This window comes from Rhipicephalus microplus, chromosome 3 (assembly GCF_043290135.1).
Source record: "Rhipicephalus microplus isolate Deutch F79 chromosome 3, USDA_Rmic, whole genome shotgun sequence".
NCBI classification, from domain to species: domain Eukaryota; kingdom Metazoa; phylum Arthropoda; class Arachnida; order Ixodida; family Ixodidae; genus Rhipicephalus; species Rhipicephalus microplus.
Genome location: NC_134702.1, coordinates 139,801,006 through 139,945,184, shown reverse-complemented (window position 1 = coordinate 139,945,184; position 144,179 = coordinate 139,801,006). Strand labels below are relative to the sequence as shown.

Genomic DNA, 144,179 nt, shown 5'->3' with positions numbered 1-144,179 from the left:
AAAACTTTGAGGAAAGGCCTGTAGGCACAGCGGGAACCCAAAGCCACACAAGAGTGTCCGGAACAATGTTAGGGTACGGGGGGTTATCGTCACGCCGAGATTTTTGTCTCCATTGGTCGATGGTTGTGAACGACTGGGTTTTTCTCCATTGGACTGGGTTGTGAAAGTCGGGTCAAAATGACGCAAGATTGGCGGCGAGGTTAACAGGCGGCGCAACTTTTCGAAAGCATCGTCACAGGCGGGTGACCAAGCGTAACGTTTCGAGTCACTGCGTAAAAGTTCAGTCAAGGGGGTGGTGATCATAGCGAAATTCCGAACAAAGCGGCGGAAATACGAGCAGAGGCCAAGAAAGCTGCGCAGATCCTTCAGAGCGCAGGTTCAGGGAATTCTGCAACTGCCCGAAGCTTGGCGGTGTGAGGAAGAATACCCTCTTTAGATACCACATGACCGAGGATGGTGAGCTGACTTGCGCCGAAGCGGCATTTCTTCAGGGTGCGTTGCAAAAACCAAAGGCATGACACAGAATTCGTAAAGGCCTTCAGGTGTGACAAAGGCCGTCTTAGGCTGATCTTCAGGTGCCAGAGGGACTTGCCAGTAGCCACTCCGTAAGTCAATAGAAGAGATGAACTCCGCACCTTGGAGGCAGTCAAGGGCATCGTCGATTCTCGGTAACGGGTAAACGTCGTTTTGAGTTATTTTGTTAAGACGACGGTAGTCAACACACAAGCGAATGGACCCGTCCTTCTTCTTAACGAGAACGACTGTAGATGCCCAGGGGCTGTTCGAAGGCTGGATGACGCCACGCTTGAGCATGTCAGCTACTTGGTCATCGATAACCTGGCGCTCGGCTGCGGACACGCGATAGGGTCTTTGACGCAATGGCGCATTGGTACCCGTGTTGATGCGGTGACACTCGGCTGACGTGTGGCCGAGGGTAGTATGCTGGCAGTCGAAGGAATAACGGAACTTGTTCAGCAGTCATAGAAGCTGAGCACGTTGCGAAACGGTTAACGTGTCGGCGATGGAGCTGCTCAGTACGTCCGGCCTAGTAGTCTGTGGCGAAGAGGCACAGGTCACTCCAGCGACCTCGTGTTCGGCGGAAGGACCAGCCGGCATGTCGATAATTGCAGAAGGTTCGAGACTGTGAACACGCCCGACGCACTCACCCCGAAGTAGTGTTACAGGACATGACAACAGGTTCGAGATGAGCAGTCTACTGACGCCTTCATGAAGTTCTAGAAGGGCATAAGGTAGCGGCGAACACTTGCGACGAACGAAAAGAGCAGATGGCGTGAAAATGACACTAGACTCGCCGAGAGAGTTGCAAGACACCATGGTAAAGGCAAAAGAGTGCGGCGGTATGATGATGTCTTCAGCAACAAATAGTTTGTCCCCGGTTTCATGAGCATCATATAATAGAGCGTCGTCAAACACTTCAAATGCCACCTCAGCGCGAGAGCAGTCGATGACGGCCTTATTAGCGGAGAGAAAATCCCAGCCCAAAATGAGGTCATGGGAGCAGGAATACCACACTAGCGATTCAACGACATAAATGGGGCCATCAATCGCGATGTGAGCAGTACAGGCAGCGGCTGGTGTGACGTGATCTGCGCTGGCTGTACGAAGTGATATACTTGCTAGTGGTGTCATAACTTTTTTGAGCAAGCGGCAGAGTCTCACACTTATCACTGAAACTGCGGCACCAGTGTCGACAAGAGCGAGTGCAGCGACGCCGTCCACTTGTACGTCCAGAACATTCGTTGGTGAAGTGAGAGGCCTTGATATTTTCGCTGGCGACGCAGTTCCTGCCTCTGGAACGGCGGCAATTAGTTTTCCCGCTCTGGCGATGAAGGACGACGACGCACCGGTGATAGCGAGCGGCGCTGAGGTAATGGCGAGCGGCGGTTAACAGGAGGGCAGTGGTCGGCGTACGATGACGTCTGGTCGGGGGCTCAGAGCCTGTGAACGAAGGGCGCGGTGGCACATAAAGGGCAGGTTCGAAGGTCTGCTCGTAGCTCTGGCGGTAGATAGGGACGCACCGATGGCAGTATCGCGCTATGTGGCCAGGTAGCCCACAGGCAAAGCATATTGGGCGATTTTAGAGTGTACGCCATTGTCCACTACTCTGGATGAACCTTGGCTGAGCGAACCGAGGAGTGGGTTGGAGCGGCATGGTTGAGGGAAGTGTCGTAAAAGTCTGAAGAGGTGGTCGAGCCGCCACTTCAGCATAGCTTAGAGGTGCATTTACCTCGGCACATGCAACAGGGCTCGGCAATGGTGAAGTGTCACGGGCAGATGGCGCAGCCACGCAAACTTGCTCCTGGATGACCTGGTGAATTTTTTCTGGCAGAGGTGACGGTGGTTAACCGGCTGTTGATAGCAGCGATAGCTGACGAGCGACCTCAGCACGAACAAACTCTTTGATCTGCGATAGCAGCGACTGAAGGTCAGATGTGGTGGTGAGGCTTGAGAGGGTGTCATCCGGGACGTCAGGGCGTCACGTGAGAAGACGCTGTCGTCGCAGCTCGTCGAAACTTTGACACAACTCGATGACCTCAGAGACAGTGACAGGGTTCTTGGAGAGCAGCATTTGAAAGGCGTCGTCGGAAATTCCTTTCATAATATGTCGCACCTTATCAGTTTCTGCCATCGACGGATTGACACGCCGGCAGAGGTCGAGGATGTCCTCTATGTAGCTGGTGAATGTCTCACCAGTTTGTTGGGACCGGCCTCGTAGGCGTTGTTCTGCGCGAAGTTTGCGCACGCCAGGGCGTCCAAAAACATCTGCGATGCAGGTTTTGAAGGTGGTCCAAGTGGGGATATCCGCCTCATGGTTTCTGTGCCACAGCTTGGCAACGTCTGTTAAATAAAACATCATGGTTCCAAGCTTTGTGGGATCGTCCCGCTTGTTAGTAGCGCTGGCTCGTCCATAAGATTCCAGCCAATCCTCAACGTCTTTCTCGTCGGTGCCGCTGAAGATGTCGGGTTCTCGCAAGAGCTGGGCACCGGGACAGCTCCTGCGTGGCGAAGCCGGTGGGGGTGTGAAGACAGCGTCGTCAGGCATGACGGACGGCAGCTTTCGGCTACGCAGTTCCAGGACTGTGGAAGACCGCAGCACTCTCCACCGAAATATAATGTAAATTCAAGGTCACAAGCGGTATCAGCAAAGGTACTGAAGCAGCAAGAGCTAGCCAGTTGTACGGGCAGCGTCGCAGCAGCAACCAGGCCGTCTTAGCTCGTGCCTCGCGCCAACGTGTCGATGTCGCTGCAGTAGTGGACATTGCTCTTCACTACATAGTGTTCATTGGCAACACTGGTGTACACTCAGGACGCCACCACGGTACAAGGCGCGAGCATAAGAAGCTTGTCGAGCAAGCTCCTAAAAACAATAATAACCGCTGAGCTCACACTAATGGCGAAGCACCTTAGAGCTGAAGCTTCTCCGTCCACGCTCGTATCTATCACGGGAATATGCGTAGATGTCAGGCCCGAAAAATACTAAACAATAGACTAATACAAATTATAATTGTGATGAAAAATTAGAAGACACCTAGAATCGCAAACGCTTTAAACTAGTCCGCGACCTTAACGTAGCCACTAAAGACCTTAGTATTTAGCTTCGTTCACTCGTCAACATTAACTTCGCGGAGGTACTTAGTGGTGGTACCCGCCAGGCTAGCTTACGTGCTAAGCTAGCACGGTGGGTCGACAAGGGCGAAATCTATTGTTTTGGTATAGCCCTCAAACGGTGACAAACGTGCTGCAAGCAAAGAACCGCGCAGTACTGCTTGAAGATAGAGGCATTGCAGCAAAGTCTGCCGAACATTAGCCAAGGTAGGGCTCGTCAAAAGTCAAATATAATAGCATTGTTGGCTGTAATCTTTATCTCAGTCTAATAAAGAGCACACATTTACTCCCATCATTCAGTAAGCTATTCATTGGAGCATAGCCTATCGTTGGTCGTCCCCATAGAAATATGCAAAGCAATGCTGCTTACACGGTGACGTCTTTTACTTACGCCTAACCATAACTAATTTTTTTTTCTACGGACGTGTAGTCAATGCGCCTGATTACCCCGCAATATGCACACCAACTACAGAATTGGCACAAACACGCCAGAGGCATAGTAAAACTTGGATCACACCGAAAATTTCGTACAGGCAGCTACTCGCTCAGAACTTGCTGCTTGAATGAAATCGAAATGACGATGGCGTACGCTTGGTGGAAGAGCTTGCTTTTGCGGATGTCAAATGTATACTGAAAAGGAGGGCGTCGTTCACTAATTAAAACTTTCAAGCAGAATTATGTGTACACCGCTTCCCTGAATTTTGAAATACGCAGATGCGCTTAGTTAAAGATATTTTCATAAACTTGCATATTTTCAAATTTTGAAGATTTAATTAGGTTCCCACCAGAAACCTCAATCTATGCCTGCCAAACTATGGAAAGTGTCAGCGTAGACAAACCAATCGTTAATTATTTCCAGACACCTTCACAGCTGCTGGAGATTTAATGTCATATAACTTCAATGTCATGGGCTCATTTCTAGATAAAGACTTCTTCTACAGTCTTGTATGAAGGCATCCATTAGAGCCGCCATATTTTGTTTATTTTACGAGCGAACTCGTCTCTAAAGCACATTGATACATCGCTCGTGTCACTCACTAGGTGGTCTAAATTTAGTATTGTAATGTAGTGTGCAAAAAATGATCGCGTGAGCGCATACATATAATCTGAACGTGATGGACATGGAAAGGCGAGCTAGTTCTTATTGAACCCCTGCATAACTTATGTAACATTGATGGTTGAGCGACGTGAGGAGCGATAGAATGTGTGTCGATTCTGAAATTAAATTATGAGATTAGTGAGCAGCCCTATATTGTAACGTGCATAAATAGCCCAAAAATGCCATTTATGATTACAAGACTGATGTTGAGCCCGATGAGGTATTGTCGCGAAAATTATTGGTCATGAAGTATGGATAGCAATAAAATAGCTTATTGTTTCATAAGTGTAATCTCTTCAACGCATTATTTGCTTTTCTTCTTTAATGTTGACGATAGTCACGGAGTAAAGAGTTTTAGAGAGGGTCTTCAGGAAATGTGTGCACGAGGATCAAACCTCGTGGAAATGCGATTATTCAACGTCTTCACAATTCTTCTATAGTCGCGTGCATTTTCACGGGTATTAATAAATTATTTGTGATAGTTTTCAGAAAAGTTAAGTGATATCCACTTTTTAATTAGTAGAGTTGGGTGGTTTTGTCGAATTCTAGAATGTATTGTAAGAACTTGTTGGCTTCAGCGTAAACTTGAATGGTGTGAAAACAAAAACGCATAAACTTAGTCGAAAGTCACGGGACGCTCAAGTAAATTACAAAAAGTGTCCAAAACTCCATGGACTATGACCTAATGGCCTCACGAATTATCCCGATTTGTGATGTTATCACGATGCCCCCTAACGGAACACGTGACGTTGTCTATTGGTTGAAGGCAGGCCGATCCTAGTAACAGCGCAACACTACGCGAAGGGAGGAAAACTGAACGGTGTAGGGTATAGTGTTTAGACGATCAATAAATTACCCTGAAAAAACTGAGTGCGAGTGGATGGCTTTCGGCTTCCAGTCACCTCAGCCGAACGTGCAGGAGACCCTGCGACTTCTTTAGGCTCTTTTGACATCCTTTGTTGTGTAGTCGTTGCTTCTAAATATCATAAGCATTGATGACCATACATCAATGGAGGTGAAATACTAGAGGCCTGTGTACTCTGCAATATCAGTGCACGTTAAAGAACACCAGATGCTCGTAGTTTTCAGAGCCCTCCTCTACGGCGTGTCTCGTAATAATATAGTGATTTCCAGACGCAAAACCCGTAATAATATTGTTACGGTGCGACTTAGACACGAACCAGGGTAGTGGTCGCCCAAGATGAAGACGACGAGTAAACGTAGAGCTTGCGCGTTGTACTTATCGGCCATATCGTCTGGCTGACGATCAGCTCTTTGAATAAACCTTTATCTCACTTCCGTCACACTTGGTCGACGTGCTGATTAACCGCCTTGCAACGGAATTTCGCAGCGGCCGTCGTTTGAGGAGTAACTCTGCAACGATGACAGAAAAAGCAGCGTATGCGTCTGCCTCCGGTGTTCCTGCGGCTGAGGATGATGCGGCAACTACATCTCTTCCTGCAACTGCAACCTTCGTGCTCCAACCACCACGAAATCCTGGCACGTTTTGAGGTTCCGGCGATTCAGTTGAAGTGGACTTTGAAGATTGGCTGGCAGAGTACGAACGTGTGAGTACTCGCTACCGGTGGGGCCTGACTCTTTTTCTGGCCAACCTGTTCTTCTACCTTAAGGGAACCACCAAAGTGTGGTATGGAAAACATGAAGTAGAACTTTGGAGTTGGACAACGTGCAGGCAGAAAATGTTAGACTTGTACGGGAAGCCCGTTGGAAGAAAGATGGCTGCAAACAAAATGCTTGCGTCTCGAGCGCAAACGTCCACAGAATCGTACATCTCGTACATCGAAGATGTGATTTTGGAAAGTCAATGTTGAGATGCCGTGGGCCGACGAAGTTGGGCATATTCTTAAAGGGATTGCCAACGTTGCCTTAAATCTCCTAATATGTAAGAATTACTCATCATGGTACGCAATTATAAAAGAGTGCAGGCGCTTTGAGCGAGATAAAAGCCGGCGAATCGACAGCGCGTTTGCCCACCTTCCCAACACAGCTGAAACGTCGTTGTGCGAAGATCGAGCAAAAACGCAATAAACGGCTCCCGTTTCCCCAGACCAGGTGTATTCAATCGTACGGCGTGAAAATGAAGCCATGGCTCCTGCTCCAGCTTACACTGGTACAGCTGATACGACACCGGTTACTGCTTCTATGGTTCAGGCCCTCGTTCGTCAGGAACTTGCCAGCATCGGCATCCACTCGATGTGTGCCTTGACCAGTCCACAACCAACACCATGGCGTCCAGCCTCGTTCTATCCCGAGCAGCGCTTTCCTGTCGCCCGCTCTAGCGACCCTGTAGCTTAGAGGACTGCCGACAACCAGCTAATTTGTTTCCACTGAAATTGTATCAGCCATGCTGTTTGTTACTGCGAAGCCCACTAATCCTCGCCAGCCCTGACGTCATCTGCCCATACCACCGACAGGGTGGCACCCGCTTTGCGCTGCCGACGCAAGTTTCAACAGCCTCTCCCCGTCGCCCCATGGTCATGACTGAGTCACATTCACCTCTAGGTCGTCACCAGTCGTCTCGCTCACCGCAGACTCAACGGCCGTCCTCCCCGTTTAACCCTGCTCCTTACTACCCGGAAAGCTAAACAGTGCAGGGCCCGGAGGTGACGATGCCTTGTCGACTTTCTTCCCAAATTCTCTTCTGAGGCTTTTGACGAAAAGAAGTTAGCTAGACATTGATGTTGATGGTGTACCTATTTCGGCACCTATTGACACAGCAGCAGACATTTCATTAATGTGCGCAAATCTTCACTGCCGCCTGCATTAAGTCCTCACACTTGCCGCTTCCAGCGCACTCCAAGTCGTCAATAAAGCAGCGGCTGTCGTTCACAGAATGTGCACTGCCGTATTTTTATAGCCGGTCTTTCTTCCCCAGTTCCATTCGCCGTCATTGGCCAGAGTCTCCACGGCCTATATTCCGTGGCTTGGATTTTCTGTCCAGTCACTCCACACTGATTGATTGTGCAACAGGCGCTCTTCAGCTTGAGTTGCCACAGCTTGGCGATTTAACACGCCGACCTGCCTACATGCTTGCGCTCTCGCCATCACACCCGCTTACCACCACAAGGTGCTAGCTACGTCGTTTGTCTTCTTCACGTGATATGCCCGATGGTGACTACCTCGTGTCTTGTATTGACGACGTACTGATGGCGCGAGACGTCATCCTTGCTCACACCATTGCTTCTGTGGTTGATAATGCAGTGGTCATTCCACTTCTCAATGGCAGTTTATTGACTCAAGTGATTCCTCAAAACGTATCTTTGGCCACCATCTTCTCGCTGGACAACTACATGATTGCCGCTTCGGAAGCCGATGTTCTGTCATTATGTGATGATGCTAGTTCTACTCCGCCTCTTCACTCCATCAAGAAAATGATTGCCCCCGATCTAACCCCGTCGCAAGCTACAGATCTCCATCATCTATTTGCACCCTATCGCGACATTTTCGACTTGGAAGACCGCCTTCTGGGTCAAACATCCGTCGTTACTCACCGGATCAGCACTGGTGACGCCACTCCTACACACCGGCGTCCATATTGCGTATCTCATCAGGAACGCCAAGTAATTCAGCGCGAAGTTGACAAAATTTTCACTAAGGACGTTATAAAGCAGTTGTCCAACGCGCGGGCCTCCCCCATCGTGCTCGTGAAAAAAAAAGGATAGAAGCTGGCGCTTTTGTGTTGATTGTCGTCACTTAAACAAAGTAACACATAAAAACGTCTAGCCTATGCCTCGGATCGATGACGCTCTCGATTGCCTCCATGGTGCACACTACTTTTCATCGATCGACCTTCGGCCCTGTTATTGGCGAATTTCAGTCGCCCTATGGACTGCAAAAAAAAAACCGCCTTTGTGACACTCGATGGTCTTTACCAGTTCAAGGTCACGCCATTTGGGCTTTGCAAAGCCCCGGCTACTTCCGAACGCATGATGGACTCTCTGCTTTACGAATATAAGTGGTTCATCTGTTTGTGTTACCTAGACGATGTCGTCGTCTATTCCCCTACGTTTGACAACCATCTCACACGTCTCTCTGCCGTTCTGGATGTTTTTCGCACAGCCACTCATTAATTAAATTTGCAAAGTTTTGTTTTGAACGGCGCGAAATCACTATATACTCGGTCACCTTGTAAGTGCTGCCGGCGTTCACCTGGACCTTGATAAGGCGTGGGCAGTGCAAGAATTCCCTGTACCGTCCTCAATCAAGGACGTCCGCAGTCTCGTAGGAATATGTTCCTATTTTCATCGCTTTGTCCACAACTTCGCTCAAGGTGCCTGTTCTGACCTCTTAAAAAGGACGCTCCTTTCACGTGGGGCTCCGAGCAACCTGATTTTTTTCCTACCCTTATCCATCTGCTCAATACGCTGCCAAATACGGGCCCATTTCGACCCCGCTTCGCATAAAGCGCTTCGGACCCGTGCCGGTGGCCACGGATTTGGGGCGCTTCTCGGTCAACGACCGAGCGGCAAGGATAGAGTAATTGCTTACGCCAGTTGTTTTCTTTCACCCACTGAGCAGACATTCTCTATCTCTGAGCGTGACTGCCCAGCGCTAGAGTGGGCCGTGACGATATTCAGGCTCAACCTATTTGACCAAACGTTTTCAGTCTCCACGGACCATCCCGCTCTGCCAGGTCTCATCACTAAAGGAATCGTCTGGACGTCTCCATCGTGGGCACTACGTCTTCTGTAGTATTGATTGTAGGTACATTAAAGTCGGGGTGACTTCACATGGACGCCGACTGTTTGTCACGTCATGCGGTTGAAGAGCTCAATCTGCAAGACTTTGACTCGAACCCCGGCGTGCTGTCCATCCGCGCTTTGCTTGACATCGCCAATGAACAGCGACCGGACCTATTGTTAGTGGCTATTATCGCCTGTCGAACGTCCCCATCACCCGACCCGTCTAGCTGTCAGTTCGAGCTGCATGACAACATTCTGTACCATCTCAGCCTCAACGCTGATGGCCTGGAAGTACTTGTGCTACCCCACCATCTACGCAAGAGTGCCATGGAACAACTCTATGATGTACCAACTGCCAGTCAGCTTGGTGTCACTCGTACATACGATCGAGTGCGACATCCCTTTTTCTGGCCTGGCATGTACCGTACTGTGGTTTGTTACGTAGCTTCATGTAACCACTGCCAATGGCAAAAGTGCCCCTCCAAGCTGCCTTCTGGTCACCTACACCCCATCGACATACCCATGGAGATATTCTTTTATGTTGAACTTGACGTGCTAGGCCTGTTTGCTACGTCCATCTCAAATAATAACTGGGTTGCTGCCTCCACGGACTATTACGCATGATGTTTCATCACTCGAGCACCGCCTACGAGTCGCGCCACTGACGTCGCTGACGTTCTTTTGTACGACGTCATTCCACATCATGGTGCTCCTTGAGAGCTCCTGACCGATCGAGGAAGGTACTTCCTTTCACGTATCGTCAGCGACATTCTCCAAACCTGCCCCAGTCAGCACAAGCTTACCATAGCGTATCATTCCCACACGAATGGATTGACCGAGCGTCTCAACCGAATGCTTATTCAGATGCAGTCAATGTACATTTTGTCCGATCGCCAAGAGTGGAACAGTGCACTGCCCTTTGTCGCCTTTGTTTATAATTCTTCACAACATGATACAGAGGGTTATTCATCATTCTATTTGCTATTTGGTCGGCATCCAGTGTTATTATTTGAGACCCTCCTTCCTTCGACCAGACTCTTCTCTACTACATACGCCGGCGACGTCATTGTTCAAGCACATACAGCTTGACAGGTCGCCCATGACCGACTATCTGTGTCGGAAGCACAACGAAAAGATCGTTACGACAGTCGACATCAAAGCGTCCACTTTCCACCGGGATCTCTGGTACTCCTCTTGTCACCTTGCCGCCAAGTCGGCTTATCCGATAAGCTTCTCTCCTGTTACAACGGCCCCTATAGAGTACTCCACCGACACAACGATGCACATTATGAGATCATACCTGTTGACTCAGCCCTTCGACCACGTCACTCTAGACGGACATCGTACTCGTTTCTAGACTGAAAACATATTGTCCTGCTAGCTCTTCATCGCCTTATAAAGCGCAGTGACGGTGCTTCTGCCGCGGGAAGGTGATGTTACGGTGCGACTTAGACATGAAGCGGAGTGGTGGACACTGATAGGAAGATGGCGGGTAAACGTAGAGAGCTGGCGCGTGGTACTCATTGGTCATATCGTCTGGTTGACAATCAGCTGTTTTAATAAACCTACATCTTACCTCTGTCATAAGAATTTTAATATAGGCGCCCACTATGAGCACATTGAGCACTAGCACAGACTCTCTGATTTGATGCATTTAATCTGACCATGGGTCAAAGGAATGGGCAAACATTATAATGCTTACTGTTTTACTATTCACTGACGATAGCAAGAACCAACTGGTCGTTTAACCACGCAGTAATATTTCGCTGATCCTCGCTGCCTTGCATGCGTTATCATGAAAAGCAAAATTAAACTCTGGAAAAAGATATCTAGGGCATAAGATATTCAATGCATTTTTCCAAGTGGGATTGAGTAAAAACACGACTGGCTCTAACTTTTCAATGCAGACATACCCGCTTGTTTCAGTTTCTAAAATTTCAATATATTTTGTTGACTGGGCAGATAACAGCAATGTTTCCTTACTTTGTGTCCCCCTGGACACAATCTGCCAAGGTGTTTTTTCTGATCTTGAGGCTGAATTTTACTAGACAGCACATTTATGAATGTGTCAGTGCTACTTACAAAGCTCTTTATTGCATAACTCGTTTTTTTAATCTACTGAGTGAATTTCCCGCCAGACACGCAAATCACGTTTTAATTGATGCCTTATGTGCCATTGGCCATATAAAACACTTTTGGTGTTCTGATAAAAAATTGCGCAATAAAGATTTTATTTTCACTGTAACCTTCACTGAACATTTTATTTTATTACGCTTTGGTAACCTTAGTTGTTTCATTGTCTTTGAGAAGTTCATTTCATAAGTGTAATCAAGTGATTTTCCACTGTCGTATCTCATCATACCTGATTTTGCCAATACCTAACCACGTGGGATATTTTACAGTGATACATACTGATGTTTAGCATTGTTAATGATAACTGATAGAAGGGATACTAGAATATTGGAACATGAGTTCTGGGATTGGGAGGGGGTCGAATGGTGATTTTTAACTACATAGTAATAACTGCCTGCTTTATTTATTGTCAGTTGTAATGAGAATAATATTTACTGAGGTTAACGTGGTAAAACCACGATATCATTATTAGAGCACTGTAGTGGAGCGCTTCACAAATTTTGACCACCTGGGGTTCTTTAAAATGCACCCACGTCTAAGCAGGCAGGTTTCAAGCATTCCCTTTTTGATCGAAATTGTGACCACCACAGCCACGGTCTGAATCCATGGCATTCATTTCAGCAGTTAAGGGTTACGTGAAGGGTATACTGGTTATGAACTGTAGTCTTAATTCCAATGATACATGTTAAGTAGAACAGCTTGGTGCCAACCAGGCATCTCTGCTAGTGCTCTCATGTTGTTTTTGTCACATTCTTAATTTACTGCAATATTTATTTATTTTTTCAAGGCGAACTTTTGATCAGCTCTGCATAGTGTGCGCTGGTGTTGTTTATCACATTCCTAATTTTTCGCAATTTTAATGATTGTGCATGTATTCAGAGTTAGTTGTGGTTACTAATGTTCCTTCTTTTATACTCTGTAAAGCTGCATACATTCATTAGCCTGTAAAACCCAACAAGTCACTGTAATATACTTTGCATATCGTACATCACATGGCTAATTTGGGTGTGCAGAGCTTATATAAGTAGCCCATAGTGTTTCTAATCCCTTGAAAACTGCCTTGGTATCAGAAATTACTGTTGTGAAGAGTGGGATAGTCAGGGTGAACAGTGGAAGTGCCTCAGATAGGCTGGCGGACATTTCCTAGGAGGACCTATGATCGCCAAAGGCGCCTTGTCATCCTTGGCGTGTTAGTTTTAAGGGTGTTAGTAGAGACGTCATCTTCTGGTGGTGGCGCGTGTCCCTGTTGGCAATCACCTTCTGAAAAGGAAAGAAACAACTACAAAGTAGAGGAGTGCAGCCCTCGCTTAATTTTAGGTTGGGTGATAGTGATTCAAAATGTTCTCGGAGGGTTGAGAAAAAAAGGAAATAAAAAATAAGAACGAAACACGCTGAGTAGGAGTGGTGTGCTGCTAAGCGGTGACCACTACAGACACACAAAAAAAGGAAAGAGCTTGAAAGTTTAAAGCCGGCAGATGGTCCCCGCGTCCTGCCACCACGGAGGGGTTCCGACGATTGCGGCTTATGTCTGTTTTCGAACACCTATGAATGGGACGCATAACAAGAAAGTGGTTACTAAAGGAGGGAGAGAGAATCAGGTGACGCACTTTTAAATGCCAAGATGCACACACGCACGCACACACACACACGCATATATATATATATATATATATATATATATATATATATATATATATATATATATATATATATATATATATATATATATATATATATATATATATGTGTGTGTGTGTGTGTGTGTGTGTGGTTTATTAGAAAACGTTTCAAGAGCACTAACCCGCGTAAGCCGCTGAAAACCGGTGAGTGCCTCCGTCATGCTGCCACGGTTTCATGGCCAACGTCCTTGGGGGCTATTGGCACGAACAGGTCAGTCACCGAGTGCACATTGTTTTAACTTGAGTTCAGGAAAACGTCAAACGCTGTCTCGAAGAAGCATACTTTAATTGTTGCCAGTCATGGGTCAAGCAGTGCTTCATTCGAAAGCGGCACCGAGCAAAATTTGTTGGGCATGGATGCCAGAAGTACCACTGATGAAACATCCGTGGAGATCCTCGGTGTGCACAGCCACAGTGATTGGATGCTGCAAGCACCACTGCAGATTCACCAAGCATCTAGATAACCTGCTTGAGAATCAAAAAAAAAAAAAAACCGGTGAGTGCCTCCGCAATGCTACCAGTTCCACACCCCAAAATATATTAGAAACGAAACATAGTATTCTTTTATATAATTTATAACATGTAAGATGCATGATCAAAGAAATATTTGGTCGATAGAAACAAGCCTATTGTGACTATTGAGAAAGTAAATGATTTAAAATTATCTTACTTAACTTGTAATACTTCAGGGGCAGTGGGCATCTCTCTGATGATGTCGTATTGAGGAAGCTCCAAATGAGAAAATATTTGAATCGTTTGATTGAATAATAAATAGGACATTTTCATGAATAGATTCTAGAGCATAAATAATAGAGGTCGGAATCTTTTTAACTATCGTAAATGTTGTTTAAAACAACTATGCCAGATTTATTTACCGATCTCATTATCAATTTGTTAGTGTATGACACTTATGGTGGCTTATGTTCTATTTTTGTGCGTGCCCCGAGTAAAAAGGAATCATCGCAATTCCTGTCATTGGATGGCTACCGAATGCATGACCAGCCTCTCATCGTGGCGGTGGCACGGCGAGGGCTCAGATTATTTGTAAATCACTCGCACAGAACCGTTGTAAAAATACTATGACTTAAATATAAAAATAACAACTCAAGCGTAGCGTTGAACTTCTCTTTACTAGCGTGCTTTCTCCATCAAAACATACTCTGTTGGTTCCTTCATTTGTGCAACCATGTTCTTTATGTTGTAGTTACTCGTCCATAGTGTAGCTGGACTGATTCATTTGTGAGATTATTGTAATATTTCATCGCGATATAGCGTCAAAATGCCAGTGTCCAGGAAATTTCTTTTTGTGTGTTGGCATTGTTGCTTGTGGATAAGACATCACTGTTCTCTGTGATGGAAAAATCATAATGGACAGAAGGAATAAAAATAAGGCCGAGCCGCCATTCAAAGTAGACTTTTTTCGTGGAAACCAGGCGTTTCATTTCGAAACCCCAGTTATGCTTAGAACTGTCTAAAAAATTGACCTCAGTATCTGCATGTTACGCTGGTCATCGAAAGACGATAATCTTGCGTCTAGAGATAGTGAACAAAACGTGTATTTGATGTTCTGCGCAACAAAATCGGTGAATGGTATTCTGAAGCCGTTGCGTTAGAGTGCCTCGATGCGTGCACAGGGCGAACGAGTGCACTGAGGCGCGTCGTACGTGCGGCTTGAGCGCTATCTGGAAGTTATCTTGGAAAACGAAGCGCGCAGCGTGCGCCCCGTTTCGGCGGTGATAAGGTGTAGAACGCAAGGTGACGGGTAGGTGCCACCACCGCGTCGTCTTAGCAAAGCGTTGGAAACACTTGCCTTTTCGTGCAACCGTTGCAGTGTCAGCACAGCGTGACAAACGCTACGGTCCTTAAAATTACTTATGTATGCCTTGTTAGGAAAAAGACACACACACACAAAATATTGACGTGTTGTTATAGTTCCTCAAATATCTTCAGTGATTGATTTTTAATTGGCAATCGCACAAGTATGAACGCTAAAACTTGAGCAATATTGGTGCGTGCTGGGGATGGGGTTCGCCATTTGGAGTTTCGTTTGATGCCGTTTGAGATATCGTTACGGCGACAAACAGACAAATGTGCAGAGAGACACAAAGACAGACAGACCGACCAAAACTTTTGCGCCGGAGACCCTCAATATAGACTGTCGTTTTCTTTTTTAAAGTAGTTAGATCCCGTGTTTTGTATGAATTGACGTCATGTGAAGCAGTCACTGAGTACCTTCATATGCATCATTTTTATTATGGGCAAAGCTCTTTGCGAAACAGCCCTGTCTTCCATCGCGGTTTTGTTTTAGAACCATTACTATAGCGGAAACATTTCTCAGACAGAAATAAAGTGTGTTACAGTAGACTTTAACATATACATAGACGTAGGCTTAGTATAAGATGGCAGATCACTGTTCCCGGCAAAAATAATCTAGCGGGAAGAGTATTCATAATTTGATCTTTACTAAGTTGGGTTTAGATGTTGAAGCTACCCAAAATACCCTGTATTGCGAATGCATACGTAGGGCACAAAATATGCCCCAAAAAGTAACCATATAAACACCTTCATCACCCCCGCACTTATTTTCAGTTGTACTTTTCATAAATAAAACGCCCTTACAACACTATTCACACCCTCATCTGAGGGGTCAACAAAAAAGCTGCAAATGCACGACATTTCTGGGCAGGTTTTTTGTATATCTTGAATATTCATTTACCATCCTGACAGTTGTAAGACACCTTGTTCGGGCTGCATGTGGTTCTAGTAATGAATTGAAGCAGGAACTAAAGTAATGCAACCAGAACGCAGCGTTCACTGATAAAGTCCCGCGAACTACAGAGACGGAAGACACAACAGGAACGTCGCTTATTCAATAGGATAAAGGCCAATTCTCTTGTATGTGTTTCTCTGATTTATGTCGTTTGCTGGATTTGGGAACACGCACAATGTGGACTAACTTTCTTGCATCAAGGTAGTGTTGCACACAGTGCAATCTCCATGTAACTTTCTCCCTCTCCTTCCTTTATTAGATCGAAGCCCATAAATCTGGAGAAAAGGTGTCCACCGTCTGCAAACATCCCTCTGCACAGTTGACCAGCCTTGACCTCAAAATGAGCGTGACATCAGGTTACTTACGAAAATAGATATTGAAGTGATGTATTTTGAACCAGGCACATTTTAAATAATAATGCCGCAAAGATTCCTCTTCGTGTGTCAGAAAAAGTGCATTAGAGAAGAAGGGCACCAACCGTAAAAATAATGCGGAAAAAGACGTTTCGGTTACTCTGACGAAGCCTTGCTCAAAATGACGGGAGACTTGTTAACTAAATTATGAAAAAAACTCTCGTCAGGTGATCCGAAACGTCTTTTTTTCATATTTTCATGGTGGGTGCCAACCTTTTGGTTTTATGTTGCTTCTCGGGCAGACGTGTTTCCTTCGAAACCTCCACTTGATTAGATGCGAGAAATCACTATCATTGAAACATTTTCAGCGATGGTCTTGTTCGAAGGATCGCATGCTAAGCACGAATAGATATTCTCTTCGAATAGTGTCACAGTCGGTGCATGCAACACTACGTGCAGCAGTTTTTTTCGCAAAAATAAGAAGCTGACAAAATGCGCCTGCGTGCCCTTCGTGCCATTCGTTGTTTTGGGACGTTAAACACCACAAATCAATCAAATGCACGCGACAGCGACGAGTGATGCTATGAGCGACAAAACAGGGCGTTTGCGCGACGTATCGCGTGGTAGTTTTCACGCGATTTCTCGGTTTGCCAGATCTGAAAACCATCGCACATCGCCAGGAAGTGCTGTGCTCAGAGCACCGGAACAGGATGTACATGACTGACGTACTGCCGGTTCTCTTCATTTGCTGTGAAATGACCGCCTCTTTTCACGCTCCCCTTTTGCCGAGTCCCGCGAACAGAACGAAGAAATAACGTAATGTTTATGCACATGCACATTAAAAAGTGCTGCAAGGCAATAATAAACACTTTCCGTTTCGTTACACCACAATAGATTTTATTTTTAAATTGCATACCGCTCATTACATGGTTCTCTTAGTACGAGCAGACGGCCTCGTGCAAGCAACGGTGGTGTTCGCTCGCTGAAGCCGTCGCGTGAATGAGGTTCTCCTGCGCAAACGACTGTTGGCGCGTATGCAATCTACGTCGCGTCACTCGTCTCTGTCGCGAGCATTTTCGTGGTTATGCGGTTTGGCTTTAAAGAAGCAAAGCGGTGCGACAAGAATGGCGACGGTAGGTTAGTTAAGTATGGACTCAACGAGGATGTGCTGACACGGAGTTTCGAAAAAAGGAAGCTGGGGCGAATCCAACGACAATGAGTTTTGAGTGATGGATATGGCGTAGTGGGAACCACACGGCAAGGTTCATAGGGAAGGGAGACGTTCGACTGATCCACTGCTGAGCAACAATGAAAATACTACCCCCCCTTGGAAGTTCTGGAAACACCCCGCCTCCGAGAAAGAGCCGCTACAGCAAGTTTGCCCGACTACGGCAAGTTTGGCAGAATCGCCATATTATCGCCTTACCACAGATAAGGCTGTACTTAGTAAAAAAAGACCCATGAGAAGCAAAAACCACCAACCTCCTTGTTTTACCAGTCTTCGTGACGTTCAGTCGGTGTGGGTGTGCTTAATTTTGCTCTTCAATATTATGTGGCTGTGATATGTAACCCATGCTGTTCTCATTACATCGTCGCAACGCTCACTGCCATTCAAATAAGTTGTTCATTAAAAGTTAGAACGCAATATAACACTCCATAAGAAAGGTGTGGCCACGCAGCCCGGCAATGGCCGGAGCAAGCGTTGGACCAAAGCTATAGTTGGAGCACCGGCGCTGCTTAGTCTCGTCGCCTAGACAACCTCGGCGGCCTAGACCGCAGCTCGTGTGCAGCGCGCACTGAGTGCGAGCGAGTGATCGATTCGTGAAACGGCTCTAATGGCTGCATGTCCACCTGACTTCCCACGCTGGCGAAATACTCTCTCGTTTGTGTGCGCGTGGTGCACGTCGCTTGATCAGTCAGTCCAGTTTAACAGTTGGTAACTAGTTATTAGAATTATGCCTGGGCACTCTTTGCTCGTCCTTTGCGTTCTGCCAGTGCTGCTTATTACGAAGATTCCCTGTAGTGAATGAGAAGACCTGCAGATTTATATCCCAAAGCACTCGAAGTGAAATAGTAAGTATCGATCTCACGTATACCTGCGGTCAGAGTTTTATTAACTGTGTGAGCACGATGGTGCCGTGAACCAGGCTTTCTTAACTATAGTTGGCGATAAACGAGCATTTGGTTAGCTAGCGAGCATATTTGTGCATAATGTTTCTTCGGCAGGATTTTAGAGATGTGCGATGTCAGATGCAGGCAAGCTTTCTTTACTTTTTACAGCAAAATCTGTTATGTGATGACAACTTTGGTCACGTGCAGTTGTCCGCCGCCGCCGCCGCAGGGGTCGGTCAACACATCACGCGAAATTAGCAAAAAACCTAGCACCAAAGACACAGTGGCGCTCGATACCCGGTCTGCTGAATACCACTCAGCTACGCCAGTGCTTGTGAATTGTTGGCAAACCCACCACCAAAGACACAGTCAAGCTCGAACTCGGGTCCACTGGGTGCCGGCCCAGTATTTTACCACAAAGCTGCGCTGTTTTTTTTTCTTTATTTATGAGCCATGCTGGTGCTTGCGACTTGTTGGCAAACTTGCCTTAGACGTGCTCAATGTCGGGAAAGCAATCGCGTTAATACGACTTATACAACATTTTAAAACAGCGAAAGAACAACCAGTTGTCTCACAATGCGAATAGCGTAACGAGTGGGCCGTCCAATGCTCCAACCCATAACAAAAGCTTGGTCTTGTTCACTTATTAACTGTGGCCCTTACCAACCTCAACCATACTTCCTCATCGCCGTCAGCCACTGCATGAACCATTGGCGAAAAATTCTTCGCAAGTGTTTAGAGGACGCCACACTTCTCAGAAGAATAACAAAAGTTAGCACAGCGAATGCCGGCCTACAACCTAAAGATTTTTATTATAATACCATAGTGGGCATCGAGCAAGTGTGCTTGCAGCAGTTACCCTATAACTGTTTAGAAAAGGCTCTGAAAAGCTGCTCTTTAAGCTTTCGCGGTGAATGTGCTGCGCCTACCGCACAGGCCTGGTGTTTTTTGTCCGAAAGCTCAGCATGTTTATATATTTATGGTGAGTTCGACCGTCCTACTGAAGTTTCTGCGATCAACCCGCCTCGTCAAACGTTTGTGACATTCTAGTGTGTGTGTGTGTGTGTGTGTGTGTGCGCGCGCGTGCGTGCGTGTGTGTGTGTGTGTGTGTGTGTGTATGTGTGTGTGTGTGTGTGTGTGTGTGTGTGTGTGTGTGTGTGTGTGTGTGTGTGTGTGTGTGTGTGTGTGTGTGTGTGTGTGTGTGTGTGTGTGTGTGTGTGTGTGTGTGTGTGTGTGTGTGCGTGTTATCGCTTCCTTCCGCCCTCTTTTTCTCTCTAATTCCGTTTTTCTTACCTTCATGTCTTCCATTCCCCTTCACCAGTGCAGGGTAGCAAACGAGATACTTGCTTTCCAGTGAACCTCCCCGCCTTTCTTCATACCATAACTCTCTCTCTCTCTCTACCGGGATTTTACTTTATTACCATATCTAGTCACAGTTTTCCTCTTTGTGCGCAGGCCTGGTACTTTTTTTTGGTAAGCAGTTGAAAGCAGAACGCTCATGCGTGGTTATGATTCGGTAGGAGATTTGAACAGAGTTGTGGTGGTGCCCTTCTCTGTCGGCAGTGCTGTTCGTTGCCGCGCTCACGATGAACCTCTATTTTGGTATAATAATAGTTGCGTGAGGATGGCGTCCGTTTCTTACCTTTTATATCAATTTCTTTTCATGTTGTATGCGAGTCGTTCCCCCCCCCCCCCCGTACCTCTCACGCATTTGCCCGACTTACACAAATGCTTTCCAATGTATTGGGCAAATTTATTGCATTGAAAGTAATGAAATTTTAGTACACTAGAGAGGAAACGTTTAGGGTATTCAGAAGATATTCAAAGTTGGCACCATGTCGTCGGAGTTCTGTTTGTAAGAATTCTCGCAGTTTCTTTTTTTAAATAAAAGCACATGTGTATGCATCGGCTTAACTTGTTTTTTTTTTTACTTCGGCGTTAAGTTTGGTTGAACTTTACGCATGAGATGACTGCTTGCACTACTGTGGCATGTTTATTGCGTGTATATATGTGTGTGTGTCATGTGTCTGCCACATCACACTTTGTCATTTTAGAAGTGAAGCATCTCTTTGACTAGCCTGTGTAACGCCCTCTCTTCGTAAAAACGTGCCCGGTGCCACAGGTGCTGGTGCGGCGCCAAGTAGGTGACGCCGCTGCGGCACATAGACATCACGCTCCCCTCGCAGTGCATGCTCACGTCACTTTCTCCTTCACCTGCTGCGCTCTCGCCGCAGCGTCCACAGACACCTCGTCCGTACGCCCGCAGCACCTGCCGCGACCGCAGCTCGCTACACCACTTAAGCATTGGTTCACGCGCAAAGCCTGACGCGTGCCTAACGTAACTGTTGAAACAGGTGTGTACATGTCACCTACAAGACCTAAGCCAGCCATAGCTTCAAACGAATCTTCAAGCGCTCACCGCCGCACCAGCGTGAACGCCGTCGAACCCGTGGCGCCACCCGGGCGCAAGACCGCTGCTTCGCATCCCAACATGGTTGCGTTCGGGGAGAGGATTCAAGTTTTATCAATGTAAAGTAAACTGTACACTATTTCTGAAGAGACACGCTTTTGACCAAGTCTACCTACACATGTACTGATGTCATGCAGCTCATTCAAGACCAGGCCACCTTATTTTATTAGGTGCATAAGTGTATATATAATATGCGCAAAGGCGACACCACTTTGTTCCTTCTTCCCGGTCGCCCCAAGACAAAAAAGGGTTCATTTATGCTTCTCCCTCAGACGAGTAGAGGCTTCGGCTTGTTGATAATGTATATTTGATGAAATGAAGCGCAATGAATCGTACAACAAAAGATAAGGCAGACAGGACGAAGTGCTTCGTCCCGTGTGTCTCTTCTTTTGTGGCCCTGTTTATTGTGCTTCATTTGATGAAGTATGGTTGTCCCTGTAAATGCCATCTTTGCAAGGGTATTTTTATTGGTTACACCCCACTCGCACGGGGGTAGCTTGTAGTAACGCCCATAGGTTAGGGGCTTCCACGAACACCTTATAAAGCAGGGTGTAACCTATATTTACGCTCTGCGTTTTGAAGGAGCGTTACCGCATACCCTAAAAGAATGCCACCCATGAAACAAAAAATACACAGGTGCCCCACCATGTTAACTGGGCAACGAGTGGGTGGCTTAACTACCCACACAATACGAAGGACTCGAACATAATTGAACATAATCACTAAGCATCAACAAAGTCCGCAGCTCTGCAGGTGTAGGCTTCGCTTATTTACGTGCAAGGAGTAGTTTTAATTCGCAAAACGATAATTTACGGCGTAGTGAAGACTTTTATTTGTACTCTTGGAGCATACAGACATGCATTATAGGAGTGCTTATAAGGGCAATGTTATTATGGCCAAAAATGTTACTTACTCGGGACACAATTGAGGTGTTCACTGGAAAGCGAAGCTTTGCTACCGAATGAGGAGGCACGTGAACGGGGTTCGATTATGCTACTGCATTTTTATCCCGAAGGTATCGTTCAAACCTCTTTTTTATTTTCAAAGCGTTTTGCATGCGCCGAATTCAGACCACACCACCGAGCACGCGTGACCAGGCAAAGAGAATTCCGGCATGATAATTTGTAGTGGCCACAGTGTCTGTTTTGTGTAATAAAACAAAACGTTGCAGAAAGGCCCAAAATTTGAAACATTCATTACTTTGGTAAGAAATCCCTCACTTTAAATGAACCGCTTATAGGACCAGGCAACAGGCTTCTAATTTTTTTTCACACCCCTCAAAGAAGCTCAGCAATTCGTAGAGTATACCACGGTGATCACGTTTTCCGAATATCACAGTGCTGTGAGCAGCGCAGTGCCTCTATGTCGAAGAACGATTTCCGCACTCCTTTTCTACGCCTGACGAATCCACCTATTACGCACAGTGACGCAAATTCACCAATCGGCGACTTGACGTAGCACGCAGCCCGTCGATTGGACTTAACCAGTCACGGCGATGGGCTACGCCTTGCCCTCCCACTCAGGGATAAGGGTGTTGAAACCGCGTGAACACTTGAAACCAGCTGAAACATGTTCTAATCCTTGTAACTTCTTAATGTAGCACGTATTCGCAAAACTCTCGCAGCAGCTTGTTCGCAAAGAAAAAGTGCACATATTTCCCTTTATTGGAATTTCTGGACCTCAGGGTTGTTCACTGGCCCTTTAGCGTGTATTCTGAAAGCTTGCTGAGGCGTCTTCAAGTGGAAAATACGAGAACTGTGCAGCTGCATAACCTACAAGCTTACCTTTCATGTTTTTTCTGTATACCAGCTTCTCAGCAACTTGCCTGATCTCTAAAATAAATGAGGAATTTCTTTCTATTGTTCTCTGTATGATGCTGTTCAGTGCAATCCCAGGTCCTTTTGGCTATCCGACAAGATAAAAATGACGGCTCCGAGATTCGGCAAAGCAAGAAGAGAGAGAACGGGGATTAATAGAAAGCAGGAGGTTTAACCATAACAGTGGCCCGGTAGGCTACCCTGCGCGGTGAGGGGGTAAGAGGAACAACCATTATAGAGCAGAGGAGAGAAAATTAACTGCTGTCATTTATGTAAGGACACCTCTGCGCTTAACATCAGAGACGGTGGTTCAGTACCATCGCTTTAATCAAAGCAGCGCAATAATTGTTTCACACAACTTGTATGCATGTACTTAAAACCAAAGCAATATATTTTTTTATCGTTTTTCGTTGTTGGGAGCAGCTTTTAAACTCCCGTTTCTGCGTTGAGCAGCCTCGACGTGTTGGCGTAATCGACAGAGTGAACGACCACCAAAGAAATTGAACGCGAAGCACAGCGGAGGACGAAAGACAGCGATATTGATAAGAGCACGAGGACAAGGGAATCACAATGACAAGATGACAAGTTACGCGCCAGCCACTCTAGAGGCCACCGTAAAGGGCACTGTTGTGCGGTCACCTATCCCAAATAAATCACTGCTTGGACGGAGGCCCGTCTGTGGCTAACGAGGTCTTTTAACACGAAGGTGTTTTATGCCAGGGTCGACCATGGCTCCGCTGACGTACTTCGGTCACGGATATGCCATTGTAAAATGTACACCAGCAATATTTCTTAACGAGACGCCGAACCAGCGAGTTTTCGCTCTGCAGCGCGCGACGCAAGACCACTATAGGCCACAAAGCGTGCGCTGCTCAGCATGTCAACGCCAAGCCATTTATATACGCCATGTACCGTTGGCGGTCCTGAGGGATCAGTAACTTCATCGTGTTTTTGTATCAGTAAAGAGATGGCATGACGGCCTATCGTTTGGCGCACGTGCTCTGAAGTTCGTTGCCTCACGCCTGCCCGCAATTGACTGAAGTCACCTAAAGGGGCCCTGAAACACTTTTTCAAGTAACCATGGGAGGAATTTACTGGAAGGGCTTATTGTCTCACGAAATAAATGCCGCAAAAATTTTGAGAATCAGTCCAGTGTGAGTGGAGTTGCCAAGGTTTCTAGCAGGCTGCAATTGCATTCTCTTTTCTCTCGTCCCGACGAAAGCGCCGGCAGCAAAGCAGGGAGAAATGACAGGGCCACAGAAAAACGTCACGTGTGCCTTATGACCTTGAGCACTTTTCTTTTTTTTTCTTTGAGTGCGCAGCTTTTCTAGTGTGATCGCACGCGCACGCGTTGACATGTAGAGGCCTCTCACGGCGATCTCTGTAATGAGCGGGCGCACCATGTTCAAATCAGCCAGTGGCTGATAGATGGGCTTGCTACGAGTGATTTTTGGGCATATTCTGTGATTTGTCAAGATAAGAGAAAGCAATTTTTAGCTGACTTTGATAATTTATTGTAATTTCCAGGCCGCGTGCTGCGCTATAATTTTTGGCTGGCGCATTGTCGTCGGCCTCTACTACCGATATTCAGCGTTTTCTGGCCATGCTCTAAATGTGTTGCAGGGTCCGTTTAACGCATTCCTAGAGTTTCTGTGCGTGCTCCTTACAGTAACTCCACGCCTTGCCATACGCGCGCACCTCCACATGTCGCGATCAAAATGCGCATAGATGTTCTACAGCGTGGTCGCTCACTCGCGAGCGCACTTACCTCGGTATGCGGGGAGCATTCCACTTTTTGTGCTTCTCCCGCAAGTCTGCTTTCCAGTATCGCGTTTGTCCTGTGTTTACTTGTGGATTCGTTTTATGCATCTTTCTTTCGGTTTGAGCAGCGTGCTTTGAGTGTCGAGCTGTAATAAATATTTGTTCCCGCTCATCCTGTGTATGCTTATTTTTTGCGTGCTTCCTGCTGGAGGTGCGCGCTACAAGTTTTGAGCTGATCGCCGTGTTCCACGCATACCACTGCAACTTGTTACTGTAGCAGTCATTCGTTCAACCTTGCGGTGAAACAATGCACAACAAACGTTAAATTACCTGTGCGAAAACCCGTTTCCCTTTCGTGCTATACCGATTTGAAAAAGAAGAATCAGCCACGATTTCTTTGTAATCATCCTTGTCTGCGGCAGCTCTTGTGAAAATAACCCATGCACACTTTTCCGCGGTCCGTATCGAGTTCGTCGTGGCTCAGCTTATCGCAAAATCGAAACACCTAAACAACGCCCCCAGAATTCGCAATAGCCCGTACAGTAGCATCGGTGAATTTTTGTTAATGCCTTCCGAGATGGTATCGCACCGTTAGCTACTGGCTGCACGGGAACCCTGCTACAAATTGAGAACTGCTAAGATAAGTGACGTTAAGTCTTGACCAGAGCGATCTCGCCGAAACATTGCAAGATATATATAAAGCGCAGCGAAAAAGCAGTTATAAAATGAGAAGAAAACCTCGCTAGTATATAGAAGTATCCATTTATAGGCCTTTAAATGCTGCCAATTACATATGTCCTTAGCGTAAGCTAGTTTTCTATGGTAGAAAACAGATTAACGCGTCATGTGGTCTATTGCCTACAAACGTGAAATACAATTGGAGATTTTAATTTATTTCATTAAATAAACAGGCACATCAGGGTCTAACAAAATAAACGAAATCCTAACTTGTCATAGGTCATACATGAGACAGGAACAGTGAGAACTGGCTTCGTAAATTCTAAGACAATTAGTGTTTTATTCGCTTTTATGCTTATTTACCCAGTCTGCGAAATCGTAAAGGATAGCAGTAGCCTTCTGCCCTGACTGTGAGAAATCTTGAGTCAACGACACACTGGCAGTGTGCCACACGACAGCCGACGTGAGTTCCATCCGGGTAGCGAGTGCACTACAAAGAGAATCCGTATAGATCATAAAAGCCAAACGTAGTGCGCTGACCAAAGGGTTTTATTTTTCTAGACCCACATTTCTGTGCGATTGCACCAGGCCATCATACTTGTACAAAAGGCTGCCTAGTACGACCAAGCAAGCTCTTCTTCGAATGAAGGCGGGACATAGTCTCAATATACGGATAGCTTTAACGAACTCACTAATGAGCTTGTTATGTATGTATTTCGCATTGGTTCATGTACTATAGCAAGCTTCACAGAAGGAGCATTTACAATCAAATGCGGGCTACCTATGAAGGAAATTTTAAACAACGGTACGAAAGGTCTTCGAGTCTATCACAAGTGCGCCAGCCCGTTTGGTCAATATACTGCTTATCTCAGGAAAGAAGGAACCCACATATAAACGATGCTTTTAAACAACAGTTTTCTGTGTTTTTTTTTTTCATACTCGTTCAGTGTGTTATTCCCGTCATTTTTCTTAGGATGATATCTGTTAAACAATTGAGTGAAGGGGGGGGGGGGCGGTGGCTGTGTGTGAGCCTTTAAGAGAGGCTAAATTGATTCAAGTTCGTGCTTCATCGCCACCTTCTCACTCCTTCAACACCTTCCCACTCTCTCTTATTTCTTTCAGCTCCCCTTTCCTAACGCTCGGTATAGCAGGCCACAAAATGTATTCAGGCTGACCTCTCAGCATTCCTGCTACAATAAACATTTCTGTCTCTTTCTATAGTTATGGTACGAAAGAAAAAAAACGTTATTCGATCAGATTCGCCTATCAAGGGAGGCAGCCAGCCAGACTATGCATGCCTGTCGGCCACCTCCTCGGCTTTATTTATGGCGAGAAGCTCAATCTCTCGGGTTTCTGGCTTCATTATTATTTCTCGCAACACAGGTGAGGGAGTGATCAGGAGATTTGGTGAGGGGGTATTTCCCGCAGTTCCAGAGTATGTGGGATAGGTTAGCTGTTTCCGTGCATGAGCGATTGGTACTAATAAAGTCAGTTTAGATTTATCAACACACGTTGGTTGCTTGCTCTTCGTTTGTCTTCATGCTCCTACTTTTTCGTTACCTACAAAAAGGAGTACTTATGCAAAACCTGGCAGATTGTTGCATTTTTATTTATTTTATGGTGGTGGTGCCATCTCATAACTAGCGTTTGTGCCTATGTCACATTACTTTCTCGCATGTCACCCTAACCGGGAGTCCCGTTGCCCTGTTTACGAAACAGACCTCTTCAACATGATAACAATATAGTTCACAAAAGTGGGTTCCCCGTGTACATCATTGTGCCGTCGCTTCACTTGTGCTGATAATATCGTCAATAGCATCGTCAGGCTATATTCCCATTTTCAGATTAATTGCACCACGAGATAAATAAAAAGAAAACTTGGACCCCAACTGAATCTTGGACCCCAACTGTAGCAGCACTCCGGTGATCTGTTTCGGAGAGTTAGACCCCTTACTCCTGCGCCCATAAATGCGTCACAACTCACTTAACTCCTCTGAATATTGAATTTAGATGAAGCTTAATTAGATGTTGTACTGTACAATAACTGTAGCGTATCTGTATATCACTAGGTATATCTGCCCGCTTCACCATTTGCGAGACCACGTAGCACAGTAATTTGAACATGGGGGCTAATCCGACTGGTGCACAAAAAACGAAGAATGAAACACGTGAATGGTGGACGCAAATTAGGGTCATGCGCTTTAGTAACCATGGCATAGACTTGCAAGAAGTTATTGAAGAATTAAACTGAGAAAGTATGAAGGTAGACCCCAAAACAGATATGCCGAAAAGAAGAATAATGGTGAATGACCGGGCGAAACAGAAAGAATTTGGTCGAATACTATAAAGTGGAGTGTATGCAAGAATATGTGTACATAGGACAACTACTCACGAGGAACTTTATCATGAAACAGAAATTCACTGAAGAATAAGCATGTGCCGAAGCGCTCCTGCATCGGACACGCTATTCCAAGGTCGCAGGTTATGTTTTTGCGCATGGCATGTTATCTCTCCATCCATGTTCTTTTCTTCACATTTACACTACATTTACTACTAACAGTATCCCCTTTACTTTCCTAGGCCGGGTTGTCTGTTTGCTCTCATCGTTGTACCTAACGAATAAAAACAAGCGCTCAACATTGCCACTACTTTCCTTCGGTTAGCCAAGCTTCCGGCATCCATTCTTTTTGTCGAAACGCCGAAAGCGTGCTTTGAAACTCCTCGCATAAAAAACTGACAGTTTCACCACCCGGGTCAAGTAGCAAATTTTATAACAACAAAATAATATGTTATCTAAAGTGAAGTTCGAAGCTAGCTTTTTGGACCCAATGTAGCGTAACTCTACAAAGCTATGGCTTAAGACGCGGCCACTCTAGAGAGAGAAGGGTATACGATCCCCTCTTCGATGACTGCCGTGATAGAACGTACGTCAGTGATGCCTACAGCACCTTTGAAAATCAAAGTTCAATATTACTGCTTGAGTGATCTCCCCTCCTCCCCCTTGCGTCTGTTCATGCTCGTTCAATACGGGTGGGGCGTTCTCTCTCTGCTTTGATGACAGCCCTTCCGAGCAGGGTGAAGTTATTTCATTCGCCCTTCGAGAGACAGCAAGAGGCCGACTCGTCTGACCTTCGCTTCCGCTGCATTTATCATCTCTGCTCGCGCCTTTTGATTCGCGGTAGAATATACAATGGGCAAGGGAGACGTTATCAGCTTGGACTTGATACGACACGTGACGGCGATGGCAGAAACGCGCTGAGAGTGTCCATATAAGTCCGTATAATTGCTAGAACAATAAAAAGGAATGTAGCCTTATTGAAAATTCTGGGTTGGTGGATGCTGGAATCGTTGGTGGATATAGTGGAAAGAACATTGAATATGGTGGAAAAAATTAGTGGATATGGTAGAAACTGTAATGGGCATAATGGTTCATGACAGCGAGAGTGGAAAAAATGATGGTAGATGCTGGTGGTGGTGGAGAGCCAATGGTGGTGACTGTGGAAAGTGCCGGCTGATGATGGCGAGGCAAAACTTGTTTGGTGGAAGGCTTCGTGAGCAAGGTGGATGACGGTGGCGTGATGGAAGCTTCGTGGATGATGGTAGCAAAATGAAAAAGCACAAGACAGTATGTGAAATCACTTATTTGTAGTGTTTCATTCATGAATGCGCAGATATATTAGTGTATGGTTAAAAGAAACCAACGCTGTTCATTACGCTTTCTACCACGTTTATTTTTTATTCTTATGGTGTCTGTCAACAATGCTTCAATTTTTGTGGAGCATAGAATATATGGCCGTGAATATGTTTGCATTTCGCGCAAGTACTTACACAGTTTGACATCCGCGATGTGTTTCTTTGTAGTGATGTTTAGAAGACTAGAGGTGTCACTGTGAACAGTGACAATAATTGTTTTACGTCGGCCTGCAGTTCTCGACAAGTAAGTGGGCTCCAGTTCGCAATTGCTCCTTTCAATGATAGAGTAGGACACAGAGGTCACTTGATGTCGCCACGCTTGAAACACAGCTCTGGCAATTCTTGCACACTCTATTGATTGAGCCGTACTTTCAAGTTAACAAAGTGCGTGCGAATATGCATAAACTTTCATTTCATACACGCGTCGAGACGAGCCCCAGCGAATTTGACTTTCACCCTTCAGTTCTACCACCATGATTTCCACCAAATGTTAGTCTTTCCGACCAAGCCCACACAAGTGTTATCGGCGCTTCTAAGTTTCGGAATACACAATTTGACGAGTAAAAATGACAATACAGCATAGTTGTGGCATCATTTAACCTAAATGAAGCCTTTTTTATTGTGTACGGTGTCCGCGCAAGAAGCAAAAACCATCGATGCGACGCGCTTGAAGCCCTTCCACCAAATGTACGCCTCCCCTCACCGACCGCCGCCGGTCACAATCACCGACACTTCACTGGCTCTTATGCGAGAACACAGATTCTTCAATTCGTATGCTCACTGAACCAACATGATAGTATAATGTTTCTGGCGCACTGCGTTCGTTTTAGCTAAGCGCTTATGTAGTTGTTCCTAACGACAGAGCAATGCCCCACCGCGGTGGTCTAGTGGCTAAGGTACTCGGCTGCTGACCCGCAGGTCGCGGGTTAGAATCCCGGCTGCGGCGGCTGCATTTCCGATGAAGGCGGAAATGTTGTAGGCCCGTGTACTCAGATTTGGGTGGACGTTAAAGAACCCCAGGTGGTCGAAACTTCCGGAGCCCTCCACTACGGCGTCTCTCATAATCATATGGTGGTTTTGGGACGTTAAACCCCACAAATCAATCAAATAACGACAGAACAACAGTGGTGCGCTGGCACTACTGCGCTGTGCGTTGCGCGAAAAACATCGCAATTAATTGTGTGGGCGTATCTATCGAATGAGCATAGAAACGTCATAAAACCTCAACAGATATCACCCTTTGGAAGGTGCGAGAAACGGATATTAGGCTTGGCAGTAACTGCCGATAAACTCTACCTAGCTGCTTCTCGTTTTTTTTTCTTTCTTGCGGTTATAAATTGTAACAAAAACATAGTGCTGTTGCCATTATCGCAGTGGCAATCGTTACAGGCAGTACTTGTTCGTGTTTAGGAAATGTGCAAATTTTAGTTGCAGGTGCAGATCCCGTCCGCCTCGAGTAAACTGCAAACAGAACTGAAGTTAAAGAGTGGCTTTGTGAGTTGACTACTTCTTTAACACCAAAGTAACCATCTGTCAGCGTGATGCAGTGGTTAGTGTGTTCAGTTAGTGTGCTCAGGTTCGATTGTGCTCTATTGAATCTTTTTCTTTACGGGTGCTTTCTACATAGTTTTTATACAATTATTTTTATTATTTTATTTGTGGCAGCTCGTCACAGTGATTCTGACGCTGATTCGTTCTCCAACATTGCCGGCTGGAGTGCGCCATCCACCATCCGTTCCACCATACGCCACCATACACCATGTGCCACCAACATTTCCAGCACCATAATCCACCAAAATGGTGTATGGTAGAATCCACCATTCCTATGGTGGACGCTTTTTCAATAGGGAGGCAGGCAACTTGGTGGGCAGGTGGGCGTACGGAATGGATGGACAGACAGACAGACACACAGACAGACAGACAGACAGACAGACACACAGACAGACAGACAGACACACAGACGAATGGACAGACACACAGACAAACAGACAGACAGAAAGACAGACAGACAGACAGACAGACAGACAGACAGAAAGACAGACAGATAGATAGATAGATAGATAGATAGATAGATAGATAGATAGATAGATAGATAGATAGATAGATAGATAGATAGATAGATAGATAGATAGATAGATAGATAGATAGATAGATAGATAGATAGATTGATAGATAGACAGATAGATAGATATATAGACAGATAGATAGATAGATAGATAGATAGATAGATAGATAGATAGATAGATAGATAGATAGATAGATAGATAGATAGATAGATAGATAGATAGATAGATAGATAGATAGATAGATAGATAGATAGATAGATAGATAGATAGATAGATAGATAGCACCATATGCTCGACCAAAACAACATTAACAACGTTATGTATTTAGCTTGCACTCTATTCATGTCAAAAAGTCGCTTCTTACCGATCCACTGCATATCTTACGCAAAAGAGATGAATCGTTGGAATGTGGCGCAATAGGGTGTGTGTCAAGCCTGCAATGACACCGCATGATTATACGTTTTCAGCAACAATAGTAAATGTACATTTATGTACTGAGATATAACCAAAATGATTCTCAAAGTGCTAACACTTTAGTCCCTGGCAATCTGACTGCATATGACGTTAACCATGACCACAATGCTTATCAGTCCCTATGCATAACATGCTTATTTTTCTTTTTTTTTCAGGCATGTCATTTCGTGCCAGTATAAGTTGCATGGTGGCGAAATGATTTATGTTGAAATCAGAAGTTCTTACGTTTTTCAAGTCAGCAGCACTGCTTAATGTAACGACACATTACTGCTAAAACGGTATACATGTCTTGCACATATCATCACTTTAAAACAAACGGATGTAGTTTACGATAGAGTTTTCTATCAGGCAATGGCCGGGCCACAAATAAGCTCAATATTGGTTGGTTCGCCGATGTATCTATACTGTATTGCCGACGCATCTAATGTATCGCCGATGCATATATACTAAGTAAAGTTTGTAGTGTTGCTCAAAGAAATATGACTGACAGAGCAAACAGAATCTGAAACAGAATCGAGAGTTGGGTAAGGTATCTAACCCGTTGTGCTGTTGATGATTCTACGATAAGCACATTCATATGGCCTGTTATTGCCCTGGTTCTGTATGAACATATCTTTTTCTAGCTTAACATCATTTTACATTGACTGCGCTACTTTTACACAACATTACCACAACTAGCTGCGTTATATGGTTTGTTATGAAAAACGCACTGAATAAATACGCTAAAGAAGAGAAGGTTAGTGGACGAGCGGTCGTGTTTTTAGCTTATTCTATCCTGGTCTTTCATTATTTGTGCATTTTTATAATAGCAAAAAAATGAAAGCATATATGACGAGAGTAGGAAAAACAGGTCTGAGAACTAATATGCAAAGCACAAAAGTATATTCAACAGTTGGGCAAACGAAATGAAAGTTCATGGTCAGAACTAGCCTTTGGAATTTGTACAGCACGTATATCCGGACCACTTACAAAAAGAGGCGCATACTTATGAAAAGGAAAGTCATCGGAGAGTATAGATGAGCAGGAGCGCCGATGGTAGACATTCGTTAACTATCACATGTAATTTAACGGTGTTCTTGCAGTGGAAATGCTCAATAGCTACATTCTACCAGCTGTAACGTACAGGACGAATACTTGAAGAATAACAAATATACTTGTGAATGAGTTAAGAGCCACGTAGTGTGATGAGTGTAAATAGAGATGACGATGGGTGTAACCAAAAATAATAAATGGCTAAGCTTGCCCAAAGCCATGCAAATATTGCAAGAATGAAGCTAGGCTATTCTGCTGAAGACCAATCTGGATGCTTCTAGGTAATTTGTTGGCCTTTTCTAGGTGATGCAGATTGTCTTAAGGTTGATGATCAGGGTAGAAACCCAGCGTTCCCACCTGCCATAGATCTACAGGCAAGTGGTCGTTGGTGTAGTCCGTGCGCCGCTTCTGAGTCTGCTCACGGAGGCTTTTCCCGTTTCTTAATATTCGCTCGTTGTGCGTGTTGGAGTATTCGGCTCAACGCCATTGTTTCGCACCTATTTGTTGTTGGGCTGACTGGCTCCTTAAATTTCGAGTTGCCTTCATTTTCAGTGGACCAGTGGCGAGCAAGTAGATTTATTCAATTTCTGGGGCAGGCACATATTTTGGTCTAAGTTCGTTTTTTTTTTATTTCGAGTGGACCAGTGGTAAATGGTGGGATATAGCCAGTTTCTAGGGCAGATACCCATTTGTGATTATATTTTTATGGTTCGTCGAACAAGGATCTACATTCCAGCAGGTTCACTGGTAAAAAGGGTTGAAATAATATGTGTAGCGAAAAATGATACGTGTCTCAAGAGACGCACAAACGGAAGAGTGGATTAGCGAACAGACAAGGACAGTTGATGCCATTGATGCCAGTTGATGACAAGGACAGTTGATTTGGCAACAAAACAAGAAAAATAACCAGAAGGGCTAGCCCTGCCGGGAAAATGGAGGCAAATGAACCTCAGCTTGTACGTACAAAACATACATGGTTCTTCGTTTGTTGGTTTGTTTGTTTTTAGGCATTCTGCAATGCCCTCTCCAAACTTTTTGTCACTTCGTGCCATGTATCAAATCTTCATCACGTGCTTACTTGAGTCGATACACCCAACAACGACGGTGACGCGTTCATATGCAGGCTACAATGCGATATAGCACCGTGAAATAACAAGTGATCTCGATAAAAGATGACATTGCCATATTAGTAATGGCTCAAAGCCAAGAAGCCTGAGATAATTGTAGCATCAATTATCGAAAAAAAGATACGCATGTGACTGGCACCCATTCTGTGAACGGAGCCAATGTTGACGACGATGAAGCTCCTTATAATTGCCGCACAATCTGGTTTTTCGCAGACGCACACCTTGACTTCTCTACAGTAGAAAGCAGTTATTCACCAACACCGACTCTACTTTTACGGTAATTGCATGCAAATGTGGAAAATGTACATTATGAAAGTTTATTGATAGATTATTCATTGCCGAAGGGGAACGACTTGCGGCCGCAGGACCGTCAGATGCCCAAGCAAGATGCACAACCAAGTGATGAAGGTCAGGGAAAGCATGAATGACGTTATTTGCTGTTAACTGCAGTTTACTAACTGAGATGCAAAGACAAACGAATTCAAGTGGACGAAATATTACCCTTTCTGTTGGTAGGTTTCAAACTTACCGGTTCCTACTTTATCATCACTCCTCCAATGCTCAGTCAACGTCAACTGAACTACGACGGAAGGTGCTCCCCAAGCAATTCTTTATCGATGTGCATCGTTAACCAGCACCGCGTAGTTGTGAATCCACGTGGCATTGTCAAGAAGAAGCATTATTTATATTATAAACCAGCTGCTCACAAAAAACAACAACCTTACGTTCAAGCAGAGAGAAGTGTTTCTATACAATGAAGCGCCTAGTTAAGGCGTATGCAATAACAGAAATGCACAGAATAAATTAAAATAACAAGAACAGGACCGAGCGACTCACTCTGTATATAGCCATGGATGTCCCTTTGAGGTACACTTGCCACCGCATTCTTCAGTCAGAATTTTCACTATACAAAACATCGGAACCTAAAAGCAAGAGTGACATAAAAGGGAAACTTACGCTACAGCAAAGGCATGAGTTATTATAGCAAAGACAAGAATACTGCATGGTGACATGGCCAGACAGATAACATAGAGGACGTCCGTTCTGGAGCGAAGAAAGAAATTGAGCACTGAATTCGCGAAAACCTTGTTACACAAAGCGTGAACCTCAAGGTTAATGGGAGCGGGTCACGAACGTTTCTATTTCGCGGAATGAGTTGAAGCTGGGCACATGTTCTCTCTTGCATTTCATGAGACTTATGTCGTCATCAAGGTACTCGAACAAAGTGCGATTGTATCGAGGGGCATTGAATTTTATTTCTAGCTTGAATTTCACTCTCGAAAAATAAAAGGAACGTTCTAAGTGCTGGTGTCGATCGAATACAAAGGAATATTTTACATACTTTCTAGCAGAACGACATCGCAGAAGAAGCGGACCCGTTAATTCCATGCCGAACACTTGGTATTACGGCAAATAAGTAATCCAGTTCTGTGAGACATTCGTTATGAAATGAGTTGGTATTTCAATTCCTCTATAGTTTGGCGCAGATAAGCTTATCGGTGCACGCAGCCTCTTAACATTAGCTAACATTGCATAACCTGGAGAATCTTTTGTAACGCGTACTGGTGGCACCTGTATGTACGTTTTCTTTCTTTTCTTCTTGAAGTAACTGGAAGGGTTTGTAAGTTTGGGGAAATATTCTGTTACCTGAAGTCACTGAAGTCATTTATGATGAATGCTTCAGGAATTTTACTCACTGGCATCTAGCCATTTGGTTCTAGGTACATAAAATATTTTCTTGGTCCCTTCCTTAGTCGTACCTTTTTTATTGTTTTTTACGAAGCAAGGTAGTTCTCAAGCCTATAAATAAATAAATAAATAAATAAATAAATAAATATGGGGGGGGGGGTCTTTTTGCGGTGGTGTCAAGAAGACCAACATGACGACTTATGAAGCGACCACCGCAAGACGACCCACAACGAACAAACCTCTGCTTGAATTACAGCACAAACTTCCCCAATGTAAACAAAACCCTTAAATGAGGTTACTGTTGACTTCAAAACAAAGACGTTGTTTTTGCGCTGATTGAGCCGCGGTGTGTCAAGCAGGACCTCTACCATTACTGCTCGAACTTTCAGATCGCCAGCTTCAGGTCGTGGGCGACATGAACCATTTATTTTACTTAGTAGTGCGCGGACACCTCGTCCTCCTGACTGGCCAGGGACTGCTCGGTAGCCAAAAAAGAACGCTGCTGAGACTAAAGCCTTTTGAAGGGCTATAATTAGAGCTTTTTCCGTTATTGTTCTAAAGCAATTTTGCAAGTGTGATCTTTTGCCGGCGTACCCCCTGCAGTTCCGCTGCCAGATACAGATGGTGCTTTTATCGTCGTCAATCAGGAATTCTGCTTTCATCTCCACCCTGGGCGGTCAGTGTGGATCGAAAAATCTGTCTCCCTGCCTCATAGACTCCTGATCTCTCGGCGGGTGTTGGCATCGTAGTTTTCAAGTTTCCAGGCGACACTCTTTGTGGTGTGGATTGAGACAGTTTGGCGTTATTTTCCAGCGTGATGATGTGCTCGTTCATTATCCTTAGCCCCTCGACTTTATCATTCAGTACAGCCTGGATATGCCTAGCAGTACCTGTGAGACTGGCTACACTCCCGGCCACAATGCTACTGTTCTCCATAATTGTGCTCCACATTGGCTTATATACTCGACCTGAGATTCCGTGTTCTTAAGCTTACTCACTACCCCCCGGGGTTTGGTTATCATGGGCCCATATCTTAAGGAGCAGGCACCCGCGCATTGGGTGTTTCTCCTTCAGTATTGCTGCGCGTCACACTTACTTCTCTTTTAATCACAACCATTTCATTGGCCATCTTGCTGACCGTATCCATAAGCTCTGCGTTTTCCATTCTCAATCGCGATACCACGCGTCCCTAGCATGCTCCGGGGGCGGGTCGCATTGCATGAGCTTCTTACAATCATTGCCACAGACCCCGTCAGCCCAGGTTAGGTTTAATTTGCTCCAGCTCTGGTCATCGTTAATATAGACGGGCGGAGATATTTATTTACCTGCAGTCTGCCATGGTCGAGGGGCCCGGGCCGGTGCCGACAGCGTCAGTTCTTCCTTGGTTAGGTCCAGAACTGGTCTCAAAATGAGCCCAGGATCTGGAACGTGGTCCAGTGCTGTCCTTGGATCCAGACCATGCCTTAGACATGAAGAAGGAACCGGATCACGAAAGAAACCCTCGGCTCACCCTTGAGGTGGAACGACTTCTGCTGCAGCTCCGATTTTTGATCTGCCTCGTGATTTGAATCGGCCTACAGGTGACGATGGCACGAACTGCTCCTGTTGATGACAGCCGTTGAGAACGAGGAAGCCGTCGACCTCAAAAAAATGAGAACTGCTGAGTGGCGCATGCCCTCAGGCCTCGCCGGCGCCTGAGGACATAGGGTATCTGATGTTGGCGCCTGTATTCATTGGATGCAGTGAGGCGTTTTCCACCTTAATAACTACATATTGGTGCACACCCAAGATCCTCTTCTTGCTGGATAGCTTGTCTGCAATCCCGGATAACTGAAGCACCTGGCGTTGGGCAGACGTCAGAGCGGTGTCCGAGTCGGCCGTAGGCATGGCAGATGGGAACTTGCTTCCTGTGTAAAGTGCACTTAATGACGGCGCCACCGTCTGAAACTAAATTTGGAACCTCGCACCCGTCAAACAACACTATTATCACACCAGTATTGTTGATTCTCTTTGTTTCATGGGTCAGTAGATTTCTCGCGTTAACAACAATTCGGCCGATGGCTCCTGGACCGCGACTTAGCGGGATCCTTCGGATGACTCCTTTGCAGGTGGGACATGGGCCGGCCACCGTAATAGGTTCGACGATAACGTAGCATTTGACATTCTCTTGGCTTGAAGTACTGACGTGGCCATAATATTTTGCTCTAGATTAGGCCGCATCGTTTCTCCATATCTCTCGTCCAAATCGAGCCCTGCCCCCCCCCCCCCCATACAGCATGTGACACCACAGACAGATCAACCCTGTTCATAGACAGGCCACCTCTTGGCCTCACGACGACCATAGTTTTCTTCACATGGCAGTGGTGCGTCATTCTACCACTATAATGTAATTTCTTGACATCTATAAATCTGTGACGGCCGGGCATAGGCTATTGAGCAATCGTCCTGAATGCTGGCGTTTTAGAACCAGAAGCTGCACCAGCTTTATTTACTTTCGATCGCCTTCTAATCATCGTAATCCGCACGACATTCACGGTATTTTCCTCAGCGTCCACCGGCGACTTCGATGCTTCCCCTTCTATCTCGTAATGTGGCAAGAACAAGGCCTTTCCTGTTAGAGACGTGTCACTTGTACATTGCGCAGATGGTGGCGCGGCCATGGCATCTGAAACAGTGTATACAATGACTTGCTTATTTGAATACGTGAACATTTTACACGATTCGCAAATTTTTAGGGCATTTGTCTATCTTCGTGTGAAGGCATTTGATAACAATTTGAATAACGCTACTTCAAGTAACGTTTGGGAATGAGAATACTTAGGTGTTTTATCTACTTCGGACATAAGGGGGACTAGGCATGTACAGGAGATAACTAAAAGAGAAGCACGAAAATTGGCCTTTGTAGAACGCATCTTTGGGCAATTATTTAGTATACTTTGAGGGAGCTGCTCTATTTCAATCACGTGGATTGAATACATGAGTACGAGTGTTTCAGCTTGGATCCCCATACTTGTCACTTAATCGACCTACTAGAAAGAAAAATTCCCAATGAGGCTGTTCAATTTGTCTGGAAATATATGATAGAAGCCTTAGTATCACTGAAAGTAAGCCGCTCTTCACTGGCAGTACATAAAAGGTAGAATAAAGTCCCTGAGATACCAATATTTTACAGTGTTTATTGTTGAAAATAAGGCAAAGACAGGAGCAAATACATAAAACGTCCGTCATATATTTCGCGTAGAAGTGACCATGCCTTGAAGTTTATGAACTTGCATTTAAAGATGACACTTTTTGTAATACATCTTTCCTAGGACAACGAGCGAGTGGAATGATCTTCCGTCCGTTATAGTAGAAATACGATGTAGTGAATACGTTTACCGTGCTTGGTGCTGAATATGAATGACTCTTCACTTTGCATATACCCCCTATCTGTAATGCCTGCTGATTGCGATGCAGATAGCTGATAAATGAATAAACTTTTGTGATAATGGGAAACACTGCATACTCACGTCGTGCTGTTTAACCACTCCTCGCCACTTGATACAACACCATCATATGTAACGGTCCAGAAACCATCAACACTCACCATTACCGTGGCTGAGAATTCATCAACTGCGTCGATTAGAGGCCACGGGAACACTTGCTCAGTATCGCGCTGCCCATGGGCCGCCCGAGTTGGCATAGTAGCCAACAAGGCCATGCGACTCGACTTCAGTGCGTATAGCAGGGTATGCGGGCATTACAAGCCTTCACATCTAGCACCTGCCGCCTTTAGCGTGAACGTCGCGTTTATTGTGTATTGCTCTAGAATATAGCAGCCAGCTATAACAGAGCAGCAAGTAGACAGACTGTATAGTTTGACTTTCGGTGTAATGTGGTCGTAGTTGGGAAAGTTACGTAGCGTAGGTAGTAGCCAGTAGATATTGGCGAAAGTTACACAGCGCAAGCCCATTCTTCTAAAAGTGAGGTGTTATGCGCACTGGCTTGTCATGTAGATGGCCCCAAGATGTGTCGTAATGTTTAGCGCTTTAGTGCTTTATTTTGAATAGAATGAAGGCGATCGCAATATTTGCAATTTCCCATCCACAGGGAATGCGACAAATGTTTGGTCAGCCTCTAAATATTTCACATTTCATCAGAATGCCTATGACAGCGTTGCCGCTGACTTATGAGTAAATGACGCTAAACGACGAGCAAGAAGACGCCAAAAAGTCGCCATTTTTCTTCAAAATTTTTCCAAATTGTCACTACTCTAGATGTGCGTGGTTTGCCTTATAAAACAGCAAACTTTTTGCTGTAGCAAACTGTACATATGCGTGGTTTGCCCTATAAAACAGTAACCACAGAAAACTGCACTAAAAATAACCATAAATTATGCTGACGTTTTCAGTGACAGTGGCAGCACCACTTTCACCTTGGGAGTGCTTGGGGCGCTTGGTCGTCCGACTAGCCATGAAATGGGCTTTTGGTGCAATGGTTACCGTTCGTTATGAATGGAACGCTCATGGTATGCTACCATTGCTGTCCGGTCATTTTTAAAATGAAGTGTGGAAAACTTTGGATAAAAATCGGGACAGCCTTGCTTGTAGAGGGCGTCATGTCCCCTCATAGGTCGGCAAACTCACTCATCAGTCAACTCACTTGTACTCACTCAGACGTAGATCAAGCCGGGACTCGGAGTCTCAGGGAATCGGCGGCAATGTCACTGCTTATAATTTGTATTGTTTTAATGATTCTAGGAACACTTTCGAAGAAACAGGTTTACGTAAGCAGAAAGCAATAGATATGACACCTTAAGAGCGTTATTCAGTGCGTATCCAGCAGCGAGGGTCATTTTAGAATGCATTTCGCGATGCATTATTTACTTTTTATTGACTATTCTGATACCATTTGCTTACATTACGGCCGAAAAATACAGTGTTTCAGCCCGTACCAAAAACAATACTATAAAAAACGAACTTAAAGTCGGGTGGGAGCCATTGTACGGGCAGCTTATATGCGACAAAGTGTGGCACTTACGCGAATGCAACATTTATAAACATGGAAAGAATAAGAAGGTTGCTCGCAGACATACAATATGGGAAATTTACGTTATGCGTGAATTCAGAAGGAAAGAAAGGTGTCTTCAACCGAATTTGTGCAATACTATACTGTAACCACGGCCCATGCGTTTAGTGCTAATTCGCCAGGAAATACTTGGCAGAAGCTACACGCGCTGAGGACGCATTGCTCTATGTTATAGGCAAGAAGAGTTCTCGTATAGTTACGAGAATAGCTTGTCCTTGTATATAACAGAAGCCTACCTCTACCGAGTTAGTTACGCCACTGGCATTTTAAAAATGGTATAACTGCAGGCTTATAGAGATCAGAAAATGATACCTTTGTGTAGTTCCCCACATGCGCGAAAACTTTCCAAGAGCCACCAATGAATTTCTTCAGAGGTTAACGTATCGCTACTTTAGGCGACGCGTAGTCTTCTGATATCATCATCATCACTATCATCATCGTCATCATCAGCCTGACTACGTTCATTGCAGGACAAAGGCCTCTCCCATGTTCCGCCAGTCAACTCCGTCCTGTGCTTGCTGCTGCCAATTTATACCCGAAAACTTCTTTATCTCATTTTGGAAGTGTGCATATTTGAAAAGACAGCGCAGAGAAGTCAGGAAACGGTGAGCATGGTGGTATTAACTAAAATTATAGCCCATGTAGAAGTGGTTTCTGTGCATTAAGTTAATTTACTTTGAATAGGCCAGAATTCATTTTTCTAGGCTGCCATATCTTGTGTTTTTGCTTCCTCTTGTAGTGAAATATTCGTTGTCAGGCTCACGAACATTTTCATTTCTTGTACATTCTTGCTACCCACAATTTTTTCTTAAATGAGCACTTGCTTTGCCCACCGAAAGAATTCATAACCGCTAGCATTCTTAATGACCAATAAGTCTTCATTCTCGTTCTCTACAGTGAAGGATTTGTCATCCGAAGGTGGTTTGTATATCTTTCTACGTGTGTGCTTTCAACTCGAAGAGACTGCGAAAACCGCTCTTCGCCGTCTAGTGGCCGTATTCTCTTACGCCATTGTTTTGTGCAGTTACGTGAAGCGATTCGCATGGGCTAGTTGCTAACCTAACTTTGAATTACATTAGAATTAGTAACTATCAGATTTATTGCTTTTTCCTTGCGATGAAACTGTGATTTTTTTTGCAATGCACAGTTTAGATATAAGCCTCGAGGCTATATCAGATATAAATTACTTATCATAAACTTACAAGTATCCCGGATTCTTCAGCATGACAAGTCACCTCAGGTGGTCTCACGACAAAGCGCACCACCTGCACACTCAGCAGGTCATCGATAGTGCATCGCTTGGAGCTATGAAACGTGCCTAAGGTCCCTGACATCTTTGAAAAACTTTTTATGTTTCGGCGAGGGCCTAAAATTGAAATACGGAGAGCCCGGTATACCCCACATTCAAGCGTGATTTGGTTGATACTAACTCCTCCTTTGTGTATGCTTTTATGAAATATCTCAAAACACTTTCGAAGTAAATTGTTTTCGCACTTACACGCTTCAGAGACGGCTAAGGCTAGAACGTGTGTGTACATATTTTCGCAGTGCACCGACTTTATTTAAATGAAAGCGCTGATTGTATCGATTTTGTAACCAGCTCTTTAAGGAAGGCAAGTCTAACTAAAATTACCGCTTGTAAAACGTCGATTCTGAAAAACTTATGTGCACTGAAACACTACCTCCGATGTCGAAGTAATATTTCAATAAATCAGTTGTACATAAATCCTCATTTTTTAGAAATACATGTTTCTTTTTTAAGAGAAAGGTAGTGCCAATCGCCCTTCTTATACCATTACACATAACATTTAATCTAAATGATAGCGTGATGGCATGCGCTCTCTGGAGCTTTTATGTACACATTTGCATTTTGATAATTATTTTGCTGCTCCTTCCTGTCGGCTTCTATCGTGTTCGGTTTTATTGAAGGCATGATATTACAATACGTTTTTCCGGTGTGTAACTTTTTTCGTCCTCCTGCGCATCTTTGTGTAATTTACACTCGTAGTATTATTCATGCTTCGAGTGTAACAGCACTCAGTTTACCTAGAAATTGGTTTAGCGTGCACCTTCTCTCTGCTTACTAGCAAGAAGTTTATAAAAGTATAGTAGCGTCAATCGACATGGGAAAGAAGTGACAGACCATAAAGCAGACGCACGTACATAACAAATACATTTTTATTTATTACAACAATAAAGTAAAATCTTGTCATAACAAACACAGCACGGTCAACAAGTGAAGAAGGTAGCGCTGTACTCTGTGCTTCGTTTAGCTTAAAACACCATTAAAATATATATACACATATATTGGCAAACAATACTGCACTCTTCATTTCGTTACGCAGACAAACTCATGATTGTAAGGAAACAGATACGTGCTGGTGCACATTACTAAGAAGACATGCTTTGAGGGAACAGAATTTCAGATGGCATCATCCTGTTGTACTTTGCAGCTCCATATTCCGGTGCTCCACATGAGACGTCTTATGTGAGAACGTCGGCAGCAATTCACTTTCCTGAAAGCGACTTTTACAAAACTGAACATTTCTTCAAAGCACCCCAACTTTCCCGGTGGTTGCAGATGACCTCACGAAGGAATGAAATTCCAACAAATTGTCCTCAGTTAGGACGAGATACGAAGTTTCTGGACCAACCGAATCGCAAGTTCCATTATGTCTTTCTCAACGCAACTTTTTTCACGCTATCTGGGCGTGAACTTTCGGTCGACAACCATTTTCATGAAAATGAGAAAAAAATTGTACGATACTGTTCACCTTGGGCTCGCAATCTTCGATCTTTTTTTCATTCGTAGTCGTGTGGAGGATATAGAAAGACAATGTCTATTTCGGTAACTAAAGCCTACTTACACCAGTGTAGGACGTGCGGTCTTTTACGCAAGTGCTGAAGCGAGCAGTACGTAGTTTTTTTTCCCCTTTAACGCAGGTAGCACCCCTTCCACGTTAGAGCAGCTATGCTAGAACGATCTTTTTTAAGAACAATACAAAAAAATTACCAACGCCAGTCCAGCAATAGCCAAGTACTGAACAACTCGAAAGTTCTATTCTGCCCGTATGTCGTGAACAGTGCATCACCAGTCTGCTGAAACAAGGTTCTACCCTTCACATGAAGACATCACATATACGGTTCAGACATTCTGTCCCATGTAACACAAGCCTTCCGTAAGAGTTGCAGTGAGGCGAATAAAGATATAAAAGTTCAGGATCTCAAGAGAAGTCACCCCCTACTAGAAATATGAAAAATATTTTGTCCTGAGAATTGGGCATGCAAAAAGAAAGAAGCAGCAGCATATCTTCTATACTGAACAGTTCACTCCAGGAATTTTTGTATTACTGCAAAGCTAATGGCCATTTACATGTCTTAACAGCATCTGATTCAAGTACTTTTTATTTCTATTTGAATGTTTTGCCCCTGAAAAATTCAGCTGTGGATTTTCATTATCGCCAGTTTTGCTCGTAAATGTGTGCAAAATTTTTTGTATTTTAGGCAAGAAAAATATTTTTTCAGCCAACTCACGATATTTTTTCTCGCATCATGAGCCATTTATGAGTGGCTTGCTTATACAATGTGGTTACGAAGCTCTCGTCACCTTTTAGCAAAATCAAGCAGCTCTCCAGTCTCGTCATCATTCATTCAATCCTTCAATATTCTAAGGCGAGTTACATCCACATGTTGAATATTTTGATTCACTTTGATTCCATCATTTTATATTGCCAATATAATCAGCCATCCGAAACTGAACTTTCTTCAATAGACTGGAGGCATTTGCTATTTTCTGAAAGTCACATACGTTCCAGAGAAAGGGCATGAACATTCCCATATTCACAAGTAATTGAAACTCTGGCGTCGTTTCAGTCATTCTAATCACCTTAAATTTGTGTATCCTTCGCTTTTAAAGGATGAAACTGTACTGCTGCCTTCAGTTCCCTTAAGTATGGCCTAAGTATAGAAAATGCGTTCCATACAGCTACAACTTTTCCTCACCAAAGAAGTGAAAATGGAGATGACATGCATGCCTGAGGGGACAGTATGAGAAAAAATCAGCTTTAGACTGAACAATACAATGGGTTATTTGGGGTGATTAAAAGTGCATGAGCAGGTAGAGCACGAACACATAGGCATGCAAACACAGAATCATTCGATGCGCTCTAAAATAGACATGTAGGTGTCCACCAGAAAATATTGCTTTAAAGAAACGTTGAAGGTCTGAATAAAGATGTTTCACTGACGTGTTTATCTAACCTAGCCATATGCTCACAAGCATACCACTAAGCTCCATACAAATAAAACAAACGCCAAGTCAAGCTCCTCCAATATTGTGATAATTCAATAATCACGTCATGCTGCAATATAACACTTCTAAGCCCCATCTACTAATAACAGATGTAAACTGAATGTATCCTTTTTCTGTACACCATACCTACATGTGTCGTGCCCTCGATGTGAAGCTTGTAATAGTTCCATCAGTAATCGCAAAGATATTTTTACCATTACCATTTTTAACGAAACAAAGCGCTAACAAAGCAATATAGTCGGATGCACACGTACAATCCACAGCCCTTGTCGAACAACCCTAATCGTAAATTTGTCTTCTCGTCCAGAGACTACCAATCTAAATCTCTTGCACCCAAGCGCCTCAAATACCTAAAAACAGAAGCTGCCCAACTGTTACGCTCTGTACATTCATGTCTGGACGTAACGTAAAAATACCGACATTCGTCGAAATATGAAGTGACGTGAATACTATGACCTGTAGGGAACCCCGATGTCATATGAAAGCAATCTGCTGTCGACGACAGGAGGTGTCGTTGCCCTGTATCCCTGTTGATTTGTCCCACTTCCTCTTATGTCGCCTAGACCAGATCCTTGATACTGTGAGTAGTCATCAATGGTGGTATACTGGGGCTGATAGGGCCCCCCAAATTGCGCCTGGAATGGACCAGAATCTGGATACTGGTAGCCACCTCCGAGGTCCTGTGACGTTTGCTGAACTGGACTGAACAGGTTGTTTCCAACCTGGTATCCACCTCCAAACTGCTGCTGGAAAGGATCGTAACCTTGCTGTGCCCCTCCTATACTGTTGAGCTGTGGCTGAGCACCAAGAGTGTTCTGTTGTTGTTGCTGTGGTGTGCCGAGTCGAAACTGGCTCTGGCTTGACGGTGGTGCTCCAGGAGCAGATGGCTCGGACTGGGGAGTCAGAGTTGTTCGTTGCTGTGGTTCGAGAGACTGTTGAAATTGCAGTGCTGGCCTAGGTGTCGTCTGGTATAGAGGCACACCGGGTGAAGTAGCAAACTGTTCGCCCGGCCTTGATGGAGTTTGGTATTGTAGGCCTGAAGGTCTCGGCGTTTGGTAGTCGAATGGTGCGGAAGTTGTCCTATCGCCACTTAGAGTGGATAGCGAGGGCGCTGGAGGTGGAGCAGGTGTGGGTAGTTGCAAAGTGGTGCCGACATCATCCACATACTGGTCCTCGGCTGCCGTGGAGGGAGAGCTTAGAGATAAAGGCGTCGTTCCCAAATCATTTGCTTGGTTGCCACCTGGTGTCGCTTCTGTGACGAAACTGTTACGCTGATTACTTGGAGTTGTTTGGGAAGCAGCGGCGGTAGCTTGGTTGGGAAGTGTCAGTGGAGCCTGACCGCGTAATTGGGAATCGACAAGCCCTGGCGTTGGCGCACCACGAAATGGGGCCGCGGGATACTGGCTTTGAAAGCCGCCAAATTGAGGAACGCTGCCAGAAGGAGGTCCGAACACATGAGCGGGTTGCACTGCAGGGAATGGATTCGCCAACGCTGGTCGCTGCTGTCCGAAACCACCTTGCGCCGCCCCCGAAGCGTCAACAAAGCTTCGTTGAACTGGAAGGGGAAAAGCTTCTGATGTCCTGTTCCTTAGAGGTTGTGCCTGAGCACCTTCTGGTACCCTTGGCTGGCCTGGCACGGGAACGTTTTCTACGAATGTGCTGTTTCGGGGCACAAATGGCGCTCCAAGGGGTGGAAAATAGTGCTGTGGGACAGGAGGACCTTGTCCAGGGTTAAATCCTGGCAGCTGATAGATGGGCCTTTGAAGGAATGGAGAACTTAGGTGTGGTGGTGCCTGCCCGGGTAACAAAGAGGGCTGTCCCAATTGGCTACGAGGGGGCAGTGGGAACGCCCCTGGTTGTCCTAGTAGTGGTCTCTGCTGTGACACGATTGTGTTTGGCTGGTCCACAGGCCTAACAGGGGAGGTATCAGGCTCTTTACTGGCTGATGGAGGCGTTTCTATAGGTGCCGGAGTGACAGCCGCCGTGTTGGCCTGGGTGACTGGGGGAGTCAATAGAGAAGGCTGAGTTAACGGTTGCTGAGGCACCGTGACAGCTTGGCCGTACGTGTTGTAAGGACCCTGTGGAAGTCCATGCGTTCTGTAGAACGACTGTTCTGCCGAAGGAAATACGGGAGTCACCAGCCCAGGCGTCGAGGATACAGTGCTGACCGGAAGGGTACCAGGTGTCACAATGCTGGAAGTAGTCGTTAGCAAAGGCTCCGGGGTAGTTGTTGTGGGTGTAGGTGTCGTGACTTCTTCAGTGGATACTTGTGGAAGCTGTAGAGGTCTAGATACTTTAACTCGCCTTCTCTTAGATGACAAACCAGCGGCTGCTCGGTGCGGTGCCCTGGTTACCGGTAAGTTGGGAAACTCAGATTCAATGGAGAGCGTGGGTCGGCGAGTTCGCCTAGTAGTATGGTAACGGCTCCTGTGGCGCGGTGAAACAGTCGGTCGCTCCTCTGCCTGAACGTCGGGGTCACGGCTTTGATCTGACTGCGCCACAATGGTCTGTGAGGAGCGCCTTCCACTCAGCCGCATGCCGAAGCCGAAGTTTGTTCCTGCTGCAATGCCATGTGTTGAGTCGACTATGGATGGCGGTGGCACGTAGGGTTCGACGGCTGGCTCAGCGCGTGTGGGTGGGGCTCGTTGAACTTCTGGTTCGCGCACAATATGGGATTGGCGTCGTGCCGAACCGAAGCGCTGAGGCGGTCTGTGAACTTCTATATCTCGAGGCCCTTGCGGCTGACGCTCTTGATCCGGTGCTGCGGTGGCCGGAGGTCGCCGGTGCCTTTGGATTACTTGCGGAGCTCCGTGACCTTGAACAGGTCTTTGAGCTTGTGGAAGCTCTTGCTCTTCGGTCGCAACCCGTTGAAGTTGAGTGGGCCTCCGCACTTCTGGAATTGGAAACTGTGCCAGTTGTGGTCCTTGTTCTAGTGGCGGTGACTGCAGAGGAGGTGGTCCTTGCACGGACGTTTGGCGCTGTCCTGGTGGGGGCAAGTGAGCCAAAGGTGGTCGGTGAAGTTTTCTCGGTCTCACGATAGAAGAGGGGCGCTGAGGAGCCGGTGAGGGTTGAGGTTCCGGTGCCTCAACGACTTTTGGTGACTCTTCCTCTTTGGTAGCTTCTTCGCTCTTCACCTCCTGTGCGGGAGCCTCAGTGGTAGTGGTGGAGGTGGTGGTGGTAGTCTTCTTTGGGCGCTTCCTACGAATGAACAAATAGGAACAAAGTAATATAAATGACACTTCAAGTTTACAATAAAACTATTCATGCATGACTCCCTTCAAAATCTTGCCCCGCCGCAGTGGTCTAGTGGCTAAGGTACTCGGCTGCTGACCCGCAGGTCGCGGGTTCAAATCCCGGCTGCGGCGGCTGCATTTTCGATGGAGGCGGAAATGTTGTAGGCCCGTGTACTCAGATTTGGGTGCACGTTTAAGAACCCCAGATGGTCGAAATTTCCGGAGCCCTCCACTACGGCGTCTCTCATAATCATATGGTGGTTTTGGGACGTTAAACCCCACATATCTATCTATCAATCAAAATCTTCTAAACCATGCGTGCCACATTGATGTGAAAAGTTACCGAGCTCCGATAAAGCGATTTGATGTCTGTGTAAACATACAAGATTCATTTCGGGTATAAAAGGAATATTTTTTCAATACTTGCAAAAAATAGTGTTCTTGATGTTATTCAAAAGAAACTTAAAGATTGAAAGGTGGACCATGGACGAATCTTTTTATAAGGAGTTCTTTTTAATTCATCTACGTGCTGTAACTTGCAGTTTCGGCTCAAATGGAAGCCTCAAATGACATATTCATAAACTACTGTTTCTTGCACCTTGTACAACCAATACTAGAATTCGTATTTTGTGCCTTCATAGCTACTTATGTCCCTCCTCCCCCATTTTCCACAGCGAATACAATGCCAGTGAACAGCGTAACTGCACGCTGAAATAATTATGCAGTTTTGTTTGATCAAGTTAAGTGGCGAGATGGTACAAAGAAAGAAGCGATACAGATTATTAGGATTTTATTTGTTTGTATCTTCTCCTTCCATGCTATTTCACTGAAGATGCACTGATGGCAACTCACTCATCTTTCAGCATTCTTTACCCACGTGCACTTGTGCATAAGTAATAACAATGAGATTTCACATACGTACAAGCCTGGGAGATGATTTAGACTCCAACCAGACGCTTCGTCCGGTTAGTGTCTAAACTGGACGCTTCGGAACTGGCTTGGTTCCTTCCTCAGGGGTGACTGTGTTACTTACTTGCAAAGTGATATAAACAGCATCTTACAAAGTAAGGTTGCCTTAGTTGAAATTATGCACTTCACTGAAGCTGTAGTTCTGCTTCATTACATGGAAAATTTTCATAGACACTAGCAGTCAGACTGGTGTCGAATGTTTACTTTGACATACAAGCCTGTGCACGACTGGTGTTTTACAATCATCTAGTCTTTAGTTGACTGTTATTTGCTTTGCGAGATCGCTTCTTGAAAGAGTACCTGTATCTGCACTTAAGTGTATCCATATACAAATAGTAATCTTATACATAATTCTGTTTTGTAGAGTACTTTGCTTCACATAACGCTGATTGTATTTTTTGGCGGTGAGGTAAGACAGCCCTATTTATCTAAAAAACTCGTGTTTTCCGGTCATAATTTTGCATAGGTGTACTCTTCAGACAGCAGATTTTTTAAACAGTCTGTCCTCGTATTGATAGTTTAAGTAGTCACCTTGAGCGAACAATTTCTTTCCGTTAGATCAGCTATCTATGTGTAAATGTAATGTTGTACTATGTTTCGCGGACTTCCTTGCCATATGCACAAATAAATGCGCATAAAGCGTTACCTCTGTGCTTGCAGTGAAAATTCATAACTGCTTTTGAACGAGAAAACAAATATATGCAGGTTAATTTCTTTTCATTAACCCTTCCGCCACCTGGCGGAGTCTGCGTTACTTACTTGCAAAGTGATATAAACAGCATCTTAAAAAGTAAGGTTGCCTTAGTTGAGATTATGCACTTCACTGAAGTAGTTCTGCTTCAGTACATAGAAAATTTTCATATACATTATTATAGCATTATTAGTTTTTCCAAGAATATCTGTTTGAAATCCCTGAGAAGTTGTAAAGTGTTGTAGCATGGTTTGAAAATCGCTCGTATGCGTTGAAAAACGCTTGATCTGAATGGGCATTCCCTGTTTATTTATTATTGAAAAATATTTCATTTCATTTATTTGCACCTTGAATGCTCGAAGCGATTACATACAAAAGATTGGGTGTGGGGCAACAAAAACAATATCAGTAATCAAGGCTACGAAAAGTAGAAAAGAAACTAGGAAAAACGCATGTGCTGATTAGAAAATTAGCTAAAAAACCTACAATTGATAGTAAGGTAGAAATGAACAGAAGTGAACTAAAAAAGGAAAAAGTGATGAATCAACGTGGCACATGCCACCCAAAAGCGCAATAAACCAGAAACTCGACAAAAATAGCCAATTATGCCATATAGTTAGTTCATTTTTGTTAGTATTAAATGTGACAACACTTTCTGTCTGTCCCTGAAGCTCTGCACAACTATGTGGAAGTGAACCACCAATACGATAAGGCTGTGTTAAATGGGCTTGACAAAGATATGTATCCTATGTCCCACCCGTACTTTTGTGATCTAGTCATCAGCGTTACTCTCTCCTACGAAAGAAAATGATCAGCAGTCATGACAAGTCGCCCCTGAGTGCTAATATTTTTGCAGGGGCGAAAATCATAAAGCGGGCTTAGTTACTACCTGTCTTGTAAATTTGTGAACGAAATATCTCTGACTGCCTAAATGTTCACAAATAGTAGTGATAGAAACCGAGAAAAATCAGCCTCAAGTTTATAACAATGTTCCGCCAAGTTGCACATACACGATACAGACAAATGTTTTGCTTAAAAACTGACGTCGATGACTTGTGGAATGCTTTGATTTTTTCCTTGATTGATTGATTTGTAGGGTTTAACGTCCCTCAACCCACAGATGATTATGAGAGACGCCGCAGTGGAGGGCACTGAAGGTTTAGACCACCTGGGATTTTTTAACGTGAATCTAAATCTGGCCACACGAGCCTACAGCATCTCCTCCATCAAATATGCAGCCAGGGCAGCCGGGATTCGATCCCGCGACATGTGGGTCAGCCGCCGAGTACCTTAGCCACTATAGACCACCACGGCGGGGCGTAGTATGCTTTAGTTTTGTCCCAGTTTACACGTCTCTTGTGCATGAGTTACTAAAAATATGGACATTCATTCCCTTTGTACGGGTAATTTACAAATTCAGGGACACATCAAACTTCTTATTTTCTTCCTCACTGAAAAAAAATAACGCCAGGCCTGCGCAGAAGGCGCAGCATAGTAACAGCGAAAGTTAGAAGAGCGACATTTCAGTGGCTTTTCTAAACACTCATTGGGTAACTGCTGCAAGCACACTTGTTTGACAACCACTACAGCCCTATTAATAGTCATTTTGGGTAGTAAGTCAGCATTTGCTATGCTATTTTTTGTCATTCTTCTGAGAAGCGTGGTTTCCGCTAAACACTTGCAAAGAATTTTGTGCCGATTGTTTATGCAGTGCCTGACGACGATGGGGAACCTTAACAAGCTTTTGTAATGGGTTGTAATGAGCACCCACTCATTATGCTATTCACATTTGTGCAACGACTGGTCTTCTTTCGCTGTTTTAAAATGCTTTACAAGTCGTAATAATGCGACTGCTTTCTCTACATCAAGCCTGCGTAAGGCAAGTTTGCCAAGAAGTTCCAAGCACCGGCGTGCCTCAGTGGTAGAATACTAAGCTGGTGCCCAGCGGATCCGGATTTAAGCCCCACTGCGTCATTGCTAATAGGTTTTTTTTTCTAATTATTTGCGATGTGGTTATGGACACGGGTGGTGGTGGCGGTGGTGGCGGACAACTACGGCGCCACGCTGGGCTCGAGTTTTGATCTCATAAAAGCTTTCGCTGTAATATGTGACCATGCAGATCTTTGGGCCAAACAGGAACTTGAAGCAACGCTCTTAAGTTTTCAACGCATGCTAATGTGTATACATGCTCATGTTGACCATGCATACGTGCACTCATGCTTAAATCATGCTCAACCTTACCTCGCAACGTCTTAAGGGAGAAGAAATGAGACACTTCTGTGAATATATAAGTATTGTATTTCAGCTGTTTATTTTCTTCTTTATATATTTTGTTGATGAAAGCGTATTGCGCTGATAACGGCATGATGTGCGTGCATCCACTACTATAGCAAATTATTGGTATACATAGTGAAACGTTGATGACACGTACATGTACACTGTGTACCATATGCAGCCACAACCAGCCCTCGAATATGCCCGTCTGCCATGGCATCAACAGGATTCTCGTGTCAGTTGAAAAGTAGCGCTTGTACATGTTCTTTCTCGTTCCTTATTAAGCCCCTGCGTTATTACGCTATCGATCATGCTGTGCGAACCACTGCGATCTCCCTTCCTTGTGAACGTTCTACAGCTCCCTGTGAGATTATTCCAACGTCGTGCTGGACATCTTATATTCCCATCACACCTTTGTTTTGTGACAAGAGGACGAATGGGTCTGTGGTACCTTTATTGATACATCCTTTATATGCGACGTTTACATTTCCACGCGTTTTTCATTTCATTTGTTAGCGTGTGAACAACATAGGCTGATTTTCATGGTATCTTCAAATCGCCATCTTAAGTACAACGCACTGCAAGTTACATGTCAGAGACCCTGTCACTGCATAGGCGACATATAACTTTCTGAGCTTGGTACACATTAAGACTTGTCTATATGTCTAGCTGTAGCTATCATAGCTGTGAAGCTTTGTATATAACCAAACATTTTTCCGCCAACTGTGAAACGAAAACGGCTCGCTTTGTACGACTTTATATATTGTATATATATATATATATATATATATATATATATGGGAAGGTCACGCAACCAGTACTTTAATGCCTTCTATACAACCATTCAGGGTGGTCCCTAAAAGCTTAAGAGAGCCATATACGTAGGTGACAGTCCTTTGGAATGGGATGACCACACTTTGGCATTAACTGACCGAGTGTACGTACGATTTTTAAGTCTAGCTTGCGTATAAGCTGCCTTTGTTAACATGAAAAATGTTGTAGCTCGTTGACAGCAGTTGTTATGCAGCTACTCGTCTTTAAAACAATTAGAAGTGACGTTGAAAATGGTTTATATCTTATGGTGTTAGCACATTGAAAGACCCTCACAACTAAATAATTGGCTGAAATCATATCGCCTCGGTGAGTGCGAAACACTACAAAACTTATAAGAAAGAACAGAAAGGAAGCAGAGTAACACATTTAGACTGGCTGACAATTTATCGATGCAAAGTGCGCTTAAAAATGCGTTGTGCGGCGGAGTGAGCAAGCAAGCTAGATCCTTGCAGGAAGAGAGAGAAAATATAATTACAAGCATCATGTCGCGGTGTCGTACGTGTATCGATGGCCTTTTATCAAATTTCCATGTAACGAATGATTGTTGCCCCTGTATGGAATGAGAAATATTTTGCCTTTGAAATATTTGTCGCCCACAAGATCAGTGATGTCATAGCTTTTGCTTGAGCTGCTTAGTCTCTGATGATCTACGTGTAAGGAACATTCTTACGCTGGTTTGCAATCAATGCCACATCATGATCTCATGAATTTATAATGTGTTCGTCTTTGGTTTGAGCAGCAAAATACATCACATGTTTCTGGGTCGAGTGTCAGGTATATGGTGGGTTTAAATAGCGTAACCAGCTTAGTTAATCGCGGTTTAGCCAGGTGGCTTGTAAAAGATTCTGGGAAGCTTTTCTACGAAAGGCCGCTTCAGTAATAGCCCCTTCCAATGTTGTAGGAAAGCAGCATCTTGTTTACCACGGGAGGACCCGTGTACACCTGGCGACGATAGCCGCCGTTGTCATAGTGGCGCTGCTGTCCGTACCTCCTCCTGTGCGGGCGAGGCCTGGCGATACGGGGCTTCTGCGGGGGCTGCTGCGGAGGTTGCTCCTCGGCTACAACGGTGGGCTGAACCACGGCGTCTGGTTCAGCGTACTGCTCGCGGGCCACAGTGCCCGAGGCGTGAAGTCGGCTACGGAAGTACTCGGCCTGGATCTCCTGCGCCGACTTGGAAGGCAGTGGCACGGGTGCCACTTGGGCCCTGGGCAACTGCTGCGTCTCCACATTGCGGCTTTCCTCCTGGAACTGCGGCGCTCGTGGCAGTAGCTGTTGGGCTCGCTGTGGCACTTCGCCGCTCTGCGAAGAACAGGAGGCAGTTTACGAAGCAAGAACAAAACAAAAACATCCAGTGTGCGTCACAATCTTCATGAAGAACTTTTTCCTGGGCCAGTAGGTGCACAAGCTCGCTGAAGGTTTTATTTATGGTGCAAAGCTTAGAACATGAAGACGGAAAAGGAAGAAAGACAGATAAAGCTCACCTGTCCTCCTTTTTTTTGTTTTTTAACTTTCGTGCATTGCGCCAAAAATAACATGTTCAGCGAAAAGAATCTTCATGCATTTTACCAGCGATACTTGAAACTTAGTGTAGACTTAGTATAGAACATTGTGCAAATCTTCTTTAGGAGCGAGAAGTCTCAGTACAGACAAAGCTTTGTATCGTACACTCGGTTTAACCTGACATACAAAATAGTGTTATGAAAAGATACAAACGACCAGCTCACCCGTCATCTATATAGCAGACGCCTTCGAATAACTATAGCCCAATAGAACTGTACACGTACTCATTGAATTGAACTTTGGTATTCAAATACTCATTAGTTAAATTAAATTACTGATTGAAGTAAATTATGGTGAGCCTGGAGCAGCCGTAAGGCACACTGCAGTTATTTGCAGATAGAAAGCACCACTGTATATGTTTCTGTCGTCGAAGTGGGGTCTCACCCGGTGCCAACACCTTTAGGTAGCAGTTTTTCCAATTTCTGAGCTAATTGAAGGCTAACTATTATCTCAACTATGTGGTGATAAGACCTTAATTCGAAGAGACTCTTACATTATTGACCGTATTCCTATTTCATAAATTGATTTTATCATTGCTTTCACACTTCGTGGACGCCCTGTTTGCCATGATGTACCTCAAACAGGAGGAATAAATGAGGAAGGACAGGGAGGTTAGCCAGTTCTCAGACCGGCTGGCTACCCTGTACTGGGGAAGGGGGTAGTAGTCAATACACAAGTGATCTAAACAGCTAACAATAATCGTTTTTTTTTTCGTCAGTTTTTATACGTCCCCTCGTTCTTTTTCTGCTCTCAAGCTAAATTCACACGTTGCGGCCTGCTCGTTTCGGTAATTTTGTGCATTATTACGTAACGTTCCAGCCAAAACCTTTGCAGGGGAAGCCGTGGTGCTGGGCAAGTCGTCCTTTTCGAGGAGTGTGTCCTTCGGGGGCTCCTTGTCCAAAATGCGTTCGTCCTTAAGGATGACGAAGCCGCTCTTGCCTGCTGTGTAGTGCACGCGGCGCATGTGTCCCCTGGAGTCCACGTAGCCGTAGGAACCGCGGATGCTGCCATCGGGAAGCCGGAACTCCTGGCGGAAGCTGTGTCCCAGGGGCCCGTTACCGGAGTCGTAGCCGAACCGGTACTCGCCGTCCAGCTTCTCGCCGATGCTGACGTAATGAACGGGCGCTGGAGGATAGTAGCGAGGTATGGCCGGTGCCGATCGCGGCAGGGTGGAATCCTGATAATACGGTGCATCCTCTTGCTTCTGCTGCGGGTGCCGTTCCACTGTTGTCTCTTCCAGTCGTTGCTGCTGGAAGCGCTGACCGCTGGCTTCTGCTGCCAACCAGCAGCAGAGGACCTGCACCAATAAAAAATACATCCTTTCAACAACTTCAGTGCCTTTTCTGATTGTGTAATGTTCCACTTGTTCGAATTCAGAAAATTATGAAATCCGAGAATAACAGACCACCGATTGCCAGCTAACCCGAACACAAAATATAGGCCTTAGGGAAAAAAAAGAATTAACGCATCTCACGCAATTTGAGAATCGATTTCGGGTGAAGCAGTCAGTGAGAATCCTATTGCGTGGCATTTTGTGCTTAATTCCACACATTAGGTGGTGGACCGTGATTAATCTGTACAGTTAGCAGTTATGCGCACACCGTGCGCTTGAGAGACACGCCGACCATACTGTCTCTGGAAGGGTAGCTCGTAGATTAACGTCACATTTTCACTCAGATTAGAGCACAGGCGTCCGTTTCACAGTAATGAATCGCACGCTGTGGTGAAAATCAACTTCGGAATATAACTTCGAATAGCAATCTTCATGTTCGAAGCAGCGGTTTTCACCGTATTTCATCAACGCTTGTCAATACATTGCTGAGTCACAGCAGTGCAATGACATCGTTCGTGAAGACTGGAACCACTGGTGGTGCTCCTCCGGCGTGACGCTTTATAAAGCTTGTTTTCTAAAGAAAATGAGAGCACTGCTGTGGCACTGTGGCAGAATACTTGTTTGTCACACAAAAAGGCTCGTTTCGATTGAAGCTGGAATCGTGATCTTTATTGTTTACATTTGTCAGGATTTTTCACTCGTCACCAACGGGGTCGACTCTGGCACAGAATTTTCAGCAACGGGGCCTGTTCCCACCGTTACTGGGCTGACATCTCATGCCACAGCATGCGCAAATTCTTGCTCATTTCACTACTTCGTCCGTTACGTGGCGCCTATCGTCATATATATGAGACAGGATAAGTGAGTGCGTGATTGCGAGTGCTAGATTAACTACTAGATTGTTCTTCCGTGCACTTTCTCAAACCTTTTTGGCAACAGGGATATAGAGCTGCCAACGTTTCACGTACGACTGTAGCATATAAAGTTTAGCTGCCAACTTCTATTAGATAATGTAGTGATGAAGACTCAACGATACCTAAAGTTCTCCGACGATAACTCGGCTTCTTGTCCCTGCAAGCCTACCCTTCGAATTCAGCCTTGCTCAGGGTGTATGTGTGCACCATACTTACTCATACATTTGCACTGTGAACTGACTATCATCATCCTAGCCAGAGAAAGCGTGAGTGAGTGACTGAGTGCGTGTATATGTGGTGCACTCGCACACAATTGCTAAGATTATTTGATATTTGATTGATATGTGGAATTCAACGTCCCAAAACCACCATATGATTATGAGAAACGCCGTAGTTGAGGGCTCCGGAAATTTCTACCACCTGTGGTTCTTCACCGTGCACCGAAATCTGAGCACCCGGGCCTATATTTTCGCCTTCATCGGAAAATTCCTAAGTTTATGATAAGGTGGCGTTCACAACGCGAACGGTCATGTTCGGCAGTAGATATACCAGCAGATTTCACAGTATCTCCTCCCTATTGCTTGCTCATCTGCGGAACGTTTCTAAATTAAAGCTATTCACATAGCAAATAACAAAGATTCCACTGACTTAGAAAATGTGAATTTCTTCTCCGCATACAATGTGAAATGACAGGCTCACGAGAGACGGTGTGCTGATAAAACTAACATGGAAGTTAAAGAGGCTAATTGACACGAACAGTACTGACTGAAGCTATTTTGTTTCTAACCGCGAAGAAGAGCCGTCGCTACCGCTTCGACGGAAAGCGGAAGTAAGTGAAGCACTGTGTACATATAATGACGTTTCCGCGTTTCGGATGTTTATATTCCGGAAAGAATGGTGACTAAAATCATTGAACAAAAAGCCGCTAAGGATAGATGGAAGCACCTCCATCTGCCTGCTGCTTCTCAGCCAGTGATTCCTATTTGATTACAATATCTCTAAAAACAAAAAAGAACACAAAGAGTGGATCTCTGATGCCTGATTTAGAGAGTTGGCATCCTTCCCGTTTTTCAATCCGAGCCAGCAGGGCCCGTATTCCTGTTTTATTTCCTTCACAGCACCCGAAGGCGCTGAGCACCCTAAATGCAGTCACTTCAGGCAGCTGAGATTGTGGAAGCTGCCTTGTTGGTTCAAGGTTTACTTTTAGCGGCGAAGCTCCTTTAAGCGGCGCCCATTTGTCCCTTGTCGTAGTGCGTAACCAGTCTTACGTTTTCACCTGCAAGGTGGTTCTGGTGGGAGATTTCTCCTGTGCGTTGTTGAACAAAAAAAAATCGCAGCGTGCGTGTTAGTTAAAAGCCGGATTCTCCTGTCTTTCATTCCCCATTAGCAGCCATTTGCATGTACATTGAGCACTATCTGACAAGAAAGGGTTGCTACGTTATACTCGCTGGGCGTAACCTCCTTTTTTTTCGAAGGCTTTAGCGAGCGTTGGGCCGCAGTGCCATGAATACAGCAAACTAGTATATACCATGAGCTGGAGGTGGTTAAAGGTGGGAAGTAGACACGAAGCAAAAGCCGAATTCTCCTTTCTCTCATTCCCCATTAACAGCCATCGGCATGTACACTGAGCACTATCTGACAAGAAAGGGTTACTACGTTATACTCGCTGGGCGTAACCTCCTTGGATTTAGAAAGCTTTAGCGAGCGTTGGGCCGCAGTGCCATGAATACAGCGAACTAGTATATACCATGAGCTGGAGGTGGTTAAAGGTGGGAAGTAGACACGAAGCAAAAGCCGAATTCTCCTTTCTCTCATTCCCCATTAACAGCCATCGGCATGTACACTGAGCACTATCTGACAAGAAAGGGTTGCTACGTTATACTCGCTGGGCGTAACCTCCTTTTTTTTCGAAAGCTTTAGCGAGCGTTGGGCCGCAGTGCCATGAATACAGCGAACTAGTATATACCATGAGCTGGAGGTGGTTAAAGGTGGGAAGTAGACACGAAGCAAAAGCCGAATTCTCCTTTCTCTCATTCCCCATTAACAGCCATTGGCAGGTACATTGAGCACTATCTGACAAGAAAGGGTTGCTACGTTATACTCGCTGGGCGTAACCTCCTTGGATTTAGAAAGCTTTAGCGAGCGTTGGGCCGCAGTGCCATGAATACAGCGAACTAGTATATACCATGAGCTGGAGGTGGTTAAAGGTGGGAAGTAGACACGAAGCAAAAGCCGAATTCTCCTTTCTCTCATTCCCCATTAACAGCCATTGGCAGGTACATTGAGCACTATCTGACAAGAAAGGGTTGCTACGTTATACTCGCTGGGCGTAACCTCCTTGGATTTAGAAAGCTTTAGCGAGCGTTGGGCCGCAGTGCCATGAATACAGCGAACTAGTATATACCATGAGCTGGAGGTGGTTAAAGGTGGGAAGTAGACACGAAGCAAAAGCCGAATTCTCGTTTCTCTCATTCCCCATTAACAGCCATCGGCATGTACACTGAGCACTATCTGACAAGAAAGGGTTGCTACGTTATACTCGCTGGGCGTAACCTCCTTGGATTTAGAAAGCTTTAGCGAGCGTTGGGCCGCAGTGCCATGAATACAGCGAACTAGTATATACCATGAGCTGGAGGTGGTTAAAGGTGGGAAGTAGACACGAAGCAAAAGCCGAATTCTCCTTTCTCTCATTCCCCATTACCAGCCATCGGCATGTACACTGAGCACTATCTGACAAGAAAGGGTTGCTACGTTATACTCGCTGGGCGTAACCTCCTTGGATTTAGAAAGATTTAGCGAGCGTTGGGCCGCAGTGCCATGAATACAGGAACTAGTATATACCATGAGCTGGAGGTGGTTAAAGGTGGGAAGTAGACACGAAGCAAAAGCCGAATTCTCCTTTCTCTCATTCCCCATTAACAGCCATTGGCATGTACATTGAGCACTATCTGACAAGAAAGGGTTGCTACGTTATACTCGCTGGGCGTAACCTCCTTTTTTTTTTCGAAATTTCTAGCGAGCGTTGGGCCGCAGTGCCATGAGTACAGTGAACTAGTATATACCATGAGCTCGAGATGGTTAAAGGTGGGAAGTAGACACCAAGCGCAAGCCGTAAGAAAGTGTGCGTGTTCCACCTCTGGTTTAGTCCTTAGAAGGTCCGCTGGATGGTGGTGCTTCTATATGCGGAATATATGATAAAAAGACCCTCCCGTAGACTGTAGTACTCTAAAATTGTTTATAGTTTTCATGACAACTCATGCATTCAACCCATCCTTCCTGCCGTCCACCATTGAGCCTAGGAACAATGGAGTAGTTGCTCAAGAGTGCGACCTAGTAGAATTGAGAGTGCTGCTGCCTTTTTCTTTTGGGCTGACCCTCACACCAGCCAGTTCCTAAACAAATCTTCTTTTCAATAAAGGTTTTTTCTTTCCTTATTTTGTTTTTTTAACCTTACAGCATTTATTAACGCCATCTCTGGAAAACAATTGCGTGTAATATCTCATACACCTTCTCAATTTAATTTATTTTTATGTGCAAAGCTTTGTAGTGTATATTTACTTCATAATTGTTCTTCAAGCACTGCATTTATATTATTCCTTATACTTAAGATATGTATACTTTCCTTATGTAATGTCTTGTATAAAGGGCTAGTAAGCAACCCCGACGTCCATAAATTGTTATCAGGACAAATATGTGCACTTTTTCTTTGCGAACATGCAGCCGCAAAAATTTTGCAAATGCGCGCTATATTGAGGAAGTTACAGGCGTCAGAAGATCGGTTTCAACTGGTTTCAAATTTTCGCGTGGCCTTGCCACCCTTCTGCGCCACGGGAACAAGAAGGCGTAGCCCGTCGTCGCGACTTTTTTAGACCAATGAACGAGCTGCGCGCTACGTTAAATCACCGATTAGCGACATCCCGTCGCCGCGCGTGAAAGGGGGATTGATCAGGCGTAGGACAGGAGCACGGGAACTGTTTTTCGAAATAGAGGCTCTGCGCGGTCCGCAACGCGCTAATATTAGGAAAATGTGATCACCATGGTGTACTCTAGCAATTGCCGAGCTCCTTTGGCCGGTGTAAAAAATGAAGTCAGAGCCTGCTGACTGGCTCTTTAATACCCAAAGGTTTAATAAAAGAGGATCGTGATGGTTATGTTTGTTTCCTCAACTACTTTTTTTATTAACCGTACATTTACTGGAATCATCGCGTGCACCAAGATGAAGTTACTGCAGAGCGTTTACTTTCTTTATTCAAATAAATGCCATATTTTATAGGTAAATTGCGTTAGAAGAACCATTGCTAACATTCTAGTCATACCAAGATGTGAATGCACCCATTTACCTACACAAATCAAAAAGCACAGTCCTTTATGCTTTCACCTATGATGACTCAAAGAACCCATCTTACTTTCTGTCTCAGCACACGTGGTCATACTGCCCCACCCACCATGTTCCAATAGCCATATGGAGGTATTGCAAACACTCTGCACCTTACCTTGTGTCGTATCACCTCCATGACTGGCCAACTTCCGACCAAGCGAAGATGTCATTTAATGACGTCGCAAATCCGTCATAAATTCTATCGACATGTCACGTCGCGGTGACGTCATATGATGGCGTCATCATGGAATTTTGATTTCGGCATCGCTCGTGTTCCCGTTAGCTCTGCCAGTCAATTTTCTCGTTTCACAGGGCACCTAAGACTTTCGCCTAAAATGAAAAACTAAAAAGTGATTGATTGTGTTGGATGCTCTTGTACGCAAGAGGTATAAGTAAACTTAAGCTAAGAAGAGCTGATTATTTATACGATAGTAATCGATTTCGAAAGACTGCCAATCAAATTCTCTCTTTTGTTTTTGTTGTCTCTGGGAAGTACGCAACCGTTAGCCGTTCGTTGAGTCGGAGCTACTCAAGGGCAGTGCTTGTTCCAACAACGCCCCGATTTGCTTTGCCGGCCTAGCGAACAAGTGGAGCGTGCGAACTGTGTACGCTGTGCGGCCCGGCGCTGTTTTGAAATGTTTTCTCGTACCGTCGCTCTGATGCCATGCCAGCGCAAGAAACCACTAGGCACCACGGCCGACGTTCCGTCCGCTCTATCATGCCTCGTGGAGGCGCGAGCGCTACTCGCTTATATTTCGCAACAGCATTTTATTTGTTTAGATTTTGTTCTTGGGCGTTTGTTTAGTTTATACTTGCTTTAAAAAGCCCCACACGGACTCTCCTTCTGCTTTCTCTTGGTATGGCTGAGGCAAAATGTCGAGCTCTGAAAAGCAGTCAACATACATATACTCTATTCAGCATGATGGTTTTGATTTTATTCGCTTACATGTTACGTATAGCTGGGAAGAATTGAGGTTGAGATTTGTGTTTCTTGTATAAATAAACAAATCAATAATAGTTATATATTCAGTTAATTACATTACGTCAACACAAGGTTGACGTTAACTTCGACGCCCAACAAAATAGTGCATGCAAGTCGAATACGTGAGTAGCAATGCGAAACTTCATTTTGTTCTGTGTTGCATGCCTCAAAACACAATGAAGTGACCTCGAAAAACGTCGTTTAGATCCCACGCAGAGGATTACGTTAGGTAGTGCTACGGGTTTGTTTCGTTAACGAGCATCGGTAACTGCAGTGCGGGGAGTGATTCTAGCCGACGTCATTATACGACGTTGCCGCCCGCGTTGCCACCACCCAGGGAGGAGTCGCTTATCGTGCTCATGTTATCTATGCGGCCACAAGCAGAATGCAAGCCCTACTGTTTCGAAATCGCACGAAAGAACTACGAACACGTGGCAGCCCGCGCTGAAACTGTTGCCTTTACAATGCGTATAGTATAACCGCTGTGGTAAGCAATGGCGTACGTTGCTCGGGCAGTACCTGCCTAAATGAAGTTTTATTCTTCTTTAGTTATTGAAATGTGGTCTCCACTTGATCCTTCTGCGTACTTATATGGGCGTCTTCACGAGAGACTGTCTCTGTCTACTCATTACTGTTGAAGAGAGCAGCTTCAGCTTGTTAGTATTTAACTTAAGCGGAAGAACGCAAAAACAGACACATAAGGCATGGGAGTTACACAAGCGTTCGTGTTGTCTTCTTTTCTGCGTATCTGCCTGAGCGTTTGTGCAATTCCTCTGAGGAGTAGTACTGTGAGTATTGTTTTATAGTGCTTACAACGTGTCGTCAGTGACTTTACCATCGTATACCGCAGTGTCGATTTCGAAAGACTGCAGCATATACGCGCGACCTGCACACTATGGGACCTATAGTAGCCGCTCCAAACATTACCTGTAGAGTATCCACTTCGTGCACTAGCGTATATTATCAATCTATGCCTACTCTCGCTACGGTCATCAGTTCACGAGATCAAAAGTACTGCTAACGAGCGATACGAGAAGTTTTGTAGGTATGGAAAGCAATACGCCAGACCCAAAATATAGATATAAAATGTGCATGATACTCAAGGTAGGATAAGATTTCGCCTCAAAGTAAACTAACCTCCTTCCTTTCACCTCATTACTCCTGTCTCTTCATTACTGATGTCCTTCGCTACAGTGTGCTTTGTGCCAACGTACAGACGGCCTGTTCCAGATGATATCCTGGTATTTTACAACCCAACTGGCTGACCATATCATTCATAAGGCATATTTGTCCCACACCACACAAGCGTGTACGGACACCTTTTTTCACTTCTCTTATCCCTTTTACTTTCGTTTCAACTTTTTTGGGGTCGTCTTACGAAGAGAAAGAATAGGAGAAACGTGCTTGAATTCAAGAAAAGGTAGTATTTCAATAAAATGAATGCCGATTTTGCTGCTAGTGCTGCAAGCTACTGTTTGCAAAAAATGAGCTCTACTACACGTTTTCTTTATGAGTCATAAGAATCGTGCTATTGTGAAACAAGCTCGACACAAAAGCAACATTCAATGGGCAAAAAAGACTTCACCGAACGCTATTCTGTATTGTTTAAGGCCTTGGTTACGCTACGGTGGCTGTGTCTGTTATCTTGTTCATCGCTCTACGCCGTCTGCCCCGTTTAGGATGTTTGTCCATTGTTGCCGGTGGACGCTTTCAACATAATTTGTTCCCGGTCGTGTCACATTCTTTCGCCTAACTTTCAGTTAAGTCCGTTAGACGCTCTGACGCAAATGCCAACTATAACTTTGCTACAAGGATATCCTTACTGTGAATTGGAAACTTCTGCAGGAAGCAATTACATCGTTAAAATCACCATGATCGCAAGCAGCAAGCGGCAATAGGCATTCTCATTCCTACGTGGCACTTATCAGGCACGACCATGCCCTTCTGTCGGCTCCTATTTGTTTTTCGTTATTTTCAATGCAGTCGGCTCATTTACCACAACCACTACGCCGGACTAACGATGCTAGTTCTCAACCTCGACCGCATCGTAATGGACTTCAATGTTCTTGGCAATGCTACTCTAAGCATACATTTCACGGGCCTCTCCACCCATTTTTCTGATACATATACCACCCTCCAACACATACGCTCGCGCACATAACACATGCACACAGACGATGTTCTGAGCTATGCATGCGGCAAGTGGAGTGCTGTGGTGAAACAAGCTACGAAAATTGTGCCAGCTAGGTTACACGTAACAGTCGACTTTTACATGGTTGTTGAATGAAGTTCACAGGAGAGTTGGTTAAAGGGAAGCAACTATCTGACGGTTCGCTTGTTCGAGGCGGTGGCCTAGAATTAAGCACGCTGTGGACCCGTACGCGAAAAACATGAAACTTTCTCTTCAGCTTGGCGAGTCTCACGAAATCGGAGCAGAGGGAAGGGCCAGCAGACTGACCGGTGGTTATTGATCACTGCCGATCGCCGCTGACCAGGCCAATGTGCTCCCACGTGATAATTGTCGGCACCTCCGTGGGCCAGATGGAAATGCACTGCAGCCTAGTCTGCGACGGCCACACAGACTTATGCATGGAGCACGTGCTCTCAAGCACACGGTCACGCATATCTAAGCAGGCACACTCAAGAACAAATAAGCTAGAATACTTGGACGCCCTAGGATGCAAAAGCAACTTCCGTTTCGTGAACAGCACCTTTCAGTTTGGTTGATTGCGCATTCGCTCTTAGAGAACAATGGCAGACTTTTGTACGTCGGCGTGAGACAATGTGCACAGTGATATTGCATTCAGTCATGTTCGTTCTCGTTCTATTTGAGAAGCGTGTTTTACGCTGTATACTCCAAGCGGGGCTGTGATTGCGTGCATGTTGCGTATGCATGACGGCTGAGAGGTGTTCGAGAGAAAAAGATTGAAAGCGTGATATGTAATGAGGTAGCCGCATGTCTAAGCGTTGTGCTGTGTTTAATGGGGAAGTTTTGCTCTTTTAGTAGCTTTTCGGTTTGAGTCGGAAGAGAAGTGACACTTCCGTCAACGTGCTATAGCACCAACTGTATCATCACTGGGTGATGGTTTTCGTGAACAGTGATAGTTCACCGGTGATAGTCAATTATTCCTACTATGGCGTTAAGAAGCCTGTGCAGAACTTCAAGGCTGCTGCGTTGTCTATACCACATGGTGGGGACAATAAGCAGTCACCAATAGGTTTGACTTATCGTTCACTGCTAATTGTCGTCAACCAGAGACGCCTTATGCCCACAGGGTATGTTGTCCTTACATGGAATATACTGTGCACCCTTTGTAGACGCCCTTTTTTGCGGGCTCTTGTAGATTGATATTTGCCTGTAAAGTTATTTCAATCATCTAAACTGTTTACGCTCTTCTAGTATCAGCATCTTCAAAACTTTGGGATGTGTTCCCTCGGTTCACAAAGGTCGTGGTGCTAGACGCTTATTTAGACGGCATATTACAACAAAAATAGTGCTGCACTAACATACAATTCTAGAGGAACCTCGTCATCCTTTCGGCAAGCTGTTACCCTTGTCACACGAGACTTGTGGTGCCATTCGCAGTGAATGACATTCAAAGCAAATGTAATTAAGATCCTGCATTCCGGGTGTACACGGCTATGTGGAAAGGCATTCGCAGTTGATATCAACGTTTACCGGCGGGCGCCTATGTTGCCAAAAAAGTTCGAAATCGCGCATTTCATTTACGTAACATTGTCCGGCTGGTTCAAAATACACTGTGACGTGCTAAAATAGCATCAGTAGAAAAAAAAATACTCGTACATATCCGAAGCCAGTCTAGCTTGAAGCCACTCACAGCTTGAACTCAGTAATATTTGGAACCGTGACAGCGTTCATAAGTTTGTTACCACGATGAATGATCAGTGTGAACAAACGTTAATTGGTCTCCAGCTGCTGCGAATGCAGCATCAGCGGGAACTTAAGCGCTTCACTGTCGACGAAAAATTTTGAGCGGTGCCTACACGCTACTTCTTTTACGTTTGTTGCAATTTAAACTTCAGTTCCACTAGTGATCAACAGAGAGCTGTGGTCCTTCCCAAGAAAGGAAAATCAGTTTGGAAACACTCTCACTAAATTGGTGTCCAACTCGTGCAGTTGTATTCTGCAACTCTCGAGTCTAACGTGGTGACGCTGCACCAAAACAGCAGCGAGCCTGTGTAAACATGGATGACAAGAGGCGCAGAGTTGAAGCCTGGGAAAGAGAATATAGCTTCACAGATTGCGTCCGATATTGCGTTACAGGTTAAAAGGTTACCGAAAAGTTATAAACAACTGGACACTGTTTACGCTTGCTTTAAGAGGACGATCTTGTATTTGTTGTAGAGCACTTTCTCACGAGAGTGCAGAAGTCGCGCTTCCATGTAGCGAACACATTCAACAGCGAATGTCTTTTGGTGTGAATGTCATTTATTAAGCCTGTGTAGCAGCTACAAAAATGACATTAACGCCTAATGTCATTCACAGCGAATGGTATTAAGGTGCTGTGCGACAGGGGTATAAGACGCCAGCAACAATGCAATTACTATTTCTCCGCAGTTGCACGATAATGTCATGCAAACGTTAGTCATAGCGCAGAAATGTACACTATACGAAATATCCAAGACCAAAACACTGGCACTTTGCTATCAGCGCGGACGGCGCCGAAGACACTGTATATGCATAATCCCTTTCAGAAGAAGGTATTCTGCGATTTTTTATGTGCGTGGTAAATACTTCCTTCCGATTGGGCAAAAGGAAACAGGAGTACGACCTTGTTAGGCACTCACTACTGCAGCTAACAAACTGAAGTGTCTTAGAGAACGATCATTTCACTGACTTTTTTGTGCCCTAAAATGCAAAAGGCATCTTTGGGTCCACATGTGTTCTCCAACTCTGCAGTATGTATACAAGAGGTACACAAGAATGACTGTATAAAACACATAGTGAGGTAGTTTTTTAATTCTCGAAGTGCAGCCTGCACCCGGCAATCGCTGTAGCTTCAAAAATTGTCCATGAATCCAGAGCACTCTAGACAGCATATACTTAACACGAATATTGGCACGCCTTCAAGGCTGAGAGCTCGAGGCGCACCGCGCGGAGATCTACGATCCGCCCACTTGCCGAGCTGGCGGCTGACTCGCGCGCCGTATGAAACCGCGTTGTCGTTCAGCACGGTTGGTCGGGACGCCAAGGAGACACACAATGGCATTGAGGTGTGGTGCACAAAGCGATGCCACTGACGATTAGCCTCACGCGAAGGCATACGCGCAGATGGCCAATCAAACGGATTTCTTTTCATAAAGTACGGAATGTGGGGTCACACGCGGGCATGACCCGCATTTGTTGTGATAACATCAGATAAAAACGGAGACGATCAGCCGAGTTCGCGATCGCCTCACGTACACGCAAAGCTGTGATGCTTGAAAAGTGCCTCTGCCGCTGGCTTAGCAATCGTTGCCTTGTTCGAATTTAAAACAGCAGTTTGATGCATGCGCCAAGAAAATGCGAAGGTCACATAACAGCAATGATGTTGAGCTTTCTAGTATGCCATGGTCGTACAGTCACTACCTTGTCCGGTTGTTGACCCACAAATCACGGGCGCGATTTCTGCTACGGTGGTCACGTTTTGACGGAGGTAAATTACTAGAGGACCGTGAACTGTCAGCGCAGGCTCGCGAACGCGAGACATGATTGAAGATTTCAGAGCCCTTCACATAGTTGTGCCTCATAATATATGGTTTAGGGAACGTAACATTCCAGATACCACGTTTTGCATTATCGATCACTGCACATAAGCGCAAGATTGTTTCACTGGCTCTACATATAGACGGGTGCGCTAAGGAGTCACATCTAGAATAAAATTACTGAACATTCTGTGGCAGAAACGACCTCATCATAGAGGGCCAGATCATTCGCTGTGTAATCCCGTCTGAACAATGTGGATTTGTTCCAGTATAAATTAGTATGATTTGGCGGGCGCTTGTATTTATGATTATTACTAGCGTCTGCTGCAAAATTAGTTCCGTTTACTTTTTCTTGCATTTCTCGTCGTTCATTATATTCTATTGCTAGTAAGATCCTGAATTAGGACAGTTTTAGGCTGACTAGTGCGTCAGAGCGTGCACCAAAAGGTTGCAGCGTAGTATGCAGGTAAATCGACTGATGTCACCTTCAGTCACAGTTATGATGCGCTGCCAGAAATGCATCAAATTTGCATGACAGAGTTCCATGGGACTCCGTATACTACACTTCATGAAATAAAAGAAATAAATATGTTGTTTTCTGTGAGTTTTAGTAATTAAGATTAATATATGTGTGACTAAATGTCTATTTAATCTATAACTAGACATCTTCAGTTCTTGCATGAAAAGAGTCCATTATTAGGCCCGAATTGCACAGAGAGTTCATTATTGTTTCACTTGTTTAGAGTGGAGAAAGAATTGGCAGATCCCACAAACAGTGAGAATCGATAATATGCGAAGAACAAATGGGGATGATTGATATGTCACTTGAAAATCAGCACAACGTTAGGAGGCGGCCGTAAATAATGCCATACATGACTTCCTTGTCAAGATTATCATGTTTGGACGTGTCATTCACCTTCGTCGTCTATTCAGGTCACGTGATACCAAATTTGGTATATGTGGACCAAGCGAAATGACCGCAAGCTTGCTATGAGTGTAGCAAGTAGTCTTGTTTTACATGACACGCATGTCCTTATTATCATGTTTGGACATGTCATGTATTTTTGTCATCTGTTCGCGTGACGTGATACCAAATTTGGTATATGCGAAGCTAGCGAAATGGCTGCAAGCGCATCATGAGTGTGGTATGCTGTCATGTTGTTACATGACACGCATGTCATGATTATCATATTTGGACGTGTCATTTACCTCTATCATCCATTCGCATGACATAACACCCTATTTGGAATATGTGAAGGTAGCAAAATGGCCGCGAGCGCATCATGAGCGTGCCATGTAGTCGTGTTGTTACATGACACGCATTTCATCATTATCATGTTGGCATAAGTCACATACCTTCGTCATCCATTGACGTCCCGTAAAACCAAGTTTGATATATGTGAAGCTAGCGAAACAGCCGCGAGCGCATCATGAGCGTGGCATGTAATCATGTTCTAACATGTCACGCATCTCATGACTATGATGTTTACTCCTTTCATATACCTTAGTTATGCTTTTACGTCCCGTAATTCCCGGTTTGCTATATGTGAAGCTAGCGAAACGCCCGTGAACGCACCATGACTGTAGCGTGTAGTCATAACTCATGACTTACATGACATGCATGTCATGATTTCCATGTTAGGGTCGGCCACTTTGTAAGCCATGCAGTCATGTCATACCATACCATATTTGCAACATGTCATGGGAATGAAACCACCGCAAGAGCAGCAACGCCGTGAAATGTAAACATGACTTTCACGACATACATTTCATGATAGTCATGTTATGACTACTTAATTATGCTAGTCATACAGTCATCTTATGCCATACCAAATTTGGTGTGAATAACTTTAAGGATACAGCCAGAAGAGCTAAAAGTCGTAGGTCGCCAGATAGATAGATAGATAGATAGATAGATAGATAGATAGATAGATAGATAGATAGATAGATAGATAGATAGATAGATAGATAGATAGATAGATAGATAGATAGATAGATAGATAGATAGATAGATAGATAGATAGATAGATAGATAGATAGATAGATAGATAGATAGATAGATAGATAGATAGATAGATAGATAGATAGATAGATAGATAGATAGATAGATAGATTTTGAAAAAGATAGTTTTCACGCTGGTGCTAGAACGCGTCACGACGAACAATCGTCGAACCGATATGGTATCCAGCAAAGGGATCTTCTATCGCAATACTCAGCGTGATGTAGGTAAATGATCCCCAGTTTTCCACTCACGAGGCATGCAAGCATTTGCACGGAAAGTTTCGAGCCGTTTGATGAAACACACAGTGCGTGAGGTGCCATTGAAGATGGCGTGTACAATTGTAGTCACCATGACTCGGATAAACATTTCGTTAGCGAATATTGAAACCAGGCGTTGCTTTGAAGCCGTTGGCAATGCGTGAATAAAGAAGTCTTATGAAAACTTGAGGCCTCTGTCATCGCAAGTGACTTTTGCCCTGCCATTACCCGGGGCAGGTGATCGGTCTCGTTTAGGTGAAAACACTGCCATAGCATAGCACAAAACTACATTATTTGACTGAGCTTTAATTGTTAATCCAAAATGTAAAAACTTAAAATGGGTGGCTTTTGTTGTAGCATTGGCCAAAGTAAATTAGCCACACCAACATTTCATCATTTTTAACCAGTTTTTTTTTACATTTTTGGCATCAGCTTAAAAATGAACTAAATTGGTTGCAGATGAACGCATAAGAATTGTTGGGGTTTAACGTCCCAGAGATATTATGAGGGACACTCCGGATAGTTCGGCCGACTGATGTTTTTAACATGCACCTGAAGTACACGGCCCGAGCATTTTCGCCTCCATCGAAAATGCGGCCGCAGCGACCAGGATACGAACTCTTAAACTTAAACAATACAACAATATAAGTGTACAGTATATAACAATGTACTTGAGGATGCACCTTGCGTAACACGAAGATACACGCAGTTGTACACACTGGATAAAGCTTTATGCTACACATAACCTCCTTTTTGGGGCTTTGCCATACGTGGGTAACGTGTGGCGAAATAGCTGCCTAGCCATGAGTGCGTTAGACCTTCAGTGATTTATTTCGTGTAATTTCTCACATGCTTATAGTTTCTTTACTAATAAGCACTATCACCAGTAATAATACTCATATTTATAGTAGTACTGAAATTAAGAAATACTGGAAAGTGGCAGATGTACACTTTATTTCACATCGTATAATATTATGATAACACTTCTGATGAAGCCTGTACGGAATCAGGCTCCTTTATAAAATCTTAATTAAGAACGCCGAGCTCTTACAGAATTATCTCAGTTTTCCGTCTGTGTGAAGCTAGACTTTGTGAATGCTCCAAATCCTAGTCATTCTTATATATACGTCTTATACAGGCAACAACTGCGCGCCTTATGAAGTGTTTGCATACTGCTTTCGAAAAAAGCGCCTCTCATGTGAAACTCTAAAAAAAAAACAACACAGAAGACAACTGCAATCTGCCTTTGTACATATTTCTGAAACGTTACAAATAACCTCTCTGTGGCACGGAAGTATCGAAGACATGACTAGCAGCATTGCCGAAGAAAAATCAACAGTGATTACATTCAAAGGATACGAATATATATAAAGCCGAAATTTACGATAATATAGAAAGTGAGAGTGCATAGATTCATATATGAAATTACAAAAATGTCCAGATGGCTGTGCTATTTTGGGTGAGAGAAAAGGTCAGGTAGATAGAAACGAGAGCTGAAAGTCGTGATTGTGGTTTGCATGCACTTTCAGATTCATCAGCGCACTCTCGATTGTGCTCGCACAGCTCAATAACTCTCAAAAAGCATTCACGTAGTTTTACCGGCTCCTGTTCCCATAATATTTGGGGCCACTACTACAGTGGCGAATGCAAACGCTCAGTGGACAGTCGTCCATAGATGACACACTGCATTGGACAATAATTACTCTTACGTGCTTAATCGAGGACAGTAAAACAATAAGTGATCACAGCCGCGGGCAATACACATACAGGATTTTTACCCAATCGAATTCGTGCTGAGTAGGATCTAACAAAACTTCGAATGAAAACAACTGGGGTAAAGAGGCCTCGTATCGTTACAGACTGAGCGAAGTCCAAGCTGCTGGTAATGGTGTATTCCATTTGTCTCGGTCACATTTATGGTGCGTGGGGCTCTCCGCCAGGCTAATGAGATCGGGCAAATGAAGTTGTCTCATTGCTTCTGTGCTAGCGATTGTAATCGGGAGGCCCTGCCCTAGTCTAGGGGATTTTCCGAGCAGCCTTGTCTGCATCAACTTTTTTCCTGGAGGTTAATACAGAAGCCTATTAGGACCATGCAACAAGCAATTTGAGCAGATATGAAAGTATGTCTAACAATGAGAGAAAGAGCGGATTAACAAGCCAGCGGAGTTGGCCGATATATAAACACAGATGAACGTCAAAAAGACGCATCTGAGCATGTCATTTGGCAAAGTAGGCTTCGTCTAGTTAAAGAACAGATATAATGACGCTGTTACAAAGGTAAATTTCATTGATGGGATGAAATTAGGAAATATAAAGCTTAAGGAAGTGACAGCTGCTAGATTATAAGTAATTGGAGGGCGCAGTGCGCGACAGTCATTTTAATAGTCAATAGAAAAACTTTGATAATGGTGATGATATTTTCTTTTTTTGTCTTTCCATGTTTCCAAGCGAAAATACATCGTTATAACCGGAACGATAGAGCTAATCGAGCTGGTAGCTATTCCTTACAGAATGCCGGCTATGCAGACATGGACAAAAGCCGGTGTTTCCTTTATCGCATTTTTTTTTCCTTCTGTGACGGTGTCTTTCCCGCTTTACCTTTTATAAAGACTATCGTTATCTGTATTGCCGTCAATGCTGCAGTGCTCCCTCCATCGCTGTGTCTCTTGTTGTTCACAAAAAATATCCTTCCTGGTTTCAACAGTTTCCAAGTCAATTATGGTGTCCTTGAAGGCAGCATTAATCTAGCCGTAGCTGTCTTTCTTTCAAAAATTCATTTCTTTGTTAATATTTTCGCAAATAAAGTTGATTGTCTGCCTGTTTGCCTGCCTGCCTGCTTGACTGCCCTTTCCCGCTGTGTAGATCAAGAACTTGTATTCATAACTACTGCCACATAGTAAATAATATATATATATATATATATATATATATATATATATATATATATATATATATATATATATATATATATATATATATATATATATATATATATATATATATATAAATTGTTGAGACGTTTATTGGCGGACGGTTGTCGACGATGCTTGACAGTGACAGTCAATGCGGGTACCGACTCTCTGCACGACCTGCTCTTCTTCTTGCTAAAAAGGGCAACCCACTAGAAGGCGCTGGAGAGGACGACCCACTGTTCGAAGGCTTCACCACAACTACCCCGGGTACGAAGAGGGAGCCGCCTGGCGACCTAGCAGCTGGTTACTATGAGCGGGTCGTGGTAGGCTTTGAGGCGCTCCACGTTGACAATGTCGCGCCCTCGACGGCGCATGTCCGAAGATGGTTCGATGGGTTCGATCAAGTAATTTACAGGGGAAGTGCGTTCGACGACACGGTAGGGGCCTTCGTATTTGGGCAATAGTTTTGAAGATAGGCCAGCTGAAGTGGTAGGGATCGAGAGCCAGACGAGCGCTCCAGGGAGGAACATGGGCGCAGTAGTGCTGGTGTCAGAGCGAATGCCTTTTTGCCGCTCTTGATCATGCGCTGTAAAGGTCCTTGCGAGCTCTCGACACTCTTCAGCAAGCTTGGCTGTAGCAGAAATAGGCGCCCACTCTGAAGGATCTGGCTTGTACGGAAGTATAGTGTCGATGGTGTGCGACGGGTGCCTTCCATATAATAAAAAGAAAGGTGAAAAGCCAGTAGTGCTCTGAGGGGCGGTGTTATATGCGTAGGTGACGAAGGGTAGAATGGAATCCCAATTTGTGTGATCGGCGGCGACGTACTTGGAGAGCATGTCGCCGAGCGTACGGTTGAAGCGTTCAGTAAGGCCATTCGTCTGCGGGTGGTAAGCAGCAGTTTTGCGGTGAACAACGTTGCACTCTTTGAGAATGGCTTCGACGACTTCAGACAGGAAGACGCGGCCTCGATCACTGAGCAGTTCCTGAGGTGGACCGTGTCGCAGCATGAATCGTTGGAGCAGGAAGGAGGCCACATCGCTCGCTGTAGCCGCGGGGAGAGCGGCAGTTTCGGCGTATCGCGTGAGGTGGTCCACAGCAACAATGGCCCAGCGGTTACCGGCCGACGTTAGTGGAAGTGGCCCATACAAATCAATGCCAACGCGCCCAAACGGCCTGGCAGGGCAAGGTAGAGGTTGCAGACCTACCGGCGACAGGTGCGTTGAAGTTTTGCGGCGCTGACATTCTATGCAGGAGCGAACGAATTTCTGCACATAGCGGTACATGCCGCGCCAAAAGTACCGTTGGCGAATGCGCTGGTAAGTCTTGGATACGCCGGAGTGCGCACATTGCGGATCAGTATGAAAGAATTCGCATATGTCAGAGCGCAGACTGCGGGGTATGACTAGTAGCCACTGGCGGCCGTCACCGCTGTAATTGCGTCGGTGGAGAAGGTCGTCGCGAACGGCGAAATGGTGGGCTTGACGACGCAACGCGCGAGTGGATGGAGTGGATGGATCAGTCAGCAAGTCTATCAGTGAGGCAATCCATTGATCCTTGCGCTGTTCAGTAGCAACGGCATGAATGCTAATGGAAGAAACGGCAAGGTGAGACGCTGAGTCGTGGGCATTGTCGTCAGGCAAGGGAGAGCGTGACAGGGCGTCGGCATCAGCATGTTGCCTTCCGTTGCGGTACAGCACGCGGATGTCGTAGTCTTGCAGGTGAAGTGCCCACCGGGTGAGACGGCCTGAGGGATCTTTCAATGAGGACAACCAGCATAGTGCGTGATGGTCGGTGACTACATCAAATGGGCGACCATATAAATAAGGTCGGAACTTCGTAAGGGCCCACACGATTGCCAGACATTCTTTCTCAGTGACGGTGTAATTAGTCTCGGCTTTTGTAAGCGTACGGCTTGCATACGCCATGACATATTCCGGGAACCCTGGTTTGCGCTGCGCAAGGACAGCGCCGAGACCGACACCACTGGCGTCCGTGTGTACCTCTGTAGGGGCAGTAGGGTCGTAGTGGCGGAGTATGGGAGGCGACGTCAGTAAACGACGGAGCGTTGTGAATGCGTCGTCACACTGTGATGACCACGAATGGAGAGGCCCGTTACTACCGAGGAGTTTTGTCAGCGGCGATGCGATAGACGCGAAGTTTCGGATGAAGCGCCGAAAGTAGGAACACAGTCCTAAGAAACTGCGCAGTTCCTTGATGGATGTCGGCTTGGGGAACTCGGTCACGGCCCGAAGCTTGGCTGGATCGGGGAGAATTCCGTCCTTGGACACGACGTAGCCGAGTATTGTCAACTGCCGAGCTGCAAATCGGCACTTCTTCAGGTTCAGTTGCAGACTGGCGTCACTCAGACGCGTTAAAACATGCCGCAGGCGTTGAAGGTGCGTTGAGAAGTCCGGAGCGAAAACGACGACGTCATCAAGGTAGCACAGGCACGTGTGCCATTTCAGGTCACGCAGGACGGTATCCATCATGCGCTCAAAGGTGGCAGGCGCATTGCACAGCCCAAACGGCATGACGTTGAATTCGTACAAGCCGTCGGGAGTGACGAAAGTGGTCTTCGCTCGAGCGTCCTCAGCCATAGGTACTTGCCAGTACCCTGAGCGCAAATCTAGAGATGAAAAAATTCGGCTCCTTGCAGGCTGTCAATCGCGTCATCCACACGCGGTAGTGGGTACACGTCCTTACGAGTGATCTTGTTGAGACGTCGGTAGTCCACACAGAACCGCACAGAACCGTCCTTCTTCGCGACGAGAACGACAGGAGATGCCCAGGGGCTGTTAGAGGGTCGAATAACATCGCGGCGTAGCATGTCGTCCACTTGCTCGTTGATTACACGGCGTTCTGTGGGAGATACGCGATATGGACGTTGCCGTAGTGGTGGTTGTGCGCCTGTGTCAATGCGATGCGTAACAGTGGATGTGCGGCCGAGAGAAGGTTGAGAGACATCGAAAGAAGAGCAGAATTCTTCCAACAGGGCCAGAAGCTGGGAGCGCTGGACCGGCGTAAGGTTGTCGGCAATGGAAGGACCAAATACATCAGCGGATGATGAAACAGATGTAGAAACAGCACTAAGCGTATTGGAACTTCGGCAGTGCGTGTCATCAGGTTGATCCATGACTTGTGCGTCTTCGATGGGTTCCACGCTGCCGAGACATTCCCCTCGCACCAACGTAACACTGTACGGGGATGAGTTCAGAACAAAAATAGTGGTGCTGCCGCGAGTTACTTGCACGGTCGCGAAAGGAACCAGCAAACCTTTTCTGGTGAAAACACGATGAAATGGTGAGAGGAGTGCAGCGGTGTCTGAAAGACTTGCACAGTACACCGACACCGCCGCGGACGAGTTTGCGGGCACTTGCGTGTCGTCCCTGACGAGTAATTTGCTTGCAGTAGATGGACTGTCGGCCGGCGCCAAAGAAGAGAATGGTGTTAGCTCTATTTCTGCTGGTGCGCAATGAATGACGGCGTCGTGGCGGGAGAGAAAATCTCATCCTAGGATGACGTCGTGAGAGCATGAAGGAATTATGATGAATTCAACGGCATACATCACGTCCTGAATCATGAGGCGGGCTGTACACATCGCTGTAGGGTGAATGCTTTGGGCGCTGGCTGTACGGAGGGAGAGCCCGGAAAGTGGCGTGGTCACTTTGCGCAGTAATCGGCTAAGCTTTGCGTCCATCACGGATACGGCGGCTCCAGTATCTACAAGGGCAGATGCACGAACACCATCCACAAGCACGTCTATCACGTTCGATGGTCTTTCCTGAGGGCTTCCGCAGTTCGACAGCGTCGCAGCCCTTGCCTCGTGGACTGCGACGACTAGTTTTCCTGGTCACCCTCTAGTGGACGTGGCCGCATCGGCGACAGTGAGCGACGTCGCGGAGAATGTGAGCGGCGGGTAGATGGAGCGGGGCGGGACGACGGTGACGTAAGTGGCGGTTGGTCATAGAAGCGGCTCGATTGGCTGGGAAAATTGGAGGCGACTTGCGGTCGCTGCACACGATTGCAGTAGCGTGCTACGTGCCCGACGCAACCACAAGCAAAGCAGATGGGGCGATTGTCCGCAGTGCGCCATCGGTTCGCGGGTCCCATCCATGTCGAAGAACGCGATGGGCGAGCCGGCTGCTGATATAACTGCATAGTGGGCGGCACACGGGGCACGTGGATGACGTCGGTATATGTAAGCGGCACAGTTTCTCCGAAGGCCTGGGGTCTGGCGATGGTTTCGGTGTAACCAAGAGGGCCAGTCACAGGAATCGGTGGGGGTGGCCTGGCGACAACTTGGGCGTAACTGAGTGGTGTAGATACTGGAGTCGGCTGGTGATATTCTGGAACGACCTCCGCGATTTCCTGCTGAATGGCTCGGCGGAGGGGAGGCAGAAGTGTGCTTGACGACTGTTCAGCACGTTGCGGGGAAGCAAAGGCCAGTAAAGAGAGCTGGCGGGCAACTTCTTCACGCACGAATGACTTGATTTCAGCAAGCAAGGTGGTGTGGTCCGGAAGTGTTGACAAGGCCGAGAGATCAGCGTCACGTGAGGGTGGTCGACGGGTCATCGAGCGCTGCCGTCGCAGCTCCTTGTAACTTTGGCAAAGTGTAATGATCTCTGCCACAGTGCGAGGGTTCTTGGCCAGGAGCATGGTGAAGGCATCGTCGGCGATGCCTTTTAGAACATGGGTAATTCTGTCGGCCTCTGACATGCTCGCGTCCACTTTCTTGCACAAGTCTAGGATGTCCTCTATGTAGCTTGTGAAGGACTCGCCGGTCTGCTGTGCTCGTTCACGTAACCACTGTTCGGCTTGGAGCTTACGAACGGCAGGACGGCCGAACACGTCGACGACGGCGGTTTTAAAAGCGGACCAAGTGGGGAAATCGGATGCGTGGTTGTTGTACCACATGCCGGCCACACCCGCGAGGTAGAAAACCAGGTTGCCGAGTTTACCTGCCTCGTCCCAATGATTGGGGACGCTGACGGGTTCATACATAGCAAGCCAGTCCTCGACGTCGGTGCCATCCGCGCCGGTAAAGACAGGTGGGTCCCGGATGCGGGGAACACCGGAACATGGCGTCGGCGCAGGAGGAAGCGTTTGCTATGCGGCGTCTTGGTGCATGGTAGAAGGCACGGTGCGGGATCGTAGCTCCAGGGGCATCAGATGCTAACCGAAGGTGTTAGAAGGGCACAGCACTCTCCACCAAATTGTTGAGACGTTTATTGGCGGACGGTTGTCGACGATGCTTGACAGTGACAGTCAATGCGGGTACCGACTCTCTGTACGAGCTGCTCTTCTTCTTGCTAAAAAGGGCAACCCACTAGAAGGCGCTGGAGAGGACGACCCACTGTTCGAAGGCTTCACCACAATATAAATATATATATATATATATATATATATATATATATATATATATATATATATATATATATATATATATATATATATATATATATATATATATATATATATATATATATATATATATATGAGATTGATTGATTGATATGTAGGGTTGAACTTCCCTCTCTCTGGCCTTGACGAAGATGATCTTGATGATGATGATATTGATGACACCTCTAACATGGCTCACACCCACTCAAAAGTATAGACAAGAAATTGATTGCAAAAACTATTTAGCATTTCAAGTAAAAAACATCGATAAGAAAAGAAAAAACGACCTGAAAACAGAAAGAGTGCAAAGCTTTATCTTTTTCTTCTTCTTCTCACTCTTCTATTCCAATCACTTAGTAAATTATGCAGGCTGATAAAGCCTTGAGTTCTCTGTTTTTATTCGTATTAAACGTTATTTCATCTCTACCTCACATGACCCCTTCCAAACCTGTCTCCTTCGCCATCTATGTGCTCTCTATACCTGTCTTTGGTATATTGGTTACATTCTACTCATTTATTTATTCTTTTTTTTCATTCCTATCCAGCAAGTGTGGTCCTCCTAGAGTGGCATACAGCGGAGAGCACTGAGGATGTAATTTCCCCTGTTCCGGTTTCACCCCATTCTACTGGACATAGGTCGTGGTTAACCTGGCACTATAAGGTCATCGGCTGCGTTTTGATTTTATATCTATACCAATAGCCCCGTAGATGCCTGCATAAGAAAGCCAAATCCGAGACCACGGATGACCGCAGCGTGACCTTGCGACCGTGTGTCACACGTAGCGATTTGCCAGCGGAGCGAGGAACGTAAGCTGCTTTTCGTTAAACGCTGGCATGCGTAATTGGCCGGGCGACCTCCGATGCTCTCAGGCAGGCTTTTTTTTTCCTGTTCGTTTCAATTTAACCCACTCGCGTGTGACTCGCCTCGCGTTCCGCCGCTGACGAGGCACCTGCCCCGCTGGCTGATCTCACTTGCAGAGCGAGTTTTACGAATCCTGGTCGCAACCGCTAACGGCGGCCCCTAAGGTGCATCGTGCCTATTTAGTGAGGCCACAGTTTGCAGTGAGGCAGTGAAACACTTGCTATTTACTAACCACGCTCATCATTTAAGCCCCACTTCTATGCAACAGGCCTCCCGTTGGGCTGACCATTGAGACTTTATGGAGTAATAAATGAACTATTTAGCTGTCTTTGTACAATCTTTCTTGGGCATCTGGAACTGTGCCGGCCCACTGGAAAACTAGCAAGATTGTGGCATGACTAAAACCTGTCTCCCCGTGATATGCTATCCTACAGACCTGCTGCGCTAGCAAGTTCTGTAGGATAACTCATGAAACGAATGGTTCTGATGCGCTTCGAATGGTTCCTAGAGAAGCAAAGAGTATATCCAGACGCCATGATTGACTGCCGAAAGAGAAGGTCATCAATTGACAGTGTGATTGATTTGGTAACAACCGTTGAACATCAGAAACGGTGCTGCCGATTAACGGCTGCAGTATTTCTTGATATCAAAGGTGCATTTGACAATGTTCTGCATGACACCATTATAAATGCTCTTGAAGACTATGGCATTGGTGGCCGCATGCATCAATGGATTGCCAGCTATCTTCAACAACGAACTATATTCATGTCTACTGCTGATGGTGACACAAATAAGCATCCCGTCGATCATGGCGTGCCTCAAGGTGGAGTCCTCAGCCCAACATTATTTATTATTGTACTTGTTGACCTCGTTAAAAATCTAGTCAAACTATGAGGCAAAATGTCGGTGTCTGTGTATGCAGATGACATTTGCATTTGAACCACGAGTCTAACACGTTTGCGAGTACAACAGAAACGACAACGTGCGGTATAGACAACGTCTGCATACCTCAATACCTGCGGACTGCAACTGTCATCGACAAAAAGTGCAACCCTGCTATTCACGATAAAATCCACGGCTTGCTACCCCATAGTGATTGATGGCAACATAATACATTGGGTAACTTATCGCAAGTTCCTCGAAGTTGTCATCGATCGTGATTTGTCTTGGTCGAAGCACATCTGATCGCTAAGAAAAAAAAAAAACTAGATAGCTTTGTCCAGGTCATTTGCCATATGTCTGGAAAATCATGAGGACCAGCGAAATCATCTCTTTTGCAGCTATACCAGGCACTCCTTATTGGATACCTTCGCTACAGTGCTCCTGTTCTCTCCCACGCTCGCACATCGGCTGTACGTACACTCGAGGTAGCTCAGGCACGTGCCCTAAGAATTTGCCTAGGAGTACCTCGAGGCACTTCTACATGGGGCACTATTGCAGAAGCACGTGCTTGTTCAGCTCGTGTTTATCTTCAGCACGAACCATTACGAGTTCACCTGAGACTACTGACAAGGCATCAATACCATCCACTGGCAGACACTTTTAACACACGATCCAATGCTGCATACTCAGAAACCATTATGTGGCACCGAGATTTGCTGCCTTTCAATTATGCACCACATGTTATATCTGACATACCACTCTGGATGATTCCTAAGCCAATCGTGCGACTTTCGATCCCAGGAATAACAAAGAAGTCAAAAATACCAACTGTTGGTCTTAAGCATTTCACTTTGTCGTATATTGACTAAAAGTACGGATATACAGTACATATTTTTGAGATGGCTCTGCCACGCAGACCTCCTCAGCAGCAGCTTTCGCTGTGCCTCAAATGGGAATCACTCAACGCTTCAAAAGAGCACACAAGACATCATCTACTGCCACCGAGCTGACCAGCATGTGACAAGCTGCGTGCTACATCTTACAGCAGAGTCCAGCGAAATGGACATTATTTTGCGACTCCAAGCCGGCACTTCAGCTACTTAGAAACTACATGAAACAAGACACTGCATACAGTCCTCTAGTGTGTGACATAATAAATATATTGAATGAGGCATTTCAATGCGGACATACCGGCGCTTTGCAATGTATTCCCAGTCATTGTGGCATAGCTGGAATTGAACAAGCTGATGCAGAAGCGAAAATGGCGCACACTAGTGGCGAAGTGATATCTATTCACTTTTCACGATATGACATCAACGCCTTGCTGTCTAAATGTGTGAATACATCTATGCAAGGACTATGGAATGATTCGCATTGTCCCCACAAGCGCAATTACAGGCTTGACTCTTGTCGCGTTTTTCGCCCTCCGTTCCGACTAAGGAGAGACCAAGAAACGCTACTACATATAGACTGCGGCCGGGTGTTGCATACAAGCGACGATATTTATGCATTATAGGACAATAGCGAAATCCTAACTGCAACATGTGTACTATGAATGACATATTGTGTGCGTGCCCTTTATACGCAGTTGAAAGACAATCTCTTCAGTGCCTCACAGGTGACCTAGACTGCGGACCCTTTTCGGAAGAGAACCTTTTGGGTGCTTGGGAACCTGTGAATCACGCTCAACGCAGTTTAAAGGGCCTGCTCGCATTTCTAAGCAAGACAGATTTATATTCCCGTCTTTACCGAATCTGATAATGTAGAGACTTTTGTGCGTGTACTACACCAAACGAGACATTGTGTGCAGTGACTCATTGTGCTATACCACAATCACCCGTCATCATACCCTCCTATCTCTTTCCCTTTTCCGCTTACTCGCTTGTGGAGTAGCAGGCCAGAAACTTTTCAAGGTCGATCTTTCCTCCTTTTTCTTAATCAACACCTTCTTCTTCTTCTTCTTCTCACTAAATATTATTTGTTCATGTATCTTTCAGACTTAAGGGCAAGCAGTCGAACGAAAAATATTGTAGAAGAACTTGACTGAGCCTAAATAGACACTTTTAGAAACCATTTAAAAAAAGCCACAAGAAAGGCACTATTTCTCTTGGCAGACTCTTAAGCGCTGAAGAGACGTGGGAACTATCAATGGAAGAAGTTTCCAGATTAATTCAAGGTGACGTTCTAAATGTTCACGGCCTGTGTCGACACTGTCTTCAGTGCTTATCAGTAGTGATGTACATTGGATTATATTGTCATTGGTGCCTTCATCGACGGCTGGCCTGTCCTCTTTGCATGACAGATGACACTAAAGAATCACAGAATATTCACGGAGTGAATGATGATCACTGGGGCGAGGCATTCCTCCGTCCGTCCATCCTTGTGTCCCACCATCCATGCGTCCGCCCATTCATGCGTCCGCCCATCCGTACGTGCTTCCATCTGTCCATCCACCCGTTTGTCCGTCAATGCGTCCCTGCTTCCGCCTGCCTGCCTGCCTGCCTGCCTGCCTGCCTGTCTGTCTGTCTGTCTGTCTGTCTGTCTGTCTGTCTGTCTGTCTGTCTGTCTGTCTGTCTGTCTGTCTGTCACTACAGAGTGAGTCATACAACTAGGTGGCCACGAACCTGCCACAACTGATATCCATGAACAGACCCACGGCTTTATGAGCTCCATCCTTAATTTAAAAACCTAAAACAGACTCCAGAAATAACTAAAACCACAGGAGACAGTCTCCTGTCAATAACGTTTGTAAGCTCTGCGCAAAAGTTGAGAGAAGAACCGAAGGAGCTCGTACACCTTCATAGGGAAGTTAAGCTTAGCTCAAAGGTGGAAATAAGAAGCACATACTGGTCTTCGGAAACTTGGAAAAATGCTGTATTAATTCCCCCTCTCTTCCCCGGCTCCCCCCCAATAAACAAGAATTCAATATATTTCAAGATAAGAACTACGCAATGAAGAATCAGCAATGAGATTCCAACCTGTCATGTAAAAACTTCAAACACTGACTTCTTCATGAACTTTTTAAGGCTTAGTACCTACCACAGACCTACGCACCTGCCTACTGACTTATTCGTTTTGATATTAGCACGAACTAGAAAAAGAACTTGCGGGCAACTCTTTATTCTAGTGAATTGCGTTAACGTAAGTTTCTGACCTGTGTCGCTAAAGTATTGCAATTTTCTGGCTCTACCAACTTTACTCAACGACTATGACACTCCAGAGCTGGATTATGCACGTGCGTGCGTTTTTTTTATTTTGAAACTTTTATACATTCTCGTGTTTTGTGCCACTCTGCCTTACATTATTCCTGCGCCAGTGCAGGGTAGCAAACAAGTACTTTTGGTTGAACTACCTATCTTTCACTTAACCTTTCTCTCTCCCTCTATCTGCTATTCTGAATACAAAAAAAAAAATTGATGCTACTTCTTTCACTTTATTTCTACGACTCTTTCTAAATGACCCACTGCGCATACTCACAAGTTAGCAGTACGCGCTCATTGGCGTATTCTTGGCCTCGCACACAAAAAAGCAGTTTGCACTCTTAAGGGTGATTTTCCATGTCTATAACTATCACACTAGGATAAAGCTGTTTTGACAAAGCAGAATACCCATGACATCCATGAAACCCATGGATGTTTTGGTTTGTCAATACCCCCCTATCGTAGGGTGTTAGTTATATAGTTATAAAGACAGCAGGCACCCGTAATGGTGCACATTAGTTTACTGTGCAGCCAGAAACACACGTCAGTATATATTTATTTGCTAATGATAATGTTTCTCCTATTAATAGGCAGAAGAAGATGGAATGCTTTACCACCAACGTGAGGTCTAGTTTTGCAAAGGCTCATTTTCCATTAATTTGTGGTTAGTTCTATGGCGAGCAGGAAGCCCGCAAGAGCCAATTGAGATCGAAGCGATAGGTGCGGCCTTAGCCGGAGCTGTGAATTTCTTACGCAATGACGGTGACCTGTGTAGTAGTCTATCCAATTGGCATTTCCAGGACGATTACCGGAAGTTACTAACGTCTATTATTAGTAGATTACTTTCACGCATTCATTTACTCTCAATGGACGTCTACATGACGACAACTGACTGCAGCATTGGGCTTACTGCACTGCAACCGAGAGGCGTTCAGCTCAAATAAATAACTCTGATTGGAAGATAAGCTGTTTCATTCCAATACCCTATGGCTGAACCCCGATACACCTATCATGCAAGTGATGCCTCTGAGAGCGGTCGATGACGAAAGCACAACCAGTAGTTTTCATCAATGTTTTTGGTGGTGATTCACCAGGTGGTGGTCATCGAGAAGAAAACGACCAAGCTTCGAGCAGACTCCACTCTATAGGGAGTACCAATGACGTGCACCACATTTTACAGGGGCTTATTCGTTTTAATCGGCATTGGTTGAGCTGTATTCACTCGATAACACAAACAGTTTGCGTGTGCGGTTATGGCATTACATGTTTTTTCAAGCCAGCTTCACGTCCGTCTAGTCGTTTCCGGCCAATAAATTGTGTATTGCTCACCTTGAAACGACAAATCTAAAGTAATACCATAGCTGTGCACAATACCTCGCAGAAATTGGCCGAAGCACACAGCGCTAACAAGCTTGAACGACTGAATCTCTCGCCCACTGGAAGATCAGTGATACAACGGCTGAACTATAGCGAAACATTTATAGGTGACACAGACGCGGACCGAAAAGAACAGATTCCACCAAACATCCGCGAATCTTTCTGTATAGCATGAATCCCCCGCAATATGCACCCCACACATCCCAAGGAAAGAAGGCAGGCACGAGTGGATGCTCTACGACGAAATCAAAGCCAAGATCCGGACGCCAGATATACAGACGCTGCCAAGTATCCTGGTAGAGATGCCTACGCTTTGAGCGTCGTTGATACTCGGGGCGTAGAGCTCGCATCTGCCACAGTACGCACCCGAAGCCCAGAAACCGCACAGGAGGCGGCCATTGCCCTAGCTACCACAACGTGCTTGGATGCAGTTGTCGTATTCACAGACTCTCAAGCAGCTATGTGAAACTACAGCAAAGGTCGTGTGTCTACCCAAGCAATCCAGATATTGAAGCGCCGAAGCACTCCCATGCCGTTCACCTACGTGACATGGGTTCCTGGGCCGCGGCCCGTGATCACGCCTACCGGGCTACCCCTTCCCGATTTATAGACGCCAAGACTGCGTCCGCGGAGGTCGAGTTTGTACCTAACACTTACTCTGTAATACTGCAACATCATAGGCTGGCGCGCAGAGAGTATCCACCACCACACTCGGAGCTCAACAAACAAGACAGCACCGTACTGAGAAGACTGCCCAGCAATACATACACACACGGCATACTAATGCACCGATTGTATACCCAACATTACATGAATATGTTTGCCCGATTCGCGCCATACCTGACACGTTGGCCCACCAGATCCTCGAGTGTTCATGCAATACAAATACACATCTATCGTCTCCGCCGTACACCTGCGACGCTGGTAAAGAAAACGAACACCATATCGAAACGTGGAAGGCCAAGCTCGCTTTGGAGCACCTGGACCAACAACGACGTCTCGTCGCCAAGGCCAAGGAAGCTGCGAAGGCCAGAGGGTTCCTGGAATGAGAAGACCTCCCACCTAAGGTGGACGCGGAACCTACACCGCTATACCGTTTAGAAAAATAAGCGTTTATTCCTCTTCCTCCTCCTCCTTCTGTATTCGTTAAGACTACGATTTCGCGTAAGCTCTGCATATGTTCCTGCAAGCACGCACTCACCTATTGAAGAGCTTGTGTTCATTGGAACTACTTCCTTCATAGTTAAATGAGTATACAAGTGCTCCTCATACTCGTGAAAGCACACTGACGGATGAAACGAAACACATACAGGACTACCTCATAATGTACGCGATACGGGCTCTGAAGGTGCCGTTTCACTACGGTGCTCGTCCTTCTCAGATGTTCTGTCAGCGGATAAGTTCCAGGTATGCGCTTCTCAAAGGGAGCCATCAGTCCGCCTTAATTCAGAGAGTGGTCGTGATGCGACGCTATATGAGGGGTCACGCTGCCCCATTGGTTACCCGCACATTGCCAAGAACAGCAACACGCTGTCTCGAAACACCTTGTCACTCACAGAGCCAGTGTGACCACGAACATTCTGATGACAAGGATTAAAGACACCGCCTCACGGATCTGCGCATAACTGAACAAAAAATTACTCAATATCATTCCTGTCGTGAGGCGCTGCATGAGGGGTTCTCTTGTGCATGACCGCGAAGCAAATAAGAAGGCTAGGCGATGGGAGAGAGTAAAAAAGGGCCAGAGGAGAGGGTGGTAAATGGCTGGATCGGGCGCATTTGGCTGGCATCAATAAAATAGAGGAGGCTGGTTAGACAGAAAAGACGCATAAGTCCGATTGGTATGGCCGGAACAAAAGGAAGATTGTTATCACGGCTTCTAGCAATGCCACCTACAAAATAAATCAGGCCTTCTCACTACTCCAGGCACGGCCTGTGACGTCACCCTTTTTTGACACTTGTCGCCTGCCGAGTAGACGTGTGCATGCATGCTTCCGCCTTTCGAGATAGCAGGATTGCTAAGCCTGACTAAGACTATTGTGAAGTGCTGGTGCTTATTTTGGTGACCGCACAAATATGACCATGTTTTTCGGCATCTTTGAAATTCTGCGCGGTGATGTGGTGTGCTACGTTCACTGAATGTTCGCGTAATGTAAAGCTACAAGCTCTCGCAGTGCAGTAGCGCTGCGCGCTCAACTGTCACCGATATTGACAATGTGCCAAACGTTCGAGTGTTATCGATCCCAAAGAACGAGCGAAAAACAAAATGAGAAGCTCACGTTCACTGGGATGACATCGATATGCCTTCTCTCCGTGATTCAAAGGTATGTGTACTTGGTACAACTTGGTTCTGCGCTGTTTTAAAAGCACCACCTTTAACACGTTCGCTTACCTCTGTAAAAAGGTGTCATGTGCGTTTCTGACTCGTTTGCGGAAACCTTGACCTTGTACTGAGTGTCGCTGGTGCTCACCCCCGGGGCAACGTATCGCCCACATAAAGTGCTAAGAACTGCGTCGATTTCGCGTTTTTAACGAGCGTGTTTGCCGAGACGTCGTTGAATTGGCTGCGAAATGACGTCGCCACGAAGCAGACATCTTCACGCACTGCTTAACTGATTTCACAGGTGGAGCGAAAGGGGTGTTTTTAGGTTCCTCTGTTCGCACCTCAAACACATCAAGTTGAAACAATAAACGCACGTGGCGATATATTTTCAGAAAAGGTATTCTTGCGTGAGGGTCGACATCATCTGGCTAGATTCCTCCTCTCTAACTGTAACCGCACTGCAAGTATAACTTACATGAAAAATAACTTATCACTTATTCCATTGGCTCAGACACGAAAAATCACCCGTCTTTCACTGTTTCAAACGATTTTATATCATCCAACACTTAATAATAACCTGATACACTGGCCTCGAGATCTGTACATCTAAAACCGTGTCGATACGGTAGGAATTGCATTATGTCACACTAAGTCTTTCTTTCAGTCATTTATTTCTCCCACATCTCAAGATAGGAACCACCTTCCCTCAAATGTCGCAATCATTACTGACAGCAAACTTTTTTCACGAAACATTAGCTAACATTGTATAACCAAGAAAATATATGTTACCTGAACTTATTGATTCTGTTTATTTTTACTTTTTAAAAGATCTATTCTTGTATATCTGCACAAATATTGATGTTAACTAAGTCCTTTTAGTGTATCTTTTTATTCGTATTTATTGCACTGCCCTATTTGTATTTTTCATGTATTTACACACTCCCCTCCTCAATGTCATTTGGCTTGAGGGTATTATAAATTAATTAATAAATTAATAAATAACATATTCATTTGAATAATTGTTTGCTCATAGCACCGCGGGCTCATTGTAGCACCTCTGATCACATTGTTTAGAAAAGGAAAGGGGGGCTGGTGCGTGATTCCGTGCATCTTTTATGCGCTACGTAGTAGTTCTCACTGCTGCTTCAACCATTCTTCTATGTGGTAATATAAATATGCACCAGTTCCACCAGTACCATCGCCATGTTTGTCTAAATATGCACAGCTATTCTTGAACCGAATTTGGACGCCTGTGGACGCCTCAAAGATTTTTCTGTTTTGTAGCTTCTCAGTAAGGGGTATGTGAAGCGCACAGCGTGAGATGAAGTGCTTTATGAAATATCTTTGAGGCGTGTGAGCACTAATTCAAGCCGAAATGCGTAAATACGGCTACCATGTACACCGGTCCAACAACAGGCACGACAGTTCAAGCACACTCACTGAACAGAAAAAAAACAGCTGAAATTAGTTCAATGAATAGAATCACTCTCTGTGCATCTTCTGGACTGTTTCATGTGTGTGTATGTAAGTAAATAAAAAGTAATTATTCAGATTTACCTTATTCATTTCGTATCTTTGTTGGGCCTTCAAAATCCGCTCTTTTATAAATTGATGACACGTTTGACAGCGCAGAGTATTCTCTTAAGTTTAGAATGAGTATTAAATGGTTGCAAATAAATCACTAAAAATTAACACAGTAATCAAAGCTGTGCCAGTCCAGACAAATCCAGTTTATAGAAGCTGCTGTACAGGTGGTAAAACTTGCCACGAACGTTTTATCTTTTCGTTGAAGACGATCGTTGCAGGGGCTTCATAGCCTCCCACGCGCGCTCACTCGCTCGCTCAAGGCGCGTGCCGTCATGGTGTCAGTGAGGAGGCCTGAAATCTAGGTGCCACTGCTGTACTCGCAACTGTAGACGTGACGGCTCGCAAACTGCATGAGGTTTGCGTGAAAGGCAAGTGTAGAAAGGCGTTAACGATTCAATCTATCGCTTCGCCCGCCCCCTGCTTCGCTTCTAGAAACTTTCTTTTCATCCTTATCGACAGGATTCTGTCACTGTGGTGTTGCTCTGCCAATGAGAACTAGGGCAATGGTTTGGTTACCGGACTATGTTGAAGGGAGACGCGCGAAACGACCAGAAATTGAAGAAAAAAATGGTGGAGAAGGAGAGGCAGGAAGGTTAACGAGTTCAAGACAGCTGGTTAGCTATCCTACACACGAGACCAGGAAAAGGAGATTGAAAAATTGAGAGAAAATGCTCACGAAATGTGCGTTATAGTTCGAATTTACTGTCTGCAATAAAGTATACGTGACCTGGCTAGCTGGTGAACTCCGAACACGAACCAAAACTTGATTAACAAAATCTAAGTCGTCAGTGACTTAGCCATGCAGGCCAGCTTTGTTGATGTGATCAATTGAGTCCAGGACAAATAATGATGGTTAAACAGAGTCTGACGGTTAAACAGGGACTCAATATAATATACAATGGTAACATCAGCTGCACCACCTCCTAAAAAAGGCATCAAGCAATTTTCGTAATAAAATCAGCGAGTAATGAACTACTGATGTTTCGTATACGGCACGCACTGTTATAGCGAGCCAAGACCGCAAAAAGAACTCGTTAGCCTTGCGTATTGACCGCCGATATCACTGTTGTGAGAAAGCGCACAAATACCACTCCTGTAGGTAACACATTATGCCGCAGAGATTGCTTCAGCTGTAGATTAAAAAATCGGACATCATTCATCGCCACCCTCATCATCTTCGTGGTGGCTTACTTTTCCGTATGATCTTTTTACTATTCGGCAGCAGCATGCAGAAGTATTAAATATGAAAGAAAAATGACAAAAGGACTACGCAGGTGACGACATTGTGTCAGGTAGAGTGCTCGTCTGATTCTCCTTCTCTCATACGTCAATAAATTTTACTGGTACTCATGAAGCATAAATGAGGCCCACGTCAAGATGCATCGAACCAAGCGCAGGCTCACAGAATAGGCTTGCCACTGTCAAATTGACATAAAAGACGTACTATACGTGCGTGTAATTCTCAGAAATGCTACCATGTCTTTAGAGAGAAAGCAGCCGGTGCAAAGCCAGCAGGTCTCTTGCACTGATAGTGGAGACAATGCAACCTGTCGTCTTCTGCTTTTTGCGCCTGAGATGGTTCCAGTGTGTTGCATTATCACGCTATTTACGAACATATAAAAACACTTGGCCTAATATTCCTGCAAAACGTCGGCGTGCTGACGCGGATCTTGAGTACTTCCGCCAGTTACTCCATTTTATTACCGTCCACCTATGCGTAAAACTGTTAGTTTATTGCTGAGGCAAGCAAAACAAAACAATGCACGATAGTTTGAATTTGTTCTCGCTTTGTCGTGATGGAGGTTTTAAGGAGAGACTCTTATAACTATCGACACATCTCGGCCGACGTCTCTCCTTCTGCCATATATCTTTTTCTTCGCTTTTATAAACCTCCCATTGGTTCAGAGCTGTCAATTGCAACAAATGGGCCGGCCTGTACTCTTCTTTCTTGTCAAGATTTTTATCTATATTTTATTACGTCCCCACTCATACTTCCCATCCTCGCAAGGCTCGGAGAGCTGTTTATCTTCCGCTCCCCGCCCACAAAATCCATTTCCCTTGGGCCAATTGATATCTGCCGATCAGCACGACAACACGCGTTCGTACGTAGAACACTCGGAAGAGCTGCAGTGTGGTCCATGAAGCACTGCACCCCCACGCTTCGCATGGGAGTGACCGCGTTTGCAGTATACATACGAGCACGCACACTCAATCGTCCGGCCCTGCGTGTTCGTGGAGTCAGCCGCCGGGGCCGTGCCGCTCTCGAAGCAAGTTTCGCGGAGTCTCGCAAGTCTGTCGCTAGAGTGTACTAGAAGTGTACCGTCGCCTCTGGCTCTTCCGCGGCACGAACTGCGTCCATCGCCGCCACTTGATTGCCGATGCGTGCGACAAGACGACGGTCGTTGGCCGGTATATATGCGTGCACGCTCTCCCAAAGTATAGTGCGTTACAACAAGCACGGAAGTCATGCTCCAGATGAATGCCCCGCCGAGGAGACACCGCGATTGAGCGCTTACACGTGCCACTTGCGCGGAGAACGAGTGCGTGCGAGAGACCGTATGAGACAAGTGCACGCGACGGAAACCACAGCGGTTGTGATCACGCTCGTGAATCAGATAGAGCGCTAACTGCCTATTCTTTCAGTGGAGGCCGAACAGTAGCGCATTATCTGTTGTTGGGAATGGCTGTATAATGAAGTTACTGTCGACAAGTGAATGATGTCACCCGTTGCTCGCACGATGACGCGATCCATTTAGTAAGCGTATCCATGCGAAATAATACACTCGTGCACTCTCCCTGGGGCTTAGCTGAGCTGTACAGCCGAGATTGCGTAACGTTCGTGTGGCACGCTTTCTGGCTAATTAATTAGTACTCAGTATTTACACGGAGCAGTGCGACCCGACAGGGACCGTGCACTGTTTATGTGTCTTCTTATTTTCGATCCCTGTCCTGTTACGCTGGTTCGTGCAAATCACGAAGACTGTGTTCGTGAATATGCATCAGCCAGCTTACTAAAGCTAGCCATGTTTGTGCTGCTACACCACGATGTACTGAGGAATCCAGTAAGGAACACATCGCAGAGCAGGCATGTAATGTAAACCCAACAATACTTCTGGAAAACCTCACCAGGCCCCGCAACGGTAGTCTAGCGGCTAAGCTACTCGACTGCTGAACCGCTGGTCACAGGATTGAAACCCGGCTGCGTCAGTTGCATTTTTGATGTAGGCGAAAATACTGTAGGCCCCTGTGCTCCAATTTGTGTGCAGGTTAAAGAATCCCAGGTGGTCCAAATTTTCGGAGTCATTCATTACGGCGTTTCTCATAATCATATGGTGGCCTTGGGACGTTAAACGCCACACACCATTGAAAACCCTTACCAGGTTCATTTTTCATTTGAATATAGACCATTTATAGCCACTCGCGTGAACGAACGATTTTTCATGAATTTTAGAGGGGGAAGCGAAAGAAAATTAGAAATTTGCACCAAGTAAGGCTGGGTCATACAGCTGGGTCCCATGAGAACTGGCTGATGCCTTATTCGTCTGGACTTGGCTAGGTTCTTACCCTCTCACTATTCTCTCTCCCTCTCTTTGTATAGATAATTTTGCTCATTTTTATTTTCATTTTTTTTACTTTGTTTGCGCCTTTATAGTTCCTTCTGTGCCTGTAGGTAAACCTCGGCCTCAACAGCATTGATGAAAACTGCTATTGCGCGTATCTGCCACATAAATGGCGCACGTCTTACATCTCACCCCACTGGTCTACTAAAGATTAAAAGGGGAAACACGGGTAGTGAACACGGATTAGCGACCCCACGTTTCCGTGCTTATTGTTAACTACCGAGGTCATGGACGATGATTGAGCGCGTGCTGGTTCATCACAATGATAATTTTCTGTCTATGACAAACGGCCGGCCTCAACAGATATAACATATCTGCTGTAAAATTCCTACGTTCGACTCCATGAGCTGTTTTTCGCTGTTAAGAATGTCAGTTGAAGCCCTGTCTTTTTTTTTTTCTTTCACCCCAGAGCTGAGTAACTGGATAAGCTCTCATGAATAAGTTGTTACACTATATTTCTTCGAATGATGAAGCGCCCAGTGCAGTGTTAACACTTAACATATCTTTTGCGAGCAAAGATGGTTGACCAATATGGAAATTTCTACTACTACAAATTTTTGTGAATTCAACCCCTACTCAAAGAATACCCGAGTGGTTTAAACTCTTGGCCCTCGAAGACACGACTTCTTGGTAACAACATGCATATGCAAAGAGTAAAAACAAGCTCATTCCTTTGTACACCTTTTCAACTGCGAGGTCTACCATATGGATTTGAAATGTCAGCTAACCGAAGGTAGATAAAAGCTGTCGATTGTCCTTTGCCCGAGTTTTATGCATCGCTTCAACAGGTTCGACCTCTGACTTCAACATCCTTAGAGCCAGTTCCTCGGCTCCCGAGTAGGTCTGGCCATTTCACAAACACCGTCGTTAGACCGCAACTGCAGTTTTCTCATCGATAAAGCCCCCGACACTTTTGCCAACCAGAGGCCCATGCCTCGGACAGCGCACGCCAACAAAACGCGCTCAGCTCGTGCCTTTCGTAAGAGTTAAACTCAGCGCAAGCACCGGAGCGGACAAATCGCCTCGTTTCGCGCAACGAGCGGCGAGTCAAAGGCCTCGCCGCAAGACGCCACAAAAGAACGGTCACTTGAAATCGATTCACGCAGCACCGCTTGCGGGGAAGGTCTATGGAGTGCATGTCCTTGGTCTCGAGCAGAGAAAGCGGAGTGGTGCGCAACAAAAAGGCGAAAGGGTCGCGCTCGCGATGACCCCTCGCGACCTCACCATTCAGAGCGAGGTAGCACCATTTGGCCGTCAGAACCCTCTTGCCCAAGATCGCTGAGGGACCTCATGACACTCGCCCTCCTTCCCCCTGTTACATAGCTGTCGCTAGTGGTGTCACTCGCCAGATAACTCTGGCCGAAACCAAAGATAATGATTGGTATTACATTGAGTGAGTGAGTGAGTGAGTGAGTGAGTGAGTGAGTGAGTGAGTGAGTGAGTCCACTTTGTCCAGTATTCTCCAAATTTATGACCTGAGTCTTGGCCGCACCGCAGCCAGGAGAGAGTCTCTCCTTAGATTCCCGGGCTTGCTAGGTCACCTAAAGTCGCTCCTGGAGGCCAGAGCTAGTCACTTCGGCTTTCTTTCACACCCTTAGTTAACCCGCCTAGACCGCGCAAGTCGCGTCTTAACTACTTTATTACCAACAGCTATTAGAACCTACACAATCAGGTTGAAAGAAATTTTGTTTCGTTCTGCTTACTTTGTGAGTCATATCCACTGCGGTGTATTCGCCAGTATATGAGTTGTATCAAAGCCAGCTTAAAACTTTTAAGGCAAAATTTGAAGGCGAAAATTTGCTTCTTTAATATCCCTCTGGTACTTAGGCTTTAACGCTTCAGCGTGACGCTGTGAATATTGTTACGCTATACGGAAGAAATGATTACGTGGTAGGTTACGTATGAGGTACGTGTACAGACACAATCATAACGTTCTCTTTGATGATAGTCAATTTTTATTCTTACAATCATTTACCAACCATTATACTAAAGTAAATTAGCCAAAATTCGGGGACTTTATAATACAGATCGCTACATGTCATCTGCATAACTGTTATAATTTTCGGCTTAACTACATGAACTTAATGCAACGATTTGCGAATTCACCAAGAACACTCTCACTATTCAATACCTGATCATTGGTCGTTGTATTGGCTGAAATAAAACTGTTTCGCTCTCCCTATATAAATATTTGAACCCTTTAGATCAGAAAGTGCTTCTTGATATCCCAAGAAAGCCATATAAAGAACTTGTGCCACTGAATTTTCTCTTTACCGTCCTCAAGAAAAATCCCATCCGAATTAGAGTCGTGTTGCTCTTATTTGACGAAGGAGAAGCAGAAGTCCATCACCGACCAACTGGTCAACGCTACGCGTTTATTCATAGAAAACGCTGGCACCCTTCTCGCAAACACACGCTGATGCAAGGTGCACATAAACATCCGGAAAGTATGAGCTGCAGTCACAGAAAAATGAGACACCGATCACTCAATTGTTCCGGTCAGCAACCAGGATGAAACAAGACTCAGGGCTTTTATATGAGGCGTTAAAAGAAACACCACCTGGTCGTTCAAGAGGCACGTTCATTGTCCGTGAACAAGAGCCACGCTATAGAACGAGAAAGAAGTAAAACGGACAATACAAAAGACAACTGCGCAACGTATAATACAATCGCACAAGCGCTGCCATTTTCTTGTTTGCCACCGAGCGACACTTTCCGCGGCAACTGAGGAAAGCTTGTTCAGTAAAAAATAACAATGTTACGAAACCAGAAAAAAAAAGCACTTTCTGCGCGGCTGAAGACGGCAGTGGCTGTGGCGCGCCGTGGACGGCGATAGACAAAAAAAGACCGTTGCTGCAGAGATGACAATGACATACGGAAAACGTACGACGCCGCCCTAAACAAAAACTGGCACGGCTCAGTGAGACAATGGAGACACTTTTCGCGCCTTCCTGGCTTCGACATCGTCCGTTGGCTGAAATTTTTTGCGTGTATAATGTAGGCTTTTTTTTTTAATCACTTTGACTTCAAACGTGCTCTAATCTTTTCCTGCTGATTTGTTTTTCAAGTTGCACCCGTATACACAAACCATACTAGCACTAACCTCACGCGGCATTTGAAGTTGTATGTTGTGCGCGTGGCGTTCACAACACACGTCAGTTACCGTATGTTATGGAGAATTTTATAAAATACATCCCTCTACTCCACTTAGCCTGTTCCGACGTAAACAGTTATGAAGCTAATATTTAATTCGAAAACAAGTAGCGTATGAATCTGTTCCATTTATTTACTTATCTTGAGGTACTTTCATGGCCCTTGTAGGTATTACTAGCACGGTGTACAGTCTTGCAAGTGCATTCAAATCGAAGGTAAAAACATTATTTTTTTTTCAGCAGGACGCGCTTAACACATAGCGGGCGTCTCCCACGTCAAGACCGAAGGGAAATAAATACCTGGCGGCTGCTCCGTGGCCTACTAGACGGTTCATTGCTGTTTGGCGAAAAGTGAGCGTCCGAGGGGCGTTTCCCACTTTATTGTGCTCGAGTCGGCATAAGTATTTCTACGCTCCGAAAGCATGGCTGCGAGTGTGGCCATGTGCTCACACGAGGGGCACGTGTCACTGTGGTATACGGGTAGCAATAGAAAACGTGAAGCTTCGCAAGGTTGGGATACGTGTGCGTTTGTAATAAGCGTAGGGTTAGCACAATTGCGAGATAATATGCAACGTATAGTATAACACCGACATTTCGGAAGACACACACAAATGAGCTAGCGCAAGTCGGCACGCATAAAAAAAAACTAAATGATCGAAACGCGGCAACAATCAAGGGAACATAAAATACAAAGTATATAATATAAAAGAACATTAAACTAAATTACGCTAATGGACGCCAAAGAACAACTAAGAACATTGAAACGGCTTTGAAGTTCAAAGCCTCTTGAACGTTATCTTCCATGCTGGGCAAGTGTTTCCACTCTATGCTGCTTCTTGGCCTACCTGGATTGCTCTTTCATAGTTTCAGTGTGAGATGCTAGAAATCGGTGAACGCTCTGTTTTTTAACACAGCTTTTTTACGCGTTGATTCCACAAGGTGATAATTTTTTTTATCTTAATGTATATAAGCAACATTTTCAGAGAGTATAGCAACGAAGAGCAGCGTTTCCGGTTTAATGCTTCAAATGAGCATTCCGTGCCTTATGCTTTAACGAGAGGAGCACAGAGATGAACCAGAGCTTCTGAATGGCTGCAGAGATATTGCAGCTGTAAAGCATAATAACACTGACGTAAACTGTTAAACTATGTGATCACCTAATTATTGCTGCATGTATATGCTCGTGTGCTTAACTGAAATACTGCACAATTTGAAACAGTTCATATCCTAATGTATCCACGACACGAACATGGACTCTGAAGATGAAAAACTTCTTCTGGGACCGAGTTTTACAATAGAGTATATAAGTACGTATTTCTTGATTGTGTTGATCTGCTAGGTAATTAGAATTTTAAACAATTCTACACTTGTTACGAGACAATCTGTAATATCAAAGAACGGGACAGCAGTTTTACCTATCGTATACACGCTAGTCTTGCAGTCTATCTTTTTCCGTCTTGACTTTTGCGCTGATGCTCAAGAGTAAGTGGAGTACAGATTGCGCATGCGTCATCGGCCCATTCATCATCATCATCAATTGATGAGGATGAATGGGCCGATGACGTTTGAGTTATTGATTCAGCATGCGCAAAGTTACAGTTACATTGCAGTAATTAGTTTTTTGTACATTTGTAAATAGTTCAGTGAGTGTTTTCTTTTTTTTCTTTGATAATTGTTGTTAGCTCTTTCCGAGTCTCTGACGGAGTCTATTGCATGGAGTCGCAAGTATTCCGTGACAAGGATGAAAGCCTATAGTAGAGGAGATCAAGAATGGTTCCCCACCTTCTTTTACGCTATTTTTCTACTTAGTATGAAAAACTTCCTCGCAAAGCTATGGAAACAGGACATGATGGATAAGGGGAAGGGTGGAGAATTCATAGAAGTGGTGAGAAGTAGCCGAACAAGGAAGGCAAGTATTCTCGTCGAGGACAATTGTCCAGGAAGAGGGAGGCAAATCCCGGAGAAAGAAAAATCCCCTTGGCGATACGTTGGCTCCAGCGCCACTCCTTGGCCAACGGTTTCTCATCATAGCAAGAATATCAAAGTTCAGGCTCGTCAGCTGCTATATCTTTACCACATTTGTGACGAGGAGTACGAAAGATGGAAGGGAGATTATAAAGGACTATAAGAGTAAAGAAATTTATCTCCCTCTACGCAGGTATTCTTGTTTAATATTAATGTACCTATATTGGCATGTTAGGGTGATCGAGCTGTTCGTTATCATAGAAAACAGTTGTTATTCATGATGGCGCAAATTTTTATTGTCTCTGTATCGCAGACGGCGTTCGCGCCTTGGCGACACCGCTACAGGTAACTTCTAGGCCCAAAGGAAATTTCACTCTTCCGACACAAACTGTATCGAGAAAGGAACACGAAAGTTCACGTTTTCTCTGTTTAAATTTCCTTTTTTTTTTTCACTTGAACAACCTTCGGGGCGAAACACATTGGTGTGTGAAGCACCAACCCAGTGTTTTTTTTTTTTCCTCAGCTTCGTGATTCTGTGAAAAATAAATCCGCCAAAACTACACGCCACTCTTTTTCTTTTTTCTAAGCCACACCCGAAGTTAAATGAACGGCCGAGATCGCTTATCTCCGAGACCCTTACACGAAGTCAACGAGCGTAGAGCAGTGTCCCCGCACTAGACAGGAAAATCGGTTCGGCGTGGCCCCGCCGATGGAGTGAGGATTATCGACCTGATTTGAATCGAAGCCTTCGCCAACATCACCGGGGCACGCGGTCGTGCGAGAACAAGCGCGCACCACGCACTACGTATACACGCGAAGCCTTCCTTCCCATCCCGCCCGCACGCTCAACCGAGGAAAGTGTTTCTCTCTATCTGGCCTCCAAGCACGACACACGCCCGAACCGAACGCTGCCTGGTCGCATTCCTGAAGCCGCACCGACTCCAGCTGCAGCGAAGTACATAGAGCTGTTTACCATTGCTGCCGAAAAACCAGCTCGCCGTGAAAGCACGTCGTGAACCCTAAACAGACCCCTTTATTTCCCCGTCTACACCCGACCCTCACTGACGCGCAGCAACTGCATCGAAGGAACATGTCTAATATGTTCAACTTTGTAGCTGATAAGCAGACTGATACACTGGCGGCACATTTACGCGAGAAAAGACCATGGCATCCAGGCGAGAGCAGGGCGTATTCGCCACGCTGGTACTGACCATGCTCTTTTTTTCCACGCGTTTCTATATGCGTTCAATGTTCGCCGGCAGTTCGCGTTCTTTGAATTGTATCATTAAAGTACATCAGCCGTCGCAATCGATATTGATAACGTAAAAAAATAATCGATTTCACAATCGTGGCCACGTTCGCAAGTGCGTTGCAAGTTTTAAGGCTATGTTTTAACTCCGACATTTTGTCCCTCTTCCCTGTAGACAGAAAAGGGGTTGCAGTAAAGTTGAAGGCACAGTTCCACTTACGGTGCTCAGCGCATGCCAGAACCGCCTACCACAGCTTCACGTACCGTTGTGCACAACTGTCTTCCCGGTTGTGCACAGCATACAGAAACAATGTATATGTATGATGACACGGAGTGAATAAAGTAAAAGCAGTAGAGTGAGGGTAAAACAGCAATGCAAAGAAAGAAAGGAGAAAACGAGGTGAGGTGGACCAGAACGAGACGCCAGTTTTCCTAGAAAGGTGTTTGAGATACTCCTTTCATCTTCCTCCTCCTTCACTCGTCGTTGCTGTAGGAAAGGTGAATTCCTCGGGTGCTTTTCGTTCGAACGCGCGTTTGAACTCTGTAGCATCATTTTCTACGTATATTAGTAAAATGTGGAAACGAAAATGGGCGTCTTCTTCCATCAGTACTCTAACAAACAGTGGCTGACCACCCTTCATTCCTAGAAAAATATGTGAACAAATCCAAAGGGTAGTTTTTGAAGTTCAGCGACTTGCACAGTGCTTACTGAACCAGACGATCTGTCCTCGAATAGTTGACTACGAAAAATGTCTAGCATGAAGTTATATTTTTCTGTGCCTGTTCGAAAACACTGTTGCCGGGCTCAGTTTTGTTGCAAGGACATTACAGCTAACCTATACAGCTGTTGTTCTACATCTGCGATCAAGCAGCCATCGCACATTTGCTCGGCTAAAGAATCAGTATCTTCAAAAGATAGCGTCTGATTGGCCAGCGATTATGTTGCGATATTGTCGCAGGAGTGTTCGTCTGTTGCTATGATAATACACATTATAGTTGTAAATTGTTCAAGACTCTGCATCTACCTGAAGCAGAATTAACATGAGCGTTCCACTAAACAACAAGCACTCGTACTCGTAAAGCTTTCGTATTTGGAAACACGCATCATGAATAAAACTAACGTTCGCTCTTCCATAGGGTAAAGACTGTGACTAACCGTGTTTCGACATACGGGACACCACTCATCGAGACTTCGTAGAAGTGCGGTCGTTTAATGCTAATAACAAGCGCGAAGAAATCAACAACCGCTGCCAGGCAGGTGCCACTATAGCGAAGAAAGCAACACGCTCAAGAACGATACACGCCCAATTCCCGTTACACCCTTCTCACGCCCATTACAGACAACGCAATTGGAGTCACCTTGGAAGAAGCAGTCTATGGATGAGGGTGTCGAAGGAAACTATAGAAGCCACAGACACCGAAGAAAAAACAATCACAAAAAAAACGATAATCGAGCAACCCGATTGTCCTCTCTGTCATACAAGGAAGCATGTAAAGGCGTGCCTCGAGCTCCCTTTCGCTCTTCTATTCACCCTTCCCTTTGGTTAGCCTCACGAAAAAGGGCAGTACCGACGCCTCTATCAGCAAGCAGCCAATAGACACACCTGTCCTGCAGAGCCGGGCTTTATAAAGTCATTCATGGTTCGGAGTAAGTTGACACTCGTAAAGAAATGAGCTAGTCCCGAGTGGCCACTGCTAGTAACGTATAAATATACTCTTGATGTTACTGCAAAGGCTATTCAACGCAGAAACTCGGGCTCATTGATGGGTGTAGAACTTGTGCATCTTAGCAGATTCAGCGAGACAAACACAAGAGAAAAATACACGTCCTCTTAACGTGTCTGCTTCTCTTTTGTTTGTTTCGCTGTGCTTGCCAAGATTCACAAGTACGGCAAAGAATTTAGTAAGCCGAAAGGCATTCCGTGACAGTTCACACTGGCTGACCTGCATATTCTTTTGGCACAAGTTAGTCGCTCAGGCATTGTGAAGTGTGATTCAAGAAAGCATTGCTCATTGCTATGACAATAACATATGCGCAGCATGGAATACTATCCATGGATGAAATTGAGGTGTCCTTTATAAGAAGCTCTGGAAAAACTAGCGAAGTAACCATATCGATGTTGGCGCCATTAGACAAAAGCGAACATATCGCTGAACCATATATTATTTTCACCGTGCGCGAAGGTAACACTTTTTTCTGTGTCAATACAAAATGCAGTCACACGTAAATTTATTGAGCTTGTGTATTACAGATTCTACGTCCTGACACAGTTCGCACTCAAGATGCATGAGGGCAAACATGACTGAGTGAGTGAGTGAGTGAGTGGGTGAGTGAGTGAGTGAGCGAACACATCGCATATCTTTCTTTATCGTCCACTTGATTGCATCTGTTTTTTAAGCAGCCCATCAGATAAGTAATGAGCATAATGGCCGAAGTTTTATTAATGCCCTCATATCCTCAACTGCACACAATACCTGCATTCTAGCTTCCACACGGAAATTACAATGCCAGCTGCGCTCCAAGCCTGACCCGATACGAAAACGTGCGCGCTTCATCTATTTCGGGGTTCTCAGCTGCGCAACCAGAATAAACCTCGTCTACGCGCGCTGACGTGAACCTCGCATAGCAGCACGCACGTAGGCGGGCCGTCGCAAAGGCACGAGCGTAGGTGACCCCAAAGGCACGTGCTCATATAGGTGGCTGTTGAAACGGTTTCGCGCATACGGCAACCACCCCCCGGAAGCAAGTAGCTAGCGTCGTTCGTTCCACTAAAAATGGACTCCCTCATTCAGCGAGTCTCCGCGAATGGCGCTCGTATTTTTTCTTTGCTTGCTCGCATTTCATTCCGTCTGCGATAGAGCGGACAGGGAAAGCGCGTCGGAAGCGTGTCGATGCTCCGGTCACCTAATCTTCGGAGCGACAGAAAAACCACGCGGCCTAACTGCGTGCTTGATCTCGGTTTCGAGGAACCAGTCTTCATCCTCACCCTACTGGCGACGCCAGTGAATCCAGTCAAAGGACCACGCCCTCTCTCCATCGTCCCACTCCCTGAAGCACAATTGAACGGGGGCGCGTTTTAATTACTTTCTTCCAGTGGCGACGTGGATGCTAAAAGCCCTGCGGAGGCGAGCGACGGAAGTGTGAGACTTGGCACTTAGCGACGCGCCAGCGACACGTGGCCAACAGCAGGTGATGTGCGAATGTGTCATAAGGTCATTATAAGCGACTACATCTAAGCCGGTTAATCTGCCTTCAATGTAACGTTCTAGCTAACCCAATGTGCTCCTAAGAAACCCTCGAACACAGCGTGCAGCTGGAGCCGACGTTAAGGCAAGTGGTGTGGTCGTCTATCCTTGTCAAAAAGCTGACTCGAGGAACACACTAAGCTCACAATTTTTTCATGTTTTCAAGCTTTCATTTTCTCCTGAACGTGTCATATATCCGTGCACGTTATTCTATGAGGACTGCTAAGCGAACAGAGCAGTGCCAGTATTTACCTGTACGCCGCAACGCCCCCGGCGTACAGAAAAATGGCACATGCTTCCTTCGGTTGCAACACTTTCAAACAGGTGGAGTATGTCTTTCGCCTTTCATAGATAGTCAGAGACTCTTAAGGACACTTCGGTTCCGTTGTTGGGGAAGGTAAACTGACAAACAGAAAAAAAATCGTTCTATTATAGACAAGCTGGTTTGCCTGATGCTCAACAATAGGCAACAAGAAAGCTCGAGTCTTTACTAAGCCGTAGTAACGCACTGCTCATTCCCAAATAAACATTGCAGACTTCGCTTCATCGAACATTGCAAACGCCGCCAGATTAAATCTTTCTTCCCGCCCCAAACCCAACTCGGGCACCCTCGCTTCCTCGTTACAATAGGGCGTAATCCAAAGCCGTGTGCGACCAGTCATGACGGCTTGTTCATTTACGTAGTCCTCAAACCACTCACGATGCAAACATGCTACCGCTGTTCTTACGTTTACCTTCGAGTCTTTGCAAACTGTTAGCCGTCGGATGCGGTGCGTGCACCAGCGGAAGTAAAGTATAAGCTTCTCCCGTAGGTGGTGATCTTCAGAGCACGCGGCAAGAACGCACCAGCATCCATATAATCAAGATCAACCGGGGCTTCGACGTGGAAGCGCGTGCGAATCTCGTGATCGCCACGTTGGCGCTGGATTCACGTTTCCCTATCGGTCACGCCCATGAGCGGCTCCGCACTACGTGTACGTATGCGCTGAAGGGGCTACGGGAACGGCCTCCGAACAAGCGCAGCAGCTGCCGCGCCTTCATTTCTCAGAGCTGAGGGAGGTCGGAAGGAGCGCAATTGCACCATGCCTTTCTTCAATGCGGCTGGCAGTCTGATGACTTTTGAAAGCTATGGTAATTATCAATGCATCCTGGTACACATGGATGAACTTAGTGTAGCCAACGAGAGACGTCACCTTAAGTTTAAAGTGCGTTTGTTTACGTACTCTTTAAATGTGGAATTCGGTGTATGCATAACATGAACATGGCAGCTTATGCTGCTTGGTTATACACTTTTCAGAGGAGGAAAACGTTTTTTTCTTTAGAACGTGAAAGGTTGAAACAAATGACAGAGGACCCTCTGAATAATTCACAAGCAGTTCGTCTATACTTTGATGACATACACTCCTCGCGTTCTCTCTTACCTGCTACGTTTACCGGAAACAAGCAATAACCGGCAGTACACCAGTTTCCTTAAGATCTCTGCATTCGTGTATTATAACCAGATGCTAGGGTAGTACGTATGATACTAACAAATTGTGTTGAAGTGTAGCACTGTGCACTATTTTTTAAATATTTTCTGAATATTGTTTAGGGCATTAGCACTTCTCGGCCTTACAGTTTCTCGCACCGCAATGACTGATTAAAGACGCATGGGTCGCAGAACACTTGCACCATCTAAACATGGTACAAAACGTCAGCAGAAGGGCACGTTTGGAGCGTATCAACTCATAACTCTAAAACTACTTCTGGATAAATTGAAGGGTTCCACTCGAACAGGAGCGCTAGTGCGGTGGATTTGGATTTCACAGCATTAGGCGTTGAGTTATAAACCGATGACTGAAGTCGTAACCAAGTCCAAGCCACTTGACAGCGCCATTATGATAAAGTGACGCCGAAAGCCACGCGGTGCATGTGAAAACGGTACAACTCGCACTAGTGTCACTAAGATGACCACAATGACGGGATGTCCCCAGTCGAGTTTATTGATTAGGGTCTTCTGGTCGTGACTATGTTTTGCACGTGATGTCTTACGCTTCATTCTAAATTCATGCCACTTCCACGAAACCTTCTCAGACGAAACCTTCAGATGTCTAATACGTGTCAGTACCTTATGTACTTGTGAGGTACGTGTAATATACGTTGTCACCCTGCTTTGCGCGACGCGGTCGATGAAATAGAGTTATGAGAGTTTAGTGCATCGCAATAGCTAACACCAAAACAAAGCTGAAATGGTTCGCAAGGAGCCACTATCTCAAGCTCAGCTTGGTCCACACTCTCGTGCAGAAACCATTGACTTTGTTTCTATTTCTCAGTTATTCTTTTGTTTCAAACCTCGCCAAACAATGCAGAAGCACTCTGGTGGGTATTGAAATGGAACGACACAACAGGCAGTGATTATTAATCAGCAGTTTGCCGGTCATAATTAAAAAAACTAAAATAAGAAGTCTGGCTGATTGAAAAAGTTTTGCTGTTGCGCTAAACACGTGCATAAGTCAGAACGCTGGACACCGGCTGTGGTGTACGGCCAGGTGCCCCACGTTATTGTAACGTATAGCCTCAAGTGGGACGTCATCCTGGAGTTTTCAATGGTTTAGTTCCCTGTACCATCGTAAAATGCGCCGTAACAGTCCAGGTTTGAGCAGACGTGATGCAGAGCACTGAACCCAACTGACCAACGCTCTACGTCTACTGCAGGACTTAACGCGTGCAGTTGACGTGCGGCAGTAGTCCGCGTCGTGTTTATGCCAGCAGCGCTGACAAACTGGCGTGTTTCGCTGCCGCCATTCCGCGCGTGGCTGCGCCCATAGAAATGTACGTGAAGTAAGCGCTTTCGTCCGCCCGCCATGAGAGTGTATACAAGACGTACACGCCGCCGCGCTCCACTTATGCGCAATCACCCTTGCGGAGCCGTGCTGTGACAGCGCGTGTAAGATCGCGTGCGATGTCTGCGGCGGTGCGCACAATTACTCGCGTCAGGGAACGACCTTCGCTCGGGCCGCGCGCCTAGTCGCAGCCACGGCGCATTTTGTTTGCCCCGTCGTCGTATCTGAATTTTGAGTTCTTTCTGTTTATGGTTGAGCGCTTGTGCACACCACATTTCTCTATAAAACAGTGCAGCACTGTCGATGTTGTAGATAAAGCGACCCTTTTTGCACGCCGCATTTTCCAAGCTTCTGACCTTATACTGTTCATTGGAATGTTCTTAATCACCAGCAATATCGAGTTACAATATCGACACACTACTCAGCTTGCCGACATGGGATTCGTATCTTCTAAAGATTGTAATCTCCTCTCTACGATTATTTTGTAGGGGTATCGTAGAAGCTTTGCAGTATAGCCATATAGTACTTCCACTTTAAATTGTCAAGCTCTACATCTGCCATGAAAAATACAGTAGTAGCAGGAATAAATGTAATCTCATATTTACTATTACTACTTTTAAAAATCACAATGAGATATATGCTGTGAAAGACCGAGGTATTTGCGTAGTATTCTGCTATGAATTCATGAAAATGTGGGCTGTATTTGCACAAAATCGTGCTCGTCCCTAATAAAATTAGTTGATAAGGGTTCCCAGAACAGCTTGTGGTACATATTACTAGTTTTACTGGTCTCATCGTTATCGTCATCATCCGCATAAGCAGCAGCAGCAGTAGTAGTAGTAGTAGTAGCAGTAGTAGTAGTAGTAGTAGAAGTATCAGTAGTAGTAATAGTAATAGTAGTAGTAGTAGTAGTAGTAGTAGTAGTAGTAGTAGTAGTAGTAGTAGTAGTAGTAGTAGTAGCAACAGCAGTGGTTTTCTTCTAGCATTAATAAAGCAAACACTAGAGGGCAAGAACCAGTTTAATAGCTGGAGCCCGTTGAACAAGACATTAACATAAAAATCGAGGAGTGTCTCAAATGTTTCTGTTCAGAAGTGAAGTTACGTGCGATAACTGCGAAAAGCGAAAGTGCAGGCGTTCAAACGAAGGCAGGAACGGCTTCTTAGAAATTTCACTTCATGAATGTAACAGCCGGCCGACACCCCACAGCCTCCAACATAGTGCACGGTAATCACAACGCTGCGCACGGCTGGCTGAGCAGCTCCTTTCTTTCAATCAATGTCTTCTTGGTTTTATAACTTGTATTCTCCGTGTTGCGAATTCATGGACGTGCGAAAGCAGCCGCTCACACACCGGCAGGGCGTGTATGAGGCGCCATAGGAAACGAGTCCAGCCTTCGAGCTTGCACTTGTTGTATTTTGCCAGAAACGCCACTCAAGGCGCTGTTGTTGCGGCCACCACTGCACTAGTGGTTACGGACGACTGGTTATTAGTTAAGTATGCGTTACGTGCCCGGCCCGTGAGACTTCGGACACTTCCGGTCTTTGAATACAATCAAGTTAAAAGTTTTAGCTAAAGATAGGAACGAGGATTAACATACAAGTCGGTGATGTCGCACGAGTATAAGCGGGTTGCCTCATGTTTTAAGCGCACGGTCTCTGTGAGGAGCGCAATATCGAGGCTTGCGTCTAATACTTTCCCAGTCCGACTGTGATTTTGGAAACGTTGCCCGGAAATGGTTTCCAATTTGTGTATAACACCAGCAAAGTCCCTACTTAGGATTGATGCTTTACTTGTCGAAGCATCATTTAAGTAGAGAGCTAGTAGACACCACGCACTTCCATTGCTTAGTGCTGCCTGCGATTGAATTTCACAGATGTCAAAAGAAAAACCTGGCAGAAGTTCATGAGTGAAGTTGCAAATGAACAATAAGTGCGATGGTACAGCTTCCGATGTAAATTTTCGATTTGTAATGGGGTATATAAACATCGCATGTCTCTCTTTTAGTCAAACTCCTTCTTAAGGTGCTTTTCACAAAAGCGATATTGCTATATTTATTTCATAAAACCGTCATTTTTTTATAAAACAGATCTTTCTTTTCTTCTAACGGTAGCAAAGCTGTTGGCACTACTGCAATTTGACATCTCGTATGCAGAGAACGCATCTGCTTGGATCAAGAAGATTGTTTAGCAGTAAAACAAAGAAATTATGTGTTTTAAAAGGAGCCATAAACTCATATTCCAAAGTTCTTGGAGATGGGCGGAAGAAAGAATAATAAAGAGATGCATCGAGGCTTGCCGAATATGCGAGACTTTTCCGGTTATATTTGCTTCTTTCTTTTTTTTTTCTTTATCGTACGTGTTTTATGGTTTCGCAATGCCGAAACGACACACTGGGGCGGAAATATTGAGGTAACATTTTAAATAGGACGTATGGTTGCCCTTCATTCCTTATGATATAGCACCAAACAATTTCAACCAAAAAAAAAAAGAAAATGTTGTATTGGACGAGGAGATGTAAACATAGTTGCTGTTTATTTTCATAGTGTGTCATTAAGCGAGCCGCACATGTGTACGCGGAGCCGTCTAGTACGAAACTCACTTTGGGCTCAATAGCAACTGCATTAACCCGAGGCTTCGAATAAAAAGAAATGTAAGCTTCTCAAAAGACAATCCATCAACAACGTTGCAAAGTGGCAGCTCAGAACGAAAGTGCACACGCCATTATTTCAAGGATTGAAAATATAACTTATAGAAACCACAAGCTAAATTTCAATGAAAGTAATGTCATTGCCCCTGGGTGACGAGACCCACTTAGAGGCTTGCTGACAGCACTCCCGCATAATTCACAACAAAATGCGCGCACTTGTAGAAAGTGTTAAAAAAAAAAGACTACATACGAGAAACTCGAATGTAGGTCACGTCCCATTTTGCATGCATATACCGGCCGTTTTCTCGATAGCAAGGAGGAGGACGACCTTACAGCAATCGATTGAAGTGAACCGCTAACCGAATGAACTCGGACTTTTCGCGCGTTCATCGCATCGGGATCAATCGGGTGCATGACGAACCGGTATAGTTACATGCATACACCGTCACCTTCGCATGTGTATGCAAATCGCAAGAAGGCACAAGATCCGCAGGTAGCGACGATAAAAGCAGAAGCAAGTACTCTATGATGCAGAGGACGACCTACAGCTCTCACCTTGAACTGAACCGTTCGATAAACTCGATTCGAGCGAGTCTATCGAGTGTGGTAATATGGATGGGGCGCGTCACGCGATCGTGCAAAGCGAGCATTCATTGATGTTAACGCAACAGGTTTGCCTTTTCTATACTTTTTTTTAGGTGGGGGCTTCAGAACATGTCTGTACCTCGTGCGGCGGGATCAGCTTTGCCTTGCACCCCGTGACCCGCAACCAGGAAGAATCAACATCTTCCGGCATTTATTCGCCGTCAGGCGGATTTATGTAAGCGGCTTCAGAGAAAAAGCGGTGTATCCGAAGGAAGGATAACCTGGGAGAACTGACCAAGGGAGAGAAATAACTCCAGAATTTTTTTGACGTTTTTTCTGGTGACTACAACGGCGTGATTGTGCATGACAGACTCGTTACAACGTCGTTGAGTTTTCTGATAGCGAAAACCCGATCTTGTGGTTCCTTGGCTTCTTGCGACAAGTACGCTAAAATGAGCCAACACCAGGGGCTCGTGCACTCCCGCACTAATTTACAGGGAAAGTTGCACAGCTCTCGAGCGAAGCATCGCCATTTTCTCCAGAACTACTTCATCGCACTGCAGTCAATGCTGCCTTCGCCCGACATTGCAATGTCTTCTGTGGCCTATGAATGTACGAACTATCGTGAGGCGTGATATTCCATATATCTTGTAGAGCTTCATGGACTAATTTTAGTAAATCGCTTTTTCCACAGAAGAAAACGAATTCTATATAGTTCGCGATGCTGTGAACGTAGTTTTTTTTTTTACGGTCGAGCCGTAGGCACTTACGAACATATATTCCGTATGAAGTTTTTAATGGGAGAAGCAGCAGAGCAGTCTCATACATGACAAAGTTCCAAGCTTTGATACCACGTGGTCCTTTCTGGCTTGGCCATCCGCGTCGTTCAGATATCCGATACAAAGAAAAGAACATAGCATGGAGAAAAATAAGGACAGAGTTAGAACCTACGAGCAGGTATGGCTTGCACTTAAAGCTGAGATAAAAAGAACTGAAGAAAGGCTTCTGAGTAGTCGTTAGCCATGTAGCGTTTCATTTACAAAGAGATAAAGAGAAAATAATGGGCCGTGATCGGGGAGGAGGGGCACGAGAATGCGCATATATTACACCGAGCAACAACAAAACAAAAAAATGCGTATAAAACCCGCTGACAGCTGTCATGCAGTGACACTGCGTCGTTGTGATTAAAACGGGGCCGGAATGCGAATAATTTGCATGTCACTTGCCTACGCTGGACGCGGAGGGATAAGGGGCGACAGTTGACGTGCGGCCGCAGAGTCGTTATCACCCCAGGGAGAAAACGTCGACAAGCGACGCGCGTGCATTCCTCTTGAAGTAAGAACGCTCACCGGTCGGGTCTAGAAAGTCAATGAACTTTCGTATGGCACAGCGTATTATGCGAATGGGTCCCCCTGTGTGTGTGGGGGGGGGGGCTGAAGATTTTTTTTTCTCTATTAATTTATGAGGTAATTGTTTCAGTTTCTTCACATCTTTGGATGATGCGGCCTTTGCTCTGGATAGACTAGACGATCGCCTTTGTCGGAACAAAGGATTCTGGGTCATTGGCCGAGCCCATCCTCAGCCCAGAAGGCTTTGAAAGCTTTGCTGCGCTTTTTGCGGACAACTGGCCTCAGAGACAAACTTTAGTGTCTTATACTCTTTGATGTTGCCTTTCTCCTGTCGCAATTTTTTTTGTAATTTCTCTCTCTCTTTGCAACATTTCTTTTTAACATCTTTCGTTCCCCTCACCCCTTCCCCAGCACAGGGTAGCCAGCCGGTCTAAGAACTGGCTAACCTCCCTGTCTTTCCGCTTAAACTTTCTTCCTCTTCCTCCTTTCCACGGATATGGTTTACTTCCGGCACACATTGGAGAATAGGCGCCCAGCGTGTAAAAAAAAGTAAATAAGTGAGTCAATGATTAGTTTAGTAACTGAAACCACCAACACGAACTAAAGAGGAGAATTTTGAGTGTGCGTAGAAAAAGACTAAAAGAGAATAAACTATGGGGAAGCTAAACAGAGGTGCGTTCATTTGGCTGTCTCATACAGACAACAACATAAAAAATGCATTACAATGAGAAAGAGAAAAGAGAGCAGGCACGAGTGGGAGAGAATTCACGCATGCGTGCACACAGTCGTATAATCTGATGCGGCCGAACCAAATTACATAGTCCCACCGGAAATTTTCTGCCATCCAGCGCTCTTACTGTGACGCAATTACTGTTTTAGGTCGGTTACTGTTGGAGGTGTAAAAATGGGGGCGCAGTTGAGAAATAAAGGGAAAAAATTATTGTATTGCAAAAAGTAAAGGTAAACAGCGTTCAAAGAGAACCCTGTCCTCCTTTGAATGGAGGTCCGAACTGAGGACCGGAAACTATTCGACTATCTCTAACACTTTCAAAATATTAAACAAGAAAGCAACATTGTCCTCGTGATCAAGCATCTTACGCAGGCAAAAATGTATCCCGCTTACTCTGCCTGATGTCATGGTGGTGCAGTTAAGCAATTAGTTTATCTATGGAGGAAAATATCATACAACTCAGGCTGAGCATACGTCGTGCCACGTCAGCTTTGTGCAACCGCCAAATAACGCCTACTCATATTTACAGTACATTTATCAATACTCATTGATAAAAACACAGGTCGACGATTCTTCCCCTACGACTTCTTGTAGCCTGGCCTTCCCTGCAGTTATCGATCAGTTCTCATGGTCCGGCCAAACGCAAGCAACTAAAACACACCAGTTCCCAGGTAGAATCGTTGCACTAGTGGCCTTTTTACATTTGTGTTTCTTCTGTTTGTTGCTGCTTAACGTCATTGCTTACTTAATGTCCTATCTGGTTTATCACGTTGTTTAGAACCGATCGCTGATATCCTAAGCTTAAACGGAATGGTGATCGACCTCTGATGCAGGGCCTGTTGCAAAGCTAACGTTCTCTGACACCAAACTCGTGCTTTTTTTTTCTTAACGGTGTTCGACCTAACATTTACGACGCCTTATCAGCAAGCGACGCATCTTCAAGGCATTCCAGCACGAGTCTGAATTCCTCTTCTGAACGTTGAATCGTATCGTCGTAATAAGAAGAGCACCAGGTATCATTAACCACCACTCACGTAGGCGCCTCAGATAACGCGAGACGAATTATCTTCTTTATCCGACATTGGACACAGCAGGTCTGCTGTGCGGAGCAGTACTGCACGCAGGGCTCGGCTAACTAATCGGCTCCCTTATCAAAGGGAAGGGTCTGCGAGATGTCAACCCTTCTTCACGTCCACGCACACACTGGAGATATGAGCGCGAAGAAACGGAACCGGGTCGGCTCTTGTCTCTTCCCTCCGGGGTGTGTCTCCCTGTGAGACGCGGGGAAGTCGGAGAAAAAGTGGAAAGAGTACGGAAGTAAGGAAGAGACCGGAAGCAGCGCACTGTCTATCCGATTCGTATTGAGAGGGGATGTGGTATGTCGTCGTAGAGGAGCGCAAAAAGAAGCATGTCGCGTTTGGCCGCGCGCATCGAGTGGCCACTTGAAGCCGCAGGGCAAGCATGGCAAGCCAAGTGAGCCCGTTTCCACAGGCGCGACAGAACCGAGATAATCGCCGCACTATAGGAGCGCGAAGCAGTTGAAGTACGGCGGCCGTACTTCAGCGGCTGGGTTCCTTTCTTTATTTGCGAAGGGCTTCCGGTTGCTGTCGTATAGTAGCGTCGTTAACGAAGCCATTCGAAAGATGCCTGTAATCAACTTGATCTCCGTGATAAGGCACCCCCTCTTTTTTCGCACACTTTTGCCCGCATTTTCACTTTTGGTTTTAGCTTCCCCGTAGTGCAAGCCCAGTAAAAAAAAAAAAAGGTTCGCTAGGAATGCGGAAAACGAAGCTGCCTTTCAAGTCAGTACAGATGAGATAACTGAAGGCGTAATTAGTTTTCCGGGGTGTTCGGTCTTGCAAGGCTAAATGTACACGGTAAGTAAATTGGTGCTGAAAAGTAGTAAAAAATTGCTAGATTACAATTATACCACAGTAAACCACAGGGTCCACCAGAGCGCAAGCATCTACGGTAATCAGAGGTGAAATCTCGTAGCTTAGCGAAATTTCAAATTACAACTTCATGATCCTGCGCAGTAGTGGATGCTCGACATTTCAGAAAGAAAAAAAATGTCATTAGACTCAGATCGATCAAGATTAGGTTGCTAGCGGTCTTATAAAGAACATGCGGAACAATTGCTCATTAAGTTTTGACAAGTGAATTTTAATGGATTGCCTACATACAATTGATTACTCAAAGTACTCATAATAAATGCTGCAGGAATGTGAAAGAACCCGTCTACTGACACTATTTTAACGAAATAACGCTCGTAAGAAATTGTCTGCTAGTAAGCTACCCTTGTCCCTTTCAGATTTGAAACCTGATGAGCAATAAAGTAATTTCCTTTCCATTTCGCTTGATTTTGGAGATTACTTGTTATGCACCGCCATCGTCCTAGTTGATCTTCGGTGTGCAGATAACTGGAGCGTGTCTTGCATAATTGACATGACGTCAACTCGAAAATGACTTGAATTAAATCAGTATGTAGTCCTGAATTCTCGAACAGTGGCCTGTTCGAACTGGCACTCTGCTAAGCGCTCTAAATAATAGTCGTGGTGAACCGGTGGTTGTTGAGCTTGACTGCTGGTTCTAAGGTCGTGGCATCAATACCCCGATTGCGGCAGCCCCATTTTGATGGAAATAAAATGCCATCGGCCCATAGGCTTCGATTGACTTGCGCGTTACAGAACGCCAAACAGCCAGAATTTTCGGATCTCTTGACCACGTAGTCTCTCAAAGTCGTAATGCAGTTTTGGGGAGTGAAACCGTGACATAGTATTTTGGGCGCACTGGTAAAGTGAGACTTACATGAGCCCGGAGAATGGGTAGACATATTGAGGGCTCAGCTGACATGTATACCCATGCATAGGGCAGCAAAGAACCGTAGTTAATTCCCACCACATTAATGACTGGCGCCTACAGCGTGCGCAGCGGCGCAGATTGCGTCTGATGGGACGCAAGCCAATTCTACATGCGCGGGGAACGGTGATTAGGTGGTGCATGCTCCGAATGTGTCCCTGATATGCGGTGCAACTGACGTGGCCGAGACTAGGCGTTGCCTTCTATAGAATCGGGACCCTTACATAACGACCATTACGTATACCTCGACTCATATTGATAATTGATAACGATCTCAATAATGAATAGTGCGAACCATTTCGTCCCCAGTAATAAAACTATATAAAATTCTTAACTGTGAAAACTTGTCCCACCAATACATCATGCAGTCACAACTTCAACATTGAGCGTAACTTATGCAGCGTAATCAAAGGAAGAGCCCAAAAATTACTTTCAAATAAGCGTACCTATAGGGGCGAAACAAGCTAGGCAAGTCTCCCATAATTTTGACGCATTACCTGTGTTGATACCGCACACGTCATTCGCGCAGGTGAGCATTTTGGCTTTCTAAGGATCACGCAATATTAGATTCTGCGTATTCATGTTTTCAAGATTCACAATCCAAACCACTTGCAGATGGAATCACAGACATCCTCATAATACTTTTACTACTGCTCCTTTTTTTTCTGTCAACCTAAGTGATCCACTCTGATACACGTATAACATCTTGAGAAATATTAAGTTATCACAAAAATGCCCCGTCACGGTGGTCTAGTCACTGAGGTACTCAGATGCTGTCCCTCCGCGGGATCAAATCCTGGCTGCGGCGACTGCATTTTCGATGGAGGCGAAAATGCTGTAGGCCCGTGTGCTCAGATTTGGGTGCACGTTAAGGAACCCCAGGTGATAGGTATTTTCGGAGTCCTCCACTACTGCCTCCGTCATAGAGATATGATGGTTTTTAAACGTTAAATCCCCCATATCAATTAAGTGATCACAAAATATAAATGATACCCTGGCAAGGAATTAAGCGATATCACTTTCTGTAATAAACCGATTCGCATTCCATACTTCACTTGAGAAGCTATTCTCGCACACTTCTGGGAGATATCTCGTGAAGTGTATTTATTCGAATGGTTCGCAGTTACTTCTGTTACATCGCCAGGCTAAATAACTGAATGAAGGCGTCTACACTGTACCGAATGTGCCGAAATGTAAGCCTTATCAATCAGGCGCAAGCTTACCCAACATGTAGGGTAGCAGAACTGCTTTGCTGATTCGAAACGTGCCACCGGTACACAATGGGCGCTCTCATGCACGAAGCGAGCGAGTCACATAGCAGTGCTGCTTGCGATCACTGTGGCAGCACGAAAACCATTGCGCACGTACTGCGTCATTACCCACACTACTGTTCCCAGGAACAACTCTCAGCAACGTTAACACACTCAGATGACCAGCAGCTTTCCGAACATTCAATTTTGGAGTGCCAGAACATTCGAACAGCCGTCCAGAAGGCAGGTGCTGCTGAAGATTCTGTGGTCAACCGAACTCGCTAAATGACTACAACAAACGTGTGCTTCAGCGTGTGTGTGTGTGTGTGTGTGTGTGTGTGTGTGTGTGTGTGTGTGTGTGTGTGTGTGTGTGTGTGTGTGTGTGTGTGTGTGTGTGTGTGTGTGTGTGTGTGTGTGTGTGTGTGTGTGTGTGTGTGTGTGTGTGTGTGTGTGTGTGTGTGTGTGTGTGTGTGTGTGTGTGTGTGTGTGTGTGTGTGTGTGTGTGTGTGTGTGTGTGTGTGTGTGTGTGTGTGTGTGTGTGTGTTCTCTTTCTCCCCTTAGACAGTTTTTATATATTTTATCTCTTTATCTGCTTTCTTACATCTTTATTCGCCCTTATCCTCCCGCTTTGCAGGGTTTCTCGCAGAATTTTCTTCAAGTTAACCTCCCTGCCTCTCACTTTGCATTCGCGTCTCTCTCTGAAAGCAGGCGACGTGGTACCACTAAAACATCTATCAGTTTGCCAAGGTAAACTGGTCTTGCTGGCTTCTTGCAGGGTTCACGCATGGTAGGCAGCGAGCTCAGTAAGTTTACACCCTAATGTTATTGTCGTTGTTGCCCTTGCACTAAATCACAGAAAGTGGACAAATTACCCTGTTAGAAATGAATAGGAAGATAAAGAGCAAAGCAAGATACGAGAAAGGAGTCAATGGTTAGTAGCGTCAATGATCCATCGGCGCTTTCCAGTCCCCCATTCGGCGGTATACCACGCACGTACGCTGCCGGCGCCGTACTTACCAGGAATACCGGGATCGATGCCATCTTCATCGGCTGAGCTTCTCGTTCGATGAGCCGATGATCCGGCCGGCGTCGGCGCTTTTCAACGCACCACGACGGCGTTGGAAGGGGCGGGAGTGTTTTCTCGAAGAGTACAGATACCCACGCACCAAAAAAAAAAAAAAAAGTCCTCGATAGTTTTCCTCCGAGAGGTCTCAAGCGCGACAAAATGCGGGCGTGCGGGGCAGCCCGCGCCGTCGACTCACACGGCTGGTTGCACACGCTCCTCGAGGGTCCGGCCGCTGGCGACCTGTGACGGGGAAGACGACGACACCCACCAGTGTACCACAGGCACGACTGTACCACAGGCACGTCGTCTACGACTTCACCAGGAGACCTTCCGAGACGCACCAGTTTCGGGCGCCCGCGTTGCACTGACCACGAACGGTGCCTCAAGCAGCGAGCGTCTCCTCGCCTTCAGAGGTATGGGGGAGACGAGGGGTGCGTGTGGTGGGGGTGTCAGGGAGGAGGGGGTAACGTTTAGACCTGAACGTGGTTGCCCCCCTTTAGGCTTCCTCGGTGCGCCGGTCTACATACACCACAGTTCCGGCCACCGCTGTAGCCAGCAGGAAGGAAAGGGAAGTGCGCCTAGAAAGGGAAAACCGAGGACAAAGGAAAACAAAGAAAAGCGTACAAACACGCTACTACGGCACTGTCGCTGGTGCGAGTGAAGCTGAGAAAGTGCGGTGTAGGCTGAGACAACGCTGCTGCCACCGCCGGCGTTAGCACGGAGCGTCGGCGCGCGCGAGGGGGACAGCGCTCGCGCGGATGCCTTACCTGAATCAAAGCGGTCAAGAGCAGCTCTCATGCAGCGAGCGGAGGCTGGAAAGAACGTCGGAGGAGGGTGTATCCCGAGTCCGGCCGCTTTCTCTTGCAGCTGCTGCCCAGATCTCTCGCTTCCTGGATGCCCGCTGCTTGAGGCGCTGTAACTCTCCGTATAGCAATGGCTCACCCTCCCCACATCATACAACTACTTCGTTTGTTTTTCTTTCGCAGAAATAAAAAGCGGAAAACGCCGCGAAAGTATTTAGCGCGAATAACGTGCGAATGCGGCCCCGGCAATCCGACGTTGTTTGTTGTCATTCAACTCCGGTAACCTCGTTGGATCGACGTTCCCGCGAGCGAGGAACCAGCCACAGCCTCACAAATTTAACTCGAAACTAACGGTCACGCGTGGCTGTCCTGTAAGCGTAAAAAAATTACCATTTTGTTAAAAAGCTTGGCTTACGACACTCGCTCGAAAATAGTTATAATATTTTCTTGCTCGGATTACGTCATTGTCGTTAAACACTCACGACAAAATCTACAAGTCCGCTGGACGAAAGTTGCAAGAGAAAATGGAGGACCATTTAGACAGTAGCAAGAATCTCCTTGCTTGTGCATTTTGCTTGGGCTCTCATGCACAAAGTTGGAAATTTCTCTTTTATTTTGTTGATTATTTCTAGGACCACTTCATATGTGGTAAACGGAGGCTGAACTGGCTCAAGATGTAGCACAAGCTTTGATAATGAGTAAACAGGTCATACAGCCATGTTCCATCCCGAAATTTGACGATCACGCTTTTGGATACGCGTCCTCGATAGGCCCGCGCAGCCTCTCATTTGACACTGAATCTACAGAGACGAGGAAGTAGCGAGAACACTACGTTGTGTTATGCGCTGGTAACATGAAAGTACAGAACTGAACAGCAATTCACTACATTCGCCATGACAAGGAAAAGGCTTAATGAAAAGAAAGGAGAGGCTTCCCTGGAGCGAAGGAGAAATTGGAGACGGGGCTTGCGAGGGATAGATCAGTAGCTGCAGCACAATGAGCTTGGACGTTTTCCAGTGCTGATCGCCCCAATGCAGGAAAACTATGCACAGCTTTGGACTTCATGGTGCGTAAGCACAAGTATTTAAGATTGATTCAGTGAGAAAATTTAATGGTCTGTTAAGCATGTTGGACATGATCAACACATGAGTGTCATCCGCTCTGAAACGTACTGAATACACGTGAAGGAGGGAGGGAAGAAATGAAAGGCAGGAAGGTAAATCAGATGCACGTCCGATTTGCTATACCAGACGTGCGTCTGGTTGACCTCCCTGGAGGAATGTATCACATGGTGTGTACCCTATGTTGGCGAGGCTTTGTGGCTTTATGCAAGTGACTGTTTTTCTGGCACTGATGAGCTCAGTGGCGTACTGTATAAGTCTATGTTCTATGCGCCTTGTTGAATCGCTGATGTGATCCCATTCCAGTTATACAGTAAAATATTCGGCTTACGGGTAGTGCGGTCCATATCAGTTCGAGAAAACCTGCGTGGATTATTCGCACGTATGAGCAATATATGTGACTGTCACATATATTGACTTCATTTGACAAGAGTGGAATGAAGTCATATTAAATAGAAAATGTGCGTAACAGCAACACAAGAAAAGGAACCTTGCCTGATGGAAAAATATTGCTTCAGACCACATATTGAAATTCTTATAACCAATCTATCACAGTTCCAAGGCATCCAACCTAAGCAGGCAAGTGTGTCAAATTGGCTTTTCCAACAAGTGCCCCCGATCACTATTTCCGTAGTCGGAGATTACAATTTCCGCTATAAACTAGCTTTAGCATCGTGAATAGCGGAATTTCTGGCGCATCCTGCGATGAATAGTATCGGCGACAGCAGATCTTTTCCGGAGCCCTCCACCGTGGCTTCCCTCACAATCATATACACTGTAGTTATGGCACGTAAAGCTCAATGAGGTATTGCAGCATTTGTTACCGCAACATCCTCTCTCCTGAACATGCAGTTTTACACCACGTATTAGTAATTTGTGACGGTTAGTGGTCTCTGTGCCTTGACAGTAGATTCAGTAACAGTGGTTATGGCTCATGTTGGGAACAAAGGCGATGTGGGAGAGTGCGTGCCTCTGCAGTTCGGAAACATTCAAAAGCTCATCGGGATGGTGGTAGTTTAGTCCTGGTATGGTACTTAGGCCATGAGCTCGAGCGTATTTACGTTTTTACGGCAACTGAATCCAGCCTTCAAGTACACACAAGGTCGATCAACGCCAGTAAAAGGGCCCCAGTGAAACATCAGAGCTTCTCGCGTAAACGAGCAGTGGCTCAAGGCAAGTCTTTCATGCAGTCTGAGCAGGTGTGCTAACCGAAGTTAGTACATGCGCCCTGTATTAGAGATATTCAGTTAATTCTGCCATGATTTCCTTTAGGTGGTTTCTAGGGCCCCAAAATTTTCCTGCAAAATGCCACAAAATTCAACAGCCCTGTGCAGCATAGGTCGGCAAAAAAATTGGAGCTCATTCAGATTCACTAAACAACATATATATTTTTGCTTAGGGCTTACTCCGACTCTGACTCACCGATATTTTTCCCAACCGGACTTACTCAGACTTACTTAGACTCACTAAAATTCGTCTCAACCCAACTCAATTGGACCCATACTCAGCAAAATATTACTGCCCTGGACTCACTCACGCTCGACTCAAGTCTTGTTGTGAATTTGAGTGATTCGAGTTGTGAGTGAGTATGTATGCCGACGTACGCCGGAGAGTGTTTTCTTAATGCGGTGGTTCTCTTTGCTTAAGATAAATCCCGGTCGATGTTCACTGAAAAACTTGCAGTTGCGTAAGGTATTACCTTCCCATCCATAACAAGTATGTAACAAGCCACTGACTTCATGTAAATTCCATGGCCGCACTTTTCATTGATGGCAGCTGTATCCTTCGCATTGGGAATAAATGATATTACATACGCTGCAACGAAGGAGTATGAGCAGCAATACGGTGCGGGTGAACAGCCAGTGCAGCATTTCGCATTGCTGAAATGTAGACTGTTTTTTTTTTGTGCTTTCATACGCGTTTTTGTGCGTCTGTGCTTCTATAGATAAAACATAGGCACACCCACTGGAGTGATGAGTAAACGTAAAAGCTTTCATGAGACCGAAAAAAATCCGGCGCCTAGGTTGTCACTCGCGCCCTTCATAACGAGTGACTTCGAGGCATTATTTCATTTCATTCATTCGTACCGTTAGCCATTTTTTTCAGGTTATCACAAGAGTGGAATGAAGTCATAATAAACACAAAGTGTGCGTAATAGCAACACAAGAAAATTAACCTTGCCTGCTGGAAAAATATTGTTTCAGAGCACATATTGAAATTCTTATAACCAATCTATCACAGTTCCAAGGGATGCAATCTGAGCAGGCAAGTTCGTCAGTAAAACAAAAGCGAAGAAAGCACCACAGCTGAAACACATATAAGGTGATTAAACATAATGAAGCACATAATAAATATCACAAGCTCTATAAAAACCACAATTTACATATGGCGTCACAATCTTAGTGCATGGCATCATAGTACGCTATGGAATTTATTGATTCTGAAAAGTCAGATATTTAATTTTCACAACTGCTTTCCACAGCCCTCCACCACAACGTCTCTCATAATTATATGTTGATTCGGGGCCGTTAAACCCCACATATCAATCAGTTTTCGCTACCGTATCTGGAAAGAAATTCCACTGCTTAATCACCCTAGGGAAGAAGCTGTACCTGGAGCTAAGCACCAGAGAGCAGTATCTATACAGCCTTCTTTCTATATATAGCGCCACTCTTGTCACGTCTAGGCGAAAGCCAGTAGCGTCGCCTGGTCTACATGTTCGCTGCCGAGCGTCTACTTTAACGGGCTTCAGCACATCATTGATCACAGACGCGATTCTATGGTCTGGAGAACAGAGTGCTATACGCATAAGCAGTGCTTTTCTTTCTCGTGCCCCCCAAATCAACCCTGAATGCCCAAGTAATCAAAGCATTTAGACCTCCTCCTTCTCCCTGATGGTTTTCAGTTTGCATGTGTATATATATACACACACGCAAAAACGTACGCGCGAACGCATGGCTGAACCCCCCTACCCCCCAAGAAAAATACTAGCCCGATACGACGGGTTTTCTCATAGAAATTCAAGAGTTCATTTTCACCTACACAGAAATCTGTCGAATGTCTACGTTTTGATTATGCGCGCTTCCGTGTGTGCGCGTGCTTGTGATTGTATATGTGTCTCCATTTACGCACGTGTTTCGGCGCGTGTTTGTAAATGTATTTGCGGACGTTTGGAAAGTAGACTTGGAAAGTGGACGACGCCTGCGGTGCCCTGCAGCCAATCAAGGCATGTTTGAGGAGTAGCCGACTGTTAAAAAAGGTTAATCGGTCCTTCAATTGCGAGACCACAAACTGCAAGGAAAGTGTGTGCTTTATTTTTGACGCTGACTAATTATTTTTTTCTAGAACAAAGAATCTGCACCTGCCAATAAAAACAGAAGGGTTTGTCGTCCCTAAAAAATGCTAAGTGTATATTTTTGGCCAAGCCAGAGATATATTGTGTGACTTCAGGTCATTAGCCCATATAATTTATTCGACACACACCCGCAAAGCAAGAACACCTCCTCTCCAGGATTAGTACACCTCCTGGAAAGTGGCGTGCTCAGCGATTGCATAGCAATGCGATTAGCAACACACGTTTCGCCGGCGGCCACATTGACTCGGCTCGCTTCAAACGGCGGAAAACGGAAGCATTGCATCGGAATCTAGACGACGCATGGCGAGTTTATCTGCGCTTTATGCGGGAGAGGTCCGCATGGTTATATTTAAACGGCCGCGCCTTGTCCAACCGTTCCACCAGATTGGCCACGTGTCTCTTTCTTGCTCAGTTGTTTTTTTTTTTCTCTTCTATTAGTGCACGAATGCTGTTACATATCGTTTGTGTTTGTCTCCCTTCGTTCCTAATATCTTGTTACTTACGAACAATTCTTGACCATTTTTATTTTTCATTTGACCGCAGAAAACTTAATGAATTTGCTCGTTTCTCGCGTCGATAGTTCATTCACGGCTCTCTTGAGTTATCTTTCCAGTAGCCTGAAAAAAAAAATCTACCGCTCGGATCAGGAAAACTACAGAGCCAGGAAGTTACCACGACGCCATCAGTTTGAAACGGGTCGCAAAACGACCTCAGAGACGTAGGCGCAACCGAAAGTGCGTAACTTGAGCAGCGTGCGTATCCACGTATGAAAACATTTTCTTGTCGATTAGGAAGATGAATGACGCAGATGACATATGGTAACGCCGATATAATTCTGCCTTTAACTGCACCTAATTAGTACCGTAGACTACCAGACGACGAGAGAATTTGCGACATGCATGGTCGTAGTAGCAAGTTTCAATGGCTGATACGATACACATTTGAAGAGTGAAGGTGTGCCCATCGCACCCACTCTTTGGAGTAAGAAAGCGCGTTATATTTTGCGTATTTTTTCTCTGTCCGATGAAAAATTGAGATTTTCGGTGGATAGAGCAACGAGTTGCACTGTTGTTTTTCGTCCAAGCACATCTGGCTGAGCATTTATAGTTTTTCGAATATTCAGAAACTGCTCTGCACAGACAAAAATGATATGAAATCTTTAAATGCGTTCATCTTTAAACACCTCATGTTTAAATGTGTTCCTAAATATGGTGGAAGCACATGTACATGTTGAACAGTTTCTGTGAACGGTATTGTTGTTGTCTTTCACTATTTTTTTCCTTCTGCGTTTTTCGTCTTCTTGTAACTTGTATACGTCTCTTTGTCTTCTTGTCTTTTGTCTCCTTGTAACTTGTACGCCCTCCCGGCGATGGTCTCCTTGTGAGAGCGGTAGTATTGCCAAACAAATAAAAAATAAAATCTATGATTCTAGCTCATGCAAAGGTTTCTGCTAAATACACATTATATAGAAGCATAAGTTTGCTTAAAGTTAGCTCTGAGTAACACTCAGCAATGATGAAAATAATTCATTGAGCTTATTGCAAGAGCACACAACCTTTTTTTTTTTAGCTGCTGGGACGGTTGCGGCACCTAGCGCAGTGTATATTAACTACGAGCTTTTTTTTAAAGATGAAATTCTTTCTTGGGGACCTTCGACGCAAGAAGTTTGGTCTGCCTGTGTGTCTCTCTGTCTATCTGTACATTTGTCTGTTTGTCCACTCCTAACTGCACCGGGTACTTAAAACGGCCGACCCCATCCGCGACGACCCTCAATGTTACTGAAAGTTCAGCGTTCATACTTGTGCAATTGTCAATTAAAAAGCAATTATTTGTCATGTCTAGAGCACCATAAGAACACGTATATATTCTGCATGTGTGCCTTTGACTAGAAAAGGCGTACATAAGTGATTTTAAGGATTGTAGCGCTTATCACGCTGCGCTGGCCGTGCAACGCTTGCACGAAAAGGTGAGTGTTTCCAACGCTTTGCTAAGACGAGACGGTGGTGGCACCTACCCATCGCCTTGCGTTCTACACCTTATCACCTCTGAGACGGGCGCGCACACCCGTCTCAGAACCACGCACTTTGTTTTCTAAGAAAACTGCCAGATGGCACTCATGTCTCACGTGTGACGTGACTTGATATGCTCGTTCGCCTCCGCTGCACAGTCGAGGCACTCTGACGCAGCGCGTCCAGAATACCATTCACCAACGTTTTTGCGCAGAACATCAAATAAATGTTTAGTTCACTCTCTCCACACGCAAGACTATCATCTTTCGACGACATATGCTGATTAACATGCAGATACGGGGCCAATTGTTTTCTACGAGTGTTTTTTCTTAGTGCTGAAGGAAGACAGTTGGGGAGTGTTTGAAAACCATAGTTTTGGCGTGGTCGTGGAACTGCCCAATGTTCGGTGTGTTGGTTTAAGCGACATAATTGCTTGATTGACAAGTTCGTTATGTTCGTCCTATGAGTATTGCCCTTAATTGTTTCATGTTTAAAATAACTGATAAGCTGATACTCATAAAAGTGGTCAACTTGGATGGTTTTGAACTTCGAAAATGGATCCCGCGTATGGTCATTATAAGCTACATCAGCAATAGTCTGTAAGGCTTGCTTCTGCAGTGTGACTAGATGATCTAATGATTGTTTAGTGCTGTTTGACCAAACAAGGTGACAACAGCGCACATGCGAAGCAAACAGTGCATTAAATTGCACGAGTTTCTGTTGCATTGGTAGCAGTTTGTGGCATCTGCGCAACCTATCTAAGGCTTTGGAAAGGTTATCTTTTAAGTAATCAGTATGGTGGTCTGAAGTCGCCAGTTCATGAAAAGTGACACCCAATGTTTTAGCCGACGCGGTGAGTATACTTTTGAGTCATTTAACGCAAGAGACTCCGTGAGTTAGCAAGGCGCAGGTTTTGCTCTAAAGAGCACTGCTTTTGTCTTAGAGCAATTGAGCTGAAGTGAGTTTCTTGCCGACCAATTATATGCTTTTCTTAGTACTTCATTTGCCAGATGTATAATATAAGTTCATTATTCTTAGTTCCTGTCACGAAGAAACTGGTGTCATCCACGTAAATAAAGTAGTTAACTGAATCATCAACATTCTCATTAGCATTTATATATATAACAAATAAAAGTGGGCCGATTATGCTGTCCTGTGGCACAACCTGCCTAATAGGTTTCAGCGAAGAATAATGTCTGTTTATTTATACGCATTGTTTTCCGTCTGTTATGTAACTTCTAATAAAATGTAGGACAATTCTGTGTATGCCGTAATTATTTAATTTACTTGGTAGAGTTGCAGGATTTATTCTATCAAAATCTTCTAGAAAATCTAACCCCCCCCCCCCAGTGTCAGTTTCCTAGCCTCAATACTGTTCGATAATGTTTCTTTTTGCTTAAAAAGAGCACTTTCAGTTGAACAGCCTGATCTGAACCCGTGTTGTGACGACGTTATTACGAAAGGCTTGTTAAAAAGAGCTCATTCTGAGAAGAATGATTTTCTCTGAACCTTTAGAAAACAATGGGAGAATTGATATCGGTCTATAATTGTCTAAATTATCTCTCACCACCTTTGCGCACCACAGATACCCTTGCAATTTTCATCCGTTGAGGAAAAATGCCAGACGTTAATGCCAAGTTGTGAATGTGAGGGAGGCAAGGTCTGATCAGGTTGATAACATGCAAGATTGCTTCAGACTTAAGCCCATTTACATCCTCACTATTGCTTCGCCTGAATTTTTTTAACACGTTTAGTATTTCATTATCATCAGTTCCATATAGATACAATGAATGTGTGAGGAGGTTGGGCAAATACGTCAAAGCATCTTAATCATGAGTGCTTTTAGTCAATGATAGCAAATACTCATTAAATTTATTTTCTTGAGCTTCATTTTTAAAGCTCTTGTTTCCCATTTTAAGCTCATTAGCAGTAGAGATGGGCCACGATCACGAAAAGACAGAATTCAGCTTATTCCACATCTGTTTCGCATCCACAATGTCATCAAACATGAATAGTAATAGTGACGTTTGGCCTGTTTAAGCCACTTAGTCAAGTGAATACGGCATGTTTCAAGCTCTAAGGACCCGAATAAATGACACAATGCATTCTTTTTTATTTCATCTGCATTACCTTAAAGAAATTTCATAGATTACCAGCTTGTTTTCTCTTCTTTTGCTTGTTTATAAGAGAAATGTTTATGATATATTAAGCACAAGGTCTCAATGAAGGGATCATAAGTTTTTTCAGGTGAAGAACAAGACAGTATGTCATTCCAGCTTAACAAGCTTATTTCTTCACAAAAGCTAGGAACAGACCATGGATTTAGGTCTTGAAAGTGAATATCTCTTTCTTCTAAATGCTTTTTTTTTGTTGAGTTTGTAGTATGTTATTCAAGCCCCGCCGCTGTGGTTTAGTGGCTAAGGTACTCGGCTGCTGACCCGCAAGTCGCGGGTTCAAATCCCGGTTGTGGCGGCTGCATTTCCGATGGAGGCGGAAACGTTGTAGGCCCGTGCGCTCAGATTTGGGTGCACGTTAAAGAACCCCAGGTGCGCGAAATTTCCGGAGCCCTCCACTACGGCGCCTCTCATAATCATATGGTGGTTTTGGGACGTTAAACCCCACAAATCAATCAATCAATATGTTATTCAAGTATATTGGCAAGTCATCATTATACTTAACACTAATCGCACCATGATGTATTATATCAACACTATCTGTTATAAATAAATCAATTAAATTCACTGTAGCAGCTGTAACGCGAGTTTGAGTAGCTATAACATTCGGGAGACTGTATAAAAGAAGCAGGTTGGAAAGTTGGGTTTGTCAGATTTTGTGAGCCTGTCGATGTTCAGATGCCCTCCAAGTACTAAAGTATATATATTTTTTCATTTACGAAACTAAAATATTCATCCAGAAGGTGGAAAAACTATAAATGCTGCCGTGAGCTAGAAGGTCTATAGACAACGGTAATGAGAGTTTTTTTTTTCAGATTTCAAGCACATTTTTTTTTTTCAATTTTCCCAGCAACATACTCGTAGGTGATACTAGCTTCAACATATAGCATACTCCACTGCCCCATCTTCCTCTGTTTATGTGAACCACATTATCTATGCTCATAACATCAGCATCATTAAAGTACCAAGTTTCACTTAGCATATTGACCGAAAACTTAAACCCAAACTTCCCGCCAAAAAATTGCACATAGCTGCGAGCGGGTATTTGCGTGTGTGTGCCACAGCTGACTGATCCTTAGTATTTGCCCAAGAACGACGAGAACACACGTGGACAATTTTAACACGGAGCGTTAAGAAAAGCCTTACATTAGCGGCATTGACCTGACGAATGCATAAAAAAAATGTCAGGATCGCTGCAGGAATTGAACCTAAGCAATCTGCACGGCAATGAAGCATTCTACCACTGAACGACGCCAAGTCTCGGAACTTCTTTTCAAATACATAGTAATTTTGGTGAAACATCAATTGTGACTGCAGTACTGGCTATCCAATTTTATAAAGATTGCGTATGTATACTCCTATAATACAGCCGTCACGTCGTGTTCACGTCGTTAGACACCATGCGCCGAAGTTGATTTTGTAGCAGTGTGCAGGGGCTACCATCCTCGCGAACACCAGCGCTTCATATCAGCTTATTGCTTCTGGTGTTGCTAATACTCAGTGTACTGTCGGCATTGTTGCGCAAGTGCAAAGAACTCGTTATATAAACATCTGCAACACTTCAAGATGTCTGTCAGTGCAAGATTTGTACATAAATTTAGCGTTACTTCATGGCGTGTCATTCATTAAGAAACTACAACATGGTCACTTGCCCTTTTAGTTCTTTGCATAACGTCGATTCCAAAGTACCTGAAACCTGCGAATATTTTTTTAGTTTTTTTAAGGCAAGTCGTGGTAGCGGCGAAGGCATCCTCAGGTGCAGAAACAGAGAAGGAACCGCGTCGCTGTTCAGTCGCAGATACTTGATCGTCAATACCAGTAACTGCATGAGAGTCGCGCTCCATACGTAGTCACCGTCATACAAGTGCTTAGAGCACAGCGCACTTTATCTCTTGTGTGGGAACTCTTTTATATTACCTGCAGCGAGCCAATTGGCAGCCATCGGCTAATCTCGGGAAACTTGTGAAAACAGAAAAGCGACCTCATCGCGACCGAAACTGCTGCGGCAGCCATATCCCGCACAATAGTTTGGCATCACAAGCCCACTTCAACCCTGCACAAACACAACGAGTGATTGTCGGATGGCACAGATCTCTAGTCGGAAGAATAGAACGATGCAATGACGAGAAATCTCTACGAACTGGCTGAACTGATGCTTGCTTCCCTGTGCAGCAAATCACAGCAGAAACGAGGCACAGTCCAGAAGACAACAGGCTGAGCGTTCCCGGTAGCCCGGATTGATCCTGAAGCTGACGTCACCTCCCTTGATGTTTCTCTCTCCCGAGCTCCTCCCATGCGCTCCATGCGCGCAGGGGCAACACAAAGGGGCGTGATCCCTCGGTCATAGTTTGCTCGCTTATAGCGCCGTTGTTTAATCGAACATCACGAAAAAAAAAACATTCATAGGCATACTCTAAGAAGTAGCAGTTACCAAATTTGCGATAAACTTGCGAATGCAAAATCGCTGCAGATGCACATGGTGAAGATGTTCGCATGCGTCTTAACAAACTTATCTATGAATAGAATGGCGCTCGAAACGGGATTGAAAGAAGACACGCACACGACACTAACACCACCCTTTGCCGCAAAAAAAAAACAACTTTATTATGTGATGATATATGATGCATATAGCAGATATCTGAAAAGAACAGAGAAACGCAACCAATAATGCACCTACACCTCATGCAGATTCCAGAATAATGATTACTATTCTTGCAGCAACCAGCTCGTTCAAGCACACTGCTCAACATGCCTGCCCAGTGCGTCGTGTTCACCTGTTTTCGTAGACTCGTTTTTTCTGCACTTCCAAGCGGCCGGTAATATTAGCCTAATCAAGCACATCGAATCCTATAAAAAATATTCGCGCTTTGTTGCAACGGACTAACTGCTGTGCTTCTTGCGCGTCGTAGCGGATGAGATATCCAAGCATTGGGCATCATTTCAGGAAGAACAGGTCGAGTGAAAATCATTCTTGTATGCGTTCCGCGAAAAACGAGGAATGGGTGTGGCAGTGAAAGGCGCTCGCACGCATACAACTTCTTCGGCGCGAAAATTCTTGTCGCTTGAGTCAGGCGCGCACGCTGAGAGCATCGCGGTTGCATTCCAAATGCAAATAACAAACAGGTCTGATTTTGAAGAGTCGTTTTTCTGGTCTCAAGCAGGCTTTAAGGAACCTGCTGCTTCAGTTATAACATGCATGTTATTCGTGGCATACTGTCAAGGGACGTTGCACCCCTTTCATATTTATTTTCCTCGATTCGCAGTCTACAGCGCACATTCCTCGAATGTGTACCTCCCGTTTCCTAATGATGCTCATTACTGAACCGAAATTTTCGTTCGCTCGCTACATTTTGTCTACAATATTCGCTGAACTAGCATGACAGAACGGATCAGAAAAGATTCGCTGTGTGCAACAAAATTCCAGCATATCTACGGGGTGAATGATGGAGAGTGGGGCGAAGCATCCGTCTGTTCATTTGTTCTTGCTTTCGTCCGTCCATGCATCCGTCTGTGTGACCATCCGTGCGTCCATCAGCCCTTCCGTGCGTGCGTCTGTTCGTGCGTCCGCACGTCCATCCGTGTGTCCGTCCCTGCGTTCATCCATGCATTCGCTCCTGCGTCCATTCATGCGTCCATCCGTCTGTGCAGCCATCCGTGCGTCCACCCATGCATCTGTCTGTGTGTCCGTACGTCCATCTAGTCAACACTCCAAGTACCAGCATCTCGCATCTTTTCATCATATATTCCGCATATAGAAGCACTGCCATCCAGCGGACATTCCAAGAACTAAACGAGAGGTGGCACACGCACACTTTACGGCTCGCGCTTCGTGTTTACTTCCCACCTTTAACCACCTCGAGTTCATGGTATATACTAGTTCGCTGTATTCATGGCACTGCGGCCCAACACTCGCTAAACCTTTCTAAAACCAAAAAGGTTGCGCCCAGCGAGTATAACGTAGCAACCCTTTCTTGTCAGATAGTGTTCAATGTACATGCCAATGGCTGCTAATGGGGAATGATAGACAGGAGATTTCGGCTTTTAGGAAACGCGCACGCTGCGAATTCTTTATTGTTCAACAACGCACAGGAGAGATCTCCCACCAGCGCCACCCTGCAGGCCAAAGCGTAAGACATGTTACGTACTACGACGAGGGACGAACGGGTGCCATTGAAGGAGCTTCGCCCCTAAAAGGTGTTTTATTTTCGCCCTCACCTAAACTTTTTTCATACACTTGCAGGTACAACCGTCTACCATGCACTTTTTTTAAACTCCCCCCCTCCTTTTATTTAGGGCGTGAGGCTCCTTAAGGCATGGGTCGGTCATCACCTGTATGTACGCATGTATACAGTAACCACCTCACAGCATATCCACGGAGTGAATGATGATGACTGGGGCAAAGCTTCGGAGGGTTTTATCGGCAAACCATGAAGCATCCGCTGGCCCCATCCGTTCGTCGTCTGCCTGTCTGTCTGTCTGTCTGTCTGTCTGTCTGTCTGTCTGTCTGTCTGTTCTACGCATGGAAGCACGAACGCAAGCATGGATGCATGGACGGACGCACAGACGGACGAACGTACGGACGCAGTGACGGACGAAAGCACGTACGGATGCACGGGTGCACGGACGGACGCACAGACGGACGAAAGCATGGACAGAAACACGCACAGATGGATGGACGCACAGACGGACTGATGGACGCTTCGCCCCACTCATGATCATTCACTTGGCGGATATGCTGTGATATCTTGCACTCTCTGACGTCGTGCTCAGATACAGCATTTCCTATAAGTATGCACGTACGCGTTGTGGGCACACATTTGAATTGCGATTGCACGTGAGTAGGGGCGGGGTTTATTTTCGCGAGTGTTAAAAGAAACTGTCTTGATGAATGTTTATTTACACTCTGTAAAAAATAAATACATAATAAACATTTGGCGTATCTAGGGGTACATACACTTTGGCGCAGCTACATGCCTCGTCAAACTTCACTAACACATTTTTAGCGAACACCATATTACCTTGCTATGTATGACTAAAGTATGAGAGTGCTCAAAGGACAGAATGGGAAAATATACATGCGCATATGCAGGATATTTCAAGAGATGTGTTCAATATTGTCCAATACTCAGCAAAAGATGCTATTTGCTCGCTGTTTTCATAGTTGATTTTTCTGTAGCGACAGGCATCTCAAGCGGGTTCTGACATCATTTACAACAGTAATTGTTGTGGTGGTCGTTGCTTCGATGCAAATCCAGTGAGGCAATAATGAGCAAAAGACGCTATTTTCTCACTGTCTTCACAGTTGCTTTTTCGGTACCGACAGGCATCTCAAGAAGGTTTTGACATCATTTATAACAGTAATTGTTGCGATGGTCACCGTTGCGATCGTCATCGTTGCGATGAACACTTCTGATGCTAATTAAGAAACATTGATTTAAAAAAATCTAGCAAGGTAATAATCAGCAAAAGACGTTATTTTCTCGCTGTCTTCACAATTGCTTTTTCGGTACCGACAGGCATCTCAAGAGGGTTTTGACACTATTTACAGCAGTGATTGTTGCGATGGTCATTGTTGCTGTGCAAATCAAGAGAGGTAATAATCAGCAAAAGACGCTATTCGCTCGCCGTCCTCACAGTTGTCTTTTATGTTCTGTTCTGTTCTGTTCTGTTTTAACTGTTTTTCTGCGGAGAGGCTGAGGTGCATATCACCTCAGCTATTCCATATCCCAAAGTTCTGCAGCGAAAAAAAAAAAGAATAATACAGAACCGTACCCAAAAAATAACAATACGTAAGAGAAAAAAACATAATAGCACACTGAAACCGGTTCCAATATCATGCCAATACACAGTTTTCTTAGAACAGTTCACACAGTCATAAACTTGTTTACACGCACACCTTCCTTTTATACTGTCAGTATACGCACTAACACACTTCATATATATCAATCCCTGGCTGTCTATTTCAGGCGCTTGTCCAGTCCGGTCTCCACTGAAAAGTCTGTCAGGAAGATTATTGCCTTTTTCTGGAGATGCCTCTCAGGCCATGGTCCAAGTAGTTTCTTTATTGTGAGGGACCGACTGTGCAAACTTGCTAATTTGTTCATTAATGTTTCTCTTTCATTCGCGTATTTAACGCACTCCAAAAAAATATGGCAAACATTTTCTTCAGCATGACCACAAAGGCATTCCGGTGAGTTGCTTTTTCGGTACCGACAGGCATCTCAAGAGGATTTTGACATCATTTATAACAGTAATTATTGCGATATGGTCATTGTTGCGATACAAATCTAGCAAGGTAGAAGGCGGCTGTTTACACTGCTACTGAAATTTAAATGAGCTGCAGAAGGCTGTGATAATCTAACACGCAAACTCCCGTCTTAACAGCAGACTCACTCTGAAAATGGTGGAGCATTACAGCTATGTGTTTGTTGTTTTCACCCTTTACGCCAAGACATCGGTGCTAAAATGCTTACGCTGATCATTCAACCTTCAGTACGACTCGGTGTACACACCGTGGTTAGAACGTGCGTCCTGAATAATTACAAATAAAGTAATATGTTTTCGTATTCGCTAAATACGTCGCGTTATTTGTGCAGATTATTCGGGCGACTTAACAAAGTTGCGCTTTTTGCTAGAAGATACGTTAGATGAATCTACCAGAAAAAGCCATTTAATATATTCGGAATGTGAAGAAAAAATATATGGTCACACGCAATATGCTCAGTGAAAGAGCCGATATGTTAGAGTACCTGAATTCTGTAAATATTTCTTCTAAATAGCTTGCAACCAGGACTTATGTAGCACGTTCCGATTTGCATGAATTACTGATCTGATAGAACATCGCGTCACAAGCGGTAATGTTTATGTCAGCGGAGCACTATTGATAACAATCGCTTGCAAAGCAACCGACTGAAAGTTGAAGTGAGCGTTGTAAATGGTTTCCGTGGCGCTCTCAATTGCATGTCAATGTAATATTTAAACGGTCTTCGCTTCAATGAGTCAGTGAATGGTGTCGTACGTCATATCCAGATACCAGTTAATGAAGCTAGGTTGCAAACAAGTGCCAGGAAAATAATTTACGAGTGCGCTGTCTACATCAGTACTTACGAGTCTAACAACGCTGTTTCCGCAATTAAGCTCAGCTTGTTTTTTGTAAGATCACGCCCTGAAAAAAATACGAAGCAATCGTGAATCTTCATGACCAGTGAGCGAGTACATGAGAAAAACAAATACAACAGCTGTCTTGATGTTCTCGGCCAAGCGCTTTGAAGATAATATGCGAGTCTCGATACTGCATGTATTTTTCAACTGTGCATAGAATAGAGCTTGGTACACGGGCAAAAAAAACACAAAAAACAATCCACGGCCAGATAGCCGCACATGTCTGACATAAATAAATCATTCAGAAATGAAAACATCATATCTCTGAAAAGAACCGCTCGTGAATAAATCAACCTAATAATGTAAAATATCCTGTTTTATGTGTAAAAACAACTACTTCAATACGAGACACGCTCCAGAATAACTTTGTATACAAGCAAATCTTTGCTCACGTCGGAACGCAGCGGCCGCAGCCGAGACTCGAACCCCTCTTCGCGCGACACGGCAAACCTGATCAAAGTGTGTACGGTGAGCGCGGTAACCATCCGTGATTTTACTGAACACGAGTTTTTCGTCGTTCTACTAGCAGCATTATCGATGTTGTTTTCATTATTCATCTGAAGCTTAAGTCAAGCGAAAGGTGATCGCAAACAGCATGCGATGTGAGCGCATGTTATGCATGGGCGTGCCACGGCAGGCGTCGAAGCATCCTCGCCGCCACCCTAACTTTTAGGAGCTAGTACAAGATTTGGACTCAGCATTTTCGACCACAAGGTGTGGGCTTGTTTAGGAAAAAAATCGCAACAAATCCACGGTGTGCATGATGATGAGTGGGGTGAAGCATCCGTCAGTCCGTTCGCACACCTTTCCGCGCGTTCGTTCTTGCTTCTGTCCATCCGTGCGTCCGTCTCAGTGACCGTCCTTCTGTACACCCATTCGTCCGTCCATACATGCGTCCGTCCAAGCGTCCGTCCATGCGTCCGTCCGCGCATCCGTCCGAGCTACCGTCCGTCCATACATGCGTTCGTTCATTCGTCCACCCATTCAGTGAACACTTCAAGTACCGCCATCTTGCATTTTTTCATCCTGCATTCACCATATAGAAGTACGGCCATCCAGTGGACATTTTATTTCATTTCATTTATTTACTCTCAAGGCCGAAGCATTACAGAGAGGAGCGGGTATACATCGTACAGAAAATCAGGAAATACAGCAAATCAAAATTATATGCGCACAATGGCGGTCTGAAAACCATAAAAGAAAAGAAAGACTGCGTGATGTGAAGAAGAGGCAGGGTGGTTGTAACAACAATGTTCAACATAGTTGCGTCTTTGAATGACACGCGCACACAAAAAACTAACAAGAGAAAACACAGCGTGACTTAAGTGGCGAATTTACGCGAAATGGTTAGAGAGGGCGTTTTTAAATAAAGTGAGGTCAGTGATAGCAGCGATAGGGGCGGGAAGGTGGTTCCACTCATTTGCAGTTTTCGGGATGAATGATTCAAAATATAAATTCGTGCGGGCGCTAGGAACGCCCACTTTAAACTGATGATCGTTGCGTGAGGAAACGTACGATGGGGGCTGGAAAAGAGTGTTGCTAAAAGACGGAATACAATGAAAGATCTCATGGAACAGGCAAAGGCGAGATATTTTACGCCGCAGTGAGAGAGTGGGTAAGTGAAGATTGGCTTTCATTGAGGTAACAATGGACGTGCGATGGTATTTTGACATGACAAAACGTGCCGAGCGATTTTGAACCGCCTCGATGCTGTCAGCGAGGTAATTGGTATGTGGATCCCAGACTGATGACGCGTACTCGAGTTTGGGTCGGACTAATGTTTGATAAAGCAGAAGTTTAAGGTTAGTCGGAGCCAAAGAAAAGTTTCTGCGCAGATAACCTAACGTGCGATTCGCAATGTTTGTAATATAATCGACATGCGTGTTCCAAGAGAGATTGTTAGAAATATACACTCCAAGGTACTTGTAGGACGAAACCAGATCGAGATTGCTGGGGTTAAGTGTGTAGTCGCACGGTACATTATGAGAAATACAACGGGAAATTCGCATAGCCTTGCATTTAGTAACGTTTAGCTTCATTAACCATGCGTCGCACCATGATGAAATGTGATCCAGGTCTGTTTGAAGGGCAAGATTATCTGCGTTAGTCCGGATTTCACGGTAAATTACACAGTCATCGGCAAATAGTTTGATGGATGATGAAATGTCTTTAGGTAAATCGTTGATGTAGATAAGAAATAGTAGGGGACCAAGAACTGAACCCTGCGGAACGCCGGACGTTACAGGGCTAGTCGGGGAACAATGGTCGTTAGCAGTTACAAACTTGGTGCGGTTAGATAAGAAACATTCAATCCACTTTAAGACGTTAGCATCAATATTTAGCGCGTTTAGTTTCAGAAGAAGTAACTTGTGGCAGACGGTATCAAAGGCTTTTGAAAAATCTATGAAGACGCAATCAACAGTAGATGAACGATCAGCAGCAGAGAATAAATCGTCAGTGAAGGCCAGAAGCTGTGTCTCACGTGAATAATATTTCCTAAACACGCGTTGGTGAATGCTAAAGAAGGCGTTACTTTCAAGATAACTCACGACGTGGGTGTAAATTACATGTTCGAGAAGTTTGCATGGTACACTGGTTAGTGAAATGGGGCGATAGTTCCCGGGACTATGAGCGTTTCCTGATTTAAACAAGGGAGCCACCTTCCCCACCTTCCAGTCCTCTGGGAGAACACCTTCTTCTAATGACTGATCAAAAAGTCTCGACAGAATAATTGAGGAATGAACGTCAGTGTTTTTCAAAAATTTAGAAGAAATGCCATCGACGCCTGGTGACGACGAAATTTTTAAATTTTGGATCAACTTGCGTATGCCGGCCCGGTCAACGTGTACAGAATTCATCACAATGAAATCGCGAGCTTGAACCCCTGGAAGGACGGCAGGAGTAGTGTTCGTAAAGAATAAAGAAAATGCATGGTTAAGGGTGATACAAACGTTCTCACTGGAAATTACTTCGTCCGTGTCAGTGGTAAGTTCAATCTGTTTCCTATCGCCCCCATTAACGACCTGCCAAAATTTGTGGGGATTGTTTTGCAGAATTAGGTAGCGTTTGCTGAAGAAAGGACTCCTTTGCCGCGGATAAAGCACGCCCGTATTCATCGGCTACCTTTTTGTAAACCTCCCATCTTTCAGATAAATTAGAACGCTTGGCTTGGCGGTAAACGCGCTTCTTTTTATTGGACAGGCGTTTCAATGTTGGCGTGAACCACGGTGATTGACTGTTACATGCGATTTCGCGTAGTGGTATGTACTTGTTAACGAGTTCGGCAACTTTATTTTTAAACAGCATCCAGTTATCGTTGACAGATCTTTGGTTGAAGTCTTCTAGAAAAACGGAGGTGAAATGTTCAAGTTCGGTATTAATGGTTCCATAATCAGCTCTACTGTAGTCCCTGAATCGCTTTTTACTTTTTTGTTTACGGGGCGATGCGCAGGGGAGGTTGAAAACGATTGCTTCGTGATCACTGAGGCCTGGCATAACAGAAAGCGATTGCACGAGATCGGGGTGAGAAGTCAGAACTAAGTCTAAAGTTGAAGCACTTGAATGTGTAATGCGAGTTGGGCACATAACCAGCTGCGTTAAATTGAATTGCGCGCATGTGTTAAGGAAGCAGGCGCTTTCAGAGGAGCCAGAGCCAGGCGATAAATGGGAGTTGTTCCACGAAATATCAGGAAAGTTGAAATCACCTAGGATTAAAATTGGTGTGGCAGGGAACCTCACGTGCAAGTCACTTAAGACGTCATGAAAATCATTGGAAAAACCAGATGGCGCATTCGGAGGGCGATAACAGGCACAAACAATGACATCTTTGTGGCTTATGCGGATTCGAACGCACACCAATTCAAGGGAACATACAATGGGAATTTTAAAAGACATGAATTCCTCTGAAACAGCGATCAAGACACCGCCACCAGAACGCGAGCCACGGTCACACCTAAAAAAGGAAAATTTTTTGTCGCACTGCAGGATCTCACGGTTTTCAACTTTTGACGACAGCCAGGTTTCGGTCAAAACTATCACATCAGAAAGGCACGTGTTTACTAACGAAGACAAGGCATCACGCTTGTTGATAACACTTCTGATATTACAAAGCAAAAAACAACAGTCAGGGTTAGAGCTATTACAACTTGTGTTAGCATCTAGCTACAGTGGAGAAGATGGGCCTCTGATGACAGGATAATCGCGATCAGGAGGATTTGAGGGGTCAAGCGAGTCCGTTTCTATTTCGCACACGCGATCTGAAGATGCGCAGTAGGTGTATATTTTATTGCCAATGACCACTTTATTGTATTTAGGAGAAAATTTGTGACCAGTCGACTTGGCGAAGTCGATTAGTTTTTTCCGGGTGGCGCGTGTAGCCTTGAAGAAATCCTCACAGATTGATGTATTTGTGTCACGAAACTTAGACTTCTGAGACAAAACACTATCTTTAGTTTTGGAAGAAGTGAAACGTGCTATCACGGGCCTAGTTTTATGCCGCGAAAACGTTCCTAGCTTGTGAGCACGCACGATAGCGTCGTCAGGTAGCTGCAAGTTTAACGTAGAGGTAAGAATCAATCGGACCTTTTCTTCAGAATCAGCCCAAGTTTCTGACGCTGCATCTTCAATTCCGTAGAAAATCAGGTTCTCACGACGAGACCTATCCTCGAACTCATTCAGGCGCGCTCGGAACGAAGTCTGTTCACTTCGAACGGCGGCGGCTATCATTTCCTGCACGTGAGAGCCGTGTAGAAATTCTTCAAACGAATCGACTCGTTTTTCTAGATCAGTTAGCCGAGTGGTCAAATCTAACACTTTGGACTCAAGTAACTTTTGGTTTTCTTTCACTTCGTCTATGGATTTAATGAGGGTGTCATGCCGTTGGTCAAGGTGTTTTGTTAAATCTGGAATAGCCAGAAGAACGTCACTGCTCTGTTTGCTAGGGTCTTGTTTCGGGGGACCAGGGTTGAGCTCGACGTCTCCGCTGACCAACAACATTTTAGCAACAAAAACACACTCCACAATGGTGCAGGCAAGAACACTTGGGCATGGGAACAGCAGCAGAAAGAGGTTGTTTAAGCGTTTAGAAAAAAGGGGTGGGGCGGGACCAACCTGAACAAAAAGACAAAGGGGGTTGTCAGTCGCCGGCATCACTGCTGCGATCCAATGCCCACTGAAGGGCGAAGGGTTCCGCCAGCCGGTTATGTGGTCCGTCTGCCTTGATGACGATGTCACACTGGGTTCTTCTGCGTAGTAGGGTTTCAATGTTGCGTAAGGCGGCCAACCATGGTCGACGCAAGGTGACGAGTCAAACAAGGGACATGCGTCGATCTCAGGAGGCTGTCGCAGTCGATCTGCGCAGGCAGCAGGGCCCATTCCAAGGATTGCAGCCAGCTGAACAAAAAGACAAAGGGGGTTGTCAGTCGCCGGCATTACTGCTGCGATCCAATGCCCACTAAAGGGCGAAGGGTTCCGCCAGCCGGTTATATGGTCCGTCTGCCTTGATGACGATGTCACACTGGGTTCTTCTGCGTAGTAGGGTTTCAATGTTGCGTAAGGCGGCCAACCATGGTCGACGCAAGGTGACGAGTCAAACAAGGGACATGCGTCGATCTCAGGAGGCTGTCGCAGTCGATCTGCGCAGGCAGCAGGGCACATTCCAAGGATTGCAGCCAGCTGAACAAAAAGACAAAGGGGGTTGTCAGTCGCCGGCATCACTGCTGCGATCCAATGCCCACTAAAGGGCGAAGGGTTCCGCCAGCCGGTTATATGGTCCGTCTGCCTTGATGACGATGTCACACTGGGTTCTTCTGCGTAGTAGGGTTTCAATGTTGCGTAAGGCGGCCAACCATGGTCGACGCAAGGTGACGAGTCAAACAAGGGACATGCGTCGATCTCAGGAGGCAGTCGCAGTCGATCTGCGCAGGCAGCAGGGTACATTCCACGGATTGCAGCCAGCTGAACAAAAAGACAAAGGGGGTTGTCAGTCGCCGGCATCACTGCTGCGATCCAATGCCCACTGAAGGGCGAAGGGTTCCGCCAGCCGGTTATGTGGCCCGTCTGCCTTGCTGACGATGTCACACTGGGTTCTTCTGCGTAGTAGGGTTTCAATGTTTCGTAAGGCGGCCAACCATGGTCGACGCAAGGTGACGAGTCAAACAAGGGACATGCGTCGATCTTAGGAGGCTGTCGCAGTCGATCTGCGCAGGCAGCAGGGCACGTTCCAAGGATTGCAGCCAGCTGAACAAAAAGACAAAGGGGGTTGTCAGTCGCCGGCATCACTGCTGCGATCCAATGCCCACTAAAGGGCGAAGGGTTCCGCCAGCCGGTTATATGGTCCGTCTGCCTTGATGACGATGTCACACTGGGTTCTTCTGCGTAGTAGGGTTTCAATGTTGCGTAAGGCGGCCAACCATGGTCGACGCAAGGTGACGAGTCAAACAAGGGACATGCGTCGATCTCAGGAGGCAGTCGCAGTCGATCTGCGCAGGCAGCAGGGCACATTCCACGGATTGCAGCCAGCTGAACAAAAAGACAAAGGGGGTTGTCAGTCGCCGGCATCACTGCTGCGATCCAATGCCCACTGAAGGGCGAAGGGTTCCGCCAGCCGGTTATATGGTCCGTCTGCCTTGATGACGATGTCACACTGGCTTCTTCTGCGCAGTAGGGTTTCAATGTTGCGTAAGGCGGCCAACCATGGTCGACGCAAGGTGACGAGTCAAACAAGGGACATGCGTCGATCTCAGGAGGCAGTCGCAGTCGATCTGCGCAGGCAGCAGGGCACATTCCACGGATTGCAGCCAGCTGAACAAAAAGACAAAGGGGGTTGTCAGTCGCCGGCATCACTGCTGCGATCTAATGCCCACTAAAGGGCGAAGGGTTCCGCCAGCCGGTTATATGGTCCGTCTGCCTTGATGACGATGTCACACTGGGTTCTTCTGCGTAGTAGGGTTTCAATGTTGCGTAAGGCGGCCAACCATGGTCGACGCAAGGTGACGAGTCAAACAAGGGACATGCGTCGATCTCAGGAGGCAGTCGCAGTCGATCTGCGCAGGCAGCAGGGCACATTCCACGGATTGCAGCCAGCTGAACAAAAAGACAAAGGGGGTTGTCAGTCGCCGGCATCACTGCTGCGATCCAATGCCCACTGAAGGGCGAAGGGTTCCGCCAGCCGGTTATATAGTCCGTCTGCCTTGATGACGATGTCACACTGGCTTCTTCTGCGCAGTAGGGTTTCAATGTTGCGTAAGGCGGCCAACCATGGTCGACGCAAGGTGACGAGTCAAACAAGGGACATGCGTCGATCTCGGGAGGCAGTCGCAGTCGATCCGCGCAGGCAGCAGGGCACGTTCCAAGGATTGCAGCCAGCTGAACAAAAAGACAAAGGGGGTTGTCAGTCGCCGGCATCACTGCTGCGATCCAATGCCCACGGACTAAGCGAGAGGTAACAATTTCAAGGACTAAGGACTAAGCGAGAGGTAACAAGGCCAGACTGGAGGAGCGGCACGCGTGCTCTCTTACGGCCTGCATTTCGTGTCTAGTTCTCAACTTTCACCAACGCTAGTTTATGAGTATCATGGCACTGCAGCCCAACCCTCGCTAAATCTTCGTAAAACCAAGGTGGTTACGCCCAGCGAGTTTAACGTGGCAACCTTTTTTGGTCAGATAGTGCTCAAAGTGCCTCCTTCTGTTACTAGTTCTTAATTGCGAAGCTTTTCTTAGAAACTTCGGCGAGTTTGAGCGTAATTATCTATCTATCTATCTATCTATCTATCTATCTATCTATCTATCTATCTAGCCGCCTACGACATTTAGCTCTCTTGGCCGTTTCGTGAATGGTATCAATAACAAATTTAGAATGAAATAACATGACTGTATGACGAGCATAACTGACTAGTCATAACATGATTATCTTGACATGTATGTCGTGAATGTCATGATTTACATTTCATGGTCTTGCTGCTCTTGCGGTGGTTTTGTTCACATGGCATGTTGAAAACCTGGTATGGTATGACATGACTGCATGGCAAACACAAGTGACAGACCCTAACGTGGAAATCATAACGTGCATTTCATGTAAGTCATGACTACGTGCAAAGCTCATGGTGCACTCACGGTCGTTTCGCTTGCTTCATATATACGAAATTTGGTAATACGGAACGGGGATGCATGATCAAGGTATATGACTGGTGCAAACATGATAGTCATGAGATAAGTGTCATGTAACAACATGACTACATGGCACAATCATGAAACGGTCATGGTCGTTTCGTTAGCCTCACGTATTTGAAATTTGTCATTACGTGACGTGAATGGACGACAAAGGTGAACGACATGTCCAAACATTATAATCATGACACACGTGTCATGTAACAACATGACTACATGCTATGGTCTTGGTGCGCTCACGGTCGTTTCGCTAGCTTCACACATACCAAATTTGGTGTTACGTGACGTCAATGGATGACGAAGGTTAATGACTGGTGCAAACATGATGATCATGGCATGCGTGTGATGTAATAACACGACAACATGCCATGATCATAATGTGCTTGCAGCCATTTCGCTAGCCTCACATATACCAAACTGGGTATCGCGTGAAGCGAACGGATGAGAAAGGCAAATGACACGTCTAAACATGATAATCAGAACATGCGTCTCGTGTAAAACATGACTACTTGCTTCTCTCGTAGCATGCTTGCGGCGGTTCGACTAGCTCCACATATACCAAATTTCGTATAGCGTGACATGAATAGACAACGAATGTATATGACACGTCCAAACACGATAATCTTAAAAAGGTAGTCATGCACGGCATATTTTACGTCTACCTAATAATGTTGCGCTGATTTTAAAAAGACCTATCAATCTTCCCATTTGGGCTTCGCATATCATCGATTCCCACTGTGCGTGGGTTCTGCCAATTTTTTTGGTAAGCAAATTCAAGGCAAATTTTATTGGAGATTAAGTCACCGGAACTCGTCTCTCTGTGTTATTTCATCCGAAACAACTATGTATTTTATTTATGATTAATGTGCGCGGGTTACCTCCACTATTCAAAAAAATGTGCGCGTGCCGCTCCTCAAGTTTGGCTGTGGAAGTGCCCAACAACTGAGTGACTGAGTATGAACTTTATTGAGGTCCTGAGAAGAAATAAACCAGTGCCAAGAGCCCTGCGAATCAATGCAGTGGCTTTACGCAGGTCGGGACCCGTAGACAGAGTCTTTCGGCGACAGCCCGGGCCCTCTGGACAGGCCTTGAGCTGAGCGATGAGCTCAGTGCTTCGAAGGGCGGAGTCGCAGGAGGACTGGTCAGAAAATGCTGTACCTACTTTGGCAGGGCACAGCCAGAGCATGTGGTCGAAGTTGTTATATTCGTTGCCACAGTGTGGACATACAGTGGAGAAGTGAGGGTTTTCTGCCTTGTGTGACTACTGCTTGTCACACTGCTGATTGGTGACTACTGCTACTGCTACTGTTGCTACTGCACACATCGCGGACGCACGACCCACGGCTTAAGAAGCTTCGCCCCTCAAAGTGGCTAACAGTTTTGAGTACTTGGCATTCTACTATGGGAGAGCGTAGAGCCGTCCCTTGGGCCTCTCACTTGAGGAGGCCCTGAGAGAAACTTAACGAAGGAGACAACAGAAGAGATGACTGAATTGGCGAAAATCAGAACGCCAGTTAGCGTACAGAAACATGGGTGCACCTTAGTAAGCCGTCGAAGGTGGGCAGGTCGCAGTTTTTTCGTATGCGCCATTTTCTAATAGTTCATTCTCCTAAATAGTTCACCTGTCTGTTATCAGCCACTTCTGATAAAAAAGTTTATCTTTTATCTAGACCACTTGTCATTATACGTTGCCACATGTCATTGTTAGGTTTCAATGTCTCCTTTCATCCTTTCACGCTTTACCGTCGTTACGTGTAGCGATAGCGTGGGTGATATCCAATCCGCTTTTTTCATGAAGCCATGGTGCGTGGGCTTTTTTTCTAGCAGGGAAGTCACGAAACGCCTCCTGGTCTCGGAGGCTTTTGTTCTATCCAACTCCTTGGTTCTATCAACACTGGTTCTTTCGGCCCTTATGAAAACGCCACCAAAACAGCATAAAGAAGCTCAAGGAGATGAAAAAGGCAGATTTCCGGCATGGAGGAAAGGAAAAGTTATCACAGGAAGCATTGCACAGTGTGAAAGAAGGAGAGAGAGAAAGAAAGAAAGGAGAAAAAAAAGAGCGAAGAAAAGCAAGGTAAAAAGGAAGAGAAAAGAAGGAAGAAAGGAAAGAAAGAAAGAAAGAAAGAAAGAAAGAAAGAAAGAAAGAAAGAAAGAAAGATTTTCTCGGCTTCAAGCACTACAGCCTACCTGTGCTCGGCAAGACCCGAATAACAAAGTCCTCCAGTCAATACAAGCTCAAGCAGTGAGAATATGCCGCGGGCTTCCGAGATGCGCATCTTCAGCGGCGACTGTCGCAATCGCACGTGAACACCCTATCACAACCTACATTCGTGCTGATGCTTTAGGAACGCACAAAAGGCATGCCACCCGGATTCCATCGCATCACCTCACCCCTTTTCCGACTTCCAGGCCTCGCTCTGCGTTCTGCACTAATATTGCTCCCCATCACATTGTGATTTCCGCGAACTTCAAGCACTCACGAAGGCCACCGTTACCATTGCAATGTCTACATCCATTGAAAGCCCTGACAACCATCCAAAAAAAATTTGTCAAATTAGGCTCTTGAACAAACAACATTACTGTTTTAATGAGAAACACAGTGGACGCATTCACATTTACACAGATGGGTCGGTTACTTCAGCAAGCTCAACAGGTTCAGTGGTAATTCAAGAGAAATCCGTCACGATGAAGTTCAGGTCATCACATCTGACATCATGCACGGCTGCAGAACTCGCCGCCAGTCGTGCTGCTCTGGAGTTCCTAGTGTTAGGACCGGCGCCAGGTCTGACAATGGATCGGCGTCCCTTTTGATGTTCCTTTTGAATCGCCAAACGGGTTGGCGGCCTGTGTCCGCCATGTATTGTTCCCACCTGGCCGGAGGGTGCGGCGTCCTGCCGCCGCGGCGCCGTGAGCAGTTCGGGAGACCACCGGTGCAGCTTCTTCTTTGGAAGATGACGGCGGCGGCGGCGGCCGGGAATCGTCCCGCTAATTGAACGAATCGTTCGGCACCATTTGAAGCTTGTTTACGGCGGCCCTTTCGATGGATGCAGTCATCAACTTCAGACCCCTCGCCCAGCGACACACCTTGACGGGGGGGGAGCCGCGTTCGTGCCACATGGCCGTGCGGTGACCACGCTTCAGTTTTGAACGTTCGCGTGGACCGTGCGTGCTCGTCACCCTCGCGGGTAATGTGTGGTCCGTGATTGGACGGTGCCCTCTGTACGCGGTCCCCGATCTAGGGATCTGGGGAGGACAGACCCTTTATAATGAGCCCCCACGGCTCATTCGGTGTGCTTTTTCGAGTGGAGAGCTCGCCATGTACGAAGAACGCCACTATATATCTAAACTTTCTTATTGACCTCTCTCTAATGTAAATAAACGTCTGTTCTCTGTTTTCCCATATAAGCATTGCTTCTCGCTATAAGGGACGAGTCCGATGGGAGCCAGCTACCAACGACGAGACCCACAGGACTCAGGTCCCAACAACTGGATGGCAGCGGTGGGATCGAGCTCATCGACCAGGAGGCAATGCTGAGACCTGCTGTCTGGAGGACCTAGAGTCGGACAAAACTGCTTCGTGGCATCACTGACAACACTGGAAGGAACGCGTCCGAATTCATGACTGCATAGGGTGAGTGCACTGCTTTTCTTTGCTGAGATATCACCAGGCTTTGCGTAGGATTGTAAACAAAGCAGTGATTTGGTAACGGTGGACGGAAGTATTGATAGTACGTCAAAGTTGTTTAGTTAAAAGAGTTAGCAGCACCAAGGACCGCCATGAATTTGAAGGGACTAAAAAAGCCAGAGTTGTTAGAGTTGGCCCGAGAGCTGGGCCAGGTAATTGCCGAGACGAAAAGAAAGCAGGAGATCATTGACGCCATCGAGAAGATCGGGGCAGATGACGAGGAGCTGAGCGAATGCTTGGAGGCTATTACGCAAAGGAAAGAGGAGCAGAGGCTCCGTGAGGAAAAAGAGGAGCAGAGGCTCCGTGAGGAAAAAGAGGAACAGAGACGTCGTGAGGAAAAAGAGGAACAGAGACGTCATGAGGAAAAAGAGGAAAGGGAAAGAGAACGTATCGATCGTATGGAAATGAAACGCCTAGAAATTGAACTAGCAAAGGCTCAATCAATGAACGGAGCTAGCGCAGTGGCACGAGAAAGAGAGCGCCGAATGACAGATTTGATGCCATCCTACGCGGTAGGAGGGGACATGGGTCTTTTTCTGGTGCACTTTGAGCGCACGTGCGAGAGGGAAAATTTTGCTAAAAACACGTGGCCCCAGCGCTTGCTTACGCTGCTGCCGTGTGAAGTAGCTGACATTATAGCCCGTATGGGTAAAGAAGACGCAGACGACTATGACAGAGTCAAAGCGAGTCTGCTCAAAAAGTACAGACTGTCAGCGGAGGCGTTCAGGCGAAAATTTCGTGAGATCGAGAAAGCCAAAGACGAGTCATACCCAGAGTTTGCGTACACCTTAAAGGTAAATCTGGAGGAATGGCTTAGAGAGGAGGG

The 144,179-nt window shown here is 45.4% G+C and overlaps 1 protein-coding gene and 1 long non-coding RNA gene across 2 annotated transcripts; both read right to left on the bottom strand.

Annotated features, from left to right (window-relative positions):
• Positions 1 to 25,510: 25,510 nt before the first annotated feature.
• Positions 25,511 to 34,711, bottom strand: LOC119159937 (uncharacterized). Its single transcript, XR_005108171.2, has 3 exons — positions 34,432 to 34,711; positions 31,326 to 31,395; positions 25,511 to 25,692 (listed from the first exon to the last, which is right to left on the bottom strand). It is a non-coding gene; the product is annotated as an uncharacterized LOC119159937 (long non-coding RNA).
• A 7,799-nt stretch (positions 34,712 to 42,510) lies between these two features.
• LOC119170767 (uncharacterized) lies at positions 42,511 to 115,368 on the bottom strand. Its single transcript, XM_037422027.2, has 4 exons — positions 114,831 to 115,368; positions 55,050 to 55,520; positions 53,652 to 53,962; positions 42,511 to 47,860 (listed from the first exon to the last, which is right to left on the bottom strand). Exons 1-4 carry the CDS (start codon positions 114,858 to 114,860, stop codon positions 45,112 to 45,114), a joined length of 3,561 nt encoding a protein of 1,186 aa, XP_037277924.2. The 5' UTR covers positions 114,861 to 115,368; the 3' UTR covers positions 42,511 to 45,111.
• Positions 115,369 to 144,179: the final 28,811 nt, after the last annotated feature.

Coding starts and splice junctions, on each gene's coding strand:
- LOC119170767 (XM_037422027.2), bottom strand. CDS start 114,860: ATGAAGATGGCATCGATCCCGGTATTCCTG. Junction 55,521..114,830: donor CATCGATCCCGGTATTCCTG/GTAAGTACGGCG, acceptor TTATTGGTGCAG/GTCCTCTGCTGCTGGTTGGC. Junction 47,861..53,651: donor CCTCGCCCGCACAGGAGGAG/GTACGGACAGCA, acceptor GTTCATTCGTAG/GAAGCGCCCAAAGAAGACTA.